Below are 144,179 nucleotides of genomic sequence, written 5' to 3'. Positions count from 1 at the left end.
AATTTATCCATACAATAACTTCCTCCCAAAAGGAGGTAGCCATTGGGCATTTCAAAACATATGAATAAAAGAAGCATTGACTGCATTACACTTCCAAATTGGACGAATTTGACAAACCTTTACTAAAAAGATGTTGTGGCCTTCCATTCCTGCTGTAAACCACTTGTGTCATATTTATTCATTGATAATAAATGTTTATAAACATGAATCATAGGTCGATACATCTGATCTGCTGCAATAAGTATTTCCAGTAGCGAAGGAGAGTCTGAGGCAGTAAAAGCAGGTTGAATCTGATATTCCCAGAAACTCAGACCAATTCAGAAGAGGAAGTGTGTTGAAGCAGAGGTCACTATCCCTAATCTCTGCTGCAGGTTTCTTTGACGTGCCAAACAGCCCTTATTTGGCTCAGCCTCTCTATGGCTGAATACACACATTACTAGGCAGGCAGGCTGGAAGAGGTTATCTTTTTATCCACTTTTGTTTATTTCTAGCACACGCTAAATGAGTATTCTGAATGTATCTTGAATGAACACTGTCAGTTCATGCTAGCCCAGAAGAGCCACTGATTTTTGAACGCCTGGAAAGTGGAAACCTCCACCTGGTGGACACATACTTCCCCCACCCCATCTCCTCCATGGTGCCCTGCCTAAACCTCTTGGGGGTGAGAGATGGAGAGATTCTGGACACACTACCAGCCTTCTGCTTGCCCCTGCTGCCAGCCTGCTGGGACGTGGGGGCCTCTTCCCCAAGCAAGACCGATTGGTGCTGCCTCCTTAAGGGCAGGAGCAGGCTGCTGGTCCTGTAGTGCCCAGGCTGTCCCCCCTTGCTCAGAGATGCCTTGCAGTGGAGGCATACAGCAGTGCTAGGATCCACCCCTACAGTGCTGCCCTGACGTTTCCGTGGAAGAGACACAGACTGCCTGCCTTGAGTCAGGGCGGCGGGGGGGCAACACATGAGCAGGGGAACAATGGAAGAGTGGGCAGTTGCCGGAGACTCTGCCTGCTGCTCCTCTTCCAACATGCCCTGGAGCATCTCCTCCTCTTCACCCTCCACCATGATGAGGACATCGGACACCTCTGACCTGACGTCCATCAGCAGGCTCCCCTCTTCCACTACAGAAGGAGATGCTGCTCCGCCTTGGGCAAGAGTGCGACTACTGCACCTGCCATGCCAGCCTTCTCGAACAGTGACCTCGAGCACTGCAACTGGCCTCCGCACTCTGCTGCCCTACTGCACCAGGACGCACTATCCAGACTAGGGGACAGACGGCTGGCCTAACGGTGCTGCTGTGACAGCAGCATCTTGCCCACCTCTGCCCGTGCCAACACCCCGAAGATGCCTCTCATTGTGCTGCCTTGCTTTGCCACACAGTGGACTGTTACTGGAATAAGAAGGTAATTAGTATAAATAGCATGTGTCTCATGGTTTTTCAACACTGCCTTGAAATTTAGGATGTATAGAATTGGTGGAACAACAACCTAGCACGCACACGGACACAGACACACAACAGCTAAAGAAAAGCAGAACTACCTAAGCAAATGATGGGTATCTTTAATTTATTGTTTAATATTTCATGTTCTTTTATGGAAGGCAGGATAATTTCAAGAAATACAGGGTGACAGTGCAGGCTATAAGATAACAGCCAAATCAAACAATAATTTATTTTTTAAAAAAACAAAACCCTTTAATTTCTGTTTGGGGAGGATCAACACAGATGGTTCACTTCAGCGCAGGGGTGGGGGAATGACACTACGCACATAGGCTGCTATAATATGCCTTTTAAAAAAGAATTTAGAGAGAAAGAAAAAACTAAATGCTTGAATATGACTTAAAAGGCAGTGGCAGGGAGAGAACATGCCCAGAAGTTTGCTTTTAAAAAGCAAACTAAGACTGGGTTTTTAAACATCTAGTTGACTGACAAAAATGACAAGGAAATAGAATGGAGAAAACAGAAGTGATGGTTGATGTTGAACAGCAAACACAGCCTTTTCCAGAGTCCAAAATCAAGATAAACAAACAAACACAGGAATGGCTGGGGAGAGGAGAGCCTAGGAGCAACAAGTGATGAAAAGTTATGTTGGTTTGAAAAAAAATATGGAAAGGAGAGATGAATCTAATCAAATACAAATAACAAATGAGTTGGAGGTAGAAAGAAATAGGAGAAGGAGGCTGGAAGAGGTGCTGCAAAAGACACCGTCCCAAAGGGGATGGACAATCAAGGAGTGAGGGAAGGGAATGCTTCCAGTACAACCAAGCTGTTTCCTTTTAATTTAAATTTTGAGGATAGCCTAATGGTGATCAAAATTGAATAAACTGAAGGAACAACTCCTAGGAATGCATGTGCATGTGCATACGCACGTGCACACACACCCATGATCATCTACCCACACCAGCCCCCTCCCAAAGATACAGCTAGCGCAATAACCAAATGCAGCCTTTCGCCAAAATATATATATACCCCCTTCCTCCACCACTCTCTCTGATTGGAGACTGCTGGATTTGGTTCTGGCTGAGAGTTCCTATTCTCCAAAGTACACTCCCTCCTCCTCCTGCACTCGTCTTCCCACCTCCCACCACCTCCCCATGTCCTCCTCCTCATCACCATGTCCCTCCGCATGAGCATGCAGAAGTTGATACATTTTTGAGACATCCTGTCTGGACTGCTCAGGCATTAAGTAGAGCTCTGAATATACAGAGTGGAGGAGGTGCTTCATGGGGGGGGGAGCTGCGCCCCAGGGTGCTTCAGTACTGCTCTCACCTGCTTTGTATCACAAGGATTTTGCTCCAAATAAGCCCACTTTGCTTCGTTATTCAAGCTTCGTAACAAGGCAGTGCACAGCCCTAGTGGGCAACACCACTCCCAAGAAAACTCAGGTGATTCAAGTAAGTGTGCCATCTCACATTTTACAACTGAAGTACCAGAAAAAAAGGAGGAAAAGAGGTCACAACCCAGGTGGTCAGATGGTAGTCTTGGAGAAAGTGTTTTCTGGACCTCAAATATGAAAACCAGGTTGACCTAGAGCATGAAGCAAAACCCACCCACTATCCTCCCTATGGGAAAATGTCCATAGATCTATAGTAGAGGTGGGCAACCTGTGGCCCACCAGATGTTTTGGCCTCCAACTTGCGTCAGCCCTGGTGGTGATGGCTGATGAAAGTTGTAGGGCAAAACATCTGGAGGGGCACAAGTTGCCAACCTCTGATCTATTGCATCAGCCCATCCTACCTGACATCTCAAAAGAAGTTATTCAACATCTTACTCAAAAAGGAATGTTTTAAATTAATCTTCTCCCAAATTTTGCCATTAAAATACAATTGTCCCTTCCCAAACTGCCAATTCCTTTTCAGATTTAATAAGAATGCCAATTCTTATTGAAAGAAAGCCAATCACTTATGACATTTAATAATTCATTTAGTTAGAATCAATCTACAGAGATGTTCTCCCATGCAGTGGCACAAAGAATGTCATTTTTATGGACTGCTCATCTTGTTCATTCTTTGTATAGTGGCAGGAATGCAGACCGTTGTGCAAAGCAGAGACTGAGCTTGTGCAATGGAGCTTGCCTAGTGGAATGCTAGGACAGTAAATCATGCCTGGCTGGCAGTCCTGATGAGGTTTTCATTTGTTTTGCTTGGAAGTGGTGGTGTTGGGTCTTTGTATTCTGCATGCTGTTATGATGAGTTAACATAGGGATGTTGGAGAAATCCGCAATGGATTCAAATGAATTCAGATTTTTATGAATCTGTTGTGGATTCCACAGCAAACAGTCTTTTTCTACATTGTGCTGATTCTGTTGACTTGTGGGCCACTTTTTTGTTTTACATGGGGGGGGCAGATTTGTGCAAATGCACATTTCCAAATGCATGAAATTCTCATACAAAAAATCTGATTCTGTCAATGAGCAGATGACAAAATGAAAGACTGAATCGTTCCGCTCTGAATCAAAACTGAGATATTAGTCCAAAAAACAGCTTTGCCTAACCTGGCTGGTGCCTACCATATGTTTTAGACTTCAGTTCACTTTAGCCCTGGTCTACATGGCCAAAGGTCAGGAATTCTGGAGTAGGGTAGTGATGTACGAAAGTCACTTACCTGGTCCCGCAGCTTGCTTCACGGTGGGGGGGAGGCGCTTCGGTTCTCCCCCGGAAGTTCAGGCCAGGGGGGGAGGCGCCCCACCTCGCCTGGCCGAAATTCAGGCTAGGGAGAAGCACCCCGTCTCCCCGGCCGTGAAATAAAAAAGTGAATGAAAACACACACACACACACACGTGATAGGCTACGTAACGATTAACGTAGCCTATCATGGCTGACTTTGGAAATCTAGCCGTGATAGGCTACGTTAATCGTTATGTAGCCTATCATGTGTGTGTGTGTGTGTGTGTGTGTTTTCATTCACTTTGTAATGGCGGTGGTGGCGGCAGCCAGTCGGAACACCGGCCGCCGCCCCCGCCCCCGCCAAAACGCTGCCGAAACTCCGCTGGGACCCGCCGCCGAGAGGGTCATTTGAGGGAGGTAATCCCATCCCGTGGGGGGCGGGGGGGTGGAGAATTTCACCAACAATTTCGGGGGCCGAATGCGTTGGCATTCGGCCTCCCTGAGATTCGTGGAGAAATTCACGGCCATCCCTAGAGTTGGGATGGCCCAGGCACCTGATTCCATCTGGGAATCCAGCGGAACACCCCACCTGTGCCTCCAAGCCATGCTCGCCAAGCTCCTGCCCCTGCTCACCCCTGATCAAGCGAGCCAAGCGACCCGCACTCATCCAGGTGTTGTTGTCAAGCTCCCCAATCGCCATTTGCGGGGGGGAATGGCTATCACAAAAAAGAGCATATTTGCAGATACACAAAATAGGGCTGTGAATAGCCCATATAGGCAAGATTAAAGGCATTTGCGTGGCTGTAGTGTTGGCTATATGGGCTATTCATGGCCGCATTTGGGGTATATGTGAATATGCATATTTTAGCAAATGTGCATATTCACATATGTGCAAAATGGAGCTGTGAATAGCCCATATACACAAGATGGCAGGCAGGCAAAGACCTGTAATCTTGCATATATGGGTGCTTCATGCCCCCATTTTTTATATAAGCAAATATGTGCATTTTCGTGATTGCCATTTTATTTTTCAAAAAATTGTGATCACGGAGCTTGATTATGATGCCCGGGTGAGTGCGGATGGCTCAGTGAGCAGTGGGGAACTCGAGCATGGGTCTGGGTGCACCTGAGAGGGGGCAGGGGCTGGGTGGCTGCCCAGAGAACCCAGACGGGGCAGCACCCGCCCATCCCTATCCTGGAGGTGCTGTCCAAAACATCTGGAGGGCACCAAGTTAGAGAAGGCTGATCCAAATGAAGGACAGGCTGCTGGCAACAGCAGGCAGAGAAGGGGACAAGCAAGCTGAGGTGAAAGTGCAGGAATGGAGCAAAACAGCAAACTCTATTTGACTATTTGAAGCATTTATTGGTGGGCACAATCAGAGAAAGTCAGTGGGCAGTCTGAGGACAAGGTCATACTACAGCTGAAGAGGTTAGACCTGATTCTTCCCCCTTTTCCCCCAGCAGCCTGGAGTAGATCAAGACAAGGATCGCCAGCACCCACAGAGGGAGTTGGCAGTTCAAGTCTCAGGTTATCTTGACACCTGCTTAGAGGCTTAACACAGTTGTTGCAGCATCTGCTTTCAAAGCACTTTGGGGCCTGGTTTATACATGGAAAACCTTGCTGAATGACTAGTACACACATTGTGCTCCTTGTCTTCCTTACCTCAGTCATCAGCCAGAGGATCACATGTTGCTGATCCTTGATGAAAATTGCATTAGAATTAGATCATTCACCTGGGCTCTATGGTTTTCTTGCAAGTCTAACTACATTGGTGTCATTTTAATTCATATTCTGCCGTGCATAACATGTTCTAAGAGCTTTACATGTACATGCTGTGACCACTAACAGTTTCTAGTTATGATGAAGGCCAGAAATGGTTGATGAGACAAGGATGAAGTTCTTGTAATAGAAAGGGGATTCATTTCCCTTGCTGGCACCTAAGCTGCCCAGTCAGGCCTTGCCCAGTGGCAATATAAAAGAGGATCACTGCATAGCTGGCTAGCCTGCCTGCAGAATCTGTGGGTCTTTGCATTTTCTATGAAGGGAAGGAAGTGAGCCAAGCCCCTGGGAATCTCAGCCCTTATCCAAAGCTCATTTCCCATCCCAGGTCTCCAGCAAGTTACTCTGATGGGATCATGTCGAAATAATTCTAGAAAACGGAAACAACTTTTCAGAATGTTGTTTTTTCTCTCTTTCTCTCTCTCCATCCAACTAAGTTTACCTAATACAAATAAAGCTCCAGCATATATCCCCCCCAACTTGTTAGCCTTCTTGAATAGCCAAATCTAAATCTGTTTTGTACAGATAGCAGCTTTGAGTCCTTTTTACCATTCCCCGACATTTTTCTTTCAGGAAATCTTATAGCACAATCCTATGTAAATTTCCTCCAAAGTAGGTCCCATTAAGACACTCGGGACACCTTTACCTTTACCTTTACCTTTAGGTAAGTGTCTATAGCAAGGGTGGGCAAATTCAGGGGCTCCAGAGGCCAATTTCAGCCCCCCAGATCCTCCTGGGGGCAGCACCCCCACTGCCACCTCCATGCATGCACCCATCGACACCCATACATACACATATGTACACACACACACACACACAATACACATATACTTTATCCCCTTGCACACACATACACAGATGCATGCACACATCTTCCCCCACCTCACATCCCGGCAACTTGGATCAAGATCGCTGGGAGGAGGAAGAGGTTAAAGCATCTTGCTCCTCCCACTCCCAGAAATAATGATCTAAGTCACTGGAAATGTGGGGTGGGGTGGAGACTTTAACCTGGCAGGGCATCTGAGAAGGATAGTCTCCCCACACACCTTGTGTAGCAGCAGCAGCAGGCTCCTGCCAGCCTACCAATCCTGATTTTGCTGCTACACAGGACAGCAGCGTGCACAGGCCAGGGAAAGTGGGCTGGAATCCCAGGAGGGGAAAGAGACCCACACAGCAGGCCACACAGGTGATCTCCACAGGCCACATGTTGCCCACCTCTGGTGTGTACAATTGCACCCTAAGTGTCCTTCTGGCACACCAATGGATCAAACTGAATGCAGGGGTTTTGCCAGCAAAGCTGGTCTGGAGCGAACAACACAGAGCATTTATAGCTGCACTGAAGAGCCCTCCAGAGCTGAACTGCAGAGCCCTTTGTCCAATAGAAAAGGTACTTTTTGTCAGCATTCACACAATGAAAACAGTGCACGCATTCCTTTATACTGATATACCAAGGGCTTCAATAAAAACTGGAGGACAGGGACCACCCTGACCTGGGTGTTACAATTTCCCCATCTGCCACAATATCAAAAATGCACTCATTCTGCTTCCAATAGCATTAGTGGTATTAGCATTTCCAATGCCTTAATAGGGTTGGCGGAGAATTTCTCCCCGAAACTTCGGGGGGCCGAGCGCCAATGTGTTCGGTCCCCCGAACAAGTTTCGGGGAGAAATTCTCCGCACCCCCCCACCCCCCGCACCCCCCCCCCAGGACGGGACTTACCTTTGGCGAATGTTCCTCCCAGCGGCGGGTCTGGCCGGCGGTTCGGCGGATCTTCATCCGGGGCAGGAGCGGCAGCCGGTCTTTTGACCAGCTGCCGCCGCCGCCATTCCAAGAGAAGGAAAAAGAAACGCCCCCGTGATAGGCTACGTGACGATTAACATAGCCTATCACGGCTAGATTTGCAAAGTCAGCCATGATAGGCTACGTAAATCGTCACATAGCCTATCACGGGTGACGTTAAAAAAAAAAGCGCGTACGGATAATGGCGGCCCCCATAGGGAGCCGCCATTCCCGTTCCTTATTTGGTTGCTGTAGCCTACGTAAATCTTTACGTAGACTATGGCGAAAATAAGGGCAACGTTATTTGCGTTGCCCTTATTTTCGCCGTAGTCTACGTAAAGATTTACGTAGACTACAGCGACCAAATAAGGAACATGAATGGCGGCTCCCTATGGAGGCCGCCATTTGCGTACGCGCTTTTTTTTTTTAAGTCACCCGTGATAGGCTACGTGACAATTAACGTAGCCTATCATGGCTGACTTTGCAGATCTAGCAGTGATAGGCTACGTTAATCGTCACGTAGCCTATGACGGGGGCGTTGTTTTTTTTTAACTTTTTAGTTCGCGGCCAGGCGAGGCAAGGCGAGGCGCCTCCTCCCCGGCCTGAATTTCGGCCGGGCGAGGCGGGAAGCCTCCCCCCCCGCCTGAACTTCACGGGGGGAGCAGCGAAGCACCTCCCCCCCACCGCGAAAAGCTTCGAGGACAGGTAAGTGACTTTCGTCCATCCCTACTTTGGAAGGGGAATATAAGACAACTATTCTCCTGATGTAGTAGTAATGAGGGACTTCAAATTCCCCAATATTTGTTGGGAGACAACTTCTGCAAAACATGGCCCCTCCAGGAAATTCCTGACTTGCATGGCGGATAAATTCCTCCTCAGAAAGTAGAGGTAGGAACTAGAGGACTGGCTATGCTTGACTTGAAGTTGATCCTAACCAGCAGAGATGACTTAGTGGGTAAAGTAGCAGTTACGGGAACTCTGGGGGAAAGCGACCATGTTATACTTGAGTTCATGGTTCTAAAGGAAGCAAAAGCCAAGTGTAGCCAAATGCATACCCTGGATTTTAGGAAAGCTGATTTTAATAAACTCAGAACAATGATCAGTAAGGTCCCATGGCAAGTAACTCTAATGAGAAAAGGAGTCCAAGATGGGTGGGAGTTTTTAAAAAAGGAAATTCTCAAGGCACAATTTCAAACAATTCCAACAAGAAAAAAAGGGGGAAGACAACAGAAGAAACCAATGTGGCTTCACATAAAGCTAAGAGATGACCTGAAAACAAAAGAGGACACATATAGGAAGTGGAAAGAAGGCCAAGCAACAAAGGAAGAGTACAGGCAGGTAGCAAAGAATTGCAGGGATGGCGTCTGGAAGGCTAAAACTGAGAATGAGCTGAGGTTAGCAAGGGATACTAAAAGCAACAAAAAAAACTTTCTTCAGCTACATGCATAGTAAAAGACAGAGGAAAGAAATGGTGGTTCAGCTATTAAATAAGGATGGCAAAATTATAACAGATGACAAAGAAAAGGCAGAAGTGTTCAATTCCTACTTCAGCTCAGTCTTCTCCCAAAAGAGGGTCTATGAGCCCCCTGGCAAAGGCGAAGGACAGGCTGAAGGGGCAGGATTGCAGCTTGAGATCGATAGGCATATGGTCAAGGAACACCTAATTACTTGGAATAAGTTCAAATCTCCAGGGCCAGATGAACTGCACCCTAGAGTAATAAAGGAGCTGGCAGAAGAACTCTCAGAACCACTGTCTATTCTCTTTGAGAAATCATGGGGGACGGGTGAAGTGCCAGATGACTGGAGGAGGGCTAATGTTGTTCCTATCTTCAAAAAGGGTAAAAAGGAGGAACCTGGGAACTACAGACCAGTCAGTCTGACATCAATCTAGGGATGTACGAAAGGCACTTACCTGGTCCTGCAGCTTGCTTCGCGGTGGGGGGGAGGCGCCCCGCCTCGCCCGGCCGAAGTTCAGGCCGGGGGGGGAGGCGCCCCACCCGGCCCATATTCAGGCCGGGGAGAAGCGCCCTGTCTCCCCGGCCATGAAATAAAAAAGTGGGGGGGGGAAACCACCCGTGATAGGCTACGTAACGATTAACGTAGCCTATCACAGCTAGATTTTCAAAGTCAGCCATGATAGGCTACGTAAATCGGTATGTAGCCTATCACGGGTGACTTTGAAAAAAAAAAAAGCGCGTACGCAAATGGTGGTGCCCATGGGTGCTGCCATTTGCATTCCTTATTTGGTCCCGGTAGTCTACGTAAAGATTTACGTAGACTACGGCGAAAATAAGGGCAACGCTATTTGCATACGCGCTTTTTTTTTTTCAAAGTCACCCGTGATAGGCTACGTAACGATTTACGTAGCCTATCATGGCTGACTTTGGAAATCTAGCTGTGATAGGCTACGTTAATCGTTACGTAGCCTATCACGGGTGGGTTTTTTTTTTAACTTTATTTTGTAATGGCGGCGGCGGCAGCCGGTCGGAAGACCAGCCGCCGCCCCCGCCCCCGACGAAACGCCACCGAACTCCCGCCGGGACCTGCTGCTGAGAGGGACATTCGAGGGAGGTAAGTCCCATCCCGGGGGGGGGGCGGGGGGGCGGAGAATTTCACCAACAATTTCGGGGGGCCGAATGTGTTGGCATTCGGCCTCCCTGAGATTCGTGGAGAAATTCTCCGCCATCCCTACATCAATCTCTGGGAAAATTCTGGAGCAGATTATAAAGCAATCCATCTGTAAGCACCTACCTTGAAAACAATGCAGTGATGACTCAAAGCCAACATGGATTTGTCAAGAACAAATCCTGCCAGACAAATCTGATCTCATTTTTAGATCAGGTGACCTCCCTTGTGGACTGTGGGAATGCTGTGGACATAATATACCTCAACTTCAGCAAAGTTTTCAACAAAGTGCCCCATGATATCCTGATGAGCAAACTAGCTCAAAGTGGACTAGATGAAACAATGATCCGGTGGATCCACAGTTGGTTACAGAATCGGACTCAAAGAGTGCTTCTCAATGGGATCTTCTCAAACTGGGGAGAGGTAACAAGAGGGGTACCGCAGGACTCAGTCCTGGGCCGAGTGCTCTTCCACATTTTTATTAATGACTTGGAGGAGGAGGTGCAGGGAATACTGATCAAATTTGCAGATGACACAAAATTGGGTGGGATAGCTAATACCTTGGAAGACAGAAACAAAATTCAAAGTGATAGGCTGGAGTGCTGGACAGAAAACAACAGAATGACATTTAAAATAATAGGGATAATTGCCAAGTTCTGCACATAGGAAAAAGAAACCAAATGCACAGTTACAAGATGGGCTATACTTGGCTCAAAAATACTACAAGCGAGAAGGATCTTGGAATTGTTGTAGATCACAAGCTGATTATGAGCCAACAATGCGATGTGGCTGCAAAAAAGGCAAATGCTATTTTAGGCTGCATTAATAGAAGTATAGCTTCCAAATCATGTGAAGTACTAGTTCCCCTCTACTCAGCACTGGTTAGGCCTCATCTAGAGTACTGTGTCCAGTTCTGGGCTCCACACTAGGGCACCACACTTTAAAAAGGATGCAGACAAGCTGGAGCGGTTCAGAGGAGGACAACAAAGACGATCAGGGGACTGGAAACACAGCCCTATAAAGAGAGATTGAAAGAACTAGGCATGTTTAGCCTGGAGAAGAGAAGACTGAGGGAAGATATGATAGTGCTCTTCAAGTACTTGAAAGGTTGCCACAGAGAAGAAGGCCAGGATCTCTTCTCCATCATCCCAGAGTACAGGACACGGAATAATGGGCTCAAGTTACAGGAAGCCAGATTCCGGCTGAACATCAGGAGAAACGTCCTGACTGTTAGAGCAATATGACAATGGAACCAATTACCTAGGGAGGTGGTGGGCTCTCCCACACTGGAGGCATTCCAGATGAGGCTGGACAGCCATCTGTCAGGGATGCTCTGACTTGGATTCCTGCATTGAGCAGGGGGTTGGACTCAATGGTCTTGTAGGCCCCTTCCAACCCTACTATTCTATGACTCTGTTCTCCTGTCATATGGTGAATGAGCTGTCAATGTGATCTGAGCATGGGAAGCATAGTAGCATCTAGTCTCAAAACAAATATCAGATAATCAAATGCCTTAATTATTAAATGCATCGCATAGATCATAACTAAATGATAGCAAGATTAATAGAGCACTCCTTTAGGGGCAGGAGGAAGGAACCACTGCTTTCCAAGTCCAGGCGGGCTTGTGCCAGCCAGAGTGGAAGGCTGGACATTGGTGGGAAAGTAGGTACTTCAGCTCTAGGGCTGGCATACTTCCCTATCTTATTGGGAGAACAGGAAGTATTTGTATCCTGCAGATTTAAATCTTGGCCCTGATCTGTCCCAAGACATGTTCCTTCCCACACCCTCCACTGTTGAAGCATGGAGGGTGGAGGAGGGATGGCAACAGAGTTTTCTGCCACTGGAATGGGGAGGCCCCTGGGGATGGACCACTCCTTCCATGGAGAGGTCATCTGCAATATTGTATGACCTCTGGGATGCCCTCCCAGGGACCATTGGACCTGCAATATCCCATGGCCCCTGGAGAGCCACCCAAGGAACCCTAAACCTGTTTAGGTGGGGGCCCATGCCAGTGGTCATCTGCATAATACACTGTGAGTGTATCTCTGTGTATTAATTCCCTGCATCTATAATGAGATTGTAAATTTTACATTGGCTAAAATGCTCATGTGATTTAAAATGGGTTCTCTTGATTTCTGTGCTGCATTTACACGAGTACATGAATCGTTCAAAAGGTCTAAAGGTTGGTTTGTGTGAAAATAAATGAACAAACCTGGAATGGTTAGCAGCAAATAGGTTAATGGAAGTAGTATGTATAATCACAGTAGCTCACAAAAACAAGGCAAAGAAGAAGGGAGCTTGAAGATTTCCTCCACAGTGCCAGAACAGTTCAGCAATGACACTGAGCAAAGTGAAAGCTCAGCAAAAAGGAGACTATTGCAGCTGTCATCTGGTGTCACTTCATTTTATTCTCTGTATTAAAAGTGATTGGTAGTGAGGTCTAAGAGCATGAGGGATTTAGAAACCATTGTTATGAGGTAATACTTGGAAACATAGAGACCAAATGGAATAAGCAACAACAAAAAACCACACAAACTGCACCCGCCACTACTAATGTTGCACTTCAGCTGATGTTCCAAAATCTGAAATGTGCCAAATGGCCAGGTGGCAGGTGCACACTAAGCCTACCAGAAAGGAACTGCCAAGATCTGATGGGGGTACAGGGAATTTCTGAACAAATTAGTTTTGAAATTTATGAGGCAACACTTATTTTTTTATTTTCAGATCACTCTTAACAGTAGTTGCCACCAGAAATTGAGAATGTGTCAGAAAAAGGAAGCATTTTTTTCTTCAACCCTTCCCCCCCCCCCCCCGGTACCTGAATAACTATATTAGTTTGTGCCAAACATTTCTCCTACATTTCTTTTGACCATTCTCATTCAATCTGATAGAAAAAGAAATTGCTTTTGAAAAGAAATTCAAAGGAGAAGAGCGTGTTGGAGATGTTCTTATGGGTTGGCGTGGTGTTCCTGCCTATTCCCAGTGAGAATGCCCCTTCGCTAAGGCCTTTCTCACCCCAGCAAGTAACACCTTCTCACACACTTGGTTTCACTGCCACCAGGACCTAAAGGCTCAGGTCCAACCCTTTTTACTCTGTCTGTCCTTGAGCTATGAGAACACACAGACCTTTATTCTATAACAGTAATTCTGTACTGTTTCCCTTTATTACCTTAACTCTTACATAGCCAAGAGCAGAAAGCATAGGATTTTATAAACAAAGAAAACTTTATTAATTAAAGTATTAACTTGTTGAACAGTAAATAAGTAACTTCCAATGGCTTTATCGATATATAATCTCTCATACACAATACTCTGGATCACACTCTCAATCAATCATCTCACAATTACCACATCTCTCTCTCTCCTAAAAATCCTATCTAAACCCACTTTCATCTAGCCCCTATTTTATCTCTTTTGCAAACCCTATCTCTGATCTAAACCATCTCACCTCAAATCCCTATCTCTGTCCCTATCTCTGTCTGTCACACTTATGCACAGCACTCTGTTTGTATAGCACACACACATTTTACCCCCTCTCACTCTCTCAGCCAATCATCACACATAGGCAAATCCACCATTCTTTCTGTCACTCATCTCCCTCTCACACCAGAGACACTCACCATAGACACAGAGTCATAACAAAATACATTTCTATAGTCACCGGTTCACTGTTTATATACATGTGATGTCACAGTTGGGTTCTTGTGCTTATTTTATTTATGAGATGGCCGAGGAGCGTGTGCAAGTGCCGTATCTTTCACTGTACAGTCATCTCTCCATCAGCTTGTAGTCTCCTCAGATTCCTGCACTTCAGTTAAAGCTCAGGGGAAGATATCATGAAATAACTCCTCCCACAGGTCTTTTTCAGATCAGGAAGTACAGGCAGCCTGGGAGGTTGCCTGCACACACACACACACACACACACACACCCCTTGCAGTGATTAGGGGGCAATCTACATTACAACTTTAAACTGGTTTCAAACCTGTTTTTAGTGATTACGGCTACCAAATACAGGAGTTCTGGGAATTGTAGCTCTAGGAAGAGGGGCCTCTTGGGCATGGGACAGGGGTCTCTAGCAAAGAATTCTCAGTACCCTCATGAAACTGCAGGATCCCTTTAGATAAACCAGTTTGAAACCAGTTTAAAGTTGTAATGTAGATTGGCTCCTACTAGGTAAGCTCAAAAACACCAACAAAAGAAATACGAAATAAATGATAAAATACCCTGAAATTGCGATAACAAAATAATAATAAATAGAAACCTCTTTCATGGGGGAAGAAAACATTCAAGAAATTGGAGGGCAGATTTTGGCACAGCACTAGCTCCATTTCTTCCCTGGTGTCAGGCCCAGCTCCCTCAAAACACCAGCAACCAAATACATGTTAAGGAAACAATGAACTCCCTTATTTCAGCAGGACACAAACACAGGCACTCCCACAAGAGTCCTCAGATCAGAGTTCTTAGTGAGCCCAAGTTCAGATAAATTCAGATAATCCAAACAGGAGCCAGAAACGGGGTCTTAAAGTCCAGCGATATATTCCAAGCCAGGGTCTCAAGGCATGGGATTCAAGTCATGCCTTAGTTCAGGGTTCAGGAGTAATCCAAGCAAAGGAGTGTCCAGTACCAGCGATGTACCCACAAACCTCTTTTGTCTCTGTACTGGCTTTTATGCAGGGGCAGGTTAACTAGAGTTCCTCACTGGTCAATCTATTCCTACGGGAAAACTTAGCCTGGAGTCAAGAGCTCTGTCTAACTAGGTGTTGTTCCTCTTGCCTTTCAGCCATCGATATTGCCCAGGACAACCTTGGGCATACATTTTCCTCACCTGAGTCTGCCTCTTGGCCACTTATCAGAGCACTTTCCTCAAGGTGCTGCAACTCAAGTGCTTTTCACCATAGCCTCCCCCAGAAGTGCATTCTTCTGTGAAACCAGGGAGAGATTAATTCCCAGCACCCTGACATTCCATACCTTGACTAGGCCCTAAAACAGATCCTTCTGTCTCTGAGCCAGATTCTTTCTCTGAGACTGCAGCATCAGGGGAAGGCAAGACACTTGGAGCTGGACATAACACTGCCCCCTGCTGCAGGGCTTTCAGGAAAGTAATGGAATTATAAATATATGCATTAGAGACTAGGGGTGTTGGAGAATTCCGCCACGGACTCAAGTGAGGGCAGATCCTTTAGAATCCAGCCCCCTAGAGTCTGTGGTGGAATGGGGCAATCCTCCCCGCTACTCTGTGGAATCCCCCCAGGACGGAGCCTACCTGGCTCCTGCGGTGGCTCTGGTGGCAGCTCTGGCAGCGGCAGCAGCTCCAGCAGTGGTGGCGGCTCCGGGTCATCTTCCGACCACTGCCGGGCTGCAGCCGCAAATGGCGGCTGCTACACCAGCCGCCATTTGCGTCCCTGCCAAGCTGTGATAGGCTACATAAGTATCTATGTAGCCTATCATGGCAAAAGGCAGGGACGCAAATGGTGTAGTGGCCACCATTTGCATCCCTGCCTTTTGCCGTGATAGGCTACATAGATACTTACGTAGCCTATCACAGCTCGGCAGGGGCATAAATGGCAGCCGGCATAGCACTCACCATTTGTGGCTGCAGCCCGGCAGCAGTCGGACGTCCAGCTGCAGCTGGTCCCAGCTGGCGGCTCTGTGGCCTTGCCGCGGAGCGGAGCTGGCCAGGCAGGATTCCGGGGGGAGGGATGGATCGCCTCCCCCTCACCGCGGATGCCTCTGAGTGGAGCAAGTTAAGAGATTTGTACATCCCTATTAGAGACAAGATAATATATCCACCATCACCCCTCAGAAATTTAACATTTTGAAGACCCTGGGGAAGGCGCTAAACCCTGAAGAATAACAATTAAAGCTGAGCATGCACACACACACATGCACAATCAGAATACATTTTTCTCAGAAAAGTTCTGAGACATTTCTCTTTTTTACCCTTCTAGAAATAAAAGGCCACTTTGCAGGATTTTCTCCAAATTTGCTTCACCGCTTTTTTGCTTCTTTTTTTTTGTAGTGGCTGCCTTCCCTTTCCCCACTACAATGCCCTGTAACAATGCTAGGTATGGGACATTGTGGAGGATGCAAAATGCAGGCCAGTCTAACAACAGAGACACAGTTGATGCTGCTGCCACTTGCAGTGGCAGCGCAGAAACCCCCAAACTCCTTAGGAAAAAAGAAAGAAGCTGTGCTACAGCCCTGTGGTGAGCCCCGCCTGTGAGAAACAGTTTGAGAATAACTCCTCCCCCTGCAGCAGTTTGGTGAAATTGTCCCCCGCCCCCTTTCTCTGCCCAGAAATAGGGCGAAAATTTTTGAGAGGCCATTTGTGCACAGCTCTGAAATAGATTCCATTTTATGAAATGAAAAATTAAGTAAATCTGCAGTGTATTCTGGATCGTATTACTCCCATTCTTTTATGTTCATTTTCAGCAATACATATTAAAGAGGAAGCAGAAATAACTACGGTTTGGGGAAGGAGATAATTGCAATAGATTTAGAATGGACAATTTTTCCTCCTATTCTTCAGGCTGTGGATTGGATCTAGACTTCATGTTCCATGAAAGGGAGAGTTTCTTCCATCCACGGAAGGTGTTTGATTCAGTGGGAGGATCCTGCTGGTGGAAGGGGGTAGGATGAATTTTGCCTATTTCTCCCTCCCCTCGCAGCTGCATGCACCCTCCAAGAATCTGACCTTAACCCTTCAGAGCAGATTTTCGGAATGGCTGCAGTGGGAGGGAAGTACTAAAGAAACTCGTCTCCCCCTTCTGCTCGTGGAAACATCCTGAGAATGGAACTCTTTTGGGGAATGAACCCGCTCGAGGGAGTGACATCTGGATCCATTACAAGGTGGCCATTTGTCCTACTTCACAGAGGACAGACTTCTATTTGGAAAGCTGTTAGTCAGGCCTCTATTTGAAGGGGTCTTCCATTTGAAGGTGTCTTCAGTTTGAAGAGCTATTCAGTCTAAGTCTGGTTTATGGCCATAAAGTCAAGCACTCTTTCTGTGATGGATGACATTTTAATTATAACTGAAATTTCCAGAGTTTTTTAAAGGAGCTGTCCAACCCAAGTCCAATTTAAGGAGAAAAGATATAAGAAGGGAGAGCCGAGGCCTTGAAGTTGCCCATCAACAGCTACCACCTGGACACCAAAGAGAACAGGCACACAGGTTGTGTGCTGACCTTCTCTCTTGTTGTCCCCTCCCTTGCAGTGGTGTAGTGGTGAATTTTGAATTGAAGGCACTCATCATGACAGTCTCCACAGCCATGGATCCAAGGAGAGCCCCCAGATGCAGGCAGCTGTGTTGATCCATAGCAACAAGCCAATTCTAGCAGTTTTCATCTCCATCAGGAGGAGGACTTTGGTAAAAGCTCACGAGTCTTAATTGCCCAGCCAAGACCAAGCCACCCCCAAAATACTCTGCATTACGACAGGGAAGAATATATTGTTGCTGAGAAAATTCATGTTCTCCCAGCTATTGTTAGGACTGCAGCTAAGCTCAGAAGGAGCAGGGAATTCTGACTAATCACAAAGTGCTGACTCGGCATCCCTGCAAACCCTAGCTCCACGACACCACTGCTCCTTTGCCTAGAGGAGGGCAGTGGTGTCTGATATCCTTCAGGTCAATGCTTGTGGTCAGTTACATTCTACATTTAACCCAGTGGAGGCTGGTGGCTCCAATTTCGGTGGGGCTGTTAATCCATTCTGGGTTTCAATCAGAACCAGCCGGAACTCTAAAGGAGCTATCTAAGGTGCTGAACCTAGTTTTGGGGATAAGGTTCAGCACCTTGGATAGCTTCTTTAGAATTCTGGGTGCTTCTGACTGAAACCCAGAGCGGAATTATAGACCCACCAAAATGAGAGCCACCAGCCTCCACTGATTTAACATTCATAAATGATTAAAATAGTGATGCTTTCAAAAAGTATTGCATATGAATCATGTCTGTTTAGTAATAACAATGCTACTAAGGTATGTGTAATTAAATATTAAATATATATTTTAGACAGCATACAGAGTGAGAAAAAGACATTTGGGAATTTTCTGTTGGACCTAATCAGACACCAATTAATCTGTTTCTTTGTATAGTACTACTTTTGAGTCCAGTCCAAATGCAGAATCTTTTTCTTTAATAACCTCCTGAGGTGCTTCTTTTAAAATTCTGGAAACTTCAATACTAATTAAAATGTGATCCATCACAGAAAGAAAGAATGTCTGACTTTCTGATATGGCCATAAAAATCCCTACCGGTCAAAAGAAGAGAACAATTAAAGAAAAGACTGGGGGTGGGGAAAGGGAGCATTCAGTTCTCCCCAGTTCTGTGAAAAGAAGAAGAGAAGATGTGCTTTTGTGTAGTCTTGCAATGGAACCCGACCCGGGATTTTCACCCACATCAACAGAGCGCAAACCAGACTTCCGCCCAGCAAAAGACTGATTAACAAATGCATCCAATTCCTTGTGTCACAATAACAATATCTGGACATGAGTCCCTGTGAAGGCATCATTCAGACACTGGCTGACACACAGAGGCAGGCATTCTGTGGTGGGGCAAACAGCTGAATTCAGCATCTCAACAAATGCTGTGGCTTCTTTGTCTCCGTTTGGAAGACCTGATGTTTTGATTGTGTGAAAATAACAGTCTTGCTACGCATGGAATCCCCATATCCTACAGTAAAATAAAAGGTGGGCATCTCTGTTGTGGTGTGTGAAATTCATGGGCTCATTAAAAGGCAGCTGATTTGCTATTCTCTCTGCTCAGAATGTTTTGTCCTCTGTAATGCAAATCAGCATCGCATTAGAGGGCCTGCGGTTTGTATGCAAAGCACGGCTTGGCCAGCAAAAGAACTGTACTGCCTAGGGTGTATTTTTACGCAACCTCCCTGCATCCACCACCATTAATTTCAGTGAGATGTGTACCCTAGAAGACTAACCCTGGAGAGTGCTAAGGACCGTCAGCCCCATAGTTTAAATAATCAGGGCATCCAGAGTCCGTCTTCTTTTCAACAAAGGTCAGCATGGTGACTGCATACATGACAAAGAATCAGGTGTGAATTGATAACTCATGCATCTGATTTGGTTTCTTAGCCTTGCAAATGCCCAGGGGTTCTGAAATACATTCAGAACTATATGGGTGTGCTTCTTAGTATGTTGCTCTTGTCCTTACATTATGCACAATAAAGGGAGAGAATATCATGGGGGCAGGTGGCTGTGTGTCCTTCTTTACAGAGACAGTCCTCTCTTTGAAGACATCCTCTGCTTGAAGGACTGCCCAGCAGTACAACTCCAGGTGGATGATAATGAACCATAGGAAAGGAGAGCAACAATGCTTTCCATCCCATTTATGGGGAGAAATGTGCATTTTGGTAAATTCTTCTCAAAAAATGAACCAGACAAAATTCTCATCCATCCCTAGATGAGTGTGTGCATCATCTAAGCAGTTTGCCTTTATTCTGCAGCAAGCCAGGCATACACACATGCACAAACGCATATCCCAATCCTTCCTAAGGGTTTTTAGTGGGTAGCATTGGGTGACTCCCAGTGCCCCAGCCACAAATGATTAAAATTAAAAACCTCATTCTATCCATTCCTGCCAATCAAATACCAGTTTAAATAATGAAAATTTACACCACTTCTGGAAGATGCCCAGGACTGAGTTGCGGTGAGCCTCCATCAATGACGTTGCCAAATTTAATAATTAATAAAAGTTATGCAGGCCAATTAGGGATGCTGGAGAAATCCACAACAAATTCATCAGATGAGTTCAGATTTCATCCCCAGATTCCACAGCAGAGTGGCTTTTTCTGAGTTGTGTGGATTCTGCAGACTTGCGAACTATATATATATATATATATATATATACACACACACACACACACACACACACACATATACACACACACACACATACACACACACACACACATATACACACACATATACATATACATACATACACATACATACATGCATACACTTTCTGGAATTGTCTGCAAATTTAGTTGTACAAAAATACTAAAAATATTTTTTTAAACCCCCCACCAACTGACAATGTGCATTCCCCCCCCATAGGCTGAAGCGTGAAAATGTGGCAGGGGGCTGAATTTGTGCATTTGTGCAAATGCACATTTTTGGAAGTGTACATTTGCATAAGTGTGCACTTTCTAATGCAAACATAAATTTGGGAAACTGAGAAAAATCTGATTCCGTCAATGAGCGGACTGTGGACAATGCAACAAAAGATACCTGACAATCTGTGAAACACAGACAGAATGGATTTAACAAAATCCATATAGACTTAATGCCAATATTTCAAATTCTGCTATTACTGCCATTTCTTTCTAGCTAGCTGTAGCTGCAATAATGGCAGGAAAAACTTTCCCTCTTTCCCTCCCTGTCCCCTCCTCCCTCTGGCACTTGAATCACGCTATGGTACTGCGCCTGGTTCCCTGGAAAAATTGCCTTTCCTGCTATCCTGAGTGGCTATGATGTTGCAATAGCAGTATTTCAGGTGACAGGGAAGTAGGAATAGAGGAGCAGGAGTAAGAGAGAACAGAGAGAGAAAGGGGAGTTAGAGGAAAGATGTGACAGCAGCTTCCCCCCCCCCCGTTGCAAAACCAGCAGAAGCCTCTGATGGTGCCACCCATAACAACCAGGTAAGGGTGTTTGGGAGCTCAGGGGGAGCTGGGGAGAGGTATTTGGAGCTCACTGGATTCCCAGTGATGCCATCAGGATCCTGGCAGTATCTGAACTGGACTCAACATTAACCACTGTAGTGTTTTCTCATTTGAGGGTTAGAGTTTATTTCGTGGTTTGCTGAGCCCAGTTCCAAATTGAATTGAGATGGGGTGGTTAGTGCACATGTTGGAAAAGGTACACATTTTTGTTTGTCCATTTTTAAATGTGCACATGTTGCAAAACACTTTTTTCGGGGGGGGGTAGAGAACACATTGCAAGCTCAGAACTGTACGGATTTCCAACTGCAAATTACCGTCGGGTCTGCATTCGGGTCCAGGAGTTGCAAATTCAGTAAATACATTTAAAACTACAACTAATGGAGCACATTTCTCTTACATCCCTAATGTGAAGTGGCAGGTAGCAGCCACAGCATGCTTCTCCACATGCACCACATGGATTGGTGCAGATTCTTTCCATGCAATGCAAGATATCCATGTGATGATCTGCTACTATACACATTACAGCTAGGGCCGTGCACCACTTCGGCCCAAGGCCCAAACCCTGAGTTGAAGCAGGATACTCTGGGTCATTTTGAGCCCCTTCCGAGGCAAAGCGGAGGGGGCACAAAGCTACCCAGAGTGGGTCAGGGGCTCCCAGCAGGTTTCAGAGCTTTGGTACCCCAGGCCCAGCCATACCGGCACCTCCAGGTCCTCACCTGAGCCACTCACTTCCTCCACCACCACTTCCACCGCCACCTCCATTGCCGCTTCCGCCTTCTCCTCATCTGCCACCATCATTGCCATCTCCACTGCCTTCTCCTCCTCCTCTTCCGCCACCACCATCACCGCTGACACTGTCGCCGCCGCTGCTGGGTCTTCAGGCCTGGACATGCGCCGACTTGTCTTGCAGGGAGTCGCATTTTTAGAAATGGCCACTTCCAGGAACTTCCAGGAGGTTGCCATTTTAAAAATGGCAACCCCTGCAATGAGAGTCAGTGTGTGTCCAGGCCTCAGGATCTGGCAGCAGTGGAAATGGCAGCGGTGAGGAGAAGGTACCGATGGCAGAGAAGGTGGTGGTGAAGGCAGCAAGGGCAGCAGTGGAGGAGAAGGCAGCGAGGAGAAGGCAGCAGCAGAGGTAGCAACAGTGGCAGAGGAGGAGAAGATGGTAGCAAGATAAGGTGCTGGCAGGTGCATGGGGGTGTCGGGGGGGCAAAGCAGGGTTTGGCATCTGAATCCACTTCAGGTTCAAGGACGAGTCAGGTCAGGGGGACCCCAAATCAGCCTGAGTTGAATTGGGCCTGCCTCCGAATCCACAAAGCGGCTTCCGAGTCGGATCGGGGGGTCCCTGCACAGCCCTAATTACAACCATTACATAGAAAACACCCCAAATGGAAACTGTTTCCATTGGCCTCCCTATGGCCACCTAACATGTTCATTCATTCATTCATTCATTACCTTTCTATACTGCCCAATGGCCAAAGCTCTCTGGATGGTTCACAACAATTAAAACCACAAAATACAACATAAAATGCAATATCAAATTCAAAAGTTTAAAACTACAGTGTGAAAGTAAAACCAGAATAAAACTGAGCAGCAATGCAGAGATTTAAAATACAATAGTAGATTTAAAACAACAGAACGAAAAGATTAAAATGCCTGGGAAAATAGCAAGGTCTTCACCTGGCTCTGGGAAGAGCACAATGTAGGTGCCAGGCGACCCTCTCCGGGAAGCTCATTTCAGAGCCGGGATACCACAGTAGAAACCAGGCCTCATTTTCTCTCTGGAAGGCTCAAGCAAGCTTCTTCTGATCCTTTCCTTTCACTCTAAGCACAGTCACTAACTACAACAGGCATAGTTCAAAAGCTTCCCTCTTGGAGGATCCACTTCAGCAGTCGTTCTTTGTGTTTGGCCACACTGGCAGTGTAAAAGCTGGACATTTTGTGTGCTAAGCTACAACATCTGCAGTAATTCTGTTCACTTTGGCAGGGACAGATAATCATTCTTGATGGCAGCGGCAGGGCAAGGTTGTGCACTGATTACAAAAACATGCCTAAAATGTAATTTCAACCTCTACAGCCTACCAAGAAGGCTTCTCAGGCGCCAGATGCTCAGAGAACATGGAAAGTTATGAAAGCGAATTCATGTGATGTAACTGAGAAATTGGGCCATCATCAGAGGTAGGTAATGAGCAAAAAATCTTTGAAGACTCCAGAAAGCCTAAGCATGAAAGCTGTTGGTGGATCATAGTATTCCTTCTGCTTTTCTTGCCAGAAATTTCTGCCCCCCTCAAAAAAAACCCAATTAACAACCAAGAATACAGTACATTTTCAAAAGATTAAATCTTGTTTTAAACCTTGTTTAATGCCCACAAATCTTGAAAATTATTAATGTTCTTATTTCATTTTATCACGTATCCGCAGCTACACATGCCAGGTCATGCACATGTACCTGAACACACATGTATTAGGATCTTTAAGCAAAAGCCATAGGGTGCTGCTGTGGCAGTAATTGGGAACCTGGGTGGGGCAAAGCAACGATCTTTAGACTTCCTGATTAGACTATTGCAATTCTCTCTATGTGGGGCTTCCCTTGAAGACAGTCTGGAAGCTACAGCTGGTGCAGAATGCTGTTGACCATGCATTACATCAGGACCAGTATCGACCGTCCTGGGATATAAGATTGCCCCTGGAGGCTTTGCTTGTGGTGCCCTTGAGAAACTTGTGTGGCAGGGTCTTTTCCGCGGCAGCACCATGACTGTGAAACTTCCTTCCAATAGACATGTGGCTGTTCCCCATGTTGTTGTCAATTGGGAGCCAGTTCAAGACCTGCTTATTTGTGCAGGCTTTTAAGGTACAGGTAAGTGCTCTACTGGATTTTCAATTGATTGTGTTGATGGTTCTATTATATTATACATTTGTGATTTTAAAGTCATTATTTTAATTTTTATGTAGTGCACTGTTTTATAAGGATTGTTGACTGCCCTGGGCTATTTGCGAGGAAGGCGGGATAAATAAATAAATAAATAAATAAATAACCAACCAACCAACCAACCAACCATCCATCCAGAGATTAGAGTAATCTAATATACAGTTTATTCAGAAATATAAGAAGTGAGTGAATGTACATCATTTCAATAGCAGCAACATCTAAATAGGTTGGCCCATAGGAACATGGGTATGTTTCTGTGAGGTAGTGAGGTGAGAAAGATTAAAGTGTGCAAGAGAAATAACACTGAAGTGTAATACTACTATCTCTAATCTAGCAGTTGGCTGTTAGACATGGGTAGGTAGAGGCCACAAAATTCCAAGTAACGAAGTTTAAATTTTACTGAAGAAAAATGGTTATAGGAAAAATATTTAAAATCTGAATGGACACACACACACACACACACACACACACACACACCAGACAAAAGTAATAAAACAACCAGGGATAAACATACCTAGCTAACCTCACTAGACTATGTCCCTATTTTATCTAGGTCCCTATCCAAGCGACATCATATTGTCATTGGTCGAGCTCTCTCAGTCAGTTCTTGTATGGCACCTGCCCTGGTCTCCTCCCCTCCCTGCCCCTGGGAACAGCCCCCCCCTTCTCCCATCTCCATGATCTGTTTTGCAAATGCAGAGAGGTAGCCAGTGCGGTTATTTCCATGCTGGCTATGAGGGGCTGGGGGTGGGGAGTATGGTTTCCTGGCTTTGAGTCGGAACCCTGTTTCCAGCCTTGTAGCCAGGAAACCAAACAATACTACCAATCCCAGAAGCCATCTAGGGGACATAGGATTGCTCCCTAAACTACTTTTTTAAAAGATGTTTAAAAAAAAAAAAAGAAAAAGCCTAGGGTGAGAATTTCATTTCAGTTTGTTTTTTATAAGAATTTACCAAAATTTGCAAAGTTCTCCATATTCAGGACAAAAAGAACTTGAGATTTTTAAAAAATCAAATGTGTGAGAAAATTTGTCCATCCAGGCCCAGAGGTTCAAGTGCTTTGCTCTTAAATGTTTGGGTTTGAATCCCTCTGTATTCAGACATGCTGGTGCTGAATTAGGGTTGCCACTAGGGATGTATGAAAGGCTTACCTGGCTCCATTCCGGGGCATCCGTGGTGGGGGGGAGGTGTGCCATCCCTCTCCCTGGAATCCTTCCCAGCCGGCTCCACTCCACGGCAACTCCGCGGAGCTGCCAGCTGGGGCCAGTCGCAGTCGGAATTCCGGCTGCTGCTGGGCTGCTAGGGATGTACAAAAGTCACTTACCTTTTCGCAGGTTGGATTCATGGTGGGGGGGAGGTGCTCCGTCCCTCCCCCTGGAATCCTCCCTGGGCCAGCTCTGCTCCGCTGCGGCTCTGCAGAGCTGCCGGCCAGGGCCGTCGGCAGCCAGAGTTCCAGCCACAGTTGGTTGCTGTGGATGCAAATGGCGGCCACCATAGTGGTCGCCATTTGTGTCCTGCCAGGCTGCCGTGATAGGCTACGTAAGTATTTATGTAGCCTATCACAGCAAAGGCAGCCACGCAAATGGCAGCCACTACGCCATTTGCGTAGCTGCCTTTACTGTGATAGGCTATGTAAATACTTACATAGCCTATCACGGAAAGAGCAGCGGCACAAACGGCGTAGCGGCCGCCACTTGCACCCCTGCTCTTTGCTGTGATAGGCTATGTAAATACTTAGGTAGCCTATCACGGCAGCCTGGTAGGATGCAAATGGCGGCCGCTACGGCGGCTGCCATTTGCATCTGCAGCAGCTGGCCAAGAGACCAGCTGCTGCCACCGCCGCCACCGGAGCAGCCGCCACCGGAGCATCTGCCCCAGGTAAGCTTTGTCCTGGGAGGGATTCCCAGGGTGAGAGGCCGTTCTGCCATGGGTTTCGGGGGGCTGAATGTCAGTGCATTCGGCCTCACTGAAATCCATGGCGGAATTCTCCACCATGCCTATGGGCTGCTGTGGCCGCAAATGGTGGCCACTATGATGGCCGCCATTTGCGTGGCTGCCAAGCCATGATAAGCTACGTAAGTATTTACATAGCCTATCATGACAAAAGGCAGCCAAGCAAATGGCAGCCGCTACGCCATTTGCGTGGCTGCCTTTCTTCATGATAGGCTACGTAAATAGTTACGTCACATCACACGTACTTACGTAGCCTATTACGGCAAACAGCAGGGGCGCAAATGGCATAGCAGCCGCCATTTGTGCCTCTGCTCTTTGCCGTGATAGGCTACATAAGTATTTACATAGCCTATCATGGCAAAAGGCAGCCACACAAATGACGGCCACTATGACGGCCGCCATTTGCGGCCGCAGCAGCCTGGCATTGGCTGGGAGAGCAGCTGGAGCTGCCACCACCGCATCCGCCAGTGCCAGAGCCGCAGGAGCCACCGGAGCTGCCGGAGCCACCGCATCCACTGCCAGGTAGGCTCCGTCCTGGGGGGATTCCACGGGATGGTGGGGGGGGAGGCCATTCCGCCACAGATTCCAGGGGGCCGGATTCTAAAGCATTCGGCCTTACTGGAGTCCGTAGGGATGTACGAAACACTTACCTGGTTTTGTCCAGGGACATCCGTGTTGGGGGGGAGGCGCTCCGTCCCTTCCCCCAAAATCCTCAACGTGGGGGAGGCGATCCGTTCCTCCCCCCCGGAATCCTGCCCAGCCAGCTCTGCTCCACAGCCAGGCTGCGGAGTCGCCAGCTGGGCCAACCTGCAGCGGGGCCTCCAGCCGCTGCCGGGCTGCTGCGGATGCAAATGGCGTCCTAAGTAGGGGATGCCATTTGCGTCCCTATGGTAGCCCATGATAGGCTACGTAAATATTTACGTAGCCTATGATGGATAAAACGGGAACGCAAGTGGTGTCCCCTACTCAGGACGCCATTTGTGTCCGCAGCAGCCGGAGCCGCCGCCACCGCACCGCCGGAGCCGGAGCCACGGCCGGAGCTGCAGCCAGGTAGGCTCCGTTTCGCAGGGTTTTTGTGGGGTGGTGACTGAGGCGGGTTGCTCCATTCTGCCACAGATTCCGGGGGGCCGAATTCACTGGAATTCGGCCCCCCTGGGATCCGTGGCGGAATTCTCTGACATCCCTAGTTGCCACCTCTTTTTTCCTGACAGGTACCCCATCTTTACCAGCTGCATGGCAGGCAGGCACATCATGGCCCTCTCCATGCTGGGAATACCTGTGCCTATTGAACTTGGCTGGTGCAGATGGAGATGTGTGAGAGAATGTCATTTCAGTTCACTTTCAATACCTATTTACCAAGATTTGGAAATTTCCTCATATTCCACATGGAATGAATTCAACATTTTAAAAAATGTGAATGCAGAGGAAAGGAAAACTTACAGATTTGCCCATCCCTTAAAAATACCAAATACCTTTTGCCTCTTCTGCCTCTTCATATCTTGAAAACTAAGGATGAAACCACACTTTATTAAACAAACATAAGTTTCCCAGCCTAATCCAGTGTTTCCCTTTTAATATTAATGGACAATTACCGGGAAGAATGGGTGGCCTGGAGGGGTGCGTAACTCTCCCCCATTCACACATTCTCCCCTGTCAATGTAGCCACCGACTATTTCTAACCCACCCACCCCCAAGCTCCAGGGCCTGAATAAATTCAGCTTGGGAAAATTACCTTGAGGGAAGTATTGCAGGAGAGAACTGGGAGGTGTGGGAAGGGTGAATCCGTGAATCCCCCCTTCCTCCCACCCACAAACTCTTCCATATAAATTCCCACTTGGGATCATGCATTTGTTGAGGTAATATGTAGTTGTGCCCGAAGTAGGGAAAGAAAGCATTATTGTACAGGTGATGACATGGTTCTGCCACGTGAAGGGTTTGGGGCTTAACCAAGAAGAGTACAGTTTTCCTGGTGGAGGATTGTTGCTATTTCAGGAATGCAAGCTGTTCAGTAATCAAATAAATGGACAGCCACCACCACCCCTTCCATTCCCCCTACAGAATACTCAGTATTCTGAAATCAGAATTACATAGCTCAAAGTCTCTCACTGCCTGTTTTGCCTGATCTGGTGGCTGGAGCTGCATGTTTGGAAGGGTGGTGGTGGTATGCTATGTGCTTATGCTTTTCAGAAAGCTGCATACTTTTTCCTGCCCTTGTCTATTTTAAAATATTGAATATTTAACACTTGCTATGTGTTTAGGTGATGGGGTGGGTTATAGGTATAAATACATAACAAATAGCACAGAATGATTATTTTTTGGCAGTGGGTGAGAGACAATGTAACAGACAGAAATCCACCAAGCATTATAGTTTTATCAAACCACAATTGGAGGGAGGGAGGGAGGGAGGGAGGGAGGGAGGGAGGGAGGGAGGGAGAGGCGTTTTTAAAAGACACTGCGGCAGCCAGCCTCGGTCATCCTCCTCCCCGGAGTTCGGCTGGGTTTATTTATTTGTTTGTTTGTTTGTTTCCCCATCTTATTTTCTCCAAGCGAGAGCGTCTGATGCCAAGCCTATTTACAAAAGTTCAGCTGGGGGGTCGTGGGAACTCAGTCTTGCACGCAGCTGATGGTTTTATGCTCTCTTCATTCCTTTCATGGAGGCCCTTCTCCTCCTGTTGTTATTTCTCTTTCTCTCTCTCTCTCCCTCTCTCTCTCTCTCCCTCCTTGTTGTGTGCACATGAGGTGGGAGGAGAGGAAGGAGGAGGAGGAGAGATGGAACTCTGGGCTAGCGAGGGCCTCATGGCACAGCAGCACAGAGAAATGGAAGAGGGGGAAAGTCTTCCTTCCATTTGTTAGTCACACAACCATGAATTGCCAAACAACATCTTTATTGTTTTCGTTGTGATGCACCTGTGCTGATACGATGCTTCAGCTTCTCAGGCATTTGTCAAGTCATGTTCTACTTTTTACCTAGATTTCCTATGTACCTTTCAGGTGTATGCGCATGTGTCTGTACCTGCAAGGGCAGAATGAACAGTACTGGTTTGAAATGATCCCCACTTCATCCCCTTTTACTGGCTTATTCTCACATCATAGTATGTGGTACCTCGCAGAGTACTTTCTTTTTTCTTTCTTCCCTCCCTCCCCAACTATTCTATTCTTTTCCTATTACAGAGTAAACTCCCACTAAACAAAGGAAAACATTTCATCTTACATTGATTCAAAAGTAAAAATAACAACAAAGAGGAGTTATAATCAACTCATACCAGTTAAACTGCCCCTAGCAGTAAATAAGGTTGTACTGAATCCTGAAGTTTATCATTCCAATATAAAATGAAGAGACTCAATTTCCTATGAAGAAATTATTTTCGTGGAGTACTTTCATGTGTAATGTGTTTGTGCGTGTGTGTGTGTGTGTCTGTTATTTCACACTCCTCTATGTAGTGCCACCCCCACCCTCTTATACTTAAAATAATTATCAGTTGACATTTATAAAAGATTAAAAATCCAAATTGTTTGTTTAATGTTCAATTACACTTTATTTATTTATTTACTGTACTTTTAAACTGCCCAGTAACCAACGTTCTCTGGGTAGCATACAGCACATTAAAAAGCATCAAATACAAACATTAAAAGAAAAAATAAAACAACCCAGCATAAAACCAAATTAAAACCAGCAGCAGAATAAAATACTCAAAGCACTAAAAATAGTTCTTAAAATGCCAGAGAGAATCAAAACATCTTCACCTGGTGCCAGAAAACCAAAACATAGGCACCAGGCAAGCCTCTCTGGGGAGAACATTCCACAAACAGGGTGCCACCACTGAAAAGTCCCTCACTCTTGTAGCCACCCAACCTGCCTCATTTGACAGGGGCACCTGGAGGAGGGCCCCAGATGATGCTCTGAGTAGGTAAATATGGGAGGAAATGTTCCGTGCCAGGGATCTCCTGGGACACCCCTCCCATAATGCCTTGGTCTGGAGAAGGAACCCCTCAGAGCCAGGCATTTGAAGAGCCATGCCAGCTACTTTCTCTGGCCAAAGCAGCTCAACGGAGAGCCTGTCTGCCCTCTGGCTCACTCTGAGCAGTAAATGGCTGCTCCAGAGATTCTCACTGTCACTGTGGGACAGTGGCTGGTGTGGCTCTCTGGAGTCCCTGTTATAGTGCCACTGGGCCGGTAGCAGCTCCAGAGAGTCCCGTGGGCTCTGCTCTCTTGCTGTGGCTCGGGAGTACTCACTGTAGTCCCACCTCACTGGAGCAAGGCAGTGCACAATTTGCTGTTACCCCCCTCCCCCCCCACACACACACACTCTGCTGCCTGAGGTGTGGCATTCACCCAGCCTCATAGGAGGGCCAGCCCTGGAGATGCTCCTTCAGGTAACTTGGCCCCAAGTCATTAAGGGCTCTAGAGGTGGAGCTTGGAATTGGACCTGGAATAAGACTGGCAGCCAGTGCGATGGAGAAGTACTGACATAATATGGTCACATCAGCCAGTTATAGTTAGCAGTCTACTCTAGACACCCTGTTTTGGACTAATTGACATTTCTGGACCATTTTCAAAGGTAGCCCTGTGTTGCAATAATCCAATGGGAGGTTGCAACAGTGTGAATCACTCTTGCAAGGCTGTCTCTGCCCAGTTAGGGTTGTAGGTATAGCAACCTAAACTGATAAAGGGCACTCCGAGCCACTGAGGCCACCTGCTCCTCTGTGATGATGATGGATCTAAGAGCGCCCCCGGACTACGAATTTGCTCCTTTAGAGAGGGTGCAACCGGCACCAGAACAGGCTGAGTGCCACTTAACTGGACAGATGGACCACCCACAAAAATGATCTGTGCCTTGTCTGGATAGAGTCTCACTTAATTTTTGTGAACTACCCAGAGACCTTTGGCTATGGGGTGGTATAGAAATGCAATAAATGAAATGAAAATTGGCCTTCATCTAGTCTAATGCCCTGCTCAAGCACTGGTTCATCAGAACATCAGCTGCCTCAACTCTATTAGATGAAAATGAGAGGTAGAGCTGGGTATCATTCACATATTAGTGACATGTCAGCCCACATCACCAGATAACCTCTCCCAGTGGTTTCGTGTTGATGTCAAAAACCATGGGGGATAAGATGGAGCACAGAGGAACCCTGTAGCACAATTGCCAAAGGGCAAAGCAATAATTCCCCAGTACCACCTTCTGGAATTGTACATCCAAGTAGGACCTTTGCAGTATAGAATCTCCCTCCCAGTCCCAACTCAGCCTATCCAGAAGGATACCATGACTGATGGAACTGAAAGCTACTGAGAGGTCCAAGAGAACCAACAGGGTCACGCTGCCCCTGTCCCTCCCTCTATAGATCCAGTCGCAGATCTCAGGGTTTGTTTTTTTTAACCTAGATTTCCTATGTAACTTTCAGTTGTGTGTGTTTTGAATTTCCCCATGGGTTAAAATGATCACCACTTCATTCCATTTCACTGGTCTATTAACATATGAGGTATCTCATGTGTTGTGTGTCTGTTATTCCACACTCCTATATGTAGTGTTCCCTAAAATCATTTTCATTATTTTTTTCTTCTCTCCTGCTCCCACCACATCAACCACAAACATTCTTCTTCTGTTACCTGGGCAACTTGCTCCCTTCCCCCGCCCCTTGCTGTATCTATGGTTTTGTCCTTGCAAATGTGTAGGTTGAGCATCAGATGGTGAAGAAAATTTTCACTATGCCTAAAACCATCCCAGATAGAGGTACAACAAATCCTGAAAGTTTCATAACAATAAGATGTACAGTTTTCAAGTCCATCAAGTCCATCAAGGGCATACAGACAAACACTTCTGTTATATATAGAGAGAAGAGAAGAATAGAATTGACTCAAATAGAAGAGAAGAATTGAATTGACTCATATAGAAGAAGAAGAAGAACAAGAAGAAGAGATATGTCTTCTTGTATAACCTGTATGCTGAACTGATTATACAGTCATGATGGCACTTGGAAGGCTAATAACATATGTAAGGTAACCAAAGGCCTATTCACAATTGAAAAAATAAATAGTGTGTCATCACCATTCAGGCACTCAATATGTATGTATATCTGCCTTGGACAAAATGGGAGTCATTCATTTCACATGTGTTGTTCAAACACTATTAATCATTCAGTCAATCTTTATTTACAGTCAACAGACCATTAGTCAAACACGATCTCATAGTCACTTGTGCAAATGTCCTTGTATTGCTATCAGATCCTGTACTGGATATATATTTTGAAGTAAAACAATACAGAGCCCATTAATCTAAGCCCCATCAGAGATTTATAGATAACTCTTTTGAGTGACTGATAAAGGGCATTTTCACACGTGTGTCTCAAAGCAGCTTTTGCTTTAATGGAGTTTGCAATGTGAATGCGTAGCCTATGTTGGAAGGAATGCTTATTGACATTGCAAATGTCATTCCTTTCTTTTCTGCATGAGCAATGACCAGAAGTTAACATTAGTAGCAGAAGAGAGGCTGCATCTCACATTTGAAAATGCCCCAAAGCACCTGTGAATTTTGAAAGCCCCCTTTCTTCTGAGAGTAGCTATAGCATTATGACAACCATAACAAAAAAAAAAAGTTGAATCCGTCTGTGAACGGAAGATGGAACGAAAGGTGCCTGACCATCTGTGAGACACAGATGGAGTAGATTTTACACAGTCCATACATCCCTACTCAGTCAGCCCCCTTTCTCCAATAGTGGGGGCGAAGGGGGATAATATGTGCCTACCTTACAGTGTTGCTATAAAGATTAATTAGATTATGTATGTGATGCACTTTGAACATGATATAAAGGCTGAAGATTGTTAGAATTATTCTTTTTCACCAACAGGAAGTAGTCCAACAAAAGTGAATTATCTTCCCTGTTTTGTGTCTCTTTTTCCATGAAGAATCACAGAATAAATTGGCTGTCTTTCTTCAGTCACTCCAATTCATTTGAGGAATACATTGTATATAACAATGTATATTAATAACAAAAACGTTTGGTGTATGTTAAGGTTGGATAGAATGTTTCAAATTTCTCCAAACAACTAAATGACCCAGTGTGAAGGAAAAGAACTGTCCTCTATTTTTGGCATTTAATTCAGTTGTAGGATATTATAGGGTTAAATCTCTTTTGTGTGTGTGTGTGTGTGTGTGTGTGTGTGTGTGTGTGTTAGTCAGTTTCAGCCAATAGGTTAATAGTTTAGCAGTCAATGGTTTAGTTAGAATATAGAGATCAGGAAGCCTAGCTCAGAATGCAGGAGGTTATAAAGCTCAACAGAAGGTCAGAGGAAGAGAGGGAAAAGGGGTTAAATCAGGAGACAGAAACTTACTTTACAGAAATGAACAAGAAACCCTCTTGATTGATTGGAGTTTGGTAGAAAGAAAAATAATTTTACAACAGAGGTGGGCAACTTCCTTTGGGTAAGGAGTGATGTCTGGGGGGACATCACTCCTTACCCACACTCCTACAGGTGCACTGCCAAATTCAGTGTCAGCAAAAACAAACTGGTGATTGCCACCAATTTTGGGACAGTAAACCAGTACAGAAAGCTAAAATGGCCATATTTGGCTTGAAAATCAGCTAAATGTGGCCATTTTAGGCTTATATACTGTTTTGCTGCTGCCCTGAATTTTGGTGGCACATCAGTGGTGGCAGAAGGGGGGCTGCGTGCTGCCTACACCTGTTTTAGAATATAAAAGCCAAAGTCAGAGAGAGGGAGGAAAAGAAGGCCAGAGTCCTAAGGAAAGGAAAAGTCATCTCTGCTGGTACTGGAGAACTGACTGAGAGAGCTGGCCTGGACTAGTAACAGTAAGAGATTGCTTGAATAAAGGAGCTGAATAATATAGGGACACAGTCTAGCTAGGTTAGCAGGATACATTTATCCCTGGTTGTTTTATTATCCTACTGCTCATATGGCTTTTTTGGGGGGGGTATCCATTCAGATTTTTAAAAAAATTACACTGACATTCTTCAGTAAAATCTAAACTTTGTTATTGGAAACTTTGTGGTCTCTTTGCAGTGGGGGTGTATCCACCCCACATGTAATAACCAACACCCATGCTACCTAAGTAGATTCCTCAGATCTAAAGAGTTAAGGCTGGTTTGGTGTAGACAGCCAGAGAACTGAAGGTTTCTACCTGGTGGCAGTGGGAAAGCCTACAGGAAGAGAAGAGCAAAAAGGGTGGAAGGCAGACTATTTTGCCTGTTTTTCCTTCCACTGATGGAACAGGGCACTGACAGTCCATGATACCAAGAAAGGTGCATTTTTTACTCAAAAAGAACAATCTTGTAGATACATTAAATATTAATTGGTTGGTGATTAAGGTTGCAAACTTGTACACACTTATCTGGGATTAAAAATCCCTTAACAACCTACCTGATCACTGAGGTCATCAGAGGACATGATCCTCGTGGTTCCACATGGACGCATAACCCAACTGGAGTCCACCCGGAAAAGAGACTTCAGTGTGGTGGCTCCCTTCCTATGGAACTCCCTGCCTCTGGAGGTCAGGCAGGTGCCAACACTGGGTTGTTTTCGGTGCCTCCTGAAAACAGTTCTTTTCCAAGAAGCCTTCCTTGGTTAACCAGCCTCAGTTGTATTGGCCCTCTGTTTTTTAAAGAAAAATCTTAATATCATGTTCCTTCTTTTTAACTTTCGTTCATTTTATCTCTTGTTGTTCACTGCTCTGGAATCTGCTTAGATGTGGAGTGGCATACAAATGTTGTAAATAAAATAAATAAATAAAATCCCATTGAACTCAAAGGGACTTTCTTCTCGGAGTACACATGCATAGGATGCTGCTGCGGATAAACCAATTCACTCACAGCTTTGATTAAATGGAAAACATTTGCTGCCTAATAGGAAGGAGCAGGATTTTCCCAAATTTACTTCTGAGTCCTTCACCAGGTTCTTTGTCCTGGGAGGATCAAGACCTCCTCCTTAGAGAATTAAAACAGGGGCTCTAGATCTGGCTAATTTAGCCTCATGTATATGGCATGAAACATAACAATCCCAAGAAAACGGTCTTTCCAGAGAGATTCTGTAGACTGAACTCCCAGCACAATGTGGGGTCAAGTTGTAAATTGTTCAGCCGTGTTTGTTTAGCATAGCCTTGATGGATCAGCGGCCACTGCTGTTTAGAGCAGGGCTCCTATTTGCCCAGATGGTTCTGGAAAGGAGAACAGTGCCGTATCCTTGCCCAGGGAAAGACACAAGTGCTCGGACGCCTCCATCCTCTTCAAGTGTACAGAGAAAGCAAGGGCGGTGCATGCGCCGCTTACCTCAAGAGCATCAAGTGAACCCGAAAGCCTCTCGACATCTGGCGGCAGCTGGCCTTTGTTTGTTTTAGGCTTTCCACACAGAGACGACCACCCTGCCTGTGACAGCAAAGATGTACAGGCCTTCTTCATGCATGGCTGGCAGGATGTGCTGAGTCTGTGTGCCAGCCGTTTCTTCTTCTGGGATGAAGGCGGTGTGTGTGTGTGTGGGGGGGGGGGAGCTGCATGATGCTCAGAGCTTGCATTACCAAACTGAAATGAATTTCCCCAGCATCAGGTTCATCGTTGTGATCCTGCTATAATACCATCCTGCATCCTACTATGGTAGGAGTTGCCATGTTTTGTCCTTCTTTTTCTGGAGATTTCCAGAAGGGCAGCCCTCAGCATGGTTCCTGAATGTGTGATCGTAGGTAGGTGGGCATTTATGGAACCTCACTCAGGAAGTCCGAAGGTGATTTGGGTGAGCAGTGTATGCCTTTGTTCATTGTATGTATACTGTGCATTCTTCAAGCTAACTCCTGAATCTTGTACCCATACAACACTCTATGGATGCTGCAGTCCAAACAGCTTACACTCTATTCTATTATTTGGTGAAATGAAAAGACAACATGAGCAGGATTGAATGTTCCTTTGTAAGGCAGTTGTGTGTATCTCCTGTTGCTGTTGTGCTACAGTAAAGTCAGCTGATTTAGTACTGAGGATCAACATGAAACATGACAAAGGATCTGCATGAAACATAAACAAGCACCATGGAGAACCATTCATTTTGTTTGTCCCATATGCCAAAGTTATTTGCTTTTTAAAGGTAACTTTGCCTTAACGAGGGATGACCAGGCTGGCAGCCAGACAATGACAATGCAGGATCAACCTTATTGCTAGGTGACCATGGAATTTTCTCTTTCTAGGCCTGCCTTAGTGCAGTAGCAGCAGAAGGGAAACAAAAGAGTAAAAAAAATGATGATTTTAGGATTATGGCCTGTCTTACCTTTTAGCACCTCCCATCTACTGAGAGTTTAATTACTTAATTGCAAATCTTTGACTGATAGGTTCAAAGTTCACAGGTAATTTAGGATACAGAAAACCCATCCAGTTTAAATCTAATCTCAGTTCATGGAAGAAATGTGCGCATTATTTCTAAACAACTGGAACATGCAACAGTGCTTAAACAATTGTGTGGTTCAATGAACAGGCTTGATTGAAAGTGAGAGCCCTAGGTCCATGTCCAACCACAACCATGAATTATTTGTTAAGTCATTATTTCTAGGCATCAGTTTGCTATCTGTAAAATTGGAATAATGGTCACTGGCCTTACAAGGTTCGTGTATGGCTGAGGGTCAAACAAAACTGGAGACATCCAAAATGCTCTATGGAATAAAGATATAAAGTCTCAGAATATTGGGGAAATATATAGTTTTATTCTAAGAAGTAACCCTATGTGTTTTGGCCCTGAACAATGTATATAGGCCTTCTTCAGGGGTCAGTATTTCTAAAAGGGCCTGCAGAGACCTCTGAAAAAGGGGAATCCTGCAGCTTTCCAAGGCTTCAGGCAAGATTTTCTCCTAGCCCTACCTGGAGATGCTGGGGATTGAAGATGACCTTCTGCGTGGAAAGCAAGTGCTGCACCACTGAGCCGCAGCCCCTCCCTATAGATAAAGAGGACACATGGCCACCCTGAGGTGAACCTAGAGGGATGTACCCCAGCAACTGGTTAAGACTAATACCTTAAATTTTTCATTTCATTATATTTCTTATTCTTGTTGAGTTTCTAAAAATAAAATTACATTTGTTAATGTAATTTATGTTATGAGAAAACTAGATAAATAAATACATTGGAATGGTGCTAGACAATTCTTTGCTGCTACTATTACTCAAATGAACTTGAGCACACTCCGGGAGAGAGCGGAGGACAGGAAGGCCTGGCGTGCTATGGTCCATGGGGTCACGAAGAGTTGGACACGACTGAATGACTGAACAACAACAACACTGTTACTCAAATACAGACTTCCCCAACCTGGTGCTCTCCAGATGTGTTGGACTGCAACCCCATCATTCCTGGCATGCATGGGAATAGTGGGAATTTATATCTAAGAAGAGCCCTGCTGAATCAGACCAAGGGGCCATCTAGTCTAGCATTCTGTTCACACAGTGGCCAACCAGCTGTCAACCAGGAAACCACAAGCAGAGCCTGAGTGCAACAGCACCCTTCCATCCAAGTTCCCCAGCAACTGGTGTTCATAGGCTCACTGCCTCTGGTATTGGAGGTAGCACATAGCCATCAGGACTAATAGCCATTGATAGCCTTTTCCTCCAGGAATTTGTCCAACCCCCTTTTAAAGCCATCCAAATTGGTGGCCATCACAACATCCAGTGGTAGGGAGTTCCATAGTTTTAACTATGTGCTGTGTGAAGAAGTACTTCCATCTGGAGGGCACCCAGTTGAGGATGGTTGCTCTAATACTACAATAATTCTCTAGATATGGAGGGCAATTCTCCAATAAAAAAGCAGTCAAACATTAGTAAGAAAAATATCTGGATAGATCTCCTTATTGTCTCATTATTTGTCACATGTTCTTTGTGGTTTGAGATCAGGTTTCCCTCAGCAGTGAAGTTGGAATTCAAAATTCTTCATTCGTGTAATTAGAGCCCCCTCTAGTGGATATAATATAAATAGGTGTTTCTTATCTCCATGTGATGGCTCTATCAAAATTTGAAATTTGTCCCACTTATAAATTGTCTACAGCAGTGGGAGGGGAAAAACACTAAAACCTTATTAATAATATCAATATTATTGTTAATTATTAATAGCAATTAATATTATTAATTATTATTGTTAATATTAAGAAAGAAATGGGCCCTACAGAATTTGGAACACTGTTCTTCAATGGATCCTTAGAAAACTTCACAGGAGAGGGGTTTCAACTTTCAACTTCAATTACTATACCACTAATCGTTTGGATTTTCAATGTATAGGGTTGGATCTATGGGCCTTCCATGAATGGAAGGGCTCCTTCTGTCTGCCGAAGGCTTCTGATCCAGCAGAGTTTTTCCACTGACAGAAGGGGGGTTGAGAGGCAATCATCACTGATGCCCTGCTCCCCCTGCAGCCCACTATGGAGGGTTGGGAGACCTTACATAGCAGTAGGGGAGGTGGCACGGGAGGCAGCAAATGGAGGGGGATCAGCAAAGTTCATGTCATTCACCTCTTTCTAGTGGCAGGAACTTTCTGAAAGGAATTCTGCTCAGGCAATGCTCCTGCAGGTGGGAAAGAATATGGATTTGCGCCACCTGCATTTTTTTTTTTTTTTAAGATTTTCTGAAGGACAGAAGTATGCTAGATTCTGGAATAATTTTGTTGGATCATATACAAATAAACAGTAATGGAGAAAACAACAACACATTTATGCTGGATTTTTATCTAACATGCTAAAGATGGCCTCATGTAGGCCCCTTCCAACCCTACTATTTTATGACTACTATTCTATGAAAGAGCTGTCAAAGCTAAAAACAAAAGTAAGTGGCATCTATTTAGAATATTCAATATCCTTCACATACACCAATCAGGACTAATCAGTAATCCTCACAAAAAAATCTGTAAGAAAAGGCTAGAATTATTTTACACACACACACACACACCAGTATTACAGATGGGGAACTTATAATGAGAGATAGTAACTTAGGACACCTATTGAGGTCATGACTTGAGGGGACATTTGAACTCCCTTTTAAGTCATTATGTTATACTTGCTCTCAAAAGAAAAGCGGCTTTCAAAAGTCAGAGTGCTGGTTGGGCATTTTTCACGTGTGAGGCTGCCCTTTTCCTTTGAGCTCCTCTTGCACTCTTTATCTCAATATCTGGCTACTGTTCACACAGATGAGAGAGGAGAAGTATTTGTGATGTGGCTGTGCACTGTGTCCAGTGTAGGTGGAGTATTTCCTTTGCAAGACCTGGTTGAAGTAACAGCTGATTCCAGCCTCACGTGTGAACCCTCTCAAACTCCCTCCCACCCCTGGTGGTGTGTTACATAGGTGCTTCTGACATGGAGATTACATCTTCTAAGCTCCTCGGGCACGGTGGGGGGCGGGATCATAACAGTTTTTCCTAAAAATAATTCTCTCAAGAGCAAGCTGGAGCAGGAGAAACATACTAGTAAATGGTCATTTCGACACTAGATGGCAGCATACCGTTGTGTTTGAGGCAAGGTTTGTTTTGTTTTGTTTCACTTGCAATTTGCAAAACCTTTTTGTGTGTCTGGGGCAGTGGGGGTAGAATACTCTCTAAACAAATGGCAATCTTGTGCCTGATGGTTCTTGCCATTCAGTGACTTCTCCACTAAATTTTCTGGGGAACAATTTAACATGCTTACCTGCAGGAGTGGAAATTAGAGGTGTGCTTTGGATTTGGCTGAAACCCAAACTGAATCAAGCTGATTCAAACAGATTTGGGACATGTTCGATTTGCTCCTCCAAAGTAGGCCAAATCCAAGTTTGTATTCTCCTGAAGATTCGGAAATTGGATGGACTCAAAGACACGGGCAAAAATGAATCTCCAAAAACTGGTAATTTATCCCCAAGCTTTCCATGTAAGGAAAACACTGAAGGGGGAAAGGGTGTAGTTTTGTGCCTGGCAGCTTCTAAGTTCTAATCATAGTGAATGGTTTTACTAGGGCTCTCCTGTTGCAGTGCTTTGGAGGAGAGATGTTGAAGTAAGATGTTGCAGGACTGTCCCAATATTCTGTCCTCTTTACTAGCTCAGTTCTCAGGAGCAGGACTGTTAAAAGAGGCTTTGTGGAGTCTGTAGGACATGGGAGGTTGTAGCATTGAATCCTTGCTTGGAAAATGCTGGATGTTCAAGTCCTTCTGCCTCTGCCATTGCATGTTCCACATCCATCATCCATCCCTGTCCTATTGCTCTTTCTGTGACTTTGGTGGCAATTGTGCAGAAAACAAAAACATCTTAGGGAGCAATCCTATGGCCGCTAGACAGTGGCTAGACTGCCACAGGATATCTTGTTTTCCGGGAACCGACCTCGGAGCCCCTGCTCTGAGGTTGGCTCCCAGAGAACCGACCTCTCCCCACTTCCCCACTGGCTCAGAGGCAGCACGGAACAGCCCCATCCTCCGTGCTCGCAAGTGAAGTGTGGAGCGGCCAAAAAGGGGCATGTCTGGGGGCATTCCGGGGTGGGTAGAAATGACTGTATGACACATCCAGTGTATTGAACAGCAGCCTCCTCCCCCACTCCCTCCCCTCCACGGCTAGACAGCCGAAATTGGAGGGTAGATGAAGCGCAGAGGGAACGATCCCCTCCATGCTTCTCCTGCCCTGCATTGGATAGGCACTCAACTCCAAGTTCAGAGGTGGCCGCCTATCTGCATAGGATTGCACCCTTAAAGTATTTTTTTATTCATCATAACTCCCTAGCCCCTGCACCTGTCCTTCTCAAATTCTGCAGGTTTCTTGCCTAGGGGAATTTCTGAAACATATGATATGCCATTTTCATACCAATTGCCAAACAAACACACACACAGGAGGGGGGCAGGGACAGTGAAGAATCCCCCCTCCCAATCCAAACACTCCCTTTCCACAAAAACCACCACACCTATCCTTATGAAATTTTGCATGATTCTTAACTCCCCACCTCTATGCTGTGTGTCATTTTCATAACAATTGCCCCCAAAATATAGGGGAATAAGCACATCTGCTTTTGGAACCCCCAAACTGTAAAGGCTGATCTTGCACAAAGTTCCCTGCACCTATTCTACTGAAACTTGGCAGCCTTGATCCCCTCATAGGGACAGCTATCACTGAAAATCCTTTCCAATTCTGCCACAAAATATAAAGGTTATCAGCAGGGCTGAATCTACACATATAGGGCCAGAAATATTGGAACAAGGATAACTGTTTGGGCAGTTGGCCTCTGTACACCACCACATTGAAGTTGAAAGGAAACACACCCAGATGGGAGCAAAGTCAGGACTTCCAGCTATAATTCAAGGGGTTTGACAAAAGTGGGGCACTGACCATTCAGGAAGGACAGCCAGTGGCATACACACACACCCATCGTTGGTGGCTCATAAGTAATGGAACGAATGGCTGACAAGCAGCCGCATGGCCAGGTGTGGCCTGTTTCCTGGGTACCCCATGACCAATAGAGCAGATAAAAGGCCTGGAGGTGGTTCTGAGTGTTACATTTGCATTTGGTAGCTGCTCACAGGAACTCCCAACATGAGGTCCAAAGAGGTGTCCATGTGAGTGAAGGAGGCCATCATTAGGCTGAAGAAACAAAATATACCCATCAGAGAGATAGCAAAAACAGTGGGCATGGCCAATACAACAGTTTGGAACATCCTGAAAAAAAGAAGGAATTAACTGGCAAGCTCAGCAACAGCAGAAGGCCCAGAAGACCACGGAAGACAACTAAAGTGGATGACCGCAGAATTCTGCTCATGGTGAAGAGGAACCCTTTCACAACATCTACCCAGGTCAAGAACACTCTTGAGGAGGTAGGCATGTCATTGTCAATATCTACAGTCAAGAGACGGCTTTATGAATGTAAATACAGAGGCTTCACAACAAGGTGCAAACCACTGGTAACGCTCGAGAACAGACAGGCCAGATTAGCCTTCGCCAGCAAACACCTAAAAAAGCCTGCCCAGTTCTGGAATAAGATTATTTGGACTGATGAGAACAAGATTAACTTGTACCAGAATGATGGGAAGAGAAAAGTATGGAGCAGGAAAGGAATAGCTCATGATCCAAAGCATGCCACATCATCTGTCAAACATGGTGGAGGCAGTGTTATGGCATGGGCATGTATGGCTGCCAATGGAACCAGGTCACTGGTGTTTATTGATGACCTGCCTGCTGATAAAAGCAGCAGGATTAATTCTGCAGTGTATAGGGCTACACTTTCTGCTCAGATTCAGCCGAATGCTGCCAAACTGATAGGATGCCGCTTCATCTTGCAGATGGATAATGACCCAAAACATACAGCAAAAGCTACCCAAGAGTTTCTGAAGGCAAAGAAGTGGAGTGTTCTTCAATGGCCAAGTCAGTCACCTGATCTCAACCCAATAGAGCATGCTTCTCACTTACTGAAGAGAAGACTGAAGGCAGAAAGACCCACAAACATGCAGCAGCTGAAGGCAGCTGCAGTAAAGGCAGCTGCAGTAAAGGCCTGGCAAAGCCTCTCGAGGGAGGAAACTCAGCATTTGGTCATGTCCATGGGTTCCAGACTTCAGGCCGTCATTGACTGCAAAGGATTTTCATCCAGGTATTAAAGGCAACCCTTAAGTTTGAAATGATGATGGTTTGTTCCATTACTTATGAGCCACCAACGATGGGTGTGTGTGTATATGCCACTGGCTGTCCTTCCTGAATGGTTAGTGCCCCACTTTTGTCAAACCCCTTGAATTACAGCTGAAAGTCCTGACTTCACTCCCATCTGGGTGTGTTTCCTTTCAACTTCAATGTGGTGGTGTACAGAGGCCAACTGTCCAAACAGTTATCCTTGTTCCAATATTTCTGGCCCTGACTGTATTATACCATTGTCATACCATTATCATAATTATGGGTGCCCATTGGTGTCATGTGCACCAATAGTTATAATAATGTTATGATAACAGTATAACTGCTATGTGTAGATTCAGCCCAGTTCCCTGTTTCATTAAAAAAAATCAAAGTTTAAAAATGCATAGCACAACAATGTATTTGTTTTTTATTTTTCTGAAATGTGGTAGGCATATTCCCCACATGGAGTACTATACCCATACATGTCATCCAAACAGAAAAGAGTTATAACCGTTTGTTGATTTCTAATGATAGTCAAAGGGAGGCATGAAGACTTGGATTTCTGAATCAAGGTTCAGATTTGGACTTGAATCAAAGTGGACAGTCTTCAGAGCAGGCCAAGCCAAATCAGAATGTTTTCCAGATTTCCAAATCAGGGCCCGAGCTGAACAGTGATGGTGGTGGTGCACACCCCTTGTGGAAATACACTTCAAAAAAGCCAGAAAGAAAAGAACTGGTGGGTTAGTTCAAATTAGTGCTGTGCTGATTTTTTTTAAAAAAAATCTATTTACTTTCAACCATTCATTTTGGAGGAGGGGCAAAAAGAAATTGCATTCAAAAATTGGAACAGGTTGAGAATTTTGAAGAAATTTCTCAGTGTGCAGAACTTCAGTGCTTGTCAGGGTTGCCTCTGAGCATATGGAGTGTCAGAGTAGCTCAGATTCTGAGGAAGAGCTGCAACATGTGGGGGAGGAAGTTCCCCAGGTTTCAGAGGCACAGCTGCATGGAGAGCCCCCCCCCCACATCCTTGGGAGTGATAGCGAACGGGGGGAGGCGAGGGAAGATCAGCAGATTCAAATGAGGCCAGATTCCAAAGAGTCTGACCTCCAGAGTTCACAGTGGACTGGCTGTGCTCACCACCGCATCTGGAAGAGTCCCTGTGGGGTGGCTCTCCAGCTTTCTAAAAACTGCGACAGGCTAATGGCGGCTGCCATTAGCTTATCACAGGAAAATTACAGCCATAAATGGAGCATTGTATGCCATTTGCGGCCATAAAGCCCTTATTTACATAAATGCAGCCATAAGCAGGTGCAATTTATCTAAGAGTAAGTGCTTTATGGCCACAAATGGTGTAAAATGTACCACTTGTGACTGTAATTTTCTCGTGATAGACTAATGGCAACTGCCATTAGCTTATCACATCCTTTAGAAAGCTGGAGAGCCACTCCACCAACTGTGGTGGATGCAGCAGGGCTCCAGAGAAATTGGTGGGGCCCCAAGCAGCCTGAATTGCCCTGTGACAGACCCCCACTTCCCCAGACCGGACGTTGGGGGATTCACCCATCCCTATTACCATACAGTAAGGGGTGTGGGTATGCTCTTTATTTTACAGCTTCTATCCCATTTTGTTCTTGCAGTCTCCCCAGCTTAGGGATGTCAGAGAAATCCACAATGGAATCAAATGAGTTCAGAACCCCACTCACGGATTCCACAGCAGACCGCCTTTTCCCAAGTTGCAAGTATTCTGCAGACTTGCAGACTGTTAAAAAAAAAAAAAACTTTCTGGAATTTTAGGCAAATAGAAAAATACATAAAATTGAAAGAAAGAAAGAAAGAAAGAAAGAAACCACTGGTTGAAAATGCATAAAGGCTAAAATATGAAAATGTGCATTTTATGGGGGATTTGTGCATTTTCACAAGTGTGAATTTGCGCAAATGCAAATTTGCATAAATTCGTGACATTGGAAGGAATCCAATTTCACCAAGGAGTGGAAGAGAAGCACCAAACAAGCCACAAAATGCAGACGGAACAGTTCTACCAAACCTGCACACCCTATCTCAGCTGCTTGTGCTTCCGGTGTATCGCACTGAGTGTCATATGTATGGCTGTCTGCCAGCTGGACAGAAGTCCTGAGTGTGAGCTCTTAAGCTCTCAGGGAGCAGGTTTGTTCCCTTGAAGCCAAGGTTGTTGATCTGGAGATGCTAAGGGAAGGAGAGAAGTAGGTGGATGAAACCTTTGGGGACCTAATAGTAGTGGCCCAGTCCTTGGGTGACCGCTCCTCTGCTGTCACAGAGAATGGGGATCTTAGGAGAGGAGGGCCTAATTCTGAGGAAGAGGGACATGATCCCTTCAAAGGGGCCCATTCCTCACAAGATGAGCAAATATCCTCTCTCATGCTGAGGATGTGCCTCCAGTAAATATTTACGTAGGCTAAAACGGTGAATCAAAAGGAATGCAAATAGCGCCCGCTACGCTATTTGCATTCCCCTTTATTTTCGCCGTCATAGTCTACATAAATATTTACATAGACTAAGACGGCCAAAAATAAGGAACGCAAATGGCGGCGGCCGTAGCTGCCGCCATTTGTGTACGCGTTTTTTTTTTTAACCCAGACATGATAGGCTACATAAGTCTTTATGTAGCCTATCACAGTTGAATACAGGGACACAAACGGTGGCAGCTACGACAGCTGCCATTTGCGTCCCTGCTACCCAGCGGCCAGGTGTCTGGCTGCTGGCGGAGCCAGCCGGCGGCTCTGCGGAATCCCCGCGGAGCCAGCCGTGCAGCACTCAGGGGGGAGGGACAGAGTGCCTCCCCCCCATTGAGGATTCCGGGGGGAGGGACGGAGCGTCTCCCCCCCAACGTGAAGCGGATCCGCGAAACAGTAAGTAACTTCTGTACATCCCTATTTCTGTCTTCCAGGTAGGGATGGCGGAGAATTCTGCCACAGATTTCAGTGAACCCGAATGACTGGCATTCGGCCCCCTGAAATCCAAGGAGGAACGGACTCCCCCCCGCCCCCCCATGGATTCCCCCCCCCCCCCGGGACAAAGCTTACCTGGGGCGGATGTTCCGGCGGCAGTGGCTGCAGTGGCAGCGGCGGCAGCTGGTCTTCCGACTGGCTGCCGTGGCCACCATTTGTGTGTGCTGTTTGCTGTGATAGGCAAACAGAATATTTATGTAGGCTAAAATGGCGAAAAATAGGGAACACAAATGGCGGCCGCCATAGCTGCCGCCATTTCCGTACGCTGGGTTTTTTTTGCCTGCCACGATAGGCTACGTAAATACTTACGTAGCCTATCACAGCAGCCTGGCTGGACATGTAGTGGGCACTATTTGCGTTCGTTTTTTTTTCACCGTAATAGCTTACGTAAATATTTACGTGGGCTAAAAAGGCAGGAAAAAAGGAACACAAATAGTGCCCACTGCGCTATTTGCGTTCCCCTTCTTTTTTCCCCGTAATAGCCTATGTAAATATTTACGTAGGCTAAAACAGCGAAAAATAGGGAACGCAAATGGCGGCCGCCGTAGCCACCGCCATTTGCATACGCTGTTTTGTTTTGTTTTTTGCCTGCTGTGATAGGCTACATAAATACCTACGTAGCCTATCATGGCAGCCTGGCTGGATGCAAATGGCGGCCACTACAGCGGCCGCCATTTGCGTCCGCAGCAGCTAGTTCATGGCCGGAACTCCGGCTATGGACGGCCCTGGCCGGCTGCTCCACGGAGCCGCAGCGGAGCGGAGCCAGCCGGGCAGGATTCCAGTGGGGAGGACCGGATCGCCTCCCCCCCATCAAGGATTCCAGGGGGAGGGACAGAGCACCTCCCCCACCCCATGAATCATATCCACGAAAACGTAAGTGACTTTCGTACATCCTTGCTTCCAGGGTATTAGCTATCCTGCCCAATTTTGTGTCATCTGCAAATTTGATCAGCATTCCCTGCACCTCCTCCTCCAAGTCATTAATAATAATGTTGAAGAGCACTGGGCCCAGGATTGAGCTCTGCGGTACCCCACTCATTACCTCTCCCCAATTTGAGAAGATCCCATTGATAAGCACTCTTTCAGTCCAATTCTGTAGCCAACTGTGGATCCACCAGATCATTGTTTCATCTAGCCCACTTTGAGCTAGTTTGCCTATCAGGATATCACGGGGTGCTTTGTTGAAAGCTTTGCTGAACTCAAGACATATTATGTCCACAGCATTCCCACAGTCCACAAGGAAGGTTACCTGATCAAAGAATGAGATCAGATTCATCTGGCAATTCCAAGATCCTTCTCACTTGCAGTATTGTTGAGCCAAGTATCCCCTATCTTGTAACTGCGCTTTTAGTTTCTTTTTCCTAGGTGCAGAACTTGGCATTTTTCTCTATTAAATGTCATTCTGTTGTTTTCTGCCCAGCGCTCCAGTCTATCAAGATCACTTTGAATTTTGTTTCTGTCTTCCAAGGTATTAGCTATCCCGCCCAATTTTGTGTCATCTGCAAATTTGATCAGCATTCCCTGTACCTCCTCCTCCAAGTCATTAATTAAAATGTTGAAGAGCACTGGACTGAGCCCTGTGGTAGCCCGCTCGTTAACTCTCCCCAGTTTGAGAAGATCCCATTGATAAGCACTCTTTGAGACCAATTCTGTAGCCAACTGTGGATCCACCGGATCGTTTTTTCATCTAGCCCACTTTGAGCATTCCCACAGTCCACAAGGGAGGTTACCTGATCAAAAAATGAGATCAGATTCGTCCGGCAGGATTTGTTCTTGACAAATCCATGTTGGCTTCGAGTAATCACTGCATTGTTTTCAAGGTGCTTACAGACTCATTGCTTTAGAATCTGCTCCAGAATTTTCCCAGGTATTGATGTCAGACTGACAGGTCTGTAATTCCCAGGTTCCTCCAATTTGCCCTGTTTGAAGATAGGGACAACATTAGCCTTCCTCCAGTCATCTGGCACTTCACCCGTCCTCCGTGATTTCTCAAAGAGAATAGACAGTGGTTCTGAGAGTTCTTCTGCCAGTTCCTTTATTACTCTAGGACACAGTTCATCTCGCCCTGGAGATTTTAAATCATTCAGAATAATTAGGTGTTCCTTGACCATATGCCTATCAATCTCAAGCTGCAATCCCGCCCCTTCAGCCTGTACTTCGCCTTTACCAGGGAGGTCATTAGGGATGTACGAATTGTGTACCTTCCGTGCCGCTTGACTTCTGCAGTTTGCGGCCAGTGCTACGCTACAGCGGCCGCCATTTGCATCCGCAGCAGCCAGTCCGTGGCCGGAACTCTGGCTGCAGACGGCCCTGGCCGGCTGCTCCGCGGAGCCGCTGCGGAGTGGAGCTGGCCAGGCAGGATTCCAGGGGGGAGGACCGGATCGCCTCCCCCCCCATCAAGGATTCCAGGGGGAGGGACAGAGCGCCTCCCCCACCACCACAAATCACATCCGCAAAAAGGTAAGTGACTTTCATACATCCCTAGTTATCATTTTGCCATCCTTATTTAATAGCTGAACCACCATTTCTTTCCTCTGTCTTTTACTATGCTCATATCTGAAGAAAGCCTTTTTGTTGCTTTTAGCATCCCTTGCTAATCTCAACTTAGGGATAGGGATGGTGGAGAATTCTGCCACGGATTTCAGGGAGGCCGAATGCACTGGCATTCGGCCTCCCGAAATCTGTGGCGGAACAGCCTGCCCCCCCACCCCTCCTGTGGATTCCCCCCGGGACGAGGCGTACCTGGAGCGGATGTTCTGGATGGCGGCAGCTCCGGTGGTGGCGGCAGCTGGTCTTTTGACCGGCTGCCATGGCCGCCATTTCCATCCTGGTCTTTGCCGGGATAGGCTACATTAAGTATTTATGTAGCCTATCACGGCAAGCCAAGCAAAAAAAAAAAAAAAGCGTACGAAAATGGCGGCGGCTATGGTGGCCGCCATTTGTGTTCCCTATTTTTTGCCATTTTAGTCTAGTCTACGTAAATATTTACGTAGGCTATTACGGCGAAAAAAAGGGGAATGCAAATAGTGTAGTGGGCGCTATTTGCATTCCTTTTTTTTCGCCGTAATAGCTTATGTAAATACTCACGTAGGGTAAAACGGTGAAAAATGGGGAACGCAAATGGCAGCTGCCATAGCCGCCGCCATTTGCATATGTCATTTTGTTTTTGTTTTGTCCAGGGAGAGGGATGGAGCGCCTCCCCCCCCCCACCGCGAACACAATCTGCGAAAAGGTAAGTGACTTTCGTATATCCCTACTTAGGGATGTCTGTGTTCCACAGATTGTCAGGCGCCTTTCGTTCCATCATCCGCCCCGAGACAGATGAGAATATTTGTTTTTCTGTCATGCAGAAAAATACGTAAACAACTGCATAATATTTACGTAAGTATTTACATAATTTACCTCAGTACGTACCATTTAGCATATTGTCCCCCATTTCATTCAATGTTTCCTCAGCAGAAACATACGTGTTTTTCTATGGATTTATATGCGTACATTTCAGGAAAGTAAAAAAAAAATCCAAAAGTCCACGGGCTCCACACAGCCTGAGGGGGGCACTCCGCAGCAGATTCTGCAGGTCGGATTCTTAGAAATCTGAGCTCATTTTAATCTGTCTCGAATTTCTCCAGCATCCCTACCTAGGGATGTTCAAATCCCTCACCTGGCTCCGCACAGGGGCATCAGTGGTGGGGGAGAGGTGCTAAAAGCCCTCATGCATTATGTCAAGTCCTCAGTGCGGCCAACTCTCAGCACCCTTGCCCTGGCCTCCTCAGTAGGAGGCCAGGGTGAGAGAGCTGCGTTGCCTCCGAGGCCCTTCGTCCCCATGCTGGCTGTTAAGGAAGCCCTTGGCAGCTTGTGGAGGCAGGATGGGTCCCGTCACAACCAGCCTCCAGCACTCTCTCCCTGGCCTCCTCCTGAGGAGGCCAGAGCAAGAACACTGGGATGCCGTGGTGCTCCCACCTGCTCACCAAGCTCTGGGGTGCTTGGCAGCTGAGTCTGTCAGAGCCCCAATGCTCAGCCAGTGGGGTCTGGGAGGCTGGGGAGGGGATCCATCAGATTCCACCCCCTTTTTGGACTCCTGTGCCATCCCTATGGCCACCCATTTGGATGGCTTTAAAAGGGGAATGGACCCATTTATAGAGGATAAGGGTATCAAAGGCTACTAGTCCTGATGGCTGCTACTTCCAGTATCAGAGGCAGTATGCCTATGTACACCCGTTGCTGGGGAACTTGGGTGGGAGGCTGCTGTTGCACTCATGTCCTGCTTGAGGGTTTCCCATGGGCAGCTTGTTGGCCTCTGTGTGGCTCTTCCTATGTTCTCATATAACATATGGAGTACAACAGGTTGGGGAAGGCTGTTTTAAACTGAGGTGGGTTTCTAGGACTATACACCCCGTGCCATGTCCCTACCTTTCTGACTTCCTGCTCCAATCCTACTTTCAATTTTTTCTCCAGTCCAACTTCATTCTTGGCTCCCCCTTTCCTCAGATCCATGTTTTTACCACCCATTTTCTCTGCATAATTTATTAGGATCAGCTGACAGTCATAGAATAGTGGGTTGGCAAAGGGCTATGTAGTGGTTAGTATGCTGGATTTTGGTTGGAAAGACCTGAAATTGCATGAGAAAGGGAAAGAGAGGGACATAACACCAAACAGCATTAGACCACCAGCTGAAGTTCTTCCAGGAGTTCCTTTTCCCAGCACCAGGGAGAAACATTGTGAAGTCAGGGGAATGGGGGCAGATGACATCATCCTGGTTAATCAAAAAGTCATGGTGTTTAATCCTGTGAGCCCCTGCTTCACTATACCACTACTGGGAGGATGTTCCACAGTCTTGGTGCCACCACCAAAAGACCATGTCTCTCATACCTCCCCTCCCCTCACAATCTCCTGTAACAATGGGACAGAAAGCAGGGCCTCTGATGCCCATCTCAAGGCAGATTCATGTGGGAGCATGCAATTTCTGAAATAATCAGGTCCTAAGCCATTTAAGACTTCCAAGGTTAACACCAAAATGTTAAATTAAGACCAGAAATAATAGGCAACCACTGTAGACAAAATGGTATTTGAGTAATATATTCTGATCTCTGTGCCTCAGTAAACAATCTGACATTTTGGTCCCCTTGAAGGCTCTGGACTGTTTTTAAAGGCAGTCCCTCATAAAGAGCATTGTGGTCTAGAAGTGTCTAGGGCTTTTTTAAGTGATACAAGGTCTCTCTTCTCCAGGAAAGACTTGGAGATGCCCCTAGATGAACCATCTATATAATTTCAAAGGAAGCAAAAAGAGTTCTGATAAAACTACTGAAATTTCTCAGGAGAAAATTGATATTATAATGTCCTGTTCCCTTCTGAAATAATTTCATTTCATTACACCTATACCTTGTTCTTCCTCCCAAGATCTCCAAGTGGCTTGCATGTTTTAATGCAGTTTCAAGCAGTGCTCAGTCAGAGCCAAAACCAGGAATCTGTAACATGTAATGCAATCCCACCCCACCCCCCGCCCTGCATTTGTGTTTAATTACATGCATTATGTGAGACAGCTATTTCAGGGTGTTTTCAGATTGCTTTGATTGCAGTGTTTGGGAGCACTGTTTCAGGAGTTTCAAGCCCCATAGCCCAAACTCACCAGCTGTTTCAGTTAATGGTGATTTCTCCGCAGGGCCAGTCACAATCCATACATGGAAATGCATTTGACAACCCTCCCTGGAGGCTAAGAAAATCAGTTCATGTCCTACGTTTCATTAAAAAAAAAAACCCCTCTCTATATTAATTAAAATGTTCTCTTTCTCTTTCTCTCTCTCTCCCCCCTCCCCCATGTGTGTAATCCTCCAAGAACTCCACATGTACCTACAGAAGAAGTCAGATACGGGCATTCAAGGGAACTGGAACTCCAACATAGGTCATTTATAAATAAGCTCTTCTGGGTTCCTTCCAGTCACCTTGAAGCAAATCTTTTTGGCATGTACTTCATGAGTCTTCCAAGGAGTTGGGTTACACACAGCTTGACTTCTTCATTCCATGGACATTTCTAAGTTTGAAAGAGAGAAGGACAGCCTCCTTCTGTTTCTGTGGTCAAAAAAATTACAAGGAGAGAGTATTACATGACAACGAGGAGATCTAAATATAAAACGGAGAATGACAGTTTTGCCTGATACATTTTGCAATCAATTTATTATACTGAAAGTGAAAATATTTACATTTATATTGAAAAAAATAAATTGAAAATATTTACATTTTTATTCTACCCTATCCTGAACTTTTTATGAGGGTAAATTCAGAGACCCTCTGTTTCAGAAATATTTTATGGAAATACTCCAAATCAAAATTTTCTTGCTGAAATCTGCATTTCCAGTCCCAAAATTCAAATTTATTTTTGACATTTCCACAGAATATAAGGGTTAGGGTTAACCCTAACCATGATTGCCTTAACATTCATTAACATAACTTACTATTTATGGATTTTTAAATAATTTCTCATTGAAAGCTAAATTTCAACCATGAAATCTGCAAATTTTTGAAAATCAAGACTTTAGATCTTTACCATTTTACCAAATTTCCATCTTGTATCAAATTTTGTTTCAGCTCAAGTTATGGGGACATTAGCTGATAAACCTTCTGTCCATGAGCATTCCAATGGAACATGGGTCACAAATTTATTTCTTCTTCTTAAAGATATTTTGGTGCAATCCAATGCATGTCTACTATATATTTACTCCCAAGTAAGCATGTATAGGACTGCAGCCTTTAATTTTTTAAAAAAGTATTTTGACTTTCTAATTTGAACTAAACAGCAACAGGGATGACAACCAATGCTCCTAGTTCAAAAACCTCCAAGCCATTGCCAGCCACAACTACCTTACTCTCTGAATTTTGCCTCAACTAATTATTGCTTTGTTTGTGCCAGTGCAACTCTCTTATCTGCTAGTTTCCTCCACCCCCATCTTTCCCACAATTTTTATAAACTTACTAAGTTGTGAGGGAGAGGATGGGAAATGACAGATGAGACTAAAACTGAGTTCTGTATGCTGTCCCTGCATTCTAAGCCAATCTGAACTCTGGGATGTGTCATGTATGTTGTTCTTTTTATTCCTCCTAGGCCAGAAGATAATATATATTTCCTAGAATTCCCATTTAAAGAAGGGAGTTTAAACATATGTATTTATGTGATTTGTACCCACCTTTTACCGCAAAATGGCACTCAAGGCCATATACATATAGAGACTTCATGTACAGGAGACTTCACTGAACAGAGCTTGAAATCATCCCCTCACTCCACCCTAGCTAGGGATGTCAAAGAATTCCACCATGGATCTCGGTGAAGCCGAATGCCAGTGCATTCGGCCACCCAAAATCCATGGCGGAACAAAGCCCCCCCCCCTGCGAAAGGCGCGTGAAATGGGACACCTGCCTGCTGCCATTCGCTCTGACTTGCGAATGGTGGCCGCGTCCACGGCCGCCATTTGCTTCATCACTATAGCCGTGATAGGCTACATAAATACTTACGTAGACTATCACGACAAAAAAAAAAAAAAAGGAACGCAAATGGCGGCCACTGTAGGCGTCGCCATTTGTGTTCCCTTTTTTTGCCGTGATAGGCTACGTAAATATTTACGTAGCCTATCACGACAAAATACAGGGATGCAAATGGGGGCAGCTACGGCAGCCGCCATTTGCATCCCTGCAGGCTGCCCAGTGGCCGGATGTCCGGCTGCGGGTCGCCCTGGCCGGTGGCTCCGTAGAATCTCGGCGGAGCGGAGCCAGCTGGAGAGAATTTCGGGGGGAGGGACGGAGTGCCTCCCCCCCACCACGAATGTCACCCTTTGAAAAGGTAAGTGACTTTCGTACATCCTTAACCCTAGCTCACCAGCCAATGGTCAAGAACGCAGAGCATTTTAAATCCATTATCCTGGATATAGAAAATTGCACTGAAATCTGAACTGAATATCTAAACATAGAGACATCCAGCAAAAATAAAATAAGGCCTAAGGGAGTGATCCAGCCAACACTAAAAATGTGAAGTTCCATCGATTTTAATGTGAGAGTTAAGCACATGCTAAACTCTCTGTCATGGAAATCAGTGAGACTTGCAGTGCTATCCTGTGCCTGTTTACTGAGAAGTGAATCCCACTTTCAGAGGGGGATAAGTCACAGCCCTTCAGAATGGGAGGGGGTATACTTATATTTTGGTGAGGTGGCCAAGGTTCCCCTTTTTTAAAAGTAAAATTGCTGGCCATTCAAATGATGGCTAAGCTAACTGCAGCCATCCAGTAATGTTGCTGTGAAGAACAAAATGTCCCTTGGAATGATTCTCTGTTATGACATAGAATTGTTCCCAGGGGCATTCTTGGATGGGGGAAAGAAGGCTACCCCCATATGGAATCCATATCAAGAAGAATATGAGTGATTTGGCCCTCAAAATTTCTCAATAACATTTTTTTTTTATCATTACACTTATATACCACCTTTCTTCCACTGTGGACCTCAGGGTACCCATGTGGTCTCCTATCCAGGCACTGCCCAGGCATAGCTACAGCGAGCTGGCTGCCTTATGTGCCTTCAGACCATGCTCTGGGCAATACCACAAATGCTATTGAGGGTTCCACCAAATCTCTTGCTGGGCCCCAAACCACTTGGGAATAGTTCTGCATGATGACACTGTGAGGTTCACCAGCATTACCGTCACAGAGCAGGCTCACTGCTGAGCTCTTAGTTGTATCTCATCATGAGATCTCCCTTACTTGTGTTCTCGTCATCTCCCAACCTGCTTCATCACCCTCAGCTTTGGTGTATATTAGGGATGTACGAAAGTCACTTACCTTTTCGCGGATTGTGTTCGTGGTGTCGGGGGAGGTGCTCCATCCCTCCCCCTAGAACGACGGGGGGTGAGGCAATCTGGTCCTCCCCCCCCCGGAATCCTGCCCGGTCGGCTCTGCTCCGCAGCAGCTCCGTGGAGCAGCCAGCCAGCCAGGGCCATCTGCAGCCGTAGCGGCCGCCATTTGCATCCAGCCAAGCAGTCGTGATAGGCTATGTAAGTCTTTACGTAGCCTATCACAGCTGGGCAAAAAAACCCCAACGGTGTACGCAAATGGCGGTGGCTATGGCGGCCACCATTTGCGTTCCCTATTTTTCGCCGTTCTAGCCTACGTAAATATTTACGTAGGCAATTACGGTGGAAAAAAGGGGAACCACAAATAGCGTAGTGGGCTCTATTTGCGTTTCTTTTTTTCCACCGTAAAAGCCTACATAAATATTTATGTAGGATAAAACGGCGGGGGGAAAAAAGAACGCAAATAGCACCCACTATGCTATTTGTCGTTCCCTTTTTTTTGCCGTAATTGCCTACGTAAATATTTATGTAGGCTAGAACGGCGAAAAATAGGGACGCAAATGGCGGCCTCTGTAGCCGCCATTTGCGTATGCTGGTGTTTTTTGGGGGGGGGTAGTTGTGATAGGCTACGTAAATTCTTACGTAGCCTATCATGGCTGCAAAGACACCAATGGTGGCTGCAGCAGCCTGGCCACAGCCGGCCAGGAGACCAGCCGCCACCGCCGCCGCCGCATCTGCCGCATCTGCTCCAGATAAGTGCTGCCCCGGGGGATTCTGCAGTGGGGGACGGGAGGGGCAGGAGGCTGTTCCGCCATGGATTCCGGGGGGGGCGGATTCTAAAGAATCCAGCCTCACTGGAATCCGTGGAGGAATTCTCTGCCATCTCTAATTGCCTTCCTCCTATTTGACAGAGAAAATCAAATTGGGAGTATGTGTACAAAGATACGTGCCTTGACATCTGTCTGCCATCAGCTGTGTTTTCCCACTGCATGCCTACATGGTGAAACAGAACAAACATATGGGTGTTTATCAACCATGCTGAGCAGTGTGGAGAAAATTCATGGCATTTTCCACATGGAAATGGTATATATTTTGTGTGAAGTGACCTTTACTGGCAGGTTTCATATAGAGTGTGGTTTTGTTCAGATGTTGGTAGGGATGTCAGAGAATTTCGCCACGAATCCCAGGGGGGCCAAATGCCAGCGCATTTGCCCCCCCGAAATTAGTGGCAAAACGGTCTGCCCCCTGCCCCCCCCAGGACGGGACTTACCTTTGGCAAATCTTCCTGGCGGGACTTCCCCTTATTTTCACCGTCTTAGTCTACGTAAATGTTTATGTAGACTAAGACGTGCCAACGTTTGTGGAGCCAGCCGGCCAGGATTTGGGGGGGGAGGGATGGAGCGCCCCCCCCAGCCAGAATTTCAGGGGAAGGAACGGAGTGCCTCCCCCCCCCACGAATGTCACCCTTCGAAAAGGTAAGTGACTTTCGTACATCCCTAGATGTTGGCATTTGAAAATTAGAATATTAAATAGGATTCCCTTAAACATGAATTCTCTCTCTCTCTCTCTCTTGCCACCCCCCTTGGGTGGGGAACCTGTGGTCTTCCAGATGTTGCTGGACTACAACACTGACCAGGCTGGCTGGGGATGATGGGAACTGGAGTCTAAAAAACTTGGGAGGTTGCAGGTTTCCCAGCCCTGCTCTAAAGGCTTACAATGTAAATAAATTGCTTGCATCAAAGAGTATCATATGGTGCTAATAGTTTTGTTTTCAGTTTACTTTCAGTTTAGTCTCCGTCCTGTGAAGAGCGATAAATTGAGCTTTGTAAACATTTACAACTTCTTAGTTTAATTCTGCCATTCATTATGGCATTCTGTAATGAAGTTATCAGTTTCCTTGCATTATTGATCTGGAAATGAAGAAATGTCTCGGTTGAATTCTTTGTTCTGTGTGCTTATTAAATCTATTGATTTGTAGCAAGGCATAGGAAATTATTTTGATGCACACTGGTTCTCGATCAGAGATGTGAGAAGATTCATTACAAGCAACTAACAATATCGTTATTAAGAGTTTTGTTTGTTTGCAAACTTTGGGGTGAGTTTGTCCTGTTCACTGCAGACACGTATTTGTTTGCTTGTTATTTACGTACAGCATGTTTGCCCCACTCTTCAGCCAAAAAAGACCCCCAGAGCAGCTTGCAATAATAAATGCCCCCAGGCTTACAATCCAAAAGACATAACACAAAAGGAAAGGGGATTGGGAGGGAGGAGGTAGAAAATAAAACTCAGGCACCAGTTCTGGGTTTTGAAATCCTTACAGGTGATCTTGCTGGCAGGGAAGGATGGAACAAGCTCCCCGAGCAGTTCCTTCTCTGGCTGATGTATGGAGCTTGGCTGGTCTCCTTCTTGCCATGACGTTTATCCTAGGGATGTCAGAGAATTCCACAATGGATCTCAGTGAGGCCGAATGCCAGTGCATTCAGCTCCCCGAAATCCATCACGGAATGGCCTGCCACACACCCCACCCCCCACGGATCCCCCCCAGGACGAGACTTACCTGGGGCGGATGTTCCGGATGGCGGCAGCTCCAGCGGCGGCTTCGGCAGTGGCAGCAGCGGCTGGTTTTCCGACCGGCTGCCGCCGCCGCCATTTGCAGTCTGGTCTTTTTCTTTCCCCCCCCATAGATGTGATAGGCTATGTAAAGACTTACGTAGCCTATCACGTCTAGGTTTAAAAAAAAATGCACGCGTATGCATATGGCGGCGGCTACAGCCGCCGCCATTTGCGTTCCTTATTTTTGGCTGTCTTAGTCTATGTCAATATTTACATAGACTAAGACGAAGAAAAGAAAGGGGAACGCAAATAGCGCCCCCCCGTGCATACGCAAATACACTATTTGCGTTCCCCTTATTTTCGCCGTCTTAGTCTACATAAATGTTTACGTAGACTAAGACGTGCCAAAATAAGGAACGCAAATGGCGGCGGCTGTAGCCGCCGCCATTTGCGTACGCATTTTTTTTTTTACCCAGAGCCCTCCATGGCCGGAAATCCAGCTGCGGATGGCCCTGGCTTGGGCCTGGCTGGCTGCTCCGCAGAGCCGCCACGGAGCACAGCTGGCCATCGAGGACTCCGGGGGGGAGGACTGGATTGCCTCCCCCCCATCGAGGATTCCAGGGGGAGGGACGGAACACCTCCCTCCCACCACCATGAACAGAGTCCACGAAAAGGTAAGTCACTTTCGTACATCCCTAGTTTATTCTGGGAGGCAGGGGAAGGCAGTCTCCCTCGGCTCTCTGACCAATGGATGAGGCCAGAGCCTGCAGTCCCAGGGACTTATCAGTGGCAGCTGTGCCTTCCTTCTGGCAGGGAGGGGTGAAGCAAGCTCCCTGCAGCTGCTCCTTCTCTGGCTGATGGATGCGGCCAGGTTGGTCTCCCCCTTGCCATGATGTTCTTCAATCATTTCTGAAAGACTGGATGGATTGTGGAGGACTCCTGTATTACAAGAATCCCTGGGGCCCTTTGATCACAAAGATCCATGGATCTCCTCTAGGATACGGGCAGTCCAGCCATGGGTGATACAGCCAGGATCAGGTTAGAGGAAGCCCTCAGCATGACATCTCCCCAACTGCAGTGCTTTTACTGCATGCATTCACTTACCTGGGAGAAAATGAACATAGGAAGCTACCTTACAGCAAGTCAGAGTATTTGTCCATGAAGTCCAGTACTGTCTACTTGTAGCTTCCCAAGGTCTCCATCAAAGGTATTTCCCATCGCCTGGGGGTAGAGGGGGTCCTTCTTGCCTCGAGATGCCATGGATTGAACCTGGAATCTTTGGCATGAAGCGCATGGGCCCTACCACTAAACCATGGTCCTTTCCACACAACAACATTGAGGGAGGAGCTAAACCTGATTCCTACCCCATAACGATTGAGAAGCTTGCTTCTTCTGCATAGCTCTCTCTCGTATTATAACTTTTTGTAATACAAGAATCTGACAGAATGCTCAGAACTGGCACTGATATCAGAGATGGAAGAACTCCTCTCATCCCCGTTGGGAACTGAGCTCGCCAGAGTTATTTTTCGCCACTGTTGGAAAATAGCTTGTTTTTTTTATGAGCCCAGTTTTGAAGTTTGAAAACACTGTCACTCTCCCTATGACTACATCAGGAGCATGATAGGATTCCTGTAAGGTCCCCAACATCTGGGAACCCCAATCCTCCTCCCCATGAACCTTTTCCCCTCTTTATTTGCCTGGCATTGTCTGACAGCAGCAGCAGCCAAAAAAAGAGGGAGATCTTGTTGGAGGAGGCCTCTCTCCTTCCCTTCTTAGTGCTGGGAACACTGGAACTTTAGCATCCTTGAGTGAAAGAGAACCTTTCAAATGCATTTTTCCCAGCATACCTCTTTCTTGGCTCGGGCAGCCCAGGAATACATTCCCCAAGTTCCCTAGCATTGGGAACACTACTGTTCCAGGATTTATGGTTCCAAAAAGGGAGAAGGATTTTTTTCCAGCTCAGACTAACAGAGTTAGAAAAGAATGATTAAAGAAATGGAAGGCACCCAGTTCAGACAGAATAAAACTAAGAATTGTAAGTAGGGATGGACGAAAGTCCCTTACCTGGTCCCGCAGCATTTTTCGGGGGGGGGAGAGGCGCTCCGGTTCTCCCCCCAAAATTCTTGGCGGGTGGGGAGGCGCCCCGCCCCTCCCAGCTGAAATTCTGGCCGGGAGGAGGCGCCCCATTCCTCCCCGCTGAAATTCTGGCCGGGAGGGAGCGCCCCGTCTCCCCGGCCGCGAAAGAAAAAAGTAAAGTGTAACCCCCCCCAAAAAAAACGTGATAGGCTACGTAAAGATTTATGTAGCCTATCACGGCTGACTTAGGGAAAAAAAAAAGTGCGTACACAAGTGGCGGCGCCCATGGGCTATTTGCGTTGCCCTTATTTTCACCGTAGTCTAAGTAAATCTTTACGTAGACTACTCGTGCCCAAATAAGGAACGCAAATGGCGGCGCCCATGGGCGCCACCATTTGCGTATGCATTTTTTCCCCAAAAAGTCAGCTGTGATAGGCTACGTAAAGATTTACGTAGCCTATCATGTTTTTGGGTTTTTTTTACACTTTACTTGGAAATGGCGGCGGCGGCAGCCAGTCAGAAGACCGGCTGCCGCCGCCGCCGCCAAACCGCCGCCGGGACCCACCGCCGCGAGGGACATGCGCGCAAGGTAAGTCCCATCCGGGGGGGCAGGGGGTGTCAGAGAATTTCCCCACCAATTTCGGGGGGGCGAATGCGTTGGCATTCGGCCTCCCGGAGATTCGTGGAGAAATTCTCCGACATCCCTAATTGTAAGTATGTTGAACTCCTTTTCTAAATCAGGTAATTAAGATACTTGGCAACATCACTAAGACAGGTAGATCAATGCTGAAGAAAATAAATCCAAATCCACATAACAGCAAATGGAAGCTTGAATCTATGGCCAGATCTACACCTCGTGTCATATTGATATGATCTCATCATGGTGACGTTATATGCATTTATACCTCGTAGCTAGGGATGTACGAAAGTTCCACCACGGATCTCAGGGAGGCCAAATGCCAGCGCATTCGGCCCCCCGGAATCAGTGGCGGGACAGCCCACCCCCCCGCTACCCCCCCCCGGGACGGGACTTACCTGGGGCAAATCTTCCTGGCAGTGGCGGCAGCTCCAGTGGCGGCTCCGGCGGCGGCTCTGGCGGCGGTTCGGCGGCGGTGGCGGTGGTGGCCGGTCTTTCGACCGGCTGCCGCCGCTGCCATTTCCAGGTTTAAAAAAAAACAAAAACGTGATAGGCTACGTAAAGATTTATGTAGCCTATCACGGCTAGATTTTTAAGAAACACTGTGATAGGCTATGTAAATCTTTACGTAGCCTATCACGGCTGACTTTAAAAACACACACGCATGTACGCAAATGGCGGCGGCCAAGGCTGCCGCCATTTGCGTTCCTTATTTTGGCACGTCTTAGTCTACATAAACATTTACGTAGACTAAGATGGCGAAAATAAGGGGAATGCAAATAGCGTAGACCTCCCCCCGCACCATCAGCATAATCCCCGAAAGGTAAGTACCTTTCGTACATCCCTACTCATAGCACACACTGGCTTTCTTCACCCAGAGCTTTTATCCTGCGATTGAGATTGCTCCTTCATGGAAGTTTGCAGGCTCTTTACATGATGCTGCGTTCCCCCAGGGCATCTCCTGCACTAAATGCCCTTTGTTCTGTTTTTAAATAGATCGCAGATAATGAGTTATCAAATGACCCTGTTGTGTTCTGCTTGAGTTCCCTTCAGGAACAGAGGAAAAATAGCAAGAAGAGGAGCAAGATCGATGAAAGATATTGGAAGCCTCAGATATGGGGACAAGGAGGGGGAAAGGGAAGGGGGGAAAGGAAGCAGGTGAAAAAGAGAGTCATGATCCTGCATTTAAAATGGAAGCAGAAAGCCCCATTTTAAATGCAGGCTTTTAGGCTGGTGTAGAGATGTCCACAATGACATCTGTTGCAGTAATTTAGATAACATGGAATAAAAAAGCAGGAAATAACACTAGAAATATAGTATATGGAACAAGTAATGTCCCCAACAGTTATCAATGCACTTCAATACCAATACAAAGTGCTGTGTAGCCCATATCTCAAAGGTGTGTGTGTGTGTGGGGGGGGAATTCAATGTCATGAAGTGATAGAAAACGAACACAGAATCAAAAAATGGAAATAGATGACCAACAGCAGAATCTGCCACCTAATTAGGAATGTTAGAGAATTCCGCCACAGATCCCAGGGGGACCAAATTCCAGTGAATTCGGTCCCCCGGAATCCATGGCAGAATGGAGCCCCCCGCCCCACTACCCCACGAAAGCCCCACGAAACAGAGCCTACCTGGTGGCAGCTCTGGCCACTGCCTGGCTGCTGTGGCTGCAAATGGCGGCTGTCGTAGCGGCCACCATTTGCGTCCCTACGCCGGCCCATGATAGGCTACATATATATATTTACGAGGCCTATCACGGCTAAAGCAGGGACACAAATGGCGTCCCCTACGCTATTTGCATTCCTGCTTTAGCTGTGATAGGCTACGTAAATATTTACGTAGCCTATCACAGCTAAAACGGAAATGCTAATGGCATAGGGGACACCATTTGCGCCCCTGCTTTAGCCATGATAGGCTACGTAAATATTTACGTAGCCTATCACAGCTAAAGCGGGAACACAAACAGCTAAAACGGGAACGCAAATGGTGTAGGGGCCCCGTTTGCATCCCTGCTTTAGCCGTGATAGGCTACGTAAATATTTACGTAGCCTATCATGGGTTTGCGTAGGGACACAAATGGCATCCCCTATGCAGGATGCCATTTGCGTCCGTAGCAGCCCGGCAGCGGCTGGAGGCTCCACTGAGGGTTGGCCCGGCCGGCGGCTCTGTGGCCTGGCTGCAGAGCAGAGCCAGCCGGGCAGGATTCTGGGGGGGAGGAACGGATTGCCTCCCCCCCCCCGTCGAGGATTCCAAGGGGAGGAACGGATCGCCTCCCCTCACCTGCGGAACCCGGCGGAGCCAGGTAAGCGCGGTTTCGTACACCCCTACACCTAATCAAGTTGAAGTATGTATTTCATTCCATTGACTAATTTCCCTTACATTTGTTTTTGGATATCTCAGGATTGTTCTGGTGTCTTCACATCAGGGCAACATCAGGGTGAAATGTTCGCAACGCAAGTGCAAAGTTCCAGTTTGGGTTGTGTTGTCACAATGTTTGTTGCTTGTACTTAGGTTTTATTTGCCCAGGTAGAGTAATAAATGCAGCTTCACTGCGTTGTGAATCAGACTACGAGTGCTTCAACCTGGGACATTTTTATTTGCATTTTACAGAGAAGAAAAGTGAGACAATGACAATTTATGCATATAGTGCCACCACTGTGTTCGCTGGTGGTCAGAGACTATATTTCCTGCAAGCACCACTAATCCCTCCAACTCTATTAGAATTCGTAACAATAATTTCTCACCCATGTATTATCTATTTGAACTCTCTTTGTGAGTCGGAGCTTCCTTCCCCTGCTGATAACCAGCGATGGCATAAAGAGTTCTGTCAAAGACCTTCTGCTATCCCCTCCAGAACTCCTCATAATAGTAGGGATAGGTGGAGCCATAAAGCTTGATTTCTTGCAAGTTCTCTCTCTCTCTCTCTTTTCATTTTTCACTTTGTTCCATCTTGTTTCTGCATTAGATTGTGCTTTTGGGGTCTGTATTTCTTTAATGCATTTTTGTGTGCATTTTTTTAAAAATGTGCATATTTATGCATACTTTTACAAACATTTTTTCCAAGTGATTTTTTAATAAATAAAACAGATTTTGTGCACGTTTGACTAAAAAAAAAAAATCAATTTTTATGTACATTTTTCTGCAATGTATGCATTTCTGTGTGCATTTTCAAAATATGCACATTTCCCTCCAAACTGCATCACAGACTTTGCTAATGAATGGATTTTGATGTCAAACTGCATTCTGGTTCATGCTTAGGCTGGGGAAGTGCAGATTTGGTAATTTCTCGTTGAAATATGAACTGAGTGCATTTCTCAGCCATCCCTACATAATGCATGGGCTTCAGGTGAGTGCAAGTGGTAGAAGTGTCACATATGGGTCACAGAATTGTTGGTCCCATAGAATAGCTCTGCATAGCAGCTCCCAAACTAGTTATACAGCACTGGGTGTGAAAAGCAGCAGACACAAGTCTTCACGGGTGGAATATTATGGGTTGGATCTAGATTATCCACCCTTTCCTTCTCATGGCAGCCTCTCCAGCCCCTTGAAAACCTTCCACAGAGAGTCAGGAGAACATGCTGAATTGGGTGAGCTGTGGGGTGTAGGGAAAGGAAGTATCCTCTAAAATCAGGCAGACAGACCTTTTGTGAACAGAGCCCTTCCTCTTGAAGAAGGTGCCTTCCTCTCACAGAAGGCAGATCCTGAATCCAACCCTATATGTGTATATGTTCTTCTAGCAAACATATAGCAGGACAATAAACATTTCTGATAGTTTCCTACTGATTAAAGGTCTTACATCAAATGTTATCTGGCCTAACTATGGAAGCTACTCAACAATATACACTGCTTAAGATCCAGATTGCCTCCAGTTCCAAATGTTTCTTTCAAGGGCATGTTGAAATACTGATTTGGGTGCCAGCAAGCGAGAACGCACAGCTATTTCTGCAGTGTGCACAGGTGGGCAGAGGGTGGGTAGTGCTAAAAATATGGGCAGACATTTGTACAACTCAGAGCCATGCTGTCTGGGCAAATGCCATTCACAGAGACAATAAACCATAATTTAAGTAATGCTACAATTAGGCAGATGAATATCTTAAAGCAAAAGGGCTTTCTCCTCTTCCCTTGTGATCGCCATTCTCAGGCAGAGTTAAAAACATCTCTTCGAGAAGTTTGATTAAGAAAACATTGACAGCATAATTGGAGACTTCAAGTAAGGATCTTGGAAAAAGCAGTTCTGAACGACTATAGGTTGTTGCAGATGTGTTTTATGTTTATTATAGAGTGAGACCCATATTGACCAGTCAGAAATAATATGGCTACAAACCTTACAGAGAAAGCAAAGAAAGAAAGTTGGGAAAGAATTTTGGAGTATGGCTTCTTTCGTAGAATCATTGGTTTGCTTTGAATTAGTCTCACCAGAGAACAGCACAACATTGGAACGGTTTGGAGAGCAAAATTTCCCAGTGGAAATTCCAACATTTCAAGATAGGAACATCAAAAACAAAAGCTGCAACATGTCTTGAAAAAATCCCTAAAAGAAAGAATGTCTGAATGGAAAACTTTGCTTCTTCAGAATAGAAGGAAAAGGCTTGTGACAAGTGTCAGACAGCTGCTCAAGAATTTTTTGTTCTTGGGTTTTTTAAAAAGATCAAAACAGACAAATGTGGCTTCTGATTTTAAAAAAAATGTTTAAACATGTCTTTTGGCCATTTTCTGCTGGAAAACATAAAAGAAATTGAAATCAAAATTAAAATTTTATTACCCAGATTTCTGGGTTTCAGTAAGGTGCTATTTTTAGAAAGATTTTTTTTTCCTGCAGAGAGGTCCCATTTCTCAGTGGGTTGGGTATTCTGATAGCAATGGGAGGAACTAAGTGCAACTGCCTTGTGCCGAGAGTTTCTGGAAGTCAGCTGCTTTCTGGAAGTCAGCCTAACTGAGTGATGGGTTGGCTGTCCAATTCACCAGGTGACATCCAGGTACACCAGGATTGTACAGACTGTCTCTATGTAAACCATTCAGAAAGTGGCTTGGAGTCACCATCCCTCCAAGGCAGACTTCCCCAACCCTGGTGCCTTCCAGATGTTTTGGACTACAACTCCCAGCATTCCTCACTATTGACCATGCTGACTAGGGCTAATGGGAGTTGAAGTCCAAAACATCTGGTGGGCACCAAGTGGGGAAAAGTTGATGCAAGATATTGGAACTGAACACCTCCAGCCGTGACGGAGGATATGGCTATCAGCGGCTATTAGTCCTGATGGCTATATGCTACCTCCAGTATCAGATGCAGTATGCTTTTGTACACCAGTTGCTGGGGAACTTACTTACTTACTTACTTACTTTATTTTATTAATCGCCCATCTGGCCGGTCACCCAGCCACTCTGGGCGATGTACAAAGTATATAATAGAACAGTTTAAAACAATAAAATTCTATAGTAAAAACACCATATTTCTAAAAATACTCCAACCCACCCCAAATGCCTGCCTGAACCACGTATTTAATGCGCAGCGGAAGCTCATTAAAGAGGGGGCATGGCGGAGTTCCCTAGAGAGGGAGTTCCACAGAGTGGGGGCCACCACAGAGAAGGCCCTCTCCCTTGTCCCCACCAGTCTAGCTGTCCTGGCTGATGGGACAGAGAGGAGGCCATCCAAGGCTGATCTTGTTAAGCGGCCTGTCTGGTGTTGCTGGAGGTGCTCCTTAAGATAGGCTGGGCTGGAACCATATAGGGTTTTAAAGGTCAAAACCAACACCTTGAATTTGGCCCAGAAAACAACTGGTAACCAGTGCAACTCCTTCAGCACTGGAGTGATGTGATCTCGTCAAATAATAACTTGGGTAGGAAGGAGCTGTTGCACTCATGTCCTGCTTGTGGGTTTCCTGTGGGCAGCTGGTCAGCCACTGTGAGAGCAGAATGCTGGACTAGATGGACTTTTGGTCTGATCCAGCAGGGCTCTTCTTATGTGCTTAATGTCCTTAAGATGCACTGTCAGGGATAGTTACATCTTCTGTGTTGTGTGATACCACATGGCAGGAATTTCGGCAGCCTCCTCCATGGTGAGGACATAGCATTTGAATGAGCCCACAGCTGGTCTCTTATCTTCACAGAGTCTAGTGATGAAAAAAGATTATCCTTTTTCAGAGTTGAAAGTGCCACAATAGAGCCATCATTTCCTGAGATGTACAGAATCCTTTCTTTCATCTCACCATTGTCTTTGGTCAAACAACCTTTTCAGGTCTTGGAAGCAATTAAACAACAACAACTATGAACTTTAATGGTATTGGGATGAGTACGGACACCACAGGCAATGATACTTCCATCATATACTTCCATTAATGCTTCTTGGGGGGCGGGGATCTGTTTCCAACCTGAGGGTCTGTCCAGGTCACAGCTTCCTATGCTATCAGTATGAAATACGAGAGAGATATTGGGGAGGGGCAAATGCCTTTAACACAAGGACACAGTTTAGAAACCCTGTTGAGCGCACAGCACCAACCATGTTGACTCCTCTCAGGTCCCAGGCTAATCTCCTTGGGAGATTAATTGTTAATTTTTGGTAAGATGACTTTCAGTACAGAGTGAGTTCTCCCCACACACACAGTGTGTTGCGTGCACACAGAGAAGGAGAAAGTTGTGCATTATTGTACATTATGGTGTACATGTAAAAAATATACAGAAGGTTTCTATGTGGAAGCAGGCAATTTTCCTATATGGAAGTGACAGCCTCACAGAAAAGTTGACTAGTGTGAAGCAATACTTAATAATCAATTAAGTAAGTAAGGTTTCTTATTCAAGTCATTTTTGTCATTACTTTTTTCTTAAAGGGCCTATTCACACACACACGAGAGGAGGGTGATTAGGGGAACTATGGAGGGGTGTGTGCTAGTGAAACCACTACATGTGGCCTGGTCAGATGACCATGAACCACATGGCATCACGTGGTTCTGATCCCCCACCCCCAAATTACTGGGTGAGCTTACCTGAATGGTTCGGTGCATCCCTAAGTCCTCTGCAGGGTGAATAAGCTCCATCATCCCAAATGGCCGCATGACCATAGAGGAGGTCCACGGTGGCTAGAGCGTCACCCACAGTTGTGGACATTCTAGCTGGCAGACTCTATGGTCATGGCCTGGAACTCCTCTGGAGCCCATTTTAACCACTGAGGAGCCGGACAGATGACACAGTAAGTCCCTCTGAAGCCCCTTAAAGCTTTTGCACGGGGTGGTTCGCCAGGGTGTCTCAGTAACCACTCAGACTATGGTTTTCTCCCCCAAATGACATGCTGAGCCACCATGTTTACTAGAAAGTCCCCAACCCCCATAGCTCAGTGTGGCATCTGAACAGGCCCAAAGAGTAACAATGATGCTTGCCCAGTTCTTATCCTAAGAGCAGAAGAACCCAGTAGAAAGTTCTCCTATGCCAGCCTCATTGAATTTAATGGGGTCACTGTTGTGCTCTTTCCCAGTTCCCATGCATTTCAACTGGGCTTACATGGGAAAACTTTCAGGCAGATTGTGCCCCAGGCTGCAACCTTAAGGAAATTTATTTGGAAGTAAATTCAACCTTTTGAAATTGGAGGTACTTAAAAATCATTTTCATAGCACCAAAAGGAAGCAAGTATTTTTGCCTACTGGAAACAAAAGGTTGAGAAAAGACATGCTAACAGTTTTCAGATACTTATTGGAATTTTATAAAGAAGAGTCAAAAATAATATTGCCTGACATAGGATCTAAGACCTCTAAGAGCAGTTCAGCAAGTGTGCAGACATGCTGCTGGTGAGGCTTGGAATCCTCTCCCTCAGGGGGTTCCACAAAAGACTGACCACCTGTTTGTCAAGATTGTTTACGTACAAAATGTCTCAGACCAGATGACCCCTTAGGTCCTGCCCTGTTCTGTGATTATATGACTCTTGTAAAAGTGGAGTGCACGTTTTCATGGCTTTGCTGCTAAGATACAAAGGATCACATGTCTCAATGTAGTGCTGTGCCACCGAGTTCAAGTAACATCAGCCAAAGTTACTCTTTTTCCTAGTCTCAGGGAACCTGATATAGTAGGACTACTACAGCCTTGTGTTCTGCCTCTTGCTGTGGATACATCTAATTTGTTGGTAAGCCTCTGACAATGGGACGAGGTTGGGGGTTTGATGTATAGATGGGAGCTGGACATGGATTGAATCCAGGTGAGAGCTGGAGGGACTCCAAGTTATGGTTTTCAAATATATGTTGGTCCCTAAAAATTGGCATCTGTTTTGAGATGCTTTAAGGACTAGACAGCTTTCCCTGTATTATTATTTGCTGTTCTTTTTAAAAGACATTTTTGCTGCTACTGGTATCATTGAATGAGAGACTTAAACTCCTTCTTCATCCCACATTCAACATCAGCAGGAGAGATTACAAGTTAACAAATACCTTCTGTAGCAAGCATCTTTGAGGGGTGGCCCTTCTAAATAACTAGGGCTGTGATCCAAAGCTTAAAGCAGGGGTAGGGAACCTGTGGCCCTCCAGATGTTGCTAGACCCCAACTCCCCAAAACCCCAGCCAGCACAGCCAGTGGTGAGGCAAGATGGAAGTCCATGGGTTACAGGTTCCTGACTTAAAGGGACATTTTGCCAGCCAGTAAATATGCTTCGGGGTAGTTGTAGGATGTGGTGAAAATAACTTGATTTCATTCATTCATTACATTTCTATGCCACCCACTTTGTTGTTCAGTTGTTCAGTCATGTCCGACTCTTCGTGACCCCATGGACCATAGCATGCCAGGCCTTCCTGTCCTGCACCCTCTCCCGGAGCGTGCTCAAGTCCATATTCATTGCATCGGTGATGCTATCTAGCCATCTCATCCTCTGCTGTCCCCTTCTCCTTTTGCCTTCAGTCTTTTCCAGCATCAGGGTCTTTTCCAGAGAGTTTTCTCTTCGCATTGTATAGTGCCACCCACTAGACAATGATAAAACATAATATAGAAAAAACCTTTAACATATAAAAATGTAAAACAGTTTGAATAGCTAAAAACAATGAACTACCAGGACCCAATAAAACAACTTTTTTTTTTTTTAAGCCTCATCATATGCCATCAAGTGCCTGGAAGTAGAGGAAAGTCTTAACCTGGTGCTGAAAAGATGACAATGTCAACACCAGGGGCAGCATTCCACCATGGGGGTCCACCACTGAGAAATGGAAGCTAAACAAGCAAAGCTCTCCCAATATCAAGGGGCTTCTTCACTTGGAGCTTTTATCCTTCTATTGAGACTGGTTACTCACAGAAGTTTGAGGGTCCTTTAGATGATGTTGTCAACCTCCAGGGTGTCTCCCACACTAAATGACCTTTATCGCATTTTTTAAAAGATTGGAGATAATGAGCTATCAAATTACAGCATTTGAGTTCCACTTGAGTTCCCTTACAAAAAAGGAAAAGCCACAATAAGAGGAGCTAGACCACAGCGCCATCTAGCAGCTGTATAATAAAACATATGGAAGACTAGATCAGAGGGAAAAGGAGGGGGGAAAGGAAGCACATATAAAGGGAGTCCATTGTGATCCTGCATTCAAAACAGAAGCAGAAAGCCCTGTTTTAAATGCAGGATTTTAGGCTGGTGCAGAGATGCTCAAGGCTAGCATGATTAACTGAAATCCAGAAGTTCTACAGTCACTCTGCCTCTCTGGCCCCCTGGCCATCTCTCAGCACTGAGGCTACAAACAGACAACAGTTGTTTTCAAAGAACTGAAAATGCTGTGGCAGAGAGAGCCACGGATACCCATGTGAGCATGCATGCTCATTCCACTGTTGTCTTGGTTCATGAGTTTTGCAAACGTTTATAGCACTTTTAAAAATCTGCAGGATCTGAACAGAAATGTCAGTGGGACAAAATACATGAGTGTATACACCACAGGATCTATCATAGCATCTTGAACTCTCTTAGAAACAAAATGAACTCCCTCTCCATCTCAGCAGCCACAAATAAATATATTGGCACTCTTACTTCCTTCGACATTGATTTACATATCTTTTTTTCCCACTGAAATATCAGATCTTAAGAAAACATTGCTTTAAAAAAAAAACCTCCAGCGATTGTTAATATTAAAAAAAAAATCCCAAAGTATGCTTGAGGTGGGCTCTGTGTGACATTGAGTGTAACCAGATGGAATGTTCCAAAGTAAATTAGGAGATATTGTAAAAAATAACACTCTAGAGAAGGGACAGGAAATCTTTATAGCCTTTGTTCTGAAAGATACCCACTGCTGCGCAAAGGAACCTGATGCACATTCCCTAAGTGTCCGGATGTACTAATGTTAATAATCTTCTCACATTACTACTTAATGACTCATTGCTCCTCTGTGTTTAGAGGTGCGCTCCATAGATAGATCCAACAAAAACTAAGCGGTCAAAATAACCTTTTGTTCATCCCTTTCTTTCTTCATTCACCCATCTTCCATTATTCCAGGAGGTAAGGATCCTGATGTTCCCAGAACTCCACTGGTTTCTAATATGACTTTATTTTCAGGCCAAATACATTGGAACTAGATATCCTTCTCTCTTTAGAAAGGACAAAAAGAAATCATATTAAAATATTAAGGAATAAATAAAAAAACATATCATTTGCAGACAGATCAGAGAGCGTAATGTCCACCACTTTGGCATCATCTGTGGCCTGGAAGACCACCCCCTATCTGGCTGTGGAAGCAATGATCAAGGATGGACAGAACTACCCCGTTTTGCTTTGGAGAAGTGGACCCATAGGCATGTTCACTAAACTTTACACCATGCCCCTCTGGAATTCCATTTCAAATTACAGAAGCTCAGTTTATACAACTCTAAGGGCACAATCCTATCCAGATAGGTGGCCACCTCCAAACTCAGAGGCAACTGCCTATCCAAAGCAGGGCAGGAGAAGCACAGAGGAAATCATTCCCTGCCCTGCAGTTTTGGCTAGACATCCGATAGCGGCTGTCTAGCCGCGGGAGGGCGGAGAGGGGAGGAGGCTGCTGTATGACACATTGGATGTGTCATATAGGCATTTCCACTGTCCTCGCCCCAGAATGCCCCCAGCCATGCCCCCTTTCAGCCGCTCCATGCTCCTCTTGCAGGGTTGCCTCAGAGGCAGCGTGGAATTGGGGGAAGGTCAGTTCTCTGGGAATTGACCTCAGAGCACCAGCTCCGAGGTCAGTTCCCAGATAATACGGTATCCTATGGCTGTCTAGCTGCCATGGGCTTGCTCCCTAAATCTGCCAGAAACGTGAGATTGTCTGTGTGGCAGGGTGAGGGGGCTGTATTAGCTAGCTCTGGAGGCTTCTGCAAAGCAACTGCAACTGCTCACACATGCCAGGCACAACTGTAGATAAGGGGTTGGATCCAGAACCATTGTTCCACCAACTGAAGGATACCGCTTGTGGAAAAGAACTTCCCTGCCCTCTCTTCCATGCTGTACTCCCCTGTGCACTCTCCAGATCTGCTCTAGAGGGACAGGACACTGTCCAGAGCAGATTTGGAAGGCACAGGGTGGGTGCTCAAGCGGGGAGGAGGAGAGCAAGGGAAGTCCCATTCCAAAAGCAGGATCCTTCTGCTGGTAGAACAACAGTTTTAGATCCAACCCATCAGTCCAATTTCTGCCTGTGATGGAATGCAGGGATTTCTCAGTAATGCTGACAATGACTCTGTAAGGCAGACCAGCAGTATTCTGTATTACAGGTGTGGGACTAAGGCAGAGAGAGAGAGAGAGAGAGATGCTTGACTTGCTCTTGACTGATGAGAGATGAAACCATAGACATCCCAGCTCAGAGACCATTCTCTTAACAACTATACTACAAACATTGGTCAATTATCAACTTGTTTCATTTATGTTTTAAATTCTGGTTAAGTATGACATGTCACAGAATAAAGGTGGGTGATTTATTACAAGATGGAATGCATTCTATGACTACTTTGGAGTTGCTCACAAAGCAAGTACTTTAGTCATGCTAGAAATAATTACAGCGCAAGGTACTTGTGCCCCAGAGTTTGCTTAGTGAAACTTCACAGGTGGTCAACATTTCAGCAGAGATACAAATTCCTTTGCAGCACTCTTTATGTTCCCATAATTTATAAAGTCAAAACATACAGCAATTTGGAACTTGAAATGGATTTCCATCCTACATAGTAATAGTGAACTCATCATCTGAATATCCACATACAAGAGGGAAATTTTCAGCGGGCTGGGTGGAACCCAAGATTTGCAAAAGTACCACAGAAGAAACCCCTTTAGAAAATAACCTGCTCAGTGGGTACAGAATGTTCTTTATCTATGGAGGGGAATGGAAAACAGTGGGGGAAATGGGATATCCTGAAGAAGGACATAGAACCCTGAACATCCCACACTGCAACATTCTGTTGTGAGTCCCACTTGTATTCTATATTGCTGCCAAGAATTCTGAACATACTGTGTGTGCATATTACTGTTCACAAGAAATGAAAGGCAGCCAATCTCCAGTGGAGTGCACTCTCTTGTGAAGAAGAAATCAAATTAGAAATAACTACTTGGTTTCTATCTCCTCTTTGCTGGAATAAGGACTGACTTAGACATCATACTGCCAAGTGGGAGCCTGCTAGTGCCACCACATGGTGAATCGGCTGTGTATGTAGAAACTCATTGTGGGCATGTGGATGGCCATATGATTATTGTTGCCATGTGTAGCAATTCAAGACCCCCCCCCCCAATGTGCAAAGATGAACCTTGAGTAAAAGAATGTTCAAATAATACTAGTCTTCTCTGATCTTCTACTTGACAAGATGCCATCATGCCATCAAAGATTCCACTTCTTTACAGACCTGATGTAGTTCTACAGAGATGAATCTATCTATCTATCTATCTATCTTCATTTATAATTTATAGCATTTATTAACCCTTTCTTACTTTAAATATACCCAAAGAGGCACACAACTTTAAAATCACAAAATGTTAGCCAACTAAATTAAAACACAGCACAGTCCCAAATCATGGGACTGGAAGCACAAGGTGATATGCTCAGGCAGCTTCTGAGGGCCCAGTGCCCCCCCCCCACTGCTGCCGCACCCATCCTCTTCCTGAGCCATGATACTTCCTCCTCTCTCTTCATCCCTGCTGTGTTTGGGGAGGTCACACCCACCTGCCCATCCATCAAAAGGGGGAAGGGGTTGGAGGACAACAGCTGGGACTGCCTGTTGGAGTGGGAGGGCTCACAGGCATGACAGGGAGGAGATGCTGCAGGCTCAGGCAAACCTGGAACCAGTCCTGTACAACCACCTCAAAGTAAAAGCAAAAATCACAACATCACTGAAACAAGCATCAATTTCTAGAAAAATTCTTCTGATATAGAAAGGTTGGTAAGTGCTGATGCAAGCTTGTTAGGGAGGTGGCCAGGTGGATTTTCCTTGGGAGCGACTTCCACAGAGAGGATGCCATGCCAGAGAAGCCCCTGCTCCTTACCCTTAAGAACTTTTTCTTAGTGAAATGAAGAACATTGAGCAGCATCTTTCCAACAGATCTCAAGAGCTGCAGAGGAACATATACTGTAGAAGAAGGCAATTCCTTAGTTAGACAGGAGAACCCAGGCATTTAGCTCCTCAGCATCAATACTTCCAATTAGGCATGGAAGCTTATCAGTAGGCAGTACAGCTGAGCTAAAAGTGAGCTAATCACATGGCCTCTGTATCTAAGCCCACCAGCTGCAGGCTGCAGTATTTGGGCCATCTTCAGAGATAAGTCCAATAGGTACCTCTAGATTATGTAAATATGGACAGAATATCACATGTTCTCAATGCCAATATTCCATGCCATAAAATCCATGGCCAATTTTCCAAAAATGCTGTCACATGCTTGATCAAGTATGGTTTAGTTCTCACTGAGTTGTTAAACCTGTACCACTTCAAACTGAAGATGGTAGTTTACATGACAGAAGACTAGTACATACAGCCCACATACCCTATTATGTTCCCTGACATATAATTCCTCTATGATGGCAACATTTTGCTATGGTGAAACATTCCATCAACTAGAGTCTGAAGTGATGCAGCCCAAACACAGTGTGTGTGTTTTTAAAGAACACCTCACTGAGAACTAAGCCAAGAAAGAACAAAACTCAGGGCAAGATCATGGCTTGGTTCTCATTTACTCTTACTGAGTTATTTGGGACAAAATAAATGGAATGCCATGTAGGACACAGTTGAGAGGGAGAGTAAATAAATCCTGCTTCTCACTTAGGACACTGGAATCACCAGTGGCCAGTAGCAGGCTTTGCCCCCATTATGTAAAGTGAGTGGTTGTCATTCATCCACATAGAGAAAAATAAAGGATATACTTAGTGACGTGCAAGTCAGCAAAACTGAAGCTCGCTGAAATTCTCTGAATTCCATTTTGAAGCTTGTTCCGATTCAAGTATGTATCAGATTGCAAGCTTTGTTTTTCTTTCTTGCATATCTTGCATATTTTCATGCACATTTTCCCCAATGTACACATCAATTGTGCACACCTTCAAAATGTACAATTTTCTCTCCCATTGATTAAAGTGTATCTGTGTGCATTTCTCAAAAGTATGCATTTGTTCATGCACATTTTTCAAATGTATATATGTTGTTGAATGCTTTTGTTTGGTCCACAAATCGCAAACTCGTAATGTACGGATGTCGACTGCAGATTGCCCCCAAGTCCATATTCGGTCTGGGAGGTGCAAACTGGGTAAATCCTGATAAAAAATGGACTGAAACAAATGTCTCATACATCCCTAAATATACTTGTCAAAATGTAACCAAGGGGGAGACTGGAACTCTCCATCCTCCCCCAACACCTTCAAATATATTAAACTAGGACTGTTTATAGCTAGTAACATATGAAGGTCAGTGAATCTCTCTCTCTCTCTCTCTCTCTTTCTCTCTCTCTCTCTCTCTCTCACATACACACACACACACACACACCCCTGCATAATCTTTGCCTCTGCCTCCCTCCCCTTTTTTTTCTTTCTTTCCTCCAGCTCCTGGGGATTTATTTATTTTATTTATTTATTGCATTTATACCCCGCCTTTCTCCCTCTCGCAAGGAACTCAAGGCGGCTTACATCATCCTCCTCCTCACCGTTGTATCCTCACAACAACAACCCTGTGAGGTAGGTTGGGCTGAGAGTCTGTGACTGGCCCAAAGTCACCCAGTGAGCTTCCATGGCCAAGTGGGGACTAGAACCCGGATCTCCCGGCTCCCAGTCCGTCACTCTCACCACTACACTACACTGGCTCTCTGTAATAATAATAATAATAATAATCAGCAGCAGCAGCTCTGGATAGATTTAAAGCAAAGGTCATCCATGCTATCGGGCTGGTTTTGTTCACATTCAGATGGGGATGGGGGCAGGAGTGAGGGAAGGTGCTAAAATGCATTTAAGACAGATTTCACCATTGCATTCACCTCCTGGGTGTTTAAATGTCATTAGGTGGAAAGGGGATTTGCACAGCTTATTGTGAAGTTCTCATCCAACTGAGCCATGGAATGGGGACTGAATACAGCCTGGCCTTTAACTAGCACAGTATTTGGTGAATCTGCCTTAGTGAAGCACCGTTTTGCATTTGAGTTGCACAATGTTCATGGATTGTGAAAGAAGTCCACTAGGCAGCTTTTAAAAAGTCTAACCCTGAGTTGGGCAATGTATAAAATGTGCTTGCAATGTAAATGTGTTTGGTTTTTGTCTGTTTGTAGGGCAACAGTGTTTTTCTAACCAGTGTTGCTGACCTTTTAAAAGTGAAAGAGATTCCTTGAGCCATGCTTCTCTGTACTGTTTTGGGCAGTATGTAAAAATCTGGCTCTTCATGAAGGCATTTGGCTTAAAGATATAACAGGGGGAAAGGTGTCATCCCATTCTTGTTGTTTAAAAGTTTTGGTAGGCCTTGCGTGTGTTTTTACTTAGCCCTTACACTTACCTGCTGTTCTCAGGGCCAGCCCTACCATTAGGCAGAGTGAGACGGCAACCTCAGGCAGCAGCAGCTGCTGGGATGGATTGGGGTGGGGTGCAGTGATGAAGTGTTAGAGAATAGAAGGAGGGTGCCATATAGCCTGCCCAGCACCCCCTAAGCTAGCCTGCCACTCTAAGCTGCAGTGGAGGCTGTTGTCCTGTCCCCAGCTAGTGTTGAACTAAGATTCAACTGCCAGTTAGCTTCTGTGCATGGAATGGGGGATGCCATCTTGTTCTTCGTGTCAAGCAGCAAAACGTATTGGGCCAGTCTAGTTGGCTTTTGTTTATGGAATGGGGGACGCCATCTTGTCAAGCAGCAAAACGTATTGAGCCAGTCTGGTTGGCTTCTGTGCATGGAATGGGGATGCCAGCTTGTCCTTCATGTCAAGCAAGCAGCAAAATGTATTGGGCCAGTCTGGTTGGCTCCTGTGCATGGAATGGGGGACGCCATCTTGTCCTTCGTGTCAAGCAGCAAAATGTATCGGGCCAGCCTGGGCTGTTCTAATAAACTGGTATTGTTGTTACTGTTTATTAATCTGAGTTTCAAAGACTGTTTTAAACTTTACTGAATTTGTCTGTTTGCCGCCTTGAGTTCCCTGTCAGGGAAATAGGCAGGATATAAGTTTTCTAAATAAAACAAAACAGGGGTCCTGCCCCTGTAAAATTTGCAAGTTCAGGCCATGCAAAAATTCCCATAGAAAGCTGCTAGAAGCCATTGTATTCTGGACCACTAGGAAATGAGATGGGATGACCCCCAGGGCAGAGATTCATTCATTACCTTTGGCCATCTGAGAACATCATTATGGGCTATGAACTATATCTCAGTGGTTCAAGCTGAGTGTTCATGCCCTGAGGTGCTCTACAGGTACTCTGGAGCCCCTTCCATGAAGGGGCTGTCTGCATTACAGTTCATTTGGCATGATTCTCTTCATGGTTGCCAGCTCAGTAAGCCAATCTTTCTGCTGATTTCCATCTCAGCAAATGACTTTCCAATCTGAAAGGCCAGGGGAGTTTCTTCATTTAATATGCTGGAAACTGAAAAGAGTGTGAGTTTCCAGAAGACTAAACAGCTGTATAAACTACATTTGCTCTTAATTTAACCCAGCTTCCCTCCCCTCCATTTGTACCTGCTTCAGACAGCTCCTTATCATATATGTTATTCAAAAAGCATGGTCAGAACCTATCAAACAATGAAGAAGAGCAGGATGCCTACATTAAATTTAAACCAAGACAAATGTAAATATTACAGGAGCCTTATTCATGTGCTTTATATCTGGAAAGTAACATGTGAGGAGAGCAAGTGCTCTAGCTCTATGTCCCCTCCATGCACATTTCCATTGGCCTCTACTCATGGAGGATGGCTTTCTGAAGAGAAGAGCCTTCTGTATCCATGGAGACTCTCCAGAAGATTGAGAACACTGAAAAATCAGGGCCCCCAATTGTGGAAAGCCTCTGTGGATACAGGAGGCTCCTCACACCTTTACATTTTACAGGTATAGAATGCTTGAACAGGGCTAGTTATCTATCATCTATCTATCTCCAGGTAGGCTGTCAAAAATATTGGTCCTCAAGGTAGCTGACAAATACAGCACAATCAATGAATCAAGTTCATAGACCACTGGACAGCCTGCTCCTTCATAGGTTGGCCATTAAAATACCATCCTGAAGACTTCTAGCAAGAACGTTCCTGGGATTAATGCAGCCAGTGCCCATCCACACCCTTTCCCCACACCCCGGGGTTTTGGGCCACAGGAATCAGTGCTGGGGACCCTGATTTCAGCTGCTGAATGTATTTATCCCATCCCAGTGGGGACCAGCTTCTTGGCTCCTGCATCAGTGCTGCTTGCTGCCAGGGAAAACTAGGTCAGCCAGTTAAGATGTACTCAAGCAAACTGAATTCAATGGAGGTCCATCAACTGAAGACATTTTAAGTGATGTGTGGATTCCAGTTCACAAATGCTGATATCACCATGTGTCCTCATATACATGTGTAGACCAGCATGAGTTTGGGTCTTTCACCTAGAGCAGCCTTCCCTAATCTGGTGCCCTCCATGTCATTCCTCTACTGGAGGAGTTCTCCTCAGAGGAGGAGCTGGAGCCCACAGAGCCCCATGGCACCCCAGATCAGCAGGAGGCTGGGCCTTTGGGGTGATGGCTCCAAGTCCATCCTTGTTAGGTGGAGGGGACTCTGCCTCTGAGGCAGAAGCTGAGCAACCCCCTGGCCACCAGGAGCATCATCATCTCAAGTGACAGGCCAGTAGGGCCCTGTGAGAAGGAGTGCTTGCTTGCAAGGAAGAACTCCTCAGAAGAAAGTGACTCCTCAGGAGTAGGTCTCTAACCAGAAACTCTGATTACTGCAGCTGAACTTTGGGATTAAAAGATTTCACTGTAGACATAGCCAACAACACTATTCTTCCAACTTCTGTGTTGTGTCCCTTGCCTTGTGATTGATGCTTCATCTTACTGACCTTTGGACTCCTTATTAACTCTGCCTCTGGATCGCATATCATATCTGACTGAAAGCCTGTGTTTTGACCCTTGCCTGTTATCTGGACCAACCTGCTATAGCCTGGACCCCATTGAACAGAAACCTGTATGCGTGAACGTTTGCTGGCTTCATCGCATTGCTTCTGTGTTAGCCCTGCACTCAAGAGTCTGATGCAGTCAAAGTAGGACACTCCAGATGAGTTGGCCATGGTGGCTGGGAATGATGGAAGCTGTAGTCCAACACATCTGAATGGCACCAGGTCAGGGAAGGCTAGCCTAGTCTCATGGGACTCAACAGCAGGAAGTGGGATGTCCATGTGGGAAATTAGTAAGAAGACAAACAGGCCACAGTTTAGAAACAAAGAAATGTAGTACAAAATATTACAAAAGTAGAAAAACATGTACATCAGCAGTATTCAAATAGGAATGCACCAGTCAAGAAGGGATGCTTGGTGGAGAGAAATCCACATCCAGGAACTGAGCATTTCTACCTTTCTCACACCTCACCCCACCACTTTAGAACCTGATAAAGCCTGCTGCCTGAAGACAATGCTAGAGGGAGTGGAGGATGATGGGTGATCTTTATATCACCAGTTGAGATATGGGGAAGGAACTGAGGGATGAGAAACAGGTGAGAGCTGGGAGAAAGGCTGCCACAATCACAATGAGAGCTGTGGCAGCCAGGCAATGTGTGTAGGTTAATTATGGAGAACACCATCTTGCATTTTTGGAATGGTAACCTATTTGTCCTTACATGTAGTAAGTTCATATTTATGTGTCAGGCTTTATTATCTCTCCTGCTTAGTTTTAAGCTTTTGGATTAGGTCAGTTTGGATAGATCTTTTTGATAATGTATTTTTACCTATTGACACTATGGTTATGTGTAATTGTTCATGTTTTTTTTTAATTGTTATATGTACTGCTGTTCATTTGAGAAGTTGTGAGGTGATTTGGGCACAATCTTGCATAAAAGTGACACACAAATAAATGGAGGAGGAAGAGGATGGGTCTGGAAAGAGAGACAAGGTGGGCAGGGCAGCATGCAAATGTTTTGGAAGGGGAGAGGAGGGCACAAAGGTTAGATAGATATCTGAGGGGTTGAAATGGGATGGAGATAGGATCTTCAATGCAGATAATTAACAGTCAGATACATTTTTAGTAATAATGGGGAAAAGGATGGAAAAATTAAAGAGAGAAAGGATTGAAATGCAAGTGCTACCCAATCCAAGACAAATAATTTTTCTTCTAGGTCTGCTGTGCTCCAGAGGTCAGTTATGTGGACTAGAACACCAGAGTTATAGACAAGAATGCTCCTTAAGAATTATGGATCACCAAATATTCTATCCCTGACAGTATACTCTGTTGAGGGTTAAGAAAGGGGGAGGGGGCTCGAGATCTAAATTTACAAATGTGAAACAATAAAAATGGAGCTGGAGGGGAAAATAAGACTGGGAGGGGCAGAAGTGAGAGTTATGAGGGGATAAAAGGGAGGGTTGTGGGGGGAAGCTGACTATTTAAGATTAGTTCTCTGGAGGAGGTAGCACAAACGTACCGTTTCACTGGAACAGATTGCTTTTAAAAACCTTGGTTTAGGGGAAGGATTTCCTATAGCTCAAAAGAAGGGTGAGGGGGTATCCGGGGTACGAGTATGACCTCTAAGCTGCCTTGCCATGTGTGGTGAGTGCAGTACTGCAGAGTGTAAGGGGGCAGTCCGTGTGCAGATTCTTGGTGTAGGTCCCTGACCTTAATATATGCTAATAAGTGTTCATGTGTTTATTGGTGGTAGCTGGGCCTTGGCATGGAGTGTTCCTTGCTTGGCTCTAGGATGGCCAGTTCAAATGGGGCATGCCTTGGCCAACTTGAGAATGTTATGAACTCGGCAGAGAGTGAGGCATTTGCATATTTCTGGAGATCCCATGCCTGTTGAACCAAAGGTGGGAATTTTTTGTTGTTGCATGTGCTAAAGGAGAGCAGCCAATGTACATCTGGTGTGTTGCCCTACATGTTTGCTTTGAATGCTTTTCCCAGACAAAATGGAGATTACAGGAGCCACAGAGATACTCAAAAACAGCAGCAAGGTTGAGCCTCTTGGTAATCCTCAACTCTGGCATAGTCCTGGATTACCATCACTGAGACTCCTGTAGAATGAGAGTTGCGATAGCTTCTGTCGTCCCCGTAGTGTCCATGCAGAGTCCCCAGTGCAGCACTATATTTTTGCCTTTGAAGAAGTATTTGTATCCGGGCAGTTAAGATGAACCGTTAACAAACCTCAGTGGGATTTAGGCTCCCAAGACATTCTATCAACACTGGCCAAGTGAGAAAGGTTGCAAGGCTTCTACAATGTGGTGATGGAAGACGGGCCTTCCCACCATTATCTTTGGCAGCCACGGGTGGCTGCGAAATACGGCAGTCATGGCATGCTGCAGTCAGGGGCACCATGCAGTCGCTGAGTGGATGGTTGCCCTGATGAGGTCAGCAGGCCGTGCCCATGCCAGACCAACCATCCAATCAGTAACTGTGTGCTTGTACAGTGCTGCTTGTGGCATCTCACACCTCCATTGTTGCCTCTCGCTCAGTGCTTAAAGGTAAAGAGGGGAAGGTCCTCTCCCTGCTATTATTCCCCATTCCATTAAAACCTTTGGAGAAGCGTCATGTCCTCAGTTTGTGAAGCTTCCATGAGGAAAAGAAAAGGAAAAACAATTCAGACTTTAAGGCTGCAATCCTATGTACGCTTTTCTGGCAGTAAACCCCACTGAAGTCAATGAGGCCTACTTCTGAGCAGGCATGCATAGGACTTTACTGTATGGCTGGTTTTGACCTAGCACTATCCACATTCTTGGATAGTTCCTGTAAGCACTGGCCAGATACTTAACGTCAATACTGTTGGAGTTGCGTCCACTAGTTTGTGAGCTGTCTGTGTGGCATTTCTCATTCAATTGTCTCATTCAATTCTTTTCAGGCCAGACATCAGAGTCTCCCTCTGACATCTCAATGTGTGCAGTAATGTAAATTCATCATGGCCATTCCAGCTAACAAGCTGGCTTTTACACTGAATTTACACAAGGTGATGATGAAGCAGTCTTTTGGGTTCAAAATGTGCCCAAATCACAACTCAAAAGCAATACATCTTGGTGCAACTCCACTTAAAAAAAATAATAAAAACAATCAGGATATGTTTTGTCATGACCTTGACATGTGCTGCTGAACCATTTATAAAACAGGTTCAAAATGTTCAGAACCACTGGGTGTAAAAGCAAGCAAGCAAACAAACATAACTACATGGTGATTTGAACTGCAAAAATGCCCATGCGGTGCGAATCCATCTACTAGTCCTGTACTGTTTCTGGTGGGATGATGATTGAACACACACACTCACTCTCTCTCACACTAGAATATGTTGAGTAAGCCATTGTTTCTGTTGCTCTCAAAGGAGGGAGTTAGGCATAGTCCCGATGACTTTCCTGCATCCCATACAAGTCTTTGCATCTTAAATCATCTTGAGCTGTCAACAACATACAGTACAAACTACCAAAAGTCATTAGAAAATTATTGCTCATCAGAACGTTAAGAAAGACCTTAGTTATAAGAGGCAATTCCCTCACTTCCTTCTAATATCCCCAATAACTCATGTGCAAAGGAGGCTACCACATTTCACATATAGAGCATGGGAACTTGTGCTGATAAAAATCTATAAAGAGTTTCCTTCTGCTTGGGCGAGAAGACGTAAAAGGGAGTGTTCCATCAAAACCCTTCCAATATTAACAACTATTTATGTCTGGTTACTTTCTTTAAGCACTGGGATCTGAACCTAAGATCTTGCTGGCTATAATTCTGTCCACATTCTTGTACAAGTTGTTCTGGGAAAGGAGGATTTATTATACCTCAATCCTGTTGACTGTATAGACAGTCAGTTCATGTAAGGCTAATGCATGGACAGTGTATGTATATGTTTATTAATTCCTGTGTACTACTCTGCTAGGACTGTAATTTCTACAAGTCTTGCTTTGTTTGACTTGACATTCTCCAGCTATAAGCAAGACTCAGCTATTTTACCTTTGATGCAGATAACTTTTCTTTTTCTGCTAGATATCTCGGCATTGGACCAGACTTGTCATCCTAAGATATTCTTAACGTTTAAAGTAACAGGAGCAAATTTCCACTCGCCATGGCTGGCCCAAGATAAAGAACAAAATCCCCCTGCCTCACTCCCCATTCCATGTACAGAAGTCATCCAGACTGACAATTGAATCTATTTTCAACAGTGCAATGGGACAGCATCATCCACCATGCTTGGGGGCAGCAGGCTAGCCTAGGAAGTGCAAGGCAGGTCATGTGGCACACACAGCTCTGTCCTGCCTCACCACATCAGGGTCAAACTACACTTTTCATTAATTGTGTGATGTGTGGCCTGATAACTTTCTTTACTTTAGTGTAACTGCACATGGCCCTAATTCAGAACAGGACCAGTGTGCATCAAGAGGAGAGGTGCTAGTGCGTGTGGTGGCTTTGCATCTCCAGGGATTTCTGTATGATGTGAATTACCTAGATCAGGGTCAAACTACACTTTTCCTTAATTGTGTGATGTGTGGCCTGATAATTTACTTTAGTGTAACTGCACATGGCCCTAATTCAGAACAGGACCAGTGGGCATCAAGAGAAGAGGTGTTAGTGTGTGTGGTGGCTTTGCATCTCCAGGGATTTCTGTATGATGTGAATTACCTAGATCTATTTCAGTCTGGCTCCAGGCCTGGTTATGGGACAGAGACTGCTTTGGTCACCTTGGTGGATGATCTACACTGGGAACTTGGGCAGGGGGAGTGTGTCCCTCTTGGTTTTGCTGGACCTTGCAGTGGCTTTTGATATCATCAACCAGGGTATCTTTCTGAGGCGTTTGTGTGAGATGAGACTGGGAGGAGCGATCTCAGAGAGTGGGGCTGGGGGATTCCTGTTCAACTCAACGCTGTGTCCATTGGCCTGTGGTGTCCCTCAGGGTTCCAGATTATCCACCATGCTATTTAACGTGTAAATGAAACCACTGGGAGAGATGGTCTGGGGTTTGGGGGTTCAGTGCCACCAGTATGCTGATGACACCCAGCTCTATCTCTCCTTTCCATCTAAATCTAAGGAAGCTGTTTTAGTTCTAAGGTGGTGTCAGTAATGGACTGGATGAGGGCAAACAAACTGAAGCTTAATCCAGAGACAGAGGTGCTCCTGGTTAGTCAAAAGGCAGATTGGAGAACCGGAATCCAACCTGTGCTGGATGGGATCATGTGTCTTGGGAAGACTCAGCCTCCAGTTTGAGTGTGCTCCTGGATTTGGCACTGAACCCAGACAGTCTTGGCAGTGGTCAGGAGTGTGCTTGCACAGCTGAGGCTAGTGTGCCAACTGTGCCCCTTCCTAGAGATGTCTGATCTGGCCACAGTCATGCATGCCTTAGTTACATCCTGTTTGGACTTTGTAACATGCTGCTTTTGACACGCTGCTGGTTACAGAGAGGATGTTACTCCCTTGTTACCAAAACTTCACTGGCTACCATTCTGTTTCTGGGGAGAATTCAAAGTGCTGGTTGAGACCTATAAAGTCCGGTAAAGCTCGGAGCAGGCTACCTGAAAAACAGCCTGCTCCCATACAAGCTTGCCTGGTCCTTAAGCTCTTTGGGAGAGGCCCTTCTTTTGATACTACCACTTTCAGAGGCATGTTTGATGGTAACATAATAGACGGTCTTCTCAGCAGCCGCTCTCAGCTGTGGAACTCCCTGTTGAGGGAGGCTAGGGTCGCTCCCCCTCTGCTGTCCTTCCACCAGCAGGCCTTTGTTGTGCAAGGTGGTCTGCTGGGTTGGATGCTGTGCTTATTCTCTCTGTGTGTGTTTAACTGTATTTAATGTATTTGTTTTATTGCTTTAATCATGTTTTATTTATAATGGTAAGCCGCCTTGAGTGCCATTTTTCTTGATAGAAAGGCAGGGCACCAAATAGGGATGGGCAAACAGGTGATGTTTGAGCACACCAAGACTCTCTGAATGTCAGCTCACTGCTCCTCTCCCCTTGATTTGTGCTGGCATTTGCGATTGCTGTTCATTGTGTGTGAATGGGAAATTGTGCAAAAAGAACATCGAATGTGAAAGTGGCACAGGCAGTTCCCAGATTTGCACAATCCCAGATTTCTGCAAATGTTCCCCATAGACTAAAGCATAGGTGATTTAAAACATGCCCATTTTAAGAAAGTTGTTCATTTTAAGAAAGCTATGCATTTTTCAAGTGCACATTTTGTAGACATGAAGGCAAGTTTGGGATTTTGTGAACATTTTTGGAAAAAATGTGCTCCCATTCATGTTTGGGATTGTGAATGGGGCATTTTAAAATGATTTTCAAACTGAAATGAAATTCTCCTACATTCCTAGTTCAAATCAAATCAATCAATTAATTAATTAGATACACACACACACACACCTTCGGCAAGGATTTTTAAAGGAAAAAAGTTTGCATTGACTCCAATGGAGATGTTTTTCTTCTTTTTATAAATCCCTGTGTGTGGTGGAATTTTGGAAAATGGAAGGGGGAAGGTTCAATCCTCCCCTCCTGGGGTGCACTGGTCCTGATCCAAATTGGGGCCATATGCACTTACTCTAAAATAAAGTAAACTATCAATCTCAGCTACATGCTAAGCAATTAATGTAACATGTAGTTCGACCCTCACTCTGTCTGAAGCTAGGGCCAATGCTGCCACTTGCTGATTTCATTAAGGCACAGTAAGGATCCCTTTTGGAGAAGGAAATGGCAACCCACTCCAGTATTCTTGCCAAGAAAACCCCATGGAACGTATCACAAGGCTAAAAGATATGATGCCGGAAGATGAGCCCCTTAGGTCAGAAGGTGTCCAATATACTACTGGGGAAGAGCAGAGGGTATTTCCAAGTAGCGCCAGAAAGAGTGAAGCGGCTGGGCCAAAGCCGAAAGGACACTCAGCTGTGGATGTGTCTGGTGGTGAAAAGAAAATCCGATGCTATAAAGAACAATATTGTTTAGGAAGCTGGAATGTAAGATCAATGAATCAAAGTAAGCTGGAGGTGGTCAAACATGAGATGGCAAGATTGAACGTCGACATCTTGGGAATCAGCGAACTAAAATGGACAGGCATGGGCGAATTTAATTCAGGTGACCATTATATCTACTACTGTGGGCAAGAATCCCTTAGAAGAAATAGAGTAGCACTCATAGTCAATAAAAGGGTGGGAAAAGCAGTTCTGGGGTACAATCTCAAAAATGATAGAATGATCTCAGTACAAATCCAAGGCAAACCATTCAACATCACAGTAATTCAAGTCTATGCCCCAACCACTGAGGCCGAAGAAGCTCAGGTTGATCGATTCTATGAAGACCTACAACACCTTCTAGAACTAACACCGAAAAAAAATGCCCTTTTCATCATAGGGGATTGGAATGCTAAAGTGGGAAGTCAAGAAATCACCGGGATAACAGGCAAGCATGGCCTTGGTGTACAAAATGAAGCAGGACAAAGGCTAATAGAGTTTTGCCAAAAGAACAAGCTGATCATAGCAAACACTCTTTTCCAACAGCACAAGAGGTGACTCTACACATGGACATCACCAGATGGTCAATATCGAAATCAGATTGATTATGTCCTTTGCAGCCAAAGATGGAGAAGCTCCATACAGTCAGTAAAAACAAGACCTGGAGCTGACTGTGGCTCAGATCATGAGCTTCTTATTGCAAAATTTTGGCTTAAATTGAAGAACGTAGGGAAAACCACTAAACTATTCATGTATGACCTCAGTCATATCCCTGATGAATATACAGTGGAGGTGATGAATAGATTTCAGGGATTAGACCTGATAGACAGCGTGCCTGAGGAACTATGGACGGAGGTCCGTAACATTGTTCAGGAGGCAGCAACTCAATCCATCCCAAAGAAAAAGAAATGCAAGAAAGCCAAGTGGCTGTCTGATGAGGCTTTACAAGTAGCTGAGGAAAGAAGGGAAGTGAAAAGCAAGGGAGAAAGGGAAGATATATCCAACTGAATGCAGAGTTCCAGAGAATAGTAAGGAGAGACAAGAAGGCCTTCTTAAATATACAATGAAAAGAAATCAAGGAAAACAACAGAATGGGAAAGACTAGAGATCTCTTCAAGAAAATCGGAGATATCAAGGGAATGTTTTGTGCAAAGATGGGCATGATAAAGGACAAAAAAAGGCAGGGAAGCCTAACAGAAGCAGATGAGATTAAGAAGAGGTGGAAAGAATACAGAATATAGAAGAACTATATTGGAAAGATCTTAAAGTCCCTGATAGCCATGATAGTGCGGTCACAGAACTTGAGCTGGACATCCTAGAGAGTGAAGTCAAGTGGGCCTTAGGAAGCATTACTAACAACAAAGCTAGCGGAGATGACAGTATTCCAGCTGAGCTATTTACAGTCCTAAAAGATGATGCTGTTAAAGTGCTGCACTCAATATGCCAACAAATTTGGAACACTCAACAGTGGCCACAAGACTGGAAAAGGTCAGTTTACATTCCAATTCCAAAGAAGGGCAATGCCAAAGAGTTTTCAAACTACCATACAATTGTGCTCATTTCACATGCCAGCAAGTTTATGCTTCAAATCCTACAAGCTAGGCTTCAGCAGTATGTGAACCGAGAACTACCGGAAGTACAAGCTGGGTTTGGAAGAGGCAGAGGAACTAGAAATCAAATCGCCAACATTCGCTGGATCATGGAGAAAGCAAGAGAATTCCAGAAAAACATCTATTTCTGCTTCATTGACTACACTAAAGCCTTTGATTGTGTGGATCACAACAAACTCTGACAAATTCTTAAAGAGATGGGAGTACCAGACCACCTTACCTGTCTCCTGAGAAACCTGTACGAGGGCCAATAAACAACAGTAAGAACCAGACATGGAACAACCGATTGGTTCAGAATTGGGAAAGGAGTACGACGAGGCTGTATATTCATATTGTCGCCCTGCTTATTTAACTTATATACAGAGTACATCATGAGAAACACCGGGTTGGATGAATCACAGGTCAGAATGAAGATTGCCGGGAGAATTATCAACAACCTCAGATACACAGATGATACCACCCTAATGGCAGAAAGCAAAGAGGATCTAAAGAGCCTCTTGTTGAGGGTGAAAGTGGAGAGTGCAAAAGCTGGTTTGAAACTCAAGATTAAAAAAACTAAGATCATGGCATCTGGCCCCATCACTTCCTGGCATATAGAAGGGGAAGAAATGGAAGCAGTGACAGATTTTATTTTCTTGGGCTCCAAGGTCACTGCAGATGGTGACTGTAGCCATGAAATTAAAATACGCTTGCTCCTTGGGAGGAAAGCTATGGCAAACCTAGACAGCATAGTAAGAAGCAGAGACATCACCTTGCCAACAAAGGTCTGCATAATCAAAGCTATGGTTTTCCCTGTAGTAATGTATGGCTGTGAGAGCTGGACTATAAGGAAGGCTGAGCTCCGAAGAATTGATGCTTTTGAACTGTCATGCTAGAGAAGACTCTTACGAGTGCCCTGGACTGCAAGGAGGTCAAATCAGTCCATCCTAAAGGAAATCAACCCTGAGTGCTCATTGGAAGGACAGATACTGAAGCTGAAGCTCAAATATTTTGGCCACCTAATGTGAAGAGAAAAGTCACTGGAAAAGACCCTGATGCTGGGAAAGATTGAAGGCAAAAGGAGAAAGGGACAGCAGAGGATGAGATGGCTAGATAGCATCACCGATGCAATGAATATGAACTTGAGCACACTCCGGGAGAGAGCGGAGGGCAGGAAGGCCTGGCGTGCTATGGTCCATGGGGTCACAGAGAGTCGGACACGACTTAACGACTTAACAACAAACAACAACAAAGGATCCCTTTATTCTCTTTCCTGTTTGTAGTTAACTGTTTTAATTCCTCCTTTTGCACTGTAGTCCCAATGAAAATCAGTGTGTGTGCACCTCTTATTAGGTTTAAAGACAAAGAAGAATGCTGGACTAGATGGGCCCTTAGTCTGATCCAGCATGGCTGTTCTTATATTCTTAAGAAGAACCCCTGACGTGGTTGCGAAATGTGTGCTAAATATGGGCAGTATACAACCTCTGCTGGTTCTTTTGTGGTCGTGACCACTTGCACATCAGGGCTTTCTGTGCTTCTGCAAGCTCCGCTCACTTGTCCTGGCCATTCCAGAAAGGAGCATTTCTTCTAGTTTCAGATTATTATTAGAAGTGCAAAAGCCCCACTGCACAAGCGGTCACTCCAACACGGGAAGACTAAGATACCACCCTATGCGTTTAGCATCACACCTGGTCTGGCCCTTTGTTGGTCCTTTAGTATTTGTTTTTAATCGCATTGGGGTTGTTTTAAAAATATTTTGACTTTTCTGTTAACTGCTTTGGATGCTTCCCCAACTCTAAAAGAAAGTGGGATAGAAATGCTTTGAAAGGAAGTTTGTAAAAAGTGACACAACACTGAAGGTTTGTACAGTTCAGATGGAATGGGACAGCAGTTTGCATTGCAATCCTTTGCCTATTCACTCAAAAGTAAGTGTCTATATATTCAGTAGGCCTTCCTCCCTTGTAAGGGTGTTTAGGATTGCAGCCTTCCTTAATTTACAGTGCAAACCTATAAATGTCTACTTAGCAGTAAGCCCCATTGAGTTCAGTGGAACTTACTCCCAGGTAAGTGTGCATAGGATTGCAGCCCAAATATATAATCTGCATTTCCCAACTAAAATAAATGAAAACGGAATGCTAAACTTGGGATTATGTAACTTTTCTCTAGGAAGAGTTAGAAGACAGTGGTCTCTGAGGGACAAACTCTTATCCAAGCAGAGCCATTAGTAATAATAACAAAAGCGACGGAGACGATGTCTTGCCAAGTCAGTTGGCTTATAATATAAATGTTCTGTTCTCTCCTTTCAGTGTGCCATTGCCAGCATACTGAACAAAGAAGTCATAAATTTAATCTTGTTTAATATATATATATATATATATATATATTCAATATTTAAGTTTCAAATTTTCTATGTTCTACATTTGAATAAACCCCTTGAAACCAGCAACTAGACAAGGATCAACCCACTCTCCTCCCTTGTTCCAGATCATTTCTGATAACAGGAAGTTTGAAGAGCAGCCTGCATGCCCAGGATTCATTAGGATGAATGTTGATTAAAACTCATTGGGGCAAAATAGCTAAAGAAGACCATGAATTGTCTGGATAATCGTAACATGTTTACTGTTACATAACACATGGATTAACCTTTAATCGAATCAAGCACAACTGCAAATGATGAATTATTAGGAGGGAATTTTAAAAGGAGAGAAAGAGAACATTTTTTTATTTAATTGATCATTAAAATGTGGTTTGCTCATTCCTGATTCAGTCAGGCTTTTTTTAAAAGGCAAAGCCATGCAAGCAAGTGTTTTCACACCCAGTCTTTTGGAACCAAAGATTCACCAAAGTAACATTTATTCTCCTCTTGAACTGTTTCTTCTTCTTCCCTGTAATGGAAAGCAATGCTTATGAAACCTATTTATTGCAGCAAGAGGAGAACTTGCTAAATATTCATGTTTGATACACGTCAGCCAAATGTGAATTGTGCAAACAGATTTTTTTAAGGTTTCTATGGAAATATATTTAATTGGGGGGCGGGGGAGGCTACTGGAATCTATGGATGTGTGAACAAGTTATAGTTAAGCATGTTCTTACACTGAATTCCAGGAAAAAAATGCTCTTGATCAGAGTAAGACACTCATCAGACTGAGAGGGTCTGGAAATACCCTTTGCTCCACATCGTCACACTTCATAAAACCTGATGTCAAGCTCTCCATCTTTAATAAGATGAACAGACTTGTATATGTGTCTGGTAGGTGAAATTGAAAACGGTTACAGTTGCAAGTTGCCCACAGTTATATTATCCATGTTTGTGACCCTTTGATTCACTGTGGATTGGCTGGACCCATTTCATTTCCTTGCTTGTGGACTGTGAGAAAACCTTACAGATGTAGTTTTGCAGACTGTATACACAACAGAGCTTGATACCATTACCAGGGAAGCAAATCTGTGCTAGTGTAGCAACCAGTGAGTAAGTCATGGAGATCTATTTGCTCCATTGGCATCTTGCTGAAGTGCGCCAGTTGATCTACAGTAGAAAGAAGATGTGGATGGTATGATTTTTAGATGGTCAAGAGCTATTTATCTTATTTATTTATAAGGGTATTTATAGGCCACCTTTTAGGACTCAGTCCTTCCAATAAATATAAAAGTAAATGCAATACAATGAAATTAAATACAGTTACACAACAGTGCACATTTCTTTTATAAAACATTGAGTTTGGGGGTTCAGTGCTACCAGTATGCTGATGACACCTAACTCTCTCTCCTTTCCATCTAAATCCAAGGAAGCTGTTCTGATTCTAAACTGGTGTCTGATGTCAGTAAAGGACTGGATGAGGGCAAACAAATCGAAGCTTAATCCAGACAAGACAGAGGTGCTCCTGGTCAGTCGAAAGGCAGATCAGGGAGTTAGGGATGGCCATCGCAGGGAAATCATGTTTGCTTTTGATTCAACAGATCCCCGCAGTAACCATATCTCCGTGCACATTTGTGAGCTGAGCAGCGGGTCAGTTCATGAAACTTTTGAACTTTTTTGCTTTTTAAAAAATATGTGGGAGTCCCAATTTGCACAAAATCGCGGCTGTAAATAGTGCAATTTGCATAAAATTGAGGACATAAATTGTGGCTGTAAATGGTCTAAATAGACCATGTAGAGCCGCAATTTATGGCTGTGATTTTGCGCAGACTGCGATTTCCGTAAATAGTCATACCCACAATTCTGCACAAATCGGGACTCGTGCATATTGAAATAAAGCGCAAAACCACAAGCTGGCCTGATTTGGCACTCAACGAATTGGGCAAACTCAGGGATGCACTAGTCAGAGTCTGGGGGGCCAAGCTGGTGAAAACTTGCCAAGCTCTACTCCTCTAAAATTCCTAAAGGGAATAGGGATTCAACCTGTGCTGGATGGGGTTACATTCCTCCTGAAGACTCCAGCTCGCAGTTTGGGTGTACTTCTAGACTCGGCCATGAACCTGGATGCCCAAGTCTTGGTGGTGGCCAGGAGTGCATTTGCACAGCTGAGGTTAGTGCATCAACTGTCTGCACCCCGTCCTAGACATGTCTGATCTGGTCACAGTCATGCCTTCCTTAGTTACATTCCATCTGGACCACTGTAACATGATCTATGTGGGGCTGCCTTCAAAAACTGTTGAGAAACTTCAGCTGGTCCAGAATGCTGTGACCAGACTGTTGACCAGGGCTGGTTACATGGAGCATGTGACTTCAAGTAAATATGAGAGACCTTTCTTCCTACTGTTCATGGTCAAAATATCCACAAAAGTGAATGTACGATCTTTGGAAGGGCAAGATCTGCTGCATGACATTCTCCATTCATTTAAAGGCACAAAGACCTTTGACAAAGCAAATATATAGACAGAACCATACCTGGGAAAGCAGCTTTAGGGGAAAAAGGAATTTATATATTTCCTGCTTTGAGTTCATAAAAATAGCTTCATAAAAATAAAGCAGGGTATACATTTTAAAAATAAATTAAGGAAAGAACTGGTGTGTGGGAGAAGGGTTAAGTATCCCTCTTCTCCCTGGTACTTCTAATCTGCAAATTGCTTCTGTGCTGCTCACTGGTTTGTAGATGATTGGCAGAAACCTCCTGTTCCTGGAGGCAGGGCTGCTGCCAAATGTGTAGTCCAGCCTTAGACAAGAACCAGCCATGTGTTTTAAATCTTAGGGGGTGTGAATATGCTTCAGATGAAGCCCAAATCCAGAATCAAAGTGGGCCACTTTAGATTCAGGCTTTGTCTGAAGCAGAGTGGGGCTTCTCCAAAGTGGTCCAAAGTGATTCAGGGTGCCCTCAAAGCTTTGTACTCGATTCAGTGATTTGAAAGAGAATTTCATGTCAGTTTGATTTTGATCAGAATTTACCAAAATTCACTAAGTTCTTCATATTCAGAGCAAAAAGAACTTGAACTTTAAAAAGTTGGAACATGGGAGGAACCCCAGCTGCCTATCCAGGCCCAGAGGGATGTACGAATTGTGTACCTGCCGTGCCGCTTGACTTACACAGTTTGTAGGGATGGCGGAGAATTTCTCCCCGAATCTTCGGGAGGCCGAGCGCTGACGCATTCGGCCCCCCGAAGTTGGTTGGGAAATTCTCCGCCGGTCCCCCGCCTCCCCCGGGACGGGACTTACCTTCGGCGAATGTCCCTCTCAGAGGCGGTTTGGCGGCGGTTCGTCACAGGCGGGGGTGGCAGCCGGTCTCCCGACCGGCTGCCACCGCCGCCATTGCAAAAAAAAAACCTAAAGTAAAAAAAAACAAAAAACACCCGTGATAGGCTACAGAACGATTTACGTAGCCTATCACGGCTAGATTTCCAAAGTCAGCTGTGATAGGCTACATAAATCGTCACGTAGCCTATCACGGGTGACTTTGGGGGAAAAAAAGTGCGTACACAAATGGCGGCGCCCATGGGGCGCCGCCATTTGCATTCCTTATTTTGGCACGTCTAGTCTAAGTAAAGATTTACGTAGACTACGGCGAAAATAAGGGCACGCTATTTGCGTTGCCCTTATTTTCGCTGTAGTCTACGTAAGTCTTTACATAGACTAGACGTGCCAAAATAAGGAACGTAAATGGCGGCACCCCATGGGCGCCGCTATTTGTGTATGCGCTTTTTTTTTCCCTAAAGTCACCCGTGATAGGATACATGACGATTTAATGTAGCCTATCATGGCTGACTTTGGAAATCTAGATGTGATAGGCTACATAAATCGTCACGTAGCCTATCACGGGGTCTTTTATTTTTTACTTTTTGTTTCGCAGCCGGGGAGACAGGGCGCTTCTCCCTGGCCTGAATTTCGGCCGGGCGAGGTGGGGCGCCTCCCCCCCCCGGCCTGAATTTCGGCCGGGCGAGGCAGGACGCCTCCCCCCCCTCGCCTGAACTTCGGGGGGAAAAGCGAAGCGCCACCCCCCCACCGCGAAGCCAAGCTGCGAAAAGGTAAGTGACTTTCATATATCCCTAACAGTTTGCGGCCAGTGTTCCATACTGTCGTTCGCAAGCCCCCAGAATTCTCCTCTTTTTTTCTGCTCCAAGAATTACAAAGATAAATCCGTACTGACAGCCATAATTCCGGTGCCCAGCCATCTCTGCATAACTTCCGTAAGAAAGGCTATTTTTCGTAGATATTTACATATTTTTTCCCCTGCCCTGAGACGTGCAGTAATTACTTTCAGCCAAAACACTTCCTCCTCCTCGGGGCTTCCCAAAACAAGGCTGCCCCAGGTGTGCCTGAGTGATGCACTCTTTGTTTAAAGCAATGCTGTTTGAAAGAATGAAAGAAAAAAACGTTTTAAAATGACCATGCCGGTCTGGAGCCCTGCACGAGGTATTATTCCCCCTGCTAGGCTTTCTATTTCCACATCCAGCCTTGTTGGTGACATGGTGAGGCTAAAATGGGGAGAAGAACCAACTCTGTGCATGTCTACTCAGAAGTAAGTATTACTGAGTTCAATGTGACTTACTCCTACACATGTCAGCACCCCACTTGCCCCCAGCTCAGCTTTGTATTTCCCATCCAGCTCATTAGCAAACCTGTTAGATATCTCACTGGGTGACTTTGGGCTGGACTCTAACCACTAGTTCATACTTCTGTTATGAAACTCATGAAGAAAAAGAGACAGTATAATGGAAAGTTCTTTCTGAAGCAGTCACACTTCACTTGTACAAATGCAGCATGAAGGGAAAGATCAGCAACCTTCTCTTTGTTTGAATAAAAAGCATACTCTGCACATGCTCAGGGAATGGACAAAATGCGGAATAAACATACCAGGGAATATGAAGAACTATATTCTTCCATTATGTGTGTGTGTGTGGGGGGGGAATCTCCCTCAATCCAGCTGTTCCCTGGAAAAAAAAAACCCCTTCACCCAAGAGTCTTCTGAGATAACTAACAGGAGGTTTGCTAATGAGCTGGATGTGGAAATACAAAGCTGAGCTGGGGGCGAGTGGGGTGCTGGCGTGTAGGAGTAAGTTGCATTGAACTCAGTAAGACTTACTTCTGAGTAGACATGCACAGCGTTGGTTCTCCTCTCTGCTCAGCTTTGTATTTCCACATCCAGTTCATTATCAGACCTCCTGTTAGTTATCTCAGAAGACCCTTGGGTGAAGGGGGGGGGGTTCCAGGGAACAGCTGGATTGAGGGAGATTACACACACACACACACACACGAAGAATATAGTTCTTCATATTCCCTGGTATGTTTATTCCTCATTTTGTCCAATCCCTGAGCATGTGCAGAGTGTGCTTTTTATTCAAACAAAGAGAAGGTTGCTGATCTTTCCCTTCATGCTGCATTTGTACAAGTGAAGTGTGACTGCTTCAGAAAGAACTTTCTGAATGTGGAAATACATGTGTAGGAGTAAGTTGCATTGAACTCAGTAAGACTTACTTCTGAGTAGACATGCACAGAGTTGGTTCTCCTCTCCATTTTAGCCTCACAACGTCAACAACAACGCTGGATGTGGAAATAGAAAGCTTAGCAGGGAGCATAATACCTCGTGCAGAGCTCCTTTTGGGAAGCCCTGAGGAGGAGGAAGTGTTTTGGCTGAAAGTAAACGGAGACGGAGGATTTCAATTGAAAAAGAACACCCACAAATAAGGCGGTGAGCACAGTTCATTTTTTTAAAAAAAAAACTTCCTTATTTATTATCAGAATATGTTACCTTGCGTTTTTATTTACGAAAATTTCGTGACTGCCAAAAAAAAATCCACATGACTGCTGGCTCCGCAGGACCTCGTGGTGCCGTTCTGCAGAGGATTCCATGGCACGAACTGAAGGGAATTCGATCCCATTTCAGTCCGTGGCGGAATTCTCTGACATCCCTTGAATGCTTGAAGTATGGAGTTGAATCCCTGTGTAATTAGGCTCAGTTAGGGTTGCCACCTCTTTTTTTCTGACAGGCTTCTCATCTTTAACAGCTACAAGGCAGGCAGGCACATTATGGTCCTCTCTATGCTAGGAATAGCTGTACCTATTGAATTTGGCTGGTGCAGATGGGTGAGAGTTTGTTGTTTATTCACATTTACCAAAATTCACCAAGTTCTTCATAAGTGGGAGAGAAAGAACTTGAGATGTTAAAAATCTGAATGTGGGAGAAAAAGAACCAGACAGATTCACCCATCCCTAGCAGCAACTAGAAAGAGGGCCTTCAGTGGTGGCAACCCAGCTTTGGACTTCCCCCCACCCCTCGCAAGTTGACCACTTGCCGCTATTCTTGCTGAATTCAAGGTACCAAGGTTAACGTTCTTTGTTTGCTTAGACTTTGTATGAATGGTAATAGTAAGTGTTTAGACTAGCTGCTATGTTTAATTATGTTATGGTTTAACTGCTGCTTTATTCTGCTCCTTGAACATTTTATTGTGCATTTTATTCTAGTTCCTCTCATTTTATTGTTGTTATAAAGCATTTTTAAAGCTGAGTTTGCCCATGATAACTCATAATTCATCTGTATGATTTCGTGATGTTGAAATTTTTCCACTTCTGTACACACTTTGAAAGTGAGAATAAAGCATGTTATTGTGACCCACCTTGAATACTTTTTAAATTCAGTGTCAGGTTATAAAGGTCCAAAGCAGGGTTAGGGGAACCTCTGGCCCTCCAGATGTTGCTGTATTAGAACTCCCATCACCACTGGCCATGCTGGATGGGGCTGGTATGAGTTGGAGTCCAAAAACGTCTGGGGAGTCACAGGCTCCCTCCCCCACCCCAAAATAAATTAATAAATGAACAGCTGTGAGTATGGTGCAGAGTAGGACTGAGCTGCTTGGATATTTGAGGACATTAAATCATTCCCATTAGGAAAGGAAAGGAAGGTGAAGAAGAAAACAAGCAGGCAGGCAAGGAACTCTTGCAGTTAATTTGGCCTTCAAGCAAAATCTATCCAGGCAATGGAATTTCCCTGCTGTCAACAATCCTCACAATTTAATACTTTAGCTTCCATAATTTATGATGTGTACAGTGACAGAAAGGCTACTGTTTTGCTAGAAAACACTGCCTCCGATGCCAGCAGTAAAACAAGCAGGACTTCCGACTTTGTGGTATATGCATGGTAGGGATGTACAAAAGTCACTTACCTTTTCGACAGGGTGATTCACGGTGGGGAGGGGGCGCTCCGCACCTCCCCCCCAAATCCTAACCCAGCCGGCTCCGCTCCGCGGAGATTCTGCAGAGCCGCCGGCTGGGGCCGCCCACAGCCTGACATCTGGCCGCTGAGCAGCCTGCAGGCAAATAAATAACACCACCGTACGCAAATGGCGGCGGCTACAGCGGCCGCCATTTGTGTTCCCTCTTTTTCGCTGTTTTAGCCTATGTAAATATTTGCGTAAGCTATTATGGCGAAAAAAAAGGGGAACACAAATAGCGTAGTGGGTGCCATTTGCGTTCCTTTTTTTCCCCGCCGTTTTAGCCTACGTAAATATTTACATAAGTTATTATGGCGGGGGGGGGAAGGAACGCAAATAGCGCCCACTACGCTATTTGCGTTCCCCTTTTTTTCGCTGTAATAGCTTATTTGTGTACGCTGTTTGTTTTTAGCTTGCCGTGATAGGCTATGTAAATACTTACATAGCCTATCATGGCCTCCGCAGGGACGCAAATGGCATCCCTGCGTTAGCCGTGATAGGCTACGTAATTATTTACATAGCCTATCACAGCTATGATGAGGAAGCGAATGGCGGCCTCAGTGCGGCTGCCATTCGCAAGTCAGCATGAACGGCAGCAGGTAAGTGCTCCGTTTTGCGCCCCTTTCATGGGGGTGGCGGGGGCTTCGTTCCACCACAGATTTTGGGGGGCCGAATGCACTGGCAAAGTGGGAGTTGCAGTCCAACAACATCTGGAGGGCCACACATTGCCCACCCCTGAGCTAAAGCATCACAGTAGGCTGATTAGTTCAGCAAGGTTTCCTAAATAATGGTACATGGCTCAGGATCACAATACCTGAAGGATCTCCTCTCCCAGCATGAACCTACCCATACACTACATTCAGAATCTAAGGTTCTCCTCTGGATGCCTCCTCCAAGGGAAGCTTGGAGGACAACAGCAAGGGAGAGGGCCTTCTTGGTGGTGCCCCCCCCCCAAATATGGAATTATCTCCATGACGAGGCCTGCCTGATGCCAACATTGTCATCTTTTCAGCGCCAGGTTAAGACCTTCCTCTTTTCCCAGGAGTTTGGCAGCATATGATGAGCTTTAATCAGGTCCTTGGATTTCTTTTATGGTTGATTGCTTCAATTTGTTTTTTAGATATGTGTTGTCTCTGTGTGTACTGACAGTTTGTTGTGTTTTTATGTAAATAGATTTTTAAGCTTTGTATACTGTATTTTTAATGGTTTTAATCTTTGTAAACTGCCCAGAGAGCTTTGGCTATGGGGTGGTATCTAAATGTATATTGTTGTTGTTGTTGTTATTGTTATTATTGGCAAGTAAGATAAGTTATACTTTACAAGAAGTGAGCAGCTAATATATATATATATATCTCCATCCATCCATCCATCCATCCATCCAGAGGGCTACATCCAACATTGTGCAAACAGATTTCCAGTCATGCTACAGAAATGTCTCATCCTCTCTTCCTCCTGCAGCCCTGTGTGCACCTCCAAAGCATTCTCTTAACAGTCTCCCCAACCCTCCACAGCAGATCTTGGGGGCCATGCAGGGGGGTGTAATCTGCTCCACTGGTGGATGCTATTCCTTTGGTGGCTGCACACAACTGGAGGTTCCCGTAATTTTTTCCCAAGGTCTCAGCTCTTTTGCAGGTTAAGTAAGAAAGTGAAGATTTGCAGCAAATTATAGACAAAGTGCTTTGTATCAGCTTAGGGTCAGAGGCAGCCTGGCTACAATTATGCATGTGATGGTAACGCCCCGTTTACATACAGAAATGTCTTGTATGTGTGGGGCCCCCTTTGAAAATGGTCCAGAAACTTTAGCTGGTCCAAATTAGAGCAGCAAGGTTTTTGACTGGGACTGGCTGTTTCTATCATATCATGCTAGTGGTGTTCTTGTTCTTGTTGTTTTTATCTGCACTGACTACAAGTCCATTTCCAGACCCAATTCAAAATGCTGGTTTTATAAAGGCCTGAACAGCTTGGCACCAAGTTACCTGAAGGATTGCCTCTTTCCATATTTTCACACCCAAACCCTTTAACTACTTTCTTTAAATGTTGTGGATGGAGGAGGGCAGGACAACAAAGATGCCCCAGGGTCACCTGTAGCTCTGAAAAGGGGTCCAGCCACTTCTCCTAGCTGGGTTACTGGGTATCGACTGAGCTCTGTCTGGTATGAAAGCGAGTCTATGCACAAGTATACTTTCAGTCAATGTGAGCCCTACTGCTGGTCTGGCTGGGTTTCATGCCGGCTGAGAAGCCTCAGCCCAGGGCTTTCTAGTGCTGGACATGCCAGCTTGGATCTGGGGATAATGATGAGCCTGTGGTGGGGAGGGGACAAGATTCTATGCCAGAGGGAAATGCTCTACTGTGCTCACAGTAAGTAAGCATTACTTTCAGGGGGGAGGGTAGAGACATGGTTTGTGGTACCCAAACATCACTGAAGTGAAATCCAATTAGGAGGGAAGGTCAAAGCATACATAAAGTTCAGCTGCCTGATCTGGAATGACTGCATGCCTTTGAAGTTCAGCTCAGCTTCCTTAGGTACATTATTATTGTTGTTGATGTTGTTGTTGTGTTTGTGTTTTCCTCCCCCTTTCTAATATTGAATCAATGTAGGAGAATAAGAGGCATTTCAGTAAGACATCTTTGTTTCCTAGGGGAGAACATTGGTCTGCAATGTTTTCCAGTCTGTCAGACTGGAGCTTCCCGCTCGCAGCAGACGGGTCGAGCAAAAACTGGAAAATGGAGTGGAGTGAATGTACTACAGCAAGCAAAAGGGATTGAACCCACTGCCAGGTGCCAGAAATGCTTTCCGCAAATGAGCTGGGAAAAGTGGCACCAGACCAACAGTAAAATGGGCCATCTGGGGTCACTCGTGAAGGGTAAATTGCAATGGTTTTGCTCTGTTCGTTGCTGGGGGAAACTGACAGGCAGAACGGAGACTATATGGTCTGTTGCAGGGTCTCTTTAATACTCTGCCAATCCAACTGCCCTTTCGCTCGTGGTCCAAAATGAAATAGGCGAAGAGTAATTTGCTAAGCAAAGGACTTAGCCAGGGTCAGTCTGTCCACAAACGAGAGATTTGACCTTTGTTTTTATGTTCTTGTTCTAATGAGGCATGTTTTTCACTGTTGATGTCAAATTAGCACATTTCACACACATGAGTTCCTGGCACCTCCCATAATGGGGGCCCATTATGGGCCATGAAATAATGTAGGCTTCATCAATGCACTGATCTCTGCTTCAGCCTGTACTATTTTACCACAAATAGGCTGAAACTGGAAAACATGCTGGTGGGGGGAAAACATACTGGTGTGGGGAAAACATGCTGGTGGGGAAACCCATAACACCATGTTTGTAGCAGTGTAAATTCATACACAGAGGCAAGTTTTTGAAGAAACTTGATCAAAATACTATAAAATGAAACAGATTAGATTTAGAAACCCGTCCGTCTCTCTCTCTCTCTCTCTCTCTCTCTCTCTCTCTCTCTCTCAGACACATTCACACACACACACACACACACACACAAGCTTAAATCCAATGTCATGCAAGCAGACCTATCATGTGGAGTGGTATATAAATGTTATAAATAAATAAATTAAGTAAGAACGAACTATTGTTGAGAGGTAGACTGTGGAGGTAATATTCAGCCATCTTGACTAGCAGCCATTGATAGCCTTTGGGGAAGTCACCCAAGGCCTGGAAAAACATAAGGACAAGGTGGCTGACAGCTGAGGAAAGGTGGAGGGCTAGGGAAATGTTATACATGAAAACAGCTTTATACTTTTGGCAGAAGTTTGTGCTAGGCTGGCTATGTGTCCTCTTTTGCAGAGGACAGGCCTCTATTTGAAGGGCAGCCAGATAACTGTTCTCTATTTGAAGGTGTCCATTATTTGAAGAGGCTCTTCTGTCCAATTCTGGTATAGGTAAAGAACCATCAGAACTGTTGCCCATCTGTAGTTAGCACCTTGGCAGCAGACTGAGCAGGCCAGCACATAGGTCTCCTGGTCTCTGTCTTCCACACTATGGTGATGTACTGTATTTCTCTTTAAATTATAATGAGTATTTCTAGATCTGCATCTATATGTATAAATTAGCATATGCACATTTTATGCAGATTTGTGCCACCTTTTGTCCTCTCTGTTTTCTTTTTCTTTTCTTTTTTGCAATGCATTTCCTTTTGTGTGTGTGTGGGGGGGGGGTAATTTGTAAGTGGTTACACTAACTATGGGAAGAGCCAAAGAGTTGCTTTGGACAGGAAAGGAGGTTGAGAATCAATTTGGAAGCTGAGTTGAAAGAGGGCAGAGGGTCAGCTGCCAGACTAGGAAGGCACTGGGTTTAAAACTCCACCTGAGTGAATATTCGGGAGCCAGGAAACAGATGAAAGGACTGGCCAAGGAGAAACTGACCTGGTTTGCATGACTGCAGGGTGGTTAATAAGCCACAGTGGCTCGTTAACCACCCTACGTGTGCCAGTCATGTGCCAGGGGAATTAGCATACTTACCCTTGGCAGCGCAACTTCCCAGGTTGTGCAAACCCAACCGTGGGCTGTTGTAGGGTTCTGGGTGGCTTGTTACATGACACAACAAATTGCACTGCCAAGGGTAATTCCGCTAATACCTCCAGCACACAACTGGCATGCACAGCAGGGGAAACAAGGCATCATGGCTTATTTCCCCAGCCACGATTGTGCGAACCAGTCCACTCTGATGGGCAGCCATTTGGGCCTGGCTTCTTCTCCGATATAACCTTACAGAAAAACTGGGATTAGGGGAAGTCTGAAACAGGGCCCACGGACAAGAGTAGCTGTCTGCTGTTGACAAGATTTCTTTAAAAAATAACTGAAAAAGTATTTATTACATTTGTATCAGGCCCTTTCTCAAATACCAAGCAGAGTAGAAACCTCCGGATGCTGGGTAACTGAGAGTCAAGGAGATCACAGGAGTAGACATTGATTTGGAGGACTCAAAGTCTAGATCCTAAACAAATATTTGGATTGGCCTTAGGAGGCTGCAAAATGCAAGCTGCTTATTTAAGAGTGTCCAGTGGGCATATGTATTGAAATGAAGTTTTCAGTTGGGCAGCCTGCTCCCATGGAGACGCATAACTGTTTGGCAGTTGAAGCCCCATTATCAGCATTATTAAGTATCATGCCTCATGTACACAGAGTTATACTGATGTGACTTGCTCCCTGGTGATCCAAAGGCTGTTAATCTGGTATGTCAGTGAGCCATCCTGAGTCCTGGTGGAAAGGAAAAAAACGTTTCTGGGGGAGTAGCGGGGGAGGCATTATTCCTCAGCAATGCACTTCCTAGGAAAACCCCTTTATGTGGCCAGGGCTGACAGAAGTGGAAGATGCAGAGTTACCAAAAGAAAACAAAGACAAGAAATTGGGTATTTCCAGACATGATTAAACTGATATACTCCATCGCTGAGCTTCTATCAGGTCAAGGATTCAAGGGCGATGTGCAGATATGAGCAGCTGGTAACATTTCCTAGTCACACCCATCTGTTGAAGTGGTCTGTTTACACACTGCTTTGGGGGAGTGCTCCTATTTGAGGTGTGTGGGCTTCTTTTTCATATGCAAATCTTGTTTTTCCGAACGAGCAAGAATGCGTAGTGGTAGCATGTAACATTAACAAGTGGTTGGAGTTTTGCTCTTCAGTCAGCAGAGGGCACTGCTTGTTGCAGCTGGAACTTGGAAGGAATTGTGTGTTCCTCCGGAGGAGCGTGGGGGGAGTGTTCCTTTAAAATATTCAGAATTTCTGCTTCTCTCCTAGCAAGGAAGGGAAGGAAACAAGTAACAAATTAATATCACTCCAATTATTTTTATTTGGGGCTGTGGATGTGCATACCTGCCTTTCCATACCCTGTCTGTGTTTTAAGCCTCCCTGGAAAAAAATAATCTATTATGGCCTTTTTCAAAAAGAATGATGACTTTCATGTGTCTGGAGGCTGGGAAAACATATTCTAAGAAAAGCATGTTTTATAACAAATTTTGGCATGTCTAGTTTAAAAAAAAACTCTCCCTAGCCCTACGCAACTACATTCTGTACTCACTGTCATGTTATTAGGGAATTTAGTCTGTTCTAGGGATGTCAGAGGAATCTGCAGCAGATACAAATGATTTGAGATTTCTATGAATCTGTCCTGTGCACTGAACAGCAGACCCGCTTTTTCTGAGACCCACAGATTCTATGGTAGGGCTTCTTCTTTTTTTACTTTCTAGACCTGAACACAAATTTAGTTGTATAAAAATATGAAACATATGAAAACATTTTAAAAAAACACCGACCAGAAATGCACATTTCTCCCCATAGGCTAAAGCATGAAAATATGGTTTTGGGAGGATTTGCACATTTGTACAAATGCGCAGTTTCCAGTCCGAACACAGGTTTGGGAAATTGAGAAAAATCTGATTCCATCAGTGAGTGGCAATGGAACGAAAGGTGCCTGACAATCCATGGAACACAGATGGAATGGATTTAACAAAATCTGTACACTCCTAGTCTACTCATTAATCAACTTCCAGGGGTATCATTTCTGAAGAGCTGGTAGGTAAGTATGGACATTTGTTCCCCTTCTTTGTTCATCCAGGCCTTCTTTCCAGCCCCATTTAAAATATTAAAATTTCTAATGTTTTATGGTGTTTAGCTGAAAATGTTTTCTATTTTAGTAAGACTGTATTTTGTATTTTACATAGATCTTCTTAACTAGTGTTGCCTCCTGTAAATAGGGATGGACATATGTACCTCCATCCGCTCCCTTCAGGCAGTTGACAAGCCATCCTTGCTGCCCACCCGTGCAAGCTGCAGGACAGCTGGGCACCATCCAAAAGCATTGCTGGGCTGTCTGTCCCTTTGCTGAGCTGCAATTATGTGCACAATCACAGCTCAATGTACTTCCACACATTTAAAATCGTGTGTATGGCTGCTGTAAAGGGGTAATGCCTCAAGATTACAGCATAAAGGGCCCTTTACACTGTAACCCTAAGGCATTACCCCTTTAAGGCAGCCGTAGACTCAAGATTAAATATGTGGAAGTAAACTAAGCCACAACTGTGCGCACAACTGCGGCTCGGGAAGGGGACAGACAGCCCAGCAGTGCTTTGGGATGGTGCCCAGAAGGGAAGCGAGCCCCCTGTAGCCCAGTGAGTGGGGTACGGGGGGCCAGACTGGGGAGTCCAACAGTGGAGTCACAGTCAGAGGCAAATTTTCTCATCCTGTGGAAAAATACTCAAATAATTACGTAAGAGGTGTTGTCGGAATTTCCATAATTTACCTTAGTATGTAACATTTAGCATACCCCCCCCCATTCCATTCAACTTTTCCCAACAGAAACTTGCATATTCCTCTATGAATAAATATGCATAAATTTCAGGAAAGTTTAAAACAACAACATCCGAAAGTCCACAAATTCTGGGTGGCCTGAGGGGGTCATTCTGCCACAGATTCTGCAGTTCAGATTCTTAGAAATCCGAGCTCATTTTAGTCTGTCTCAAATTTCTCCAGCATCCCTAATTAGATTGGACTTATTTAAAAATATTTTAAAAATATTTTTAAGCCATCCCTGAATTTAAACAAATTCCCAGGGCAGCATAGACATCCATAAAACAAATGCATCACAGTGCCTCAGTAGCACATCCCTGTTCCCTCTACATCATACATATTATTCATGACAAACAGAACATTTTTCAAGCAAGGTGTTATAAGATTGTAAGCATAGGCTGCCCCTCTCTGCTCCCTCCACCCTGTTAATCCCCAGTTGAACTGGAAGAGAGAAGCCCTGTTCAGGCTTCTGTGTACACTGAATGTATGTGATGGGGAAGCAAGTAGTAATGCACCAGGCTGCACCTCCTTTGACCAGTCCCCAACCTGGTACCCAACAGATTTTTGGACTTTAACTTCCATCAGCCCCAGCCAGCATGGCCAATGATCAGATATGCTGGGAGTTGTGGTCACCTTGGAGGTTGGGGAAGATTGGTCTAGGTACTGTACACATAAGGCTCTATCTATGAGGACAGGAACCCTGCAAAATCAGCATCCCCAATTACATAAAGAGTGCCCTGTGCAGTTGTATGGGTGTATAAAAACTTTCAAATGAAGGTTCTGAGGGTGTCAGGAGGTGGGGCCCCCTGCCACAATCCACCTGCTCCTCTCCCCACGTTCATTTACTGCCTGCTTGAAAGGGACATCTGCATGTGTGAGAGAACATATTGTTTCTCCGAAACATTTATTATGAAGGTGGGAGATGTTCACATAAGAACATAAGAAGGGTCCATCTAGTCCAGCTTTCTGTTCACACTGTGGCCAACCACCTGTTGACCAGGAACCCACAAGCAGGGCATGAGCACAACAGCACCCTCCTACCCATGTTCCCCAGCAACTGGTGTACATAGGTTCTCAGCCTCTGGTACTGGAGGCAGCACATAGCCATCAAGACTAGTAGCCACTGATAGCCTTTTCCTCCAGGAATTCGTCTAACCCCCTTTTAAAGCCATCCAAACTGGTGGCCGTCACTGCATCCTGTGACAGCAAATTCCATAGTTTAACTATGTTCTGGGTGAAGAAGTACTTCTTTTTATCTGTCCTGAATTTCCTACCATTCAGCTTCATAGGGTGACCCCAGGTTCTAGTATTTTGAGAGAGGGAGAAAAATGTCTCCTTATCCACATTCTCCACACTGTGCATAATTTTGTAGACCCCCTCACCCTCCTTTTTTCCAAGCTAAACAATCCCAGCTGTTGTAACCTTCTCTCATAGGGGAGATGCTCCAGCCCCTTGATCATTTTAGTTGCCCTTTTCTGTGCTTTTTCCAGCAATATATTTTTTTAGGTGTGGTGACCAGAACTGTACACAGTAATCCAAGTGTGGTTGCACCATATATTAAGATTTCTATAGTGGCAGTATGATGTTGGCAGTTTTATTCTCAATCCCTTTTCTAACGTTATGCCTAACATAAGAGTTTGCCTTTTTTACAGCAGCTGCACACTGGGTTGACATCTTCATTGAGCTGTCCACCACAACGCCAAGATCTCTTTCCTGGTCGGTCATGACTAGCTCAGGTCCCATCAGGCTATACTTGAAGGTGGGATTTATTGCCCCAATATGCATCACTTTACATTTGCTTACATTGAACCACATGTTCACTTCACACCAGTTCGACCAGGCACTCCAAGCAAGCATCTGTGTGCTATGCACATGCGTGTCTGGATAAGGAGCGGGGGAGGCACCCCATCCCTCACCGCCGAAATTCAGGCCGGGGGGGAGCGCCCCGTCTCCCCGGCCGCGAAATAAAACAAGTAAAGTAAAAAAACCCAAAAAACACGTGATATGCTACGTAACGATTTACGTAGCCTATCATGGCTAGATTTTCAAAGTCAGCCGTGATAGGCTACGTAAATCTTTACGTAGCCTATCACGGGTGACTTTGAAAAAAAAAAGAAAGAAAGCGCGTACGCAAATGGCGGCGGGAGAAGACCGGCTGCCGCCCCTGCCGAAACGCCGCCGAAACGCCGCCAGGACCCACCGCCGAGAGGGACATTCGAAGGAGGTAAGTCCCATCCCGGCGGGGGCGGGGGGGCAGAGAATTTCACCACCAATTTCGGGGGGCCGAATGCATTGGCATTCGGCCTCCTGGAGATTCGTGGAGAGATTCTCCGCCATCCCTACTTTTCCATAAAGTAAAATCCTGCTGCTGATTGGTTGTTCAAGAGGGGTAGTGGGAGTGGGGCAAGGGTAAATTAATCCCACCCCCTGCTCCTCTCTCTTTACCAAATAATTCATGGGAATTCAGCTCTTTAAAAAGTGTTCCAGCCCCAGCTACTGCATGTACCCTGTGTTGGACCTGAGCTATGGACTCTTTTTAATGCTACCATGGGTCTATTTTAGGGATGTGTGAGAAGTTTAATCAATGGGTGTGTCCAAACATGCATACATTTAAAAATGCATGCATTTAATAATATATACATTACCCCCAAAAATTTGTGTACATTTTTGTACAATTTTTTTTTAATTAAAAAAATAACAAACTTGTGTGGGGAAAAAGACAGAACAAGCTTGACCTCAAAAAGTGCTGGGGGCTGGCCAAGCCGGGTGGTTTCCTGGCTTTTGTGCAGTTTTTCCCCATTCAAAAAGGCTGAATTCGCTCTCCTAAGACATATTCACAGGAAGAGCTTTAAGCTAAAACATGCTGGTATTTGGGGTTTTTTTATTAGCCCTGCCCCTTTTGCAGTTGGCTCCACCCACCACTGGAATGTGTCCTTCAAGAACTTCTCTGAAATGGAATTGAGTCTCAGACTGAAATACATTCTGCACCCCTGGCCTAAATATTTCTTATTCTTGCTCTGTCATTGTGAACTGACAGAGATTTCTATTTTTTTGGTTCTTGTATTTTTAAGAAAGATCCTACAGTTGACGCAATTTTTGTTCTCCAGTATTTCCTAAATTGGCCCTTTTTGCATCTCACAGTTCATATGTGTGTTGTGTGTATATGTATAGACACATGTGTATATGTGTATATACACATTATGTATATACACATTATATGTGTATACTTTGAAACTGCCAAATCTTCCTGGCTTGGGAATTACAGCAAATGTCCCATAGAAAGTTAGATATCCTCCCCCCATCCCCCACCCAAGACAATCACAGAGGTGAACACATGGATCAGCCCATACCGACTGCTTGGTGCCTGCAGACCCCACGTGAGTGGTGGCCAGCCCACTGAGGCAATTGTACGGGAGCGGCTTAGGCACCTGCCTTCACTGAAAGTTGCAGGCACTGGAAGTCATGAAAAAGTTCTCACACTCCGTGAGAATGAAAACCTGTTTGGGTGATCCTTAATAATATCACTTGATGAGCTTTCTCAAGTTTGAGCAAAGCTGAGCTGAGTAAGAGAAACTTCAGATTGTTCATGGGCTAGTGGGAGGGGGATAGGTTTTTGTTTTGTTTGTTTTTTTAAATGAAACTAGCATAGTCATGACACATTGGCGTAAGGAGACGAATTTGGAAAATGAACACAACTATTGACCTGGCAAAAACCCAGATGCTATTGCAGGGTGTTCTGGGAAATGTACTTAAGGAAGCAACACAAGGTTAATAGGGTGTACATGATATTTAGACTTCCCCTGTTTGAAGATGAAAAAAAGGGGTGGTTTGCTGCCAACTGTTTCTTCTTACATCACAACATGGAATTTTCTCTCCCGCTGACATTAATAGCAGCATTATGATTTCCCAAGTGGATGTTTTCAAGAGCAATTTATTAAAATCATGTTAACTCCATGAAATTATGGAGGCCCTTGGGATGATGCTTTGCCATCTAGCCTAACTCCAGTAAGTAACAACGGGCTGCTGAATAATACTGTAAAACTGTGAAATGGAGCTGCCGATTTCACCAGTACAAATAATTACAGACATTGTCATAAGCCACATGGTCCAAGCTGCTTGTCTGAGTGAAAGCTGGGTGGGAAACTGACCAAATGATGATGTTTCTGATGATGTCCTTGAAAATCCTGAAGTAGTTTCCTGCTTTGATGGTCGATTTATCATCATGTCCAAATAGGGACGACGGAGAAACCTGCTGTGGATTCAAATCAGCCTGGATTCTCAAGGATCAGACCTGCGAAGTCCATAGCGGACTGACCCCACTCACCTCTGGGTCCATCGGATTTCCCACGGGGTGGCTCTCCTCCATTGTAAATGGTGCCAGCAGCACCACTGAGGCTCTTCCTCCCTGCACCAGCTGTCAAGGGCTTCCTTAACAGCTGGCATGGGGAAGAAGGCTTCCGGCGCAGCCAGCCCCCAGCACTCTTGCCCTGGCCTCCTCTAGAAGAAGCCAGAATGAGAATGCTGGGGTGCTGCCAAGGTCCTTCCTCCCCATGCTGGCTGTTAAGGAAGCCCTTGACAGCTGGCAGAGGCAGGACAGGTCCTGGTGCAACCAGCCCCCAGTGATCTTGCCCTCAGCTCATCTCAAGAAGCCCAGGGCGAGAGCGCTGGGGTACCACTGAGGCCCTTCCTCCCTGAGCTGGCTGTCAAGGGCTTCCTTAACAGCTGGGGTGGGAAAGTAGGGTCCTGGCACAGCCAGGAGGAGAGCCATCCCGTGAAATCCAACAGAATCCACTGTAGAGCGACCCCCCTGAGACTGCGCTGAGTCCGTGGACTTTGAGATTTTTTCTTTTTCTTTCCCAGAATTTACACATACTTATCAGCATGAAAATAAGCATGTTTCTGCTGAGGAAAGGTTGAATGGAATGGGGGACAATACACCAAAAGTTACAAACTAAGGTAAATTATGTAAATTGTTATGAAACCTCTTAAGTAATCATTTGTGTATTTTTCTGCATGCCAAAAGAATTTGTCTCCATCTGTGAGTAGATGAGGGAAGAAAAGGCGCATGACGATCCGCAAAACACAGATGAGGCACATTTTACTCATCCATACATCCCTAGCCATGAGCACACGTATAGTTTGAGAAAGTATGAAAAAAAAAAGATGTTCAAGCACACGTGCATAGACCATCCTGAAATATGCCAAGTACATAAGGAAGGTTCAGGATAATTCTCCATTCCAATCAGAAATTGAACCTGGCAGATTACCATGGTTATATGTGTTCTGTCCCTGCAAATTGTGTCCATTGTCCACTTAGTAGATTTGGGAAATTCTGGGTGGAATACTCTCACACAGGCTTGTTGCTACAATCCCCTGTATTTGCACATGGTATGTTATGAAGAAGATGGTCATATGAGCCTGTGAGGCTTGCATGTACTCTGAGGAAAGAAAACTGAGCCGTATCATTTGCTCCTGCAAAAGAACAATGCTTTTGGTCTTGATTTGCTGCCCTGTGCAAATCCCTGAACCTCTGAGTTCCTCAGAAATCCACTGAGGAAACTTAGGGCGCGATCCTATGCGTGTTTAGACAGAAAAAGTCCTACAACTTGGCTAGCTGGGGAATGCTGGAAATTGTAGGACTTTTTCTACCTAAACATGCATAGGATCGCGCCTTTAGTAGGAATAATGAAAGACAGACTAGTCAGGCTGCAATCTGAAATGAAAAGTTGGTACACCCACTGAAAAGAAGTGAACAGACATTTACAGGAATCCGTATTTCCCTGGTGTCTCAAGGTTTCAAGGAATGCCTTTCCTTCTCTTAATTGGGCCACTGGATGTATTTTTTCTGGCACATCTGAACCATGAAGTCTATGTTATTGAAACTGTTTTTTAGCTGTTTTATATTGTTTTCAAATTTTGTATGTTAAAGTTTTTATACTGTGTTTTTGTTCTGTAATTTTTGTGAACCGCCCAGAGAACTCTGGCTATTGGGCACTACAGAAAGGAAATAAAATGAAAATTGGGGGGGGGGATCCTGGTTCCCACCAGGCAAATCCATGTAACTGGCATGAATCACAATTGGATTATTTTGCTCTGTGTAGTCTGCATAACAGGCATAAAGGGCTTCCCAGAGAGAGGAGAGAAACCTCCTGAAGTAACAGTTGTGCACTCTAGTCTTACTCAGGGTTAGTGAGGGGCCATAGCTTAGTAGTAGAGCCCATGTTTTGTATGAAGGAGGCCCCAGGTTCAATCCCCAGTATTTCCAGGTAGGATGAGGAAAGAATCCTGCTGGCAACCCTGGAATGCTACAGCCAGTCAGTGTCCATAGACTGGGCTAGATGGACAAGGGTCTGACTTCGTAGAAGGCAGCTTCCTGTGTCTCTAGTTCCTTCCCAGGAACTCTCAGCGCCTCTCTGGAAAGGACTTCTTCATCTCCTGCCATAAAGCTTGGATCAGACTAATGAGTAATGAAGTGGACACAGAACTGCTCAGTGCTCCATCAGCAAAGCTTAAGAGGGGCTGAGGTGACCTATAAACAGTACAAGGGAAGAGTGGTCCCTCCTTCCAGCTTACAGATTAGGCAGAGAGCCCCTTGGTGTCTGCCCCTGAAGTACGGGAGACACATCTGAACCGGCCTTCTTGGGCCAGCCTGGTCTTCCTCCTCAGACCCTGATTGGGGCACAACTTGCTGAGCAATGTACAGGAGTTGTACAGGACTGAAGTGAGTGGGAATGGGAAATGAACCCGGTGAACTTGTGCACCACAGGTACCACCAGTTTTTTTGGGGGGGGGGGGCTAGGCAAGGCGCTTTCGGGGGGGCGGCTCCACCTGGCTGCTCTCTGTGCTGTCTTTGTTTTTTAAAAAACCTTGTAGCAGTAGTGGCTGTGCCTCTAGTCCCTCCTCTCTCTGCCACCGCCACTGCCTGGACACTGGCCAAAGACAATTCTGCAGTGATCTTCTCACCATGCTGGTGTCCTCATTGACCAGGCACCAGCTTATTGGCTTAGCTTGCCACTCCTCAGATGCAGAAAAATCATGTTGCAGGGTTGCAGCCTCACGTGACTGGCTGGCCGCAGTGATGGTTGTGGCCAGCCATCACTGGCCACAGTGATGGCCAGCATGGTGAGCAGCGTGGGGAGTGTAAGATCGCCATCTATAAAGAGGTCATTTTGGAGCCTCCCCCCCGCCCCCAGACTGCAGAGCCCTGGACCTGCATCCCATGGACTGGCCCTAGTGGCACCACTGAGTGTCAGAGGCTCATTTGGACAAATGACAATTAGGGATCAGCAGCGCGTTGCCTCTGGGCCAGATCCAGTCCCACGAGGATGCCAAATTCATGTCAAGCGACTTGCCCAGAGGCAAGTGAAGTATAGGGAGTGTGCTTTGGCTGTGAGCATGGAACCAGTGTGGTGTAGCAGTGTGTTGGACTAGGACTGAGGAGACCCAGACTCGCAGCCCAACCTGCCTCACAGGGTTGTTGCGAGGATAAAATGTAGAGGAGGAGGACCGTGTAATCCCAGCTTAGGGGATATAAATCAGTGGAGGCTGGTGGCTCCGATGTCAGTGGGAGGGTGAATCCGCTCCAGGTTTCAGTCAGAACTCTAAAGGAGCTATCCTTTTAAAGGAGCTTCACACCTTGCATAGCTCCTTTAGCGTTCTGACTGGTTCTGACTGAAACCCAGTGCGGATTCACCACTCCACAGACATCAGAGCCACCAGCCTCCACTAATGTAAATGTAATAATAAATGAATGTAACAATAAAACTTGGTAGCAGTCTGATCTGAGAGGCATTCAGGAGGATATTTGGCCCTGTTGGACCACTATATGATTTCTGGAAACTCAAGTATTTCACCTGCCTCATAAAAAAGCCAATATAATTGTAGTACTTTTCCTTTATTTTCTCTGCTCATGAAGGAGCTTTCTGAAAAGAATAATTCAATGAAACAGATGTTCTTTCTGCTTGCTTCCCCGCCCCCCCCCCCCGTGTGTGTGTGTGTATACACTGAGCATGAGTTGACAGCATTTTTTATGAAGCCTACTGCCCCAACCAGATCTCCACGGAGTGCATCTGTGGCCTTTCCCATTTGTATTTGCAGAGGTGGTTCTGAGATACAATATAGCTCAGGATGCTGTGTTTCCCTTACACCCAACGTTTTCAATAGGACTGTTTTACATCAAGATCAAAATGAGTACATGTGTGAGCTCAAATTCCAGCAGGATTATATATAATTATGATCATCAAAGGTCTGAATACCCTTTTGTTTAGCAACACGGCTCTTAAAACACTCCTTGCTCACCAAATTCCTATGGAAACAGAGATGCCGCTGCTCATTCGTAACCCTTTGCATGTTGCAGTTACTATGAGCAAGGCAGTCACCATGACATCTATATTCTTTCCTTTAAATAGCTGGCTGGTAATGCGTAGCACACCAGATGCATGATAGCAAAGTTGTTTAAGCCATGGCCAAATGATCTGCAGAGCATCTTGTCTACCCAATCAGTTCCAATGAACTGCTTGTGCTGTGTTGGTCAAATGTGAGGAAAACATTAGAACAGAAGGCTTTGTGGTTATGATTTACCTTTGCAAAGCCTGTGACAAGTCTGAAGCTTGGTAGTTATTCTTTTACATGTTTCTCTTCTAGCGTAGTTCTCTTCTGGTGTTAAAAAGTCCAGTTGTGGTGGGAACATGGGGATGTGTGCACCAGCCCTGCCACCTCCACCCCCTGACCTCCCTGCATTAAGAGCGAAGGGCTGAACAGAACTGCTTTTTGCTGAACATGGTTAGGGATGGATGGACTCACTTCTGTCCAGCTGTTGGTCTCTTGCCAAGCTGCCATCCACACCTGCTTGGTACACCACATGGGCCTCTCAATAGCTTGGTGAGCAACTGACAAGCACCACAGACACGCCCACTCCTTTCCCTAGCTGCCATTTTATGCAACAATGGTGGCCTGGGCATTTCCGTGAAGGGAATGTTGTGTAGATTGCAGCCATAAAGGGCGATATACACAACATTACAGGTGTGAATGGGCCATTCATGCCTGTAATGTTAAGTAGATAGCCCTTTACAGCTGCAATCTAATCTATGCAACATTCCCTTCCCAGAAATGCCATTGTGAGCAGAGTTGGGGAAATAAAGAGACTGACACAGGTTCTTGGGTTCAAATTGGGCCACATTTATTGATAAAAACTGCAAAAGGGAAAGCAGGACGGGCAACTAAACTGGGGCAGCCCCTCGCTGTCCCTGAAATGGGCGAAAACATTCAAAGCCTGTGTGGTGATATGTTATCTCACGACCCCACATGGCTACCCCTTTTGGGGGAGATAGGCCTTCTCCTGTCACCCCCACCCATGCCACACAACACCGCATAGGTGAGGTGAGTTGGCCTCCCAGGTAACCCTTATCCCCCTGATAGGCTGCGAAACCCAGAGCAGGAGGCCTCAGGTGTCACCTGTCACAATAACCATGCATCTGAATGCTCACCGTCCCTATTCTCATCCCCAATGCCCATCTTAACAGCACCAAAATGTGACCATAAATTAGACTTAAACCACAGATTTGCCTATGGATGTACCAACCCCATTTACAGTGTGAAGTAGGTGAAAAGACGCACAGCCCAGGCCAATAAGACTGTGAGCCAAAAATTCCTACTTGGCCCTCAAAAGGATGTCCAGACCAATCCCATACTGCAAAAGGGAGGGTCGGTGGGGAGCCCCGAGTCAAAGAGGCGTTGGGGAGTGGCACGGAGACCCTAAGATGGCTCTCTGACCCCTTCCACCTCTGGTGGCACCACCACAGGCCACCAATTGCAGCCACGTGCGTCGTTTCTCCCTACCCGCCCGCAACGGCCCACCCCGAGGCCAAGCAAGCTGGACTCAGGGTGTGGCATTTGCGAGTGGAGATGGGGAAATAAAGAGACTGACCATAAATGGCTGCATTTAGGTTAATCTAACAGCTTTATGGCAGCAAATGGCATCCACCACACCATATGCATCCGGAGTTAGCCCTCAGTCAGCGAGCGAAACGGCACGGCAGTGGCGGCTGGCCGTATTGCCAGCGATGCAGAGCCGGTGGCCGGCTCTGTGGGATCATCACAGAGTGGAGCCGGCTCCTGAGGATTCTGGGGGGAGGGACAGATTGCCTCCCCCCACAGGTGGATTCCCACCTGGACCAGCAGGTAGGGAATCCACCCATCCCTAATGCCAGCCTTCCTGCCCCTTTTTATCAATACTAAGGCCCTGCAACCCTTAAATCTGGGGGGCCACAGGGGGAAGAATATAATCCACTGACTATTGAGACTTCCTAGTATAATAAACACGCCTGGGCATGGGAAACCCATAAACAAAGCTCCCAGCAGAGGCGGGATACCCTTGAATGAAGGAGTCAAAGGCTAATCCAATCCCTCAACAGAAAAATTGGTTGGAGAATACAAAGTAGCCCGTGTAAAACACACTCTTGTGTCTCCTCCTGTCCCCACCACCAACCATTGGCCAGAGTTATCCTGCAACATCTCTTCCAAGAAAAGGGGGGGAGTACATCTGTCCGCTCACACACACACCATGCAATTTCTCGAGTAGATTAACATCACGTAGGTGGTAGTCACAACAGTTGAAATTGCACTTTTATTAACCTTAACATACAGGACCTCCCTCCCTAAAGTTGAGGGGAGTGTGCCCTTGGGCCAGGGCACACCCACCCCTGCTATACCGGTGCCCCATGATATGCGCCCCAGTGGAGCACAGGCTGCCTCAGTCCCAGGTCATGTAAGCATGTGATCCTTCTCACCTCAATCCTGATGTACTGTGGCAATGGCATAAAATAGCCTGACATGGGTCTGCCACCGCAGACACCTGGGAGATGGCTGGTGGGTGTGGGGTGGGAGTTGATCCTGCAGATACTGAAATTGACAATACTAGGTAAGCATAACCAATGCATAGGATGACTTGATCCTTCAAGAGCTGCAGAAGGAATTGGGCCAAGACCCACGGCAGAGCCGTACTGGAAGAAGCTTCAAACGTGTCCAAGGCTTTGATTACATCCAGGCATGCTGCCTGGGACAGCCAGAGCTGAGATACCTGCTGCAACCAAGGTAGCTGGCATCACCCCTACCATTAGAGCCTGCAGTGTCGTAAGCTGACTAGCTCCCGAGATCAATCAGGGGCATCCAGCCCTTCACATGCCACTACAACATATCCAGAGAGAAGGGGTAGCAGAAGCACCTGAAGGATCCACCCCCCAAGACCAGGAAAGGACTCCGAACAAAGAAAGCACCCTCCCAGCAAGACACCCCCAAACCTTGGGCCAGCCAACCCTTGAAGATCAGACCTCCATCACCAAGGTGTGATGCAGGGCCGGCAACCTCTCCACTGCCCCCCGTGAAAGCGTCAAGAGCCGACACACACCCTACAGGCCAAGACGCCTGGAAAGAATGTGCATGTTGCTGGCACGCCAAAAGCCATGGCAGCTAGGGAAGCAGCCATCGCCTGCCCAGAGCGGGCGCCTTGGCAGCAATAGAATCCTGCTGGTCCGCGTCCCAGGAGTGGCGGGGAGGACGCCTTCGCTGCATACCAGAAGGAGCTGCCACTGCGGCAAGCATCCCAGCCAGTGCGTGGCTGCAGGCAACGTCTGGCCAAAGGCTCCCTTGGAGCCAGAGGCAATATCGCCAACAACGACCCGCGCTCCTCCCAAGGCGGCAGGGCGCACACCAACCCACCGCGCATTAGAGAGGAGTCCAGGAGGGGCACAGAGGCTGACAGAGGTGGGGGGGGATGAGGGAGAGGGCCTTCTCCGTGGTGGCCCCCGCTCTGTGGAACTCCCTCCCTAGGGAACTCCGCCATGCCCTCTCTTTAATGAGCTTCCACCACGCATTAAAAACATGGTTGCAGGCATTTGGGGTGGGTTAGTGTATTTTTAGAAATATGGTGTTTTTACTGTAGAATTTTATTGTTTTGAACTGTTATTATACATTTTGTACATTGTCCAGAGTCGCTGGGTGACCGGCCAGATGGGCGATTAATAAATTTAATAAAAATAAATAAATAAATAAATAAATCTCTGTCCCCTCCCAAGAGCCGCCTCCTCAGCAAGCAACCTGGCCAGTCCGTGGCTAGATGAGAAGCCTCGTTGAAGCTGCTGCGCACATTCAGTTGCCCGCAGGAGCACATGGCACCCGATCCGCAGCCTCGAGTCAAAGAGGCATTGGGGAGTAGCACAGAGAGCCTAGGATGGCTCTCCACCCCTCCCACCTCTGCTGGCACCACCACAGGCCACCAATTGAGGCCGAGCGCATTGTCTCTCCCCACCAGCCTGCAATGGCCCACCCCGAGGCCAAGCAAGCTGGACTCAGGGTGTGGTATTTGTGGAATAAAATGGCAGCTTGGGGAAGGAGTAGGGATGTACGAAAGTCCCTTACCTTTGACAAAAGTTGATTCGCGGTGGGGGGAAGGCGCTCCGTCCCTCTCCCTGAAATTCTGGCTGGGGGGGAGGCACCCCGTCCCTCCCCCCTGAAATTCTGGCCAGGGGGAAGGCGCCCCGTCCCTCCCGCTGAGAATCCTGTTCTGCCGGGACTGCAAATGGCGGCGGCCATAGCCGCCGCCGTTTCCGTCCCTGCAGTCAGCAGTGATAGGCTACGTAATTGTTTACGTAGCCTATCACGGCTGACTGAAAAAGAAAAAAAAATGCGCGTACGCAAATGGCGGCACCCATGGGCGCCGCCATTTGCGTTCCTTATTTTGGGACGTGTAGTCTACGTAAACATTTACGTAGACTATGGCAAAAATAAGGGGAACGCTATTTGCATTCCCCTTATTTTCGCCGTAGTCTACGTAAATGTTTACGTAGACTATACGTGCCAAAATAAGGAACGCAAATGGCGGTGCCCATGGGCGCCGCCATTTGCGTACGCGCGGTTTGTTTGTTTTTTCACTCAGCCGTGATAGGCTACATAAACATTTACGTAGCCTATCATGGTATTTTTTTAAAATATAGCCATGATAGGCTACGTAAATGTTTACGTAGCCTATCACGTTTTTTGGGTGTTTTTTTTTTTTAACTGGAAATGGCGGTGACGGTGGCAGCTGTTTGGAAGACCGGCCGCTGCAGCCACCGCAGCCGCCGCCGCCGAACCACCGCCGCCTGGGACATTCGCACAAGGTAAGCCCCGTCCCGGGGGGGGCAGGGGGGCAGACCGTTCCGCCACCAATTTCGGGGGGCCGAATGCGCTGGCATTCAGCCTCCCCGAGTTTCGTGGCAAAATTCTCTGACATCCCTAGGAAGGAGCGGGCAGGCTGCTGGACACTTGCAAACTGTCTGGTGCTGGCAGATGGCTCTGGTGAGTGCTGCGTGGTCTGTGAATAGGAGTCCAGGGGGCCAGGTAGAGGGAGAGTCCATAGGACTCCAACCCCACATTGGGTACCCGCAACACACATCCCTAAAAACGGTTACAGTAGTCTGTGTGACAGGGAACACTGATTGTGCTAGGGATGTACAAGAATTTTGTTTCTTTTCTGAAATCATTCAGACATGTGCCATTTGCAATCCCAAATGCAAACATGAGCAGGAGCACTTTTTTTTCAAGAAATGCTTGCAAATTTCCAAGGAAAATGTGTATTTTCAGACTTTAGTCAATGGGGAGATAGTACACACTTCCAAAAAATATGTGCAGGAATGCGTAATTTCCCCATTCAAAATGCACACTCTTCCCATTCAGAGGGGCCAAAAACAGGTTGAAACTGAAAACAGGAGCAAGCTGAAATGAGTTTTGAAGTAATTTTGGGAGAATTTAGCTGAGTTCAACAATAGCTGGTTCTCTCATCCCTAGAGGACTTGTTTCTCATGCTTTGATCAACTCCTTAAGTCCTAAAGCTTGAGCCACAGTCTTCCTTTCTTCTCAGAACTCGTGCTCGGGACAAATGTCCCAGTCATCCAACAGCTGAACTGGCCTCCTCCAGGTCATGCCTTTTTCTTATCAGTGGGATTTTCACTAGCAGGTCATCACCTCAATAGTTCATGTTTGTTAACCAAAATCTGAGTTCTAGAAAAAAGTTATTTCCTGAAGAGAGGAGGTTTATGAGGCACATTCATTCTTTGCCACCCATTTTTTCCCCTCAAGTTAGGGCGCAATACTACAGTAAGCATTTGTCTGGTTGAGGGGCATAGGAAGTGGTGCCAGAACCACTTCAACAGCAGACAGGGAGGCCTGCAGGCAGGTTGGCACTTACAATGCTGGAGCCACACACACGCCTTGCAGGTTCCTAAGCCCTCTCATTCCCCTGGAATGTCCCCCAGAACAACCCCAGCAATGCCAGTTTGGGGATGAGCATAGTAATTTCCCTCCCACTGGAGTCAATGGGAGGGAAAACAAAAAAAATCTCCCCCTCCACTCTCTCTCTCTCTCCCACAGACGCACACATGCGCGCACACACACACACACACTTCCCAGCCTAGTCACACTCTCAGTGAGTTAGCGGGGCTTAGGAACTGGCAGTAGTTCTCCTTGCCATGAGTGCTATAGGATTGCTCTGCCCGACAATGAATGAAAGTGGATAGGGAAACATTTTTCTCCATCTCTCATAATACTAGAAGCCATGAAGCTGATTAGTGAGAGATTCAGGCCAGATAAAAGGAAGCACTTCTTCACCCAGCACATTGTTAAACTATGGAACTCCCTACCACAGGATGTTGTGATGGCTACCAGTTTGGATGGCTTTAAAAGGGGGTTGGATGAATTCCTGGAGGAGATGGCTATCAATGGCTACTAGTCCTGATGGCTATGTGCCATGGAACATTTATGCCTGTAATCTTGCATAAATGGCCCCTTTATGACCGCCATTTGCACAAATGGACATTTATGAAGAAGGACAAGCTGCCATTGTTCCACAAAATGGCACCTCAGTGAGGAAGCGGGTGGCCACACACTTGCTCAGCTTGGCACATGCTGAGCCAGGCAACCGGGGGGATTCACAGACTGGCAACTAGGGGCCAAGCCAGTGATTTGTCACTAGGCTCCAAGCCCCAGCTGGACCCCCTCCCACAACATACCTACCTACACATTCATTCATTCAGACATTAGATTCTGCTGGTATCCAAGTAGGTGAATGAAAGGGGCTATGAGTTTAGGATTCCTCTGTACATAGGACAGATGATTTGACAAAAGGCCTTTGGAAGGAAGTGCACTGAGAGGCATGAAAGGTATTGGAGAGTCAGATCAGTACTAGGAATTGATGCACAATTGACACTTTTGAGGTGTCCCAAGGTGAACATGGACACAAGTGACAACAGGTCACTGATAGCTAGCTATGGGGTTGGGAAAACTCTGTGTGCGTGTGTGTCTGTAAGGAAGGGGTGAACATTGGATTACACATGAACAATATATTTTCCCAATATGTTTGAATTTTACTGTAAAAGGAAATTAGCCTCTAACCCCTTATATAGAAGAACAGCATTTACCAAGTAATTTGCTTTATTTAAACATTCATTGTTACACTGTCTTCTATTGTTAGAAAAATAGAAGCCAGTGAGATGAAGATTGCGACTTTCTGTGGGAGGTGACACTGTAATTTGCATTCTGTTTCCATTTTACTTAACAACCCTTTAAGAACAATGCACGCAACAGTAACCCCGTCTCCTGCCGCAACAAAGTTGCCAAAAGGGATTTTAAAAACAAAAACACCTAATCCTTGTAAAATCTGGGGAGAACCCCATTATTATACCATTGCCTCAGCAACTCATATTGCCTCCATTATCACTCTTTCATAGCAGCTAGTAGGGGTGTGCATTGAAAAGGTTTGGTTCAGACCTAGGGATGTACGAAAGTCACCTTTTCGTGGAATCTTTCGCGGTGGGGGGGAGGCGCTCTGTCCCACCCCCTGGAATCCTCGACGAGGGGGAGGCGATCCGGTCCTCCCCCCAGAATCCTCAACGGCCGGCTCTGCTCTGCAGCCAGGCTGCGGAGCAGCCGGCCATGGCCATCCACAGCCAGATTTACTGCTGCGGACGGGCTGCTGCGGATGCAAATGGCGGCCGCCGTAGCGGCCGCCATTTGCATCCAGCCAGGCAGCCGTGATAGGCTACGTAAGAATTTACGTAGCCTATCACTGCTAACCCCCCCCCAAAACCCCAGCGTACGCAAATGGCAGCGGCTACGGTGGCTGCCATTTGCATTCCCTACTTTTCGTCAATTTATCTTACGTAAATATTTACGTAAGATAAAACGGCAAAAAAAAAGGGGAATGCAAATAGCGTAGTGGACGCTATTTGCGTTCCTTTATTTTTCACAGTTCTAGCCTACGTAAATATTTACATAGGCTAGAACAGCAAAAAATAAAGGAACACAAATAGCGCCCACTATGCTATTTGCGTTCCCCTTTTTTTCACCGTAATTGCCTACGTAAATATTTACGTAGCCTAGAATGGTGAAAAATAGGGAAAGCAAATGGCGGCCACCATAGCTGCTGTCATTTTCGTAAGCTGGGGTTTTTTTGCGGGGGGTTAGCCATGATAGGCTATGTAAATTCTTACATAGCCTATCACGGCTGCAAGGATGGCAATGGTGGCAACAGCAGCCCGGCCGTGGCCGGCCAGGAGACCAGCCGCTGCCAGAGCCGCCGCCGAATCTGCCACATCTGCTCCAGGTAAGTTCCGTCCTGGGGGGATTCCGCGGGGGAGCAGGGGGGCAGGAGGCCATCCCGCCATGGATTCCAGGGGGCCGGATTCTTTAGAATTCTCTGGAATTCTCTGCCATCCCTATTCAGACCCTGATTCTAAAATTCAGAAAACAGCCTAATTTGGCTCCAAGGGATTCAGAGGCTGCCCACTTCAACTCCAGTCTGAATCTTGATTCACATTAGGGATGTCAGAGAATTCCGCCATGGATTCCAGTGAGGCCGGATTCTAAAGAAAGAGCATTTCAGTGGAATCAGTGGCAGAACGGCCTCCCACCTCCCACCCCCGCCCCCCCATGAAATTCCCCCGTGATGGAACTTACCTGGGGCGGATGCAGCGGCTCCGGTGGCGGTTGGTCTCTCAGCCGGCCACAGCCGGGCTGCTGCGGCCACCATTTGCGTCCTTGCAGCCGTGATAGGCTACGTAAGTATTTACGTATCCTATCACGGCAAAGAGCAGGGACGCAAATGGTGTAGTGGCTGCCATTTGCATCCCTGCTCTTTGCCATGATAGGCTACGTAAATACTTACATAGCCTATCATGGCTGCTTGCAAGGACACAAATGGTGGCCGCTACGATGGCTGCCATTGGCTGCCGCAGCAGCATGGCCATGGCCAGAACTCCAGCTGCGGACAGCCCCAGCTGGCAGCTCCGTGGAGCCGCTGCAGAGTGGAGCAGGCCAGGGGGGATTCCGGGGGGATGGACGGAGGATGCCCCTGCGTGGAGCCAAGTAAGGGATTCGTACATCCCTAATTCAGATCTTTATGCCTCCCATTGGTTATCATTGGAATCAACAAATGGCTATAACTCTTCTTCTGGAAATTATGGAGGCCCTTGGGATGGGGCTTTGCCTTATAGTATAATTCCACTAAGTGGTGATGGGCTGCTAAATAATACTGTAAAGCACTGAAATAGACAGTTGGGGCTTCCAATTACGCCAGTACAAATGATGATAAATGTCATTGTAAGCCGCAAGGTCCAAGCCACTTGTCTGAATGAAAGCAGCATGGAAAGTCAACCAAATGATGAACTGCTGATGATGTCTTTGAAGACCATGCAGTGGTTTCCTGCTTTGATCATCAATGCATCATCACAGCCAAATCACGTCATGCCATCGCACATTGTGCCCCAGTGGGTCCTGTGACTTGCTTTGGACTCTGATTTCAGAACTCTGTTTGTCAGAATTGGATGACTTTTGTAGGCAGAGCAATTCCTTAGGATGGGGTGACACTTGCCAAATTGGGGGGAAGTGGGTACAGGGGTGAGTTGTGCTGCATGACTTTAAATGATGTGTGGGGGGAAGAGAACTGCCGAGACATTTCTTAATTTATTTCTTAGAAGAGCTAGGTCCAATTTCCTGTGAAAATTGCTCCTTCTCAGGGGAACAAATCTGCTTGAGTCCCTCAGAAGAGCAGGGGAGCTTTTACAATCCGGATCGGACCCCACCTCCCTTGTTCCCACTCTAGAGTAAACATGAGAAAAGAGCAATAGCTGCTAGTTACAGATTTAAAGGAATGCCTGTTTCAGCCCCGAGGGTAAATGTAGCTGAAAATCGAAGCCAGCGCTCCCTGGACTGGTCACAGGTGTGATGCTAATTAATCAGGAGCATGTAGGGATGTACGAAAGTCTTACCTGGCTCTGCGCCAGGCAATCCGTGGGGGGGGGAGGTGCTCCGTCCCTCCCCCAGAATCCTCCCCGGCCGCAGCTGGTGTTCTGGCTGCGGCCAGGCTGCTGTGGCCGCAAATGGCGGCCGTCATAGCGGCTGCCATTGCATCCTTGCAGTCAGCCGAGAAGCATTACGTAAGCATTTATGTAGCCTATCACGGCAAAGAGCAGGGACACAAATGCATGGGACGCATTTGCGTGGCTGCCTTTACCGTGATAGGCTACGTAAATACTTAGGTAGCCTATCATGGCAAAGAGCAGGGGCGCAAATGGCATAGTGGCCGCCATTTGGGTCCCTGCTCTTTGCAGTGATAGGCGACGTAAATACTTACGTAGCCTATGACGGCTGACTGCAAGGACGCAAAGACCGGCCGGAGACCGGCCGGAGCCGCCACCACCGCCACCGCTTCCAGGTAAGCTCCATCTCGGGGGGACTCCGCAGGGTGGCAGGGGGGAGGCTGTTCTGCCATGGATTCCAGGGGGCTGGATTCTAAAGAATCCGGCCTCACTGGAGTCCGTGGCGGAATTCTCTGACATCCTTAGGAGCATGTCGCTTCTCCTCTCAGCCATCAAAGGGAGTCTACGGATGTACGAAAGGCACTTACCTTTTCGTGGAATGTGTTCCTGGGGGGGGAGGTGGTCCGTCCCTCCCCGTGGAATCCTTGATAGGGGGGGAGGCAATCCGGTCCTCCACCCCGGAATCCTGCTCGGCCGGCTCCGCTCTGCGGCAGCTCCGCAGAGCAGCCGGCCGGCCAGGGCCGTCGGCAGCCGAATTTCTGGCCGCGGACTGGCTGGTGCGGACACAAATGGCGGCCACTGTAGCAGCCGCCATTTGCATCTAGCCAGGCAGCCGTGATAGGCTACGTAAGAATTTACGTAGCCTATCACGGCTAACCCCGCCCCCCCCAAAAAACAGCATATGCAAATGGTGGTGGCTACGGCGGCCACCATTTGCTTTCTCTATTTTTCACCGTTCTAGGCTACATAAATATTTACATAGGCAATTATGGCGAAAGAAAAGGGAACCACAAATAGCGTAGTGGGCGCTATTTGCGTTTCTTTTTTTTTCGCCATAAAAGCCTACGTAAATATTTGCGTAGGATAAAATGGCAAAAAAAAGAACACAAATAGTGCCCGCTACGCTATTTGCGGTTCCCTTTTTTTGTTTTTTTTGCCATAATTGCCTACATAAATATTTACGTAGGCTAGAACAGTGAAAAATAGGGAACGCAAATGGCGGCCGCCATAGCCGCCGCCATTTGCATACGCTGGTGTTTTTTCGGGGGGAGGGCTTAGCTGTGATAGGCTACGTAAATTCTTACGTTGCCTATCACGGCTGCAAAGACGCCAATGGTGCCTGCAGCAGCCTGGCCACAGCCGGCCAGGAGACCAGCTGCCACCACCGGAGCCGTCGCCGGAGCTGCCGCATCTGCCCCAGGTAAGTGCCGTCCTGGGGGATTCTGCAGGAGATGGGGGGGCAGGAGACCGTTCCACCACGGATTCCAGGGGGCCGGATTCTAAAGAATCTGGCCTCACTGGAATCCATGGCGGAATTCTCTGCCATCCCTAAGGGAGTCACAACTGAAAGTGGCAGATGTGAGGGATTGCTCTGCACAAGCAGCTCCTTCCCTAGGGATGTACGGAAGTCACTTACCTTTTGACGAAATTGATTCACGGTGTGTGGGAGGCGCTCTGTCCCTCCCTCCAAAATTCTGGCCGGGGGGGGAGGCGCTCCATCCCTCCCCCCCGAAATTCTGGCCAGGGGGGAGGTGCTCCGTCCCTCCCCCCCGAATCCTGGCCAGCCGGGCCCGCAAATGATGTTTGCGTCCCTGCAGTCAGCCGTGATAGGCTACGTAAATGTTTACGTAGCCTATCACGGCTGAGTAAAAAAGAAAAAGCACGTACGTAAATGGCAGCGACCATAGATGCTATGCTATTTGCGTTCCCCTTATTTTCGCCGTAGTCTACATAAATGTTTACGTAGACTAAGACGTGCCAAAATAAGGAACGCAAATGGTGGCGCCCATGGGTGCTGCCATTTGCATACGCGCTTTTTTTTTTATTTACTCAGCCGTGATAGGCTACGTAAACATTTACTTAGCCTATCATGGTGTTTTTTAAAATTTAGCTGTGATAGGCTACGTAAATCTTTACGTAGCCTATCACGTTTTTGTTTTTGTTTTTTTAAACTTGGAAATGGCGGTGGTGGCAGCCGGTCGGAAGACCGGCCGCCACAGTTGTCACCGCCACCAGGAGGATTCCCCCAAGGTAAGTCCCATACCGGGGGGTGGGGAGACAGTTTCGCCTCCAATTTCGGGGGAATCCCGAAATTCATGGCGAAATTCTCTGACATCCCTATCCTTCCCACTGATAAGTTCTCAGTGCCTCTTGGCACCCTTCCCTTGATTCCTCCAGGCTGAGCCAGGGAGTGGGTGGGTGGGGAGGTGATGTTTCCACAGAGCTGTTTGCAGTGCAGCAGATAGATAGCCCAGTATGCTTCCCTTCTCTCATTTCAAGGGAACGCTTTCATCCACCTTTTACATCTGATGAAAATGTTTATGTAACTGCCTCTCTGGCCCCAGTACTGGTTCACCCTTCGCATCTAGTGATCCTCCTGTTCTTGTGCTTGGTCCAGTATCTGCTACTGCCAGCAGGTCAATGCTACGAGGACTGTTACATTTCCCAGGCACAAAGGGACCACGGCCCAATAGTAGAGCTCTGACAGCAGAATACTCATTAGCAGGATCAAGTAGTATCGCTAGGGGATGCTGGAGGAATTTAATCTTTGTGAATTCCAGTATAAACTGACCTGATCTGCAATGCTAACTGACCTGGCCTGATCTACCTCCATCATATCCTGTCCTGGCTAGGAGTGCTCGAAAGTCACTTACCTCGTCTCGCAGCTTGCTTTGCGGTGGGGGGGAGGCGCTTCGCTTCTCCCCCCGAAATTCAGGCCGGGGGGGGAGGTGCCTCGCCTTGCCCGGCCGAAATTCAGGCTGGGGGGGGAGGCGCCTCGCCTCGCCCGGCCGCGAAATAAAAAGTTAAAAAAAAACGCCCCCGTGATAGGCTACGTGACAATTTACGTAGCCTATCACGGCTAGATCTGCAAAGTCAGCTGTGATAGGCTACGTTAATCGTCACGTAGCCTATCACGGGTGACTTAAAAAAAAAAAGCGCGTACGCAAATGGCGGCCCCCATAGGGAGCCGCCATTTGCGTTCATTATTTGGTCTCTGTAGTCTGCGTAAATCTTTACGTAGACTACGGCGAAAATAAGGGCAACGCAAATAGCGTTGCCCTTATTTTCGCCGTAGTCTACGTAATCTTTACGTAGACTACAGCGACCAAATAAGGAATGCGAATGGCGGTTCCCTATGGGGGCCACCATTAGCCGTGCACACTTTTTTTTTTTTTTAAGTCACCCGTGATAGGCTACGTGACGTTTTACGTAGCCTATCACAGCTGACTTTGCAAATCTAGCCGTAATAGGCTACGTTAATCGTCACGTAGCCTATCACGGGGGCGGTTTTTTTTTTTTACTTTTCTTGGAATGGCGGCGGCGGTGGCAGCCGGTCGAAAGACCGGCTGCCGCCCCCGCCCCTGTCGAAGCCTTGCCGAACCGCCGCTGCGACCCGCCACCAGGAGCGACATTCGGGAAAGGTAAGTCCCATCCTGGGGGGGGTGCGGTGGGTGGGGGGGCGGAGAATTTCTCCCCGAAACTACTTTGGGGGGCCAAATACGTTGGCACTCGGCCCCCTGAAGTTTCGGCGAGAAATTCTCTGACACCCCTAGTCCTGGCCAGTGCAAGTCAGCAGGGCCTTGGAAGTAGCAGATTGTCTGCTACTGCACTCCCCACCCCCAACCCGCACTTAGGATTGCTCTTTTAAAAAACTTTGTGCAGATTTTAAAATATGGTAATTCATAGAAATGCGATGAGATGGATTTCTGAGAAAACGTGTGAAAGTGACAGGAACCAGAAATAGATTGATTTGTCCATCTTTATATGTAACATAATTTGCAAACAATATTTGTGCATTTTGTTGGCCTCAGCACGGTGACACAACATTGTAGATTTATTCTGAAATGTTTCTACCTCAAATTTAGTTTTCAAATAGGCTTTACTAGTGTTCGGATTTGTAGACCAGGCCTGGCATCAATAGGCAGCACCCTTGGGCACCTGCTGGGGGTTTGCCAGTCGCGCCAGCCTCCCTTCAAAAAACGTTTTCCCAGGACTCCAAACAGTACCAGGCTACTGGGTTTGTGGGCCACTGTTTTAGTTCCCCACAGTACCCCAGAGTGATGTTATATCAGGGACATAGTGGGAAGTTGTAATGCCAGTTCCCAGCCACCCACCACTGATAGAGTGCTCCTGCCTGTCACTGCCACCACGTATTTCCACCAAGGTTCATCCACATAGGAAGGCCACCCCACCCCCTCACGTAGCAGAAGGCTCTCCAGAAGGCCCTTTGAATGGTGCCCCCTCAATCCTAGAGACTGCCCTGTTTCAGGCTGCATCCCTATTCAGGTGTTATGCCCAAACAGGATATACAGTGAGTGTAAGGGACATGGAGCCGGACAGCCTGACCCCACCCCTAACATTCCCAGCCCTGCCCTCCCAGTCCCCAAGTATGTACAAGGGTGAGTTTTACTCATGTTCATGCCAACATGATTAGAAGCCCCCCGCAGACCTCACTGCACAACACAGGGAGGTCAGGGACCGAGGGGACAGGACCAGGGCTATTGAGCATGGACCCATGCCCTGGCATACCCTGTTCAGGCATAATACCTGAAGAGGGCTTGTGTGAACTGTATTTGTGTGGATGTCTAGTAGTGGTTAAATTGTTGTGCTTCAATTAATTTTAGGGAGGGGGTGAGGCTCAGTGGTGGAGCACCTGCTTTGTATGCAGAAGGTCCCAGGTTCCATCCCTTGGGGATCTCACTACCATCTCCAGGTAGTGTTAGGGCAGAAAAGTGTTTGAAACCCTGGAGAGCCACTGCCAGTCAGGGGGTTGACAGTACTGGGCCAGATGGACCAAGGGTCTGAGTCAACCTAAGGCAGCTTCCTAAATTCCTATGTTTGGGATAAATAGATTATGGGTAGTTGAACTTACCACCAGGGTTGTATTCTGCTATTCTCTCCTTTTTCTTTATGTCACTTCTCCATGCTTGTACCATGCCTTTTGGCCAATCAGATTCCAAGTGACGTCTTCGTTTCACACCAGTCTTGGTGTCATGTCATACTATTTATTTCATTTGAGACGGAATCCGGTACTATGGCAATTCAAAGAGCATCTCTCATGGAGATTCATGGGCGTAGGAGTAAGAATATGGAGAGCGTTTCTGATGTAGTTTAGATAATGGATGTTTTGATCTAATAAATAAGTATCTGCGCATTAATGTGTAAAATATTTGCTTGACATTTCCCCTTCCTATTGTTTGTGCATGGTAGAAACAGATGCCACTGTTTAACAGATGTCAGCCAGATGTTTTTGATGGTTTCATCTGCAGCGAAACCAGCCATTTCTTTTCGATTTAAGTGATAACAAACGACAGCCTATGAACTGACCTACTTTGTGTTCAGCTTGCTATTCTCTGTAGTTATAATTACCTCGTTTATTCAGTATACAGACTAATGTTCATACATTATCTGTCTTTAAAGAAAAGGGTAACCTTTTGATTTTGCTATGGTGTCTTTCAAAATAAACAAACTGCATGTTTTCTTCACTTGTTCTAATTACCCTGATTTGGCTAGCGGTAGATTAATGATATGCTTGGGACAAATTCTAATAGACTAGGTTCTAAATTCTATCTGATGGCATATATCAGATTTTAAATAGCTCAGAAGAACTGACGTAAAAGTATTTGTGACCAGATCAAGAATCACAAGATGAGACACATGTCATGGAGTTGAGTAGGGCCATAAGTTGATTTAGTTCACACAACAGGGTCTCAACAAGCAGGACACTCTGTGGGATGCTACCAACGTAAGAACCACCTAGCAGAGATTCCTGCCTTGAATTAGGGCAAGCCACACACAGCCAAAACTTGTAGGTAGTGTAATAACTCCCCACTCCTCACTGGCTACAATTCTTCAGGCATTGAGTGAGTCCTTCCTGAGCCATTCCCTACCCCCCACACCACAAATCCCCAAGCTCTAGATGGGTGAGACTGGCTGATCCCAAAGGGGTTCGGTATCCTGCCCCTGGGCTCCACAGCCCAGAACAGCAAGCTTCAGGAATCCCTAGGGATGGACGAAAGGGACTTACCTCGTCCCGCAGCTTGGTTCGTGGTGGGGGGGAGGCGCTTCGGTTCTCCCCCCGAAGTTCAGGCGAGGAGGGGGAGGCGCCCTGCCTCGCCCGGCCAAAATTCAGGCCAGGGGGGAGGCACCCCATCCCTTGCCGGCGAAATTCAGGCCGGGTAGGAGCGCCCCGTCTACCCAGCCGCGAAAAAAAAAGTAAAAAAAAACAACAACACACACACACCCGTGATAGGCTACGTAACGATTTACGTAGCCTATCGCAGCTAGATTTCCAAAGTCAGCCATGATAGGCTATGTAAATCGTCACGTAGCCTATCACGGGTGACTTTGAAAAAAAAAAAGCGCGTACGCAAATGGCGTCTCCCATGGGGACCGCCATTTGCGTTCCTTATTTTGGCACGTCTAGTCTACGTAAAGATTTACGTAAAGAATTCTCCGCCATCCCTATGTAGATGCTAAAACCAAAAGGTCAGAAGTTCAGGCTTCCAAAGAAACAACAGGTGCTGCTACACATACCGAGAACAAGCTTTAGCTCATAGTCAACAAGAGAAGGAGGCTGTATTTATTATTTATTTTATTTATTTATTGCATTTATATCCCTCCTTTTTTCCTCTTGCAAGGAACCCAGGGCGGCTTACATTATCCTCCTCTTCCTCTCCATTTTATTCTCACAACAACAACTCTGTGAGGTAGGTTGGGCTAAGAGTCTGTGACTGGCCCAAAGTCATCCAGAGCTTCCATGGCTGAGTGGGGACTAGAACCTGGATCTCTCGACTCCCAGTCCAATGCTCTCACCACTATACCATGCTGTAGAGGAGGGTTTGTTTACATTGCAGCTCTGAAGACTCCATAGTTCTGCAAGATACAATGGCTTTTTTAAAAAAGGTGTGCGGAGCTCAGCAGAAGAAATGCAGGCTAAAGGTAGCCCTCCTGATTGGTGAAAGTTATAAATGCACAGGCTAGTTTTAACATAGAAAAAGTAGAGGAAGACTGAAGTAGAGATGAAGGTAGGAAGGAAAGAAGAAAGAAAAAGAGAGAGAAAATCAGAAAGCTGTTTAGTAAAGCTGAATACTCTGACAGTAAGATATTTCTGGGAAGAACTTAGGAAAAAATGGGGACTCAGTCTAGTTAGGCTACCTGGATACATTTACCCTGGTTATTTCCTTACCCTTTTGCTCTTATGGTTTTGCTGTGTATTGTAACCATTCAGATGTTAAACCCTTTTCCTAATAGAATCATAAAATCATAGAATAGTAGGGTTGGAAGGGGGCTATAAGACTGTCAAGTCCAACCCCCTGATCAATGCAGGAATCCAAGTCAGAGTATCCCCGACAGGTGGCTGTCCAGCCTCGACTTGAATGCCTCCAGTGTGGGAGATCCCACTACCTCCCTAGGTAATTGTTTCCATTGTCATATTGCTCTAACACTCACAAAGTTTTTCCTGATGTTCAGCCAGAATCTGGCTTCCTGTAACTTGAGCCCATTATTCCGTGTCCTGCACTCTGGGATGATTGAGAAGAGATCCTGGCCTTCCTTTCTGTGACAGCCTTCCATGTACTTGAAGAGCGCTATCCTATCTCCCTCAGTCTTCTCTTCTCAAGGCTAAACATGCCCAGTTCTTTCAGTCTCTCTTCATAGGGCTTTGTTTCCAGTCCCCTGATCAATAATACTTTTCCAGTAATTTTTTTTCTCATTTTGTTGTTTCAGTGTTGGATTACCCATTCCACTAGGGATGGCAGATAATTTCTCCATGAATCTTTGGGAGGCCAATGCATTCGGCCCCCCGAAAGTGTTGGGGAAATTCTCCGCCGGATGGGACTTACCTTCGGCGAATGTCCCTCTCAGCAGCGGGTCCTGGCGGTGTTTCGGCAGCGTTTCGTCAGGGGTGGGGGCGGCGGCCGGTCTCCCGACCGGCTGCCACCGCCGCCATTACAAAATAAAAAAGTACAGTAAAAAAAAAACAACAACACCCATGATAGGCTACGTGACGATTTACGTAGCCTATCACGGCTAGATTTCCAAAGTCAGCCGTGATAGGCTACATAAATCGTCATGTAGCCTATCACGGGTGACTTTGGGGGAAAAAAAAAGCGCGTACGCAAATTGCGGCGCCCCATGGGCGCCGCCATTTGCGTTCCTTATTTGGACAGGGGTAGTCTACGTAAAGATTTACATAGACTACAGCGAAAATAAGGGAACGCTATTTGCATTGCCCTTATTTTCGCCGTAGTCTACATAAATTTGCGTACGCGCTTTTTTGTTTTTTCCAAACTCACCTGTGATAGGCTACGTGACGATTTACGTAGCCTATCACGGCTGACTTTAGAAATCTAGCCGTGATAGGCTACGCAAATCGTTACGTAGCCTATCACGGTTGTGTGTTTTTTGTTTGTTTTTTACTTTTTTTTCATGGCCGGGGAGACGAGGCGCTCCTCCCCAGCCTGAATTTCGCTGGCGAGGGATGGGGCGCCTCCCCCCCTCACCTGAACTTCGGGGGGAGAACCGAAGCACCTCCCCCCCATCGTGAAGCAAGCTGTGGGACAAGGTAAGTCCCTTTCGTCCATCCCTACATTCCACAACTAAAAGCCAAACCTCACACCACCTGAAGGAACTTAACAGACCCAGGACTTTTTAAAGCTGTTTGATGGCAGTAGCCATAGAATATAAATAATTCCACCTGGTAGCAGCAGAAGTCATGGGAAGGGAAGGACAGGACAGGACAAGGAGGAGGGCACTCTCTTTGGTCTGTTCTGGTCTCACTTCCATACATGGATCAGGCCATAGCTGGTCCTTTGATAGTAAGATAGCAACAGCAAGTGATGGCTTGCATTTGTGCATGGGTTATCTTATCATATATCTAGCAGTACACAAATAGATCTTACATCACCCCAAATTAGGGATGTCAAAGGATTCCGCCACAGATCTCAGTGAGGCCGAATGCCAGTGCACTCGGCCCCCCAAAATCCATGGCAGAATGGCCTGCCCCCCCGCCCCCCACAGAACCTCCCCGGGACAAGACTTACCTGGGGCAGATGTTCTGGATGGCGGCAGCTCCAGCAGCAGCGGCGGCGGCGGCAGCTGGTCTTCCAACCGGCTGCCACCGCCGCCATTTGCAGTCTGGTCGCTTCTGGTTTGGGGTTTTTTTTTACATAGATGTGATAGGCTACGTAAAGACTTACGTAGCCTATCACGTCTGGGTTTTAAAATAAACGCATATGCAAATGGCGGCGGCTACGGCCGCCGCCATTTGCGTTCCTTATTTTTGGCCGTCTTAGTCTATGTAAATATTTACGTAGACTAAGATGGCGAAAATAAGGGGGAACACAAATAGTGTCCACTACGCTATTTACGTTCCCCTTATTTTTGCCGTCTTAGTCTATCTAAATATTTACGTAGACTAAGACGGCCAAAAATAAGGAACGCAAATGGCGGCGGCCATAGCCGCCGCCATTTGCGTACACGTTTTTTTTTTTAAACCCAGACATGATCGGCTACGTAAGTCTTTACGTAGCCTATCACGGCTGAATACAGGGACGCAAACGGCGGCAGCTACGGCAGCCACCATTTGCATCCCTGCTAGCCAGCGGCCAGATGTCCAGCTGCTGGCGGAGCCAGCCAGCGGTTCTGCGGAATCCCCACGGAGCGGAGCCGTCCGTCGAGGATTCCTGGGGGGAGGGATGCAGCGCCTCCCCCCCGTCGAGGATTCTGGGGGGAGGGACAGAGCGCCTCCACCACCTTCGCGAAAGATTCCACAAAACGGTAAGTGACTTTCATACATCCCTACCCCAAATACAATGCTTTTCAATGGAGCCCATTCACAGATTGAGCTCATCAAAGTCTGGTTCACACATGTATGTGTATTACTTGATTATGTTACCTTACCCTATACTCAATGTGACTGATGAATAAATGTGTGAATTGATTACATTGAGGATATGTGAAGGAAAAAAAATGTTCTATGTGTGTTGATACATCTGCAATGGCACATTCATGCATGCAAGTCAGCACTGGATGTTACAGTTATCAAGTGATTAGGATACATGTATAAACTAGCCCCATGAGGTTTAGTTGCTGAGAAAAGCAAAATATGTAATGCTAAATAGCTCTGAAGCTTTGAAAGTAGCTGTTGTTTTTGACATCATGCACTGTATATTATTGAAGGGTTGAGAAGTACTACTTGCAGAAAGAGTTAGAGCAAGACAATACAATAGCATGCTATGCACAAGGAAATCTCCCCAAATTTAGAAAAAAGACTGATATGAGAATCCAATAGGGATGTCAGAGAATTCCACCACGGATCTCAGTGAGGCCAAATGCTAGTGCATTTGGCCCCCCGAAATTTGTGGCGGAACGGCCTGCCACTCCCCTGCCCCCCTGCGGATCCCCCCGGGACGAGACTTACCTGGGGCAGATGTTCCGGGCGGTGGCGGCTCCGGCGGCGGTGGCGGCTGGTCTTCCGACCGGATGCCGCCGCCGTTTGCAGACTGGAGGGTTGTTTTTTTTACAGAGACGTGATAGGCTATGTAAAGATTTACGTAGCCTGTCACGGCTGGGTTAAAAAAAAAAACCGCGTACACAAATGGTGGCGGCTACGGCCGCCGCCATTTCCATTCCTTATTTCATTATTTTTGGCCGTCTTAGTCTACGTAAATATTTACATAGACTATTACGGCAAAAATAAAGGGGAATGCAAATAGTGTAGCGGGTGCTATTTGCGTTCCCCTTTATTTTCACTGTAATAGTCTACGTAAATATTTATGTAGACTAAGATGGCCAAAAATAAGGAATGCAAATGGCGGTGGCCATAGCCGCCGCCATTTGCGTATGCAGTTTTTTTGTTTTTGTTATTACCCAGAGCCCTCCACGGCTGGAAATCCAGCTGTGGACAGCTCTGGCCTGGGCCTGGCCAGCTGCTCCACAGAGCCACCGCCGAGCACAGCCGGCCGTTCGAGGATTCCGGGGGGGGAGGAACGGATCACTTCCCCCCCCATCGAGGATTCCGGGGGAAGGGATGGAATGCCTCCCCCCCACTTACCGTGGAAAGGTAAGTGACTTTCATACATCCCTAGAATCCAAAGTTTGTGGGGATTCTTCTCCATCCTGGTAGATATTGGAAAACTTATTGGAAAGTTCTGTGTATTTCCAGTGGAACCAAAAATTGCAGTCTACCAGAAACAGCTATTTCATGCCTTCCTCAGACTCCTCCGAGGATGAAGGGGAATGGTAGGCTCCAGACCCAGGAGAAGGGACTAGCACAGAAGCAGCCCAAGCACCCTCACCACCTTTTGATGATCAAGGCCTTGCTGCAGCCCCTCTATTCGATTCAGAGGTCAAAGTTCCACTAACCCCAGCAGAGCGAAGGGGGCTGCATGTGAAAGAGCAACGGAGATAAGCCTCTGCCCATTTAAGACGGAAAGGCTCCCAGAAGCCAGAGGACTAATTGCCAGCAGCTGTTCCAGGATGCTGTAGTTAAAAGCAGGAAGCAGGCAGGGGCAAAACTGCTGGAGAACAATGTTGTACTCACATATCGGATCTCATCAGCCTCACCTTAGACCCTGAGCCTGGACCTCACTCTCTGCTCTTGAATCCCTGGTGGTGTTTGACTCTAGACTGCTAAAGGGACTCCTCTCTGCCTCACCAACTTGTCTCTGTGGAATTGGTAAACTTCCCAGCCCTGGGCATCCTCCCTCCTTCCCCAGCTTTGGGCAGGTTTATGACCCAGCTTATTGGCAAGTGATTTATTGGACCGGTCGCATACCAACTGTGGTTAGCCAGCAAGGACTGACACTATTGTGCAACCTCTGTACATTTCATTTTAGCCAGAGATAGGCGAGAGCTTTATTTGGTTCAATTATTTAGAAGAACTTACCCAAAGTTCATACATTTCTCAATAGACAGGTTGGAAAAATCTGAGATTTGATAAAATCCACCTGTGGGAGAAAGCAAAACTGTCACATTTGTCCTTGAGACCATACCCAGAATAACAAGACCAGACAAATGTCATCTGGCCACAACTTTATTTAATAGGCTTTGCAACAACCACAAGAGAGTGCAGGATGAAAGGAATGCAGAAGCCACCTCGCAACGAACCCTGCCTCAAATTAGGGTGAGCCATCCCCAGCCATGAGCTGGGGGTAGTGTGATTCCTGCCCCCTCCCGACTGGCCACTGTAACCATAGGGAGGGAGGGAGGGTGGAGTGCCAGGGCTTCATCAAAAGAGGATGAGTTAGAGCAGCATGGACTTAAATAGTCCTCCCTTTTTCCACCTCACCCCCCTCCCCGAGTCCAGTGCCAAGACGGAGCATGTGTCTGCATGCTTTGGACACATGCCCTGTCCCTATCCAGTCCATATGCAAAACCACCCCAGCCTGAAACTATTTTGGGTCAGGAAGAAGGAGTATGCATCCAGGCAGAGGGCGTTGAGAGCACAACTCTTTAAAATGTGGCTTTGAATCCCTGTGTATTCAGCCATGTTTCTGGTGCTGAATTGGGGTTGCCACCTCTTTTTTTCTGACAGGCTTCTCATCCTTAACAGCTACATGGCGGGCAAGTATATCATGGTCCTCTCCATGCTAGGAATTACTGTACCTATTGAATTTGGCCAGTGCAGATGGGTGAGAATTTTGTTCAGTTCGTTGTTCACAAATTGTAGGATGGAAAGGACTCGAGGTTTAAAAAAAAAAAAAATGAACATGGGAGAAAGTGAAACTGACAGATTTGCCCATCCCTGATTTCAGAGCAGTTTTTGTACAAGAGTCTTGTACAATCATCAATGAAATGAATAGAGGCTCTATGGAAGAAGTGCTGGGTGATTACTCCTATACCTATCAACTGGACTTAATACTTATGTTGACAATCAAAGAAGGGAACATGTTTCTTAACAAAAGCTTTTTTTATGTTTCTTTCATTAATCTCACTAAAACCTAATGAAACTGGTCATCATTATGCCTGTCATACATGGGGAGCTGATGCTGGGAGATAGAAGCTTGCCCAATGCTACACATAGCTGATATATGACCCCAACTTCCCAGGTCTTAATCTACTGGATTTCAAGTTCCTTTTCTCAAGCTAGTCCAAATACATTTTAGTGATTTGCACTGCCCCTAGTAATAATTTTCCTCTTTCACGTCAAAACATCAGCCGTTTGCAAATAGAAACACACAATCTGCATCTTTGGCCAATTTTAACTGGGCTATTATGATAACACTTCTGTCCTTCCTGGGCTGACTACAACATTCAACATCAATCAAAAACAAATACCCACCATTACAATATGAGCATAATCTATGGTAAACAGGGGCCCAGGCCTTTTATTTAAACAACTGCAGCATAATATGAAAGCAAACATTGGTGTGGTATATGAAGGACAAAGCCCTTTATGTGCCAATACAATAGGCGCAGGAGCCAAAGTAACGTCTGGGATATTATTCAAAACAGTGGTGCACCTGGAGGTAACAAGACCACAGGGGGCTATATAACACTGTCCCATTCAGTGGATGACTCTTCATCCACATGACTAGAATTGCTGGGGTTGACATAATAATTAAAAGTCTAATTAAAATTTGGTAGTAAAATGACAGTGATGGTCCCCAGCCCATCTGAGGGGGGGGGGGCAGGGATTTTTGCCTTCACCCCGTAGAGCAGGTGTGCAGAACTTCAGGCCTGGGGGACACATCTGGTTCTCCTGGAGTCCCAGTCTGTCTCTCCCAGGTTCCCCAGATGGCCACACCCCTTTATCCTGGCCCCATCTCCTTTTCCCTGACCGCTGTTCATTTAGGGATGTGCAAACCCACCCCCGTCCAGGATCTCGCCCAGCCCCTGCCCCCACTCACCAGTCCCCGGATCACACTCAAGCTCCTCCCGTGCTCAGCAAGCAGCCCGCACTCACCCCAGTGGCCTCATCAACCACCATGGTCACCATTTTGGGGGGGAGGAGCACAATAATGCGCATTTTTGCAAAATGTGCATTTGCACATACGCAAATATGCGCATTTGAAAAATGTGTATTTTCGCATACGCAAACATGCACATTCACAAAAAATGTGCATTTTCATGCATAAGTAACTATGTGCATATTTGCGATAGCCATTTTATTTTTCAAAAAATGGCAACCATGGAGCTCGACGAGGCTGCTGGGGTGAGTGCAGGCCACTCACTGAGTGCGGGCAGTGTGTGACCATGGGCAGGGGCTCAGTGAGTGGTGCTCAGAGGTGCAGGCAGAGGGGTTCTACCAGATTCCTGGATGGAATCAGGCACCCGTGCCATCCCTATGCTCATTGGGTGGCTTTCTGGCTTTTGCGATGCTTATTCCCATTCTTAAAGGTTGAAATGGTTCTCCTAAGGCTTAGTTACTGGCAGCAACTGGCACTAAGACCTTAAGTGAAAATATTAGGGATGGCAGAGAATTCTGCCACGGATTCCAGTGAGGCCGGGTTCTTTAGGATCTGGCCCCCGGAATCCATGGTGGAACAGCCTCCTGCCCTCCCCCCTTGGAATTCCCTGGGACGGAACTTACCTCGGGCAGATGCGGTGGTTCCAGCGGCAGCACCTCCAGTGGCTGGTCTGGCCGGCCGCAGCCGGGCTGCTGCGGCCACCATTGGCGTCCTGCAGCTGTGATAGGCTACGTGAGTATTTACATAGACAATCACGGCTAACTCCCCCCCAAAAAAACCAGCGTATGCAAATGGCGGCGGCTATGGCGGCCGCCATTTGCGTTCCCTATTTTTCGCCGTTCCAGCCTACGTAAATATTTACGTAGGCTATTATGGTGAAAAAAAAAGGGGAACGCAAATAGCGTAGTGGGCACTATTTGCGTTCCTTTTTTCCCCACCGTTTTAGCCTACGTAAATATTTACGTAAGCTATTACGGCGAAAAAAAAGGAACTCAAATAGTGCCCACTACGCCATTTGCATTCCCCTTTTTTTTCGCTGTAATAGCCTACGTAAATATTTACGTAGGCTAGAACGGCGAAAAATATGGAAATATGGTCCTACATAGGCAGGACCAAGAGCAAACACGTGTGCTCCCAGCAATGGTGGAGATCAGAGAGAGAGAAGGGGGGAAGGAAGGGGAGGAACAAAGGAAGAAATCATAGGAAACCACACACTGTAGGCTATAGATCCAAAGGCTAGCTGCGGTCAAAATTCCCATGAACTAACTACCTGCAACACTGCCCCCTTCCAGTAACTTGCAGACAAGGTTGCAGTATTCCCATGGTTTACATTAGCACAACATCGTTGGCACTTGCACAGTGATATTTGAAACTACCCCATATGTGAATTGTTCCCATATGCTTCTGTAGCATAATGCATAGATGATGCATTCAGATAACTTGAGAGTGGTGCTCTTTCAGGTAGTCTTTGAGACCACAAGGTATGCATACTACTAGGGCTGTGCACCGCTTTGGCCCAAGGCCCAAACCCCGAGTCAAAGCGGGCTGCTTTGGATCACTTTGTGCCCCTTCCAAGGCAAAGCAGAGGGGGCACAAAGTGATCCAGAATGAGTCGGGGGCTCTCTGAAGCTCTCGGTGTGCTTTGGAGCTTTGCCCCCACCCGGCCCAGCCCCCCAGCACCTCCAGGTCCTTACCTGAGCTGCCTTCTCCAGTGCCACCACTGCCTTCTCCGCCATGCTGCCACCAATGCCCGCCACTTTCTCTGCCACCGCTGCCACCTTCTGCATCAGCACTGCTGCCTCCTGCATCGCCGCCAGCTCCTGAGGTCTGGACACACAGTGACTCTTCTTGCAGGGAGTCACCATTTTTAAAATAGCAACTTCCTGGAACTTCCAGGAGGTTGCCATTTAAAAAATGGCGGCTCCCTGCAAGAAGACAAGTCACTGCACGTCCAGGCCTCAGGAACTGGAAGCGGCGGTGAAGGTGGCATGGTGGTGAAGGCAACGGCTGTGGTGGAGGAGGAGGCGGCCCACGTAAGGAGCTGGGGAGGTTGCACGGGGGCATCAGGGGGGGACCCAAAGTGGGGTTTGCCATCTGAATCCTGCTTCGGGTTTGGGGTCAGGGGGCCGAATCTGCCCGAGCAGAATTGGGCCCTTCTTGGAAGCCACAAAGCAGCTTATGAGTCAGATTGGGGGGGTCCCTGCACAGCTCTACACACTACCCCACCACAATTTTATTTAACATTTAGCATGTTGTGTAATATGCTCTTGCAGTACTTGGAAGGGGGCAGGCAGAGTTCTCAGCAGGAGAAAAGGGGAACATAATACAAAATCAGTCAGAAAAATGGTACATCTAGCCTTGAAACTTTTATGAACTTGAAAGTGGGCCTTAGAAACAGGTAATTGTGGAATAATTTATTTGAAAGAGAGAGAAATTGTAACTCAGTGCTATTATTCATTCCAGAAGGTAAGAATGTTAAAATATTTTGCCCTCTATCTGCATTGTAATTGTCCTAGAGGGCTTCCGAAGTCTTAAGCTGCTTGAAATGAGGCTCTGTGGGAGTCTAATTTAGCCATTTTAATACCTAAATTATGGATTAAAAAAAATAAAATGGGCCACTCTGTCACTTCTATTGTTATAGCCTATCACTGAAATTTCTGCTAGGAATGCTTCATTTTACTAATGATTTCTCTTCAAAAATACTAGGAACAAAAATTGGGCCATATGTTTCACATATGAAAAATGTTTTTAATCTAACATGATCAAAGGGGAAAAAAAACATAATCTGTGAAAGATTTGATGTTCATGGTCACTGGGGAAAAAAAACCTTTCCTTATTTAAATGACTTACTTAAATTGTCTTCGACTGCTTCATGGCCAGTTCCATGAAATGCAAATACATGAAACAGTTGTCTCTGTCTACGTGTTTTTGTTATGAAAAGCATGCAGTTTTTTAGAGAGAAGAAAATAGACACTGGTTATATTTTATTTGATAGATAAAATGAACCAGTTATAAAATAGCGCATTCATTAACTGTTGACATGGGCTATATAAAAAGTAATGCCAAATCAGGTCATTATTGACCCAAAGTAGTATGCTTTGACTGCAATATTTTCAGTGATGCAGCAAAACAAAAACAAAAAAGGAAATAGATGAAAGAATCCCAGTATATCATTTGCAGTTGTTGGGGATTTACCAGATTACCTGTAATCCATCTCCCTCAGTCAATATAAACTGATGAAATCCTTTCTTCCTGGAAAGACAAGATTTAGCATAGTAGCCACGGTGTTGGAAAGTTGGCACAATATGTGTTCAATGCCGGAATAGCATTTTCATCTTGATAAATTAGATATTCAAGCTGATCCATGATTGCACAAAGTTGGCACATGTGGTGAAATGCATCTTTCCCACAAGCAACCACCCATCAAGGCAGCTGTACATTTTTCACCCAGCAAAAAGACTTGTGGGCAGACAGTCCAGTTCTATCTGCTCTGTATGCTGCTGACATAGTTTTGTCCTCTTCATTTCAGGATAGAACATACTTCTCTTCTAGTGGGGGGTCGGGAGGGAAGGATGGAAATTATGACCTCACTGCAAGAAAATTGGTGGTTTGGAAGGTGCAGTTGCATGTTTGTAGGTTAAATCTCTTGTGTGTGAAGCCAAACTTGGTTTTCTTTTGTCTGCTGCCATAAACTGAAGAGAAAGGGATGTTCACGGGGTTCAAGCAAGGTTGGAAAGTGAGAAAATAGTCCTTCCCCTAACCCCCTGCCTGGACCCTACTCCAAAAACTTTATCTCATTTTCTATGCTATATATTCCCAGAATGCTCCTAAGAAATGAATGGAGCTTTGTGTCATGTGCTGTGAAGCCTGAAGAACCAGGGCCTGTGTGGATTATGTATAAATCCTCTGTTCCTTCCCTCACTGGGGCTACTGGCTGCAGCGGGGGAACTACAAGCTGTTCAACTTCAAGCCAATATACTAATATCACACACCAGAGTGGTCCTGGTGATCATGCGATCCCAGAGAAGCACTGCCACCCCACTGCCTGCCACGTAGCTCAAAGGTCTGAGCAACTTGTTCATGAGGAAAGCCACCAGGCTTTCCCTCTGCATTGGTTGCTGCTCCAGTCTTTCGGGGAGAGCTTCATCCATCCTTCAGTATCATCTGCCTGGACATTTGGACCCAGGTGCCACTTCTCTTAGGGAGAATATATAATCTACCCAAAGCCCCTTCTTAAATTTATTGTGTGCACAAGTCTGGTCAGTAGTGTTATATAGAGATGTATTCTTGATTGCTACAAGGCCATTTTCCCAACAGGCCCCCCTGCTCTGGGTGGGGATGCTTTTACAGCTAGACTGGAAGCAGAGGCCAGGCAGTGTCAAAACAACATGTTTATGCATGTTACATGGCCTCACTGTATTTGAGGCAGATCTCCCCAGCACCCAGCCTCTTTCCTATCTGGTGGCCACTCTCCCTCCCACCCTATTTCCACGCAATTTTATCTGGTTACCATTCAGAGCTAGGCCACGTCTATGGCTGCCATTCGCTTCTTCATTATTGCCGTGATACGTAGCCTATCATGGCTAATGCAGGGGGCCTATCACGGCTAATGCATAGCGTAGCTTATCATGGCTAATGCATAGCATCCTAATGTGGCTGCCAGCCGGGGCCACCCACAGCTGAACATCCGGCCACTGCGCTGCGCAGGGACGCAAATGGCAGCCGCCGTAGCCCCCGCCATTTGTGCCCCTATCTTTTGCCATGATAGGTTATGTAAATATTTACATAGCCTATCACAGCAAAAAAACAAGAACGCAAATGGCGGCCGCCGTAGCCGCTGCCATTTGCATTCCCTTTTTTGCTGTGATAGGCTACGTAAATATATACGTAGCCTATCAAGGCAAAAGACATGGACGCAAATGGCGGCCACTGTAGCCTCCGCCATTTGTGTCCCTGCGCAGCCCATCAGCCGGATGTCCGGCTGTGGGCGGCCCTGGCTGGTGGCTCCGCAGAGTTGCCACAGAGCGGAGCCGGCCGGGAAGAATTTTGGGGGGAGGGATGGAGCACCTCGCCCCAACCACAGATGTCCCTGGACAAAACCAGGTAAGTGTTTCGTACATCCCTAGCTGAGTAAGAATTTTCTGCTCGCCAGCGGATAGGCTTTGTTGGTGGATATTAATCGTGATATAGCCCTCCCTCAGGTCCTTCTGCCTCTGCTTTGGGGCAGCTGTCTTCACTGTCCCACAAGCTTCAGCCCCTAAATTCACCAGGTAAACGAGACACCCAACATGCCTAACTGGTTCCCTTTACCCAAGCAGGAGAAACATCCAGGAAATATGAATGCAATCGGTAGCGCAGAAAGATGAACAAGATGTGGGATGTTATAATTTAAAGACAAATAAAAGTTTATTTAATTCAAGAGATGTTATATAATCAATCACTCAGTTCTTGGTCTTATCTGCCTACTCTACCCCTTCTAAATCTTACACACAAGCCCCACTAAATAGGTATTGCTTCTACAATCCCTAAATCCTTATCTAGCTGACTGTCAGTTCCTTCCTTTTATATACTCAGTCTCCTCACACACACAAGCTCCTCCCAGCTTTCACTAACTGCCTAACACTCTATTAACTCTCACTTACCTGCGTTATATAAAACAATATAAGCACATACATCACAATAACAGGCATACACTACAATTGAGTTTTTCACCTACTTTGCACAGACATGGATAGCTGTCACTGGCTTTTAGTTGGGTTGCTCCTTAAGCAGGTTAATTTGCCACATTTGGTGGGGATCTGAGGGCTTAGTCAGGAAGGGACACAATTAGTGAGCACACTAAGGCTCCTTTGTGGTGATGGGCTGGGCTGTGGGCTGGGTATGGATGGCCTTTGGGGCTCACCTGTCTCATCTGCCTGGAGTTGTGGAGACCACCCTCCAGACCTGCTTAGGCGTGGCCTAAGTATCTATTCTCACCCCTCTCTTTGAATAGGATTTAGCTTGCTCAAATAGATCTCAGGCTAGTCACCTGTAGTTCCCAGGTTTAGTTAACACCCCACACAGTCCCTCTCCTCTGCAGATCCTGATTGAGATTAAACAAATGTGGCCCTTGTTTAGTCCACCACTTGTGTCTTGCCTTGTGTCTTTCCAGTTACATCTGCAAATGTGAAATTCACTTCCCCTAACACCTCCCCAAAGCCTAGATCTGTACATCTTCCAGAACATATTACTTGAATTAGCTTTTCTTAACCAAGGTCATGATGGAGACTGAGCACGAGAGCAAGAATCCTGCATTGAGCAGGGGGTTGGACTCGATGGCCTTGTAGGCCCCTTCCAACCCTACTGTTCTATGATTCTAAGAACTAACCTGACCTTCAAACTATTTTGCTGGCACAAGACTGTAGAGAAGCGTTTGCATACTGGCCTTTATATGGGTTGTTGCTGTTTCCCCTCAAGAAAAATCTCTAGGCTCAGAGCTGACTCAAAACAGTATAAAGAAGTGACTTGTGCATCTTCCTTTTCTGTTTCTAATGTAACCGCCATCCTAGCAGACCACTTTCCCCAACATACACCCAGCTGCTCTTTGAGAATTTCAGAGGGGGCTTTATTGATCATTCTGCAATGAACAGAATATCGTCATCATGTAGCATCACAAAAGCAGGGTCTTCTCTGTAGTGGCACCCACCCTCTTGGCCACCCTCCCATGTGTAATTTAAGAGGCAGAAACTCTAGCGAATTTCAAACATCTTTTGAAAACATTTATTCACTCAGGCTTTCCCTGGCTCATAATTGACTATGATATTGTTCCATTTTATTGTTTTATCTGTAAGTTGTTGCCCGTTCATTATGTTTATATTGCGTTATGTATGTAGTTGTGATTTCATAGTGTATTGTGTAAACCGCTTAGATACTTTATTATATGAAATGGTATATAAGTCTGATGAATGAATCAATAAAATAGTAGTGCATTGTCTAAGTAATACTCAGAGATCTCTTTTGCAGTTAGCTCATAAGCTCAATGTGATAGAAGCTCTGGAACTTATGCATCTCAGAATAGGTAATGAGATCTATGATTTATATTTCATATATTACTGCAGAGATGGGGAAAGAAGCATGATTTACTTGTGGCTCTGGTCTCCCTGCTACTTATTTGTAATGTTTGAACCTTCTCTTAGTCACATCAGCTAGGGCTGGGGGCAGTGAAAGCCATGCCCATGTTTCAGTACTCTGAACTTTATATTTTATGTTTCTGAAACTTAAGGGTATGAAACTGCCTTATATTGAACCAGAACATTGGTCCATGTAGTCAGTACTGTTATCTCTGACTACATCTCCAAGGTCTTAGGCTGAGCGCTTTCTGAAGCCTGGTTACTGGTCTATGGTGCTCATAGATCTGTCATGGAGTGGTCTCCTCCATCCTTTCCAACTAAAACAGTACAAGAAAGCTATCTAGAGAAACAGTCTTCCCTTTCAGTGAAACACAAAATTCCCATCACCTTCACCTAGTTCAGCTATCGGTCATGTTGTAGGAAGCCTGCATGTTGATTTAGCCAATAAAAATATGCTGAGGTTTACAGAAAGCAAAAAATATCTCTTAAACAAACACGAACAGTCACAGTTGTTGTCACATAGACTTCTTGGCAATGGGTCAGCCAGTTTTAGCTTGGAGATTTCCCTTGCTCATTTTTACCGGAAGCGCCTTCTTTTGGAATGGTTCAGAATTCAACAGCTTTTCTTGAGCCCCAAGAAGTTGCTTTCCTCAAGTTTTCCCATTTAGCGCATCCAGCACTGGGCAGCACTAAATAAATCAAAGGCCAGCTGCAGCTACTGATCCCCTCTAACCCTTTTTTCTCTTAGATGTAATTTTGACTATAAGCTCAACAATAAACCCCATCTCTTAATCTCAGCATGAACAAATGGAAAATGGTCAAATGACGCACAATTTTAAGCTTCTTGGTGCATAAATTAGGCAGAGTACGTCAGTTCACTGGAATACGCTGACCTTTTCTCCTTAGAAAAAAGTATAGGAGGGAAGAAAGAGTTGGACTGAGTTCTGGGTTAAAAAAATATTCTGCGTTTACAGCGGAGCACTGGATTGGAAAGTAACCGGCACATACAGAAGCAGACACTTAAAACATGCAGAAAGATATAAGCTGGTGAGCAGACATATTGCTGGCACTAGGAAAACCTGGATGATTTAACATGTACTGTTA

Source organism: Heloderma suspectum, chromosome 2, assembly GCF_057233095.1.
Source record: "Heloderma suspectum isolate Gila_16-S chromosome 2, 16-S_ref, whole genome shotgun sequence".
NCBI classification, from domain to species: Eukaryota; Metazoa; Chordata; class Lepidosauria; order Squamata; family Helodermatidae; genus Heloderma; species Heloderma suspectum.
The sequence above is the reverse complement of the archived record's forward strand: the minus strand, read 5'-3'. Positions refer to the sequence as shown.